The 112,885-nt window shown below is 39.4% G+C and overlaps 1 protein-coding gene across 30 annotated transcripts; it reads right to left on the bottom strand.

Annotated features, from left to right (window-relative positions):
• Nucleotides 1-10,034: 10,034 nt before the first annotated feature.
• Nucleotides 10,035-86,431, bottom strand: FN1 (fibronectin 1). Of its 30 annotated transcripts, none has more exons than XM_033230351.1 (47): nucleotides 85,919-86,328; nucleotides 84,955-85,083; nucleotides 83,564-83,701; nucleotides 82,090-82,221; nucleotides 80,984-81,121; nucleotides 78,164-78,322; nucleotides 75,719-75,910; nucleotides 74,765-74,944; nucleotides 73,968-74,144; nucleotides 72,722-72,874; nucleotides 71,047-71,175; nucleotides 69,654-69,797; nucleotides 65,163-65,284; nucleotides 60,389-60,569; nucleotides 60,018-60,194; nucleotides 58,764-58,892; nucleotides 58,574-58,663; nucleotides 57,585-57,779; nucleotides 56,374-56,646; nucleotides 54,531-54,797; nucleotides 49,402-49,496; nucleotides 47,821-47,989; nucleotides 47,279-47,365; nucleotides 44,641-44,832; nucleotides 43,004-43,276; nucleotides 41,715-41,897; nucleotides 38,093-38,182; nucleotides 36,548-36,817; nucleotides 34,746-34,862; nucleotides 33,588-33,752; nucleotides 32,895-33,050; nucleotides 31,795-31,908; nucleotides 30,395-30,664; nucleotides 28,733-28,920; nucleotides 27,774-27,861; nucleotides 25,416-25,592; nucleotides 24,538-24,627; nucleotides 24,123-24,302; nucleotides 22,554-22,643; nucleotides 21,349-21,615; nucleotides 21,149-21,255; nucleotides 19,586-19,724; nucleotides 17,122-17,286; nucleotides 14,759-14,884; nucleotides 14,132-14,238; nucleotides 11,136-11,246; nucleotides 10,035-10,802 (listed from the first exon to the last, which is right to left on the bottom strand). In XM_033230351.1, the coding sequence occupies exons 1-47, from the start codon at nucleotides 86,064-86,066 to the stop codon at nucleotides 10,731-10,733; spliced, it is 7,341 nt and encodes a 2,446-aa protein (XP_033086242.1). In that variant the 5' UTR covers nucleotides 86,067-86,328; the 3' UTR covers nucleotides 10,035-10,730. The 30 variants fall into 30 exon arrangements, with proteins under 30 accessions (XP_033086242.1, XP_033086245.1, XP_033086261.1 ...); XM_033230354.1 differs by having other exon boundaries at nucleotides 21,349-21,540; nucleotides 85,919-86,326; XM_033230370.1 differs by lacking the exon at nucleotides 43,004-43,276 and having other exon boundaries at nucleotides 85,919-86,431.
• Nucleotides 86,432-112,885: the final 26,454 nt, after the last annotated feature.

The raw sequence follows: 112,885 nt of genomic DNA, 5'->3' as shown, positions 1-112,885 counted from the left end.
AGTAACTACAGTGGAGAGAACTGACACTTTCTCAGCCAGATGATCAAGGTCAACATTGATCATGTCATGTTGCTAGGAAATACCTCAAAATGGGAGAATGGCACTTTACCTTTTTGGTCTTCTTTCCAAGACCCTGTACTCTCAGCTTAATCCTGAGAAAAACATCAGATATAACCTAGCTGAAGGACTTTACAACATACCTTCCTACTGTCAAGATCATCAAAAAGAGGAGACGCATGAGAAATTGTCATGCTTAGAAGGGCCTAAGGAGACATGATGACTAAATACAGTGTGGTATCCTGGGTAGCATCCTGGAACAGAAAAAGGACATTAGGTAAAAACTAAGAAAACTTAAAATGGTTAGTTAATATGTATCAATATTGGTTCACTCATTGTAATAAATGTACCATGCTAATGTAAAATACTAATAAAAGGGGAAATTTGGTGTGATGTAGCCTCACAATTTTTTCTGTAAATGTAAAACTTAGAAAATAGGCTGGGCGTGGTGGCTCACGCCTGTCCCAGCACTTTGGGACGCTGAGATGTGCGGATCACCTGAGGTCAGGAGTTCAAGACCAGCCTGGCCAACATAGTGAAACCCCGTCTCTACTAAAGATACAAAAATTGGCCGGGCACAGTGGCTTACGCCTGTGGTTCCAGCACTTTGGGAGGCCAAGGTGGGCGAATCACGAGGTCAGGAGATCAAGACCATCCTGGCTAACATGGTGACACCCTGTCTCTACTAAAAAATACAAAAAAAATTAGCCAGGCGTGGTGGCAGGTGCCTGTAGTCCCAGCTACTCGGGAGGCTTAGGCAGCAGAATGGCGTGAACCTGGGAGGTGGAGCTTGCAGTAGTGAGCTGAGATCGTGCCACTGCACTCCAGCCTGGATGACAGAGCGAGACTCTGTCTCAAAGAAAAAGAAAAAAAGAAATGCAAAAATTAGCCAGGTGTGGTGGCACGCACCTGTAGTACCAGCTACTTGCAGGGCTGAGGCAGGAGAATTGTGAACCCGGGAGGTGGAGCTTGCAGTGAGCTGAGATCGCTCCACTGCACTTCAGCCTGGGCGACAGAGCAAGACTCCGTCTCAAGAAAAATGAAAAAGTAAAAAATAAATTAAACTCTTAAAAATGAAAAGCTTATTTCAAAAAGTATGTAACCACATTCTAGTATCATACTAAAAGGATAAGTCGTTTTGGATATTAAATACCCAATCACCTTTAGATTTCACCCAATGGCTAGTTTTTTGTTTTTGTTTTTTTTGTTTTTTTTCAGTTTTTTGATTGTGCTACCCAATCCTGGTACATCCATTGCATTTGATTGGCATATATCAAGTGTCTTCAACAACTGGTTTCTCCTTTTTAGATTTTTTTCTTGCAGTCGATTGACTGAAGATTTTTGGTCCCATAGTTTCCCACATACTGGACTGTGCCATTGCATTCCTGTGATGTCGTTTAGTTTGTGCCTCTGCTCCTTTCTTACACATTGATAGCTGTAGTTAACGTAAATTTTTTAAGTTTGATTTATTGAGAATTTAGCAAAAGGTTTTGAAACTTCCCTCCGTGAGGATGAGTTTTCCAATTTCTTCCTGCAAGTTTATACATGTTCACTTCATACATATTTGAGGCTAAAAACATGGACACATGTTTAAGGTTATTATTGATTTTGGTTTTGAGTTTTCTTTAATGCATTTTGTCAACCTTTCCCTTTGCACTCAGCCCATTTGTATTCAATTATTGATAATATTTGAGGCCTATTTTTACTATCCTATAAAGTTTGACCCACTTTTAATTCCTTTCTTCTCCCCCATCACCCCTACCCTACCCCATTCCAAACTGCTGTTGATTCCTGGACTTGGGGTTACATTTTCACTTAGCCTTTTTTTTTTTAAGACCAAACTAAAGTTTCTATTTACCTTCACTTCATGTATCTATTGCAGTGCCTATAGTTTCTCCTCATGTGTTAACTGTGTGCGGTGTCTGTGTGGTGAAGCTTCTGAGACCTTATATGTCTAAGGTTTTTTTTTTTTTTTTTGAGACAGATTTTCGCTCATGTGGCCCAGGCTGGAGTGCAATGGCGTGCTCTCAGCTCAGTGCAACCTCCACCTCCCAGGTTCAATCAATTCTCCTACATCAGCTTCTCGAGAAGCTGGGATTATAGGTGCACGCCACCACACCCAGCTAATTTTGTACTTCTAGTAGAGATGGGGTTTCACAATGTTAGCCAGGCTGGTCTTGAACTCCTGACCTCAGGTGATCTGCCTGCCTTGGCCTTCCAGAGTGCTGGGATTATAGGCATGAGCCACTGCACCCGGCCAACTAAGGATATTTTTATCATGCTTGTATATTTGAATTCATTTTGGCTATGCTTACAATTCTCGGTTTTAAATTCTGTAATACTTTAAAAACACTGTTCAGTTTTTTCTTGCATTCATTGTTGTATTTTAAAAATCTGATGTCAATCTGGTTCTTGTTCCTTCTCAGGAAACTTTTTTTTTTTTTGAGACAGAGTCGTTCCCTGTTGCCCATGGCAGGCTGGAGTGCAGTGGTGTGATCTCCACTCACCACAGCCTCTGCCTCCGTGGTTGAAGCAATTTTCATGCCTCAGCCTCCCGAGTAGCTGGGACCACAGGTGTGCACCACCACACCAGCCAATTTTTGTGTTTTTAGTAGAGATGGGGGTTTCACCATGTTGCCCATACCGGTCTTGAACTCCTGACTTCAGGTGATTTACCCGCCTCAGCCTCCCAAAGTGCTGGGATTACAGGTGTGAGCCACCACGCTTTCTCAGGAAACTTTAATTTTTTCCTGGGTATTTTCAAGCTTCTATAATGTGTCTAGGTGTGGGTGCTATTCGTATTTCCCTTTGTTGGCACTCTGGGTTTTTCATTCTAGGAAACTTATTCCTGTTATTTCTGCTAATATTTCCTCTCCCATTTCTTCTCTCTGTGGTGTTTTATCCAAATGTTAGCATTTCTAAGCAATTCCTATATCTCTTAGCCTTTCTTTTATATTTTATATTTCATTTTCTTTTATTCGTCCCTCCAGATTTCTTGAGTCTGGTCTTCTAATTTACTCATGAATTCCTACACTGTATCCATTCTGCTGTGTGTCCTGTCTATTGAGCTCTTTATTTCAGGAGTTATATTTTTCACTTCAAATATTTCTGGCTTTCTTTTCCAATTGTTGGTATCATCTTTCTAGCTTTGTTTGACTATTTCTACTTCTGTTAGAATCTGTAATCTAGTATGTTACTGTTCTTTTAAAATCTCTTTACTCAAGTGTTGTGATATGTTGGCCTGTGAGCTCATTTTCCCTAACACTGGCTACCCAGCAGCGTGTGCTTGAGATAGACCAACTGATGCACTCCTTGCCAGCCCCAAGGGGTTCAGGAAGGACAGGTTTGAATGAACCCTGGGGAGGAGCACCCAAGCAGCAAAAACAACCATTCTTCACTCTAGAAAACGACTCAGTTTAGGGCTGTCAACAGCTTCTTTCTCATTTTACCGTCTCACTTCCCTGCATTATGCCAAAAAAAGGTGGTGTTCTGCCTTAAGCGAAAGTGCCACCCCTCACACACAAGCACACTCCTGGGTTCCTCATGTTTTGCTCTGTGAGGTGGTGGTTTCCTTTATATCTACTCAAGTTAATGTTGGTGGGCGTAGCCAGTAACCGAGGAAGTTGAGCACTTTGGGAGGGTCTGGAGCTGGAACCCCATTTAACGTATGTGTCTAGTACAATTCAGTCATTTGAAATGTCAAGACTGGAGTTTCACTGGTATTTAAGTGAAATGCATAATGATCTTATGTCTCTTGTTTCCATGGTACTGAAGGACAGAAGATCCATGATATAACAATGCCCTGACCAATACCAAGTGTATTTCTATTGGGGGATTCCCTGGGCATAGGGAAAAAACAGTCCATGAAAGGGATCCTCTACTCTTCCTCCCATTGCCTTGCCCTTTGACACCTGCTTCTCTCCAGGCCACCTTTCTAAATAAAGCCGAGCCTATGCCCCTTCCTCAGAGCACAGAACCCTGCAGGCCTTTAAGCTCGCAGTGCCTTCCATTCTTGGACATTTTTATACCTTATTTTTGCCAAGCACTGTGCGAGGCACAAATTTATCTTTAAAAGAAATTGTAATGAAGTATGCATATAGAAAAGTGCATGAAACTTGTACCATTTAAAGTATAATTTTTAAGCAAACACCTGTGTCATCACCAACCAGGTCAAGAGGGAGATTTTGCTAGAAGGCCCCCACGTTCCTGTCCTTGATCACAACTCCATCTTTCCCTCAAGGAAATTGTCTTTGTGCCTCTTAGGACAATCACTACCTTGTTTTGCCAGTCAGTAGGTGGGCCATCTTGGGCACATAGCTTAACCCTCTTGGAGTTCGATTCTTTTGTAAAATGGGGATGGATTCACTCCTCCAAAAGGCGGAGTAGCTTCTGGCTAAAAGCACATAGTCTATCAGGTTCGAGTCCCACTTCTGCTACTTACAAGCTATGTGATATTTAGTGATTCACTTTGCCTTTCCCTCAATTTCTATTTGTAGAATGAGATGAGAACAATACTGACCTCTTAAGAGTTGCTCTGAAGAGCAAATGAGTTAAAATATTGCGGGCACTTAAAATACCACCTGAGTCATGATAAATACTGTTTCAAAAAGATGCTAATTATTCTTTTCATAATGCTTTTGTGTATATGGAAGCATAGGAACTAGTGGAAGATAACCTGTGGAAATTACTATGAAAAATAATAAGTCTGTTTATGGATAAGTTTGTTTCAGTTTCCAAATTGGTAGCCACAAAGTTTCTGAGTTCCTTCAACCTTCATCTACTCTTACCCCACATCTCTTCCTCATGAAGGAGCAAAATTAGATTTTCTATAACTAAAGTGGCATTTCTTAAGATTTACATAACGTAAAATTCACCATCTTAACCATTTTAAAGTGTATTGTTCAGCGATTTTCAGTATATTCACAAAATTGTGCAACAATCACCATTGTCTGTTCCATAAAGTTTTCATCACTCCAAAAGGTAAATCTTAGCCATCACTGTCCATTTCCCCTTCGCCCCAGCCCCTGGCAACCAGAAATCTACCTTTTGTTACTATAGATTTGCCTATTCTGGACATTTTACATAAATGGGATCACACAATATGTGCTCTTTTGTGGCTGGCTTCAACTTAGCATAATATTTTGAAGGTTTATGTTGTAGCATGTACATTCCTTTTGTGGTCAATTATTTCATTATATGGATATACCACATTTTGTTGATTGATGAACATTGGATTGTTTCCATGCTTTGGCTATTATGAATGATGCTGCTATGAACATCTGTGTGCAAGTTTTTGTGTGAACATAACGTTTTCTGTTCTCTTGAGTATATGTCTGGGAATGGAACTGTGAAGTCGTATGCTGACTGTTTAACATTTTGAAGAGCTGCCAGGCTGTTTCCCACAGCAGCCACACCGTTTTACATTTCCACCAGCAATGAATGAGGGTTCCAGTTCCTCCACCATCGCTGTACAGTTTTGAGTCAAAAATAGCTTTCCAGCACTTGGCTCAGCATCTTACATCTGAAGCTGAATTACAGAGATAGACAGGTTTCATTGTAAAGTCCTGTCCAGCATTCTCCTGGCAAAGGCAGTGCTTCATTCTAGAATGAAATGACCATTTACAAAGTACCAAGTTGCAAAGGGCTCAGTGGGAGGCTGCTTGGCCTTTGACGAATTTTTGCCTGAGGGAGCCTGCTGTGGTGGGTAGCTTCAGGGCAGTTGTGGCCAACCCCAGTCCATCACTCGGGGCTGGCTGCCTTGTACGGCTTCAACCAATGCTAATTTCAGTCCTTTGGGGGCCCCACATGAGCTATTTTAGAGATAAATTTGGCTCCTGAGATTGTTAAAACCTGTATGTCTCTAAAGAGTAAGTAAAAAAGAATTCAAGGAAATGTAAATCACACTTTAATATCTCATACCTGAGTCTACTGAGGAGTGTTAAAAAAGGAATTTCCCATTTGGGACTTTCAGCTGAAGCCCCGTTTCTCTTGCTCTTTTATTACATATTTTGTTCATTTGTAATTTATATAGGTTTCTGTTTGCAATTCAAATGGAATCTTTAATGAGGATATGGAGTAAAATGATGTAATAATGAAAACAACGTGCTTTTCAAGTATAAGTGCCATATATTCTTGAAAAAACTTTCTTAGTTTCTGCAAGGTCATCTTTGTGTTCCTTCTGCTTTATCAGCCTTAATGGTAATCTTTAAATCTAAAAACGGGCGCGGTGGCTCAAGCCTGTAATCCCAGCACTTTGGGAGGCCGAGATGGGCAGATCACGAGGTCAGAAGATCGAGACCATCTGGCTAACATGGTGAAACCCCATCTCTACATAAAAATACAAAAAACTAGCCGGGCGAGGTGGCGGGCATCTGTAGTCCCAGCTACTCGGGAGGCTGAGGCAGGAGAGTGGCGTAAACCCGGGAGGCGAAGCTTGCAGTGAGCTGAGATCGGGCCACTGCACTCCAGCCTGGGCGACAGAGTGAGACTCCGTCTCAAAAAAAAAAAAAAAAAAGTGCTTTCCATGTCTTGTTTATTATGAGCTACTAATTTTTTACTAATTAATAATTAACTATTTGCACTGGCACTATTTACCACTTCCAAACATGGGCAGTCCCAACAGTGGTCTTTTTTTTTTCTTTTCTTAATAGTTGAATTGTCTCCTTTGAAAATGGGATTTTTAAATTGTAATCTGCCACATTCCCTACCACAGTAATGGGAACTTACTAAATAGGAAGCAATTTCAGCACTTAAATGTGCTGATGTGATGTTTCTTAATCACTTTAATGAGTTTCATACCACTAGAAATGGAATAGAAGTTTCAATGGAAATATAATTAAATAGAAAAGTCATTTCCTATACTTGTAATTTTCCCCTGATCATTTCTTTATTCACCTCCATAGAAAGGGTGCCCTACAGGTGTATAGCGATATTATTAGACAGACTTATTTGCATAATTCACTTAGGTTATTAGAGCTGAAAACAATATAAAACATAATACATTTTGTTACAAATCAAGTGTAGCAAGGCAATGTAAAACTTTAAAACGATATTTCTTTTTAAAATCTGATTAATATTTACTAGTTTTACCTAATTTTTCCTGAATTGTCAATTTCTTGCCTAAAAATAGATTTTTCTTTTAGCAATGCCTTTTCAATCTTGCCTGCTTAAAATAATGCTTGGGGGAAGCAATAACCTGAATCAATAAAAACGGCAAAACATCTTCGGAAATAGTTGATTCTCCTGTTTGAGATCAGGAGTAAACAAATTGTTTAGCTGGGAGCTTATCAAGCCATGCTAAAAAGTGTCAGCTGACACAAAGTAAGATGCGTTAGATTGAGGTTATCATACCATGGGGTTTCCCTAAGACAAAACTCTATACTATACTATTGGCTGAGAAATAGTACGAAAGTTTTACCATTCTTGTACTGTGATGCTAAAAGAAAAGGCCATGTAAATGTGTTTAATTTGCTATTCGTTGAATTCATAAATTTAATGTATTGCTTTGGAGAATCCAACAGACATTTTGGAAAGGGTGGCATTTTTCCTGACCTTAAGTGGGAAACTTGAGGTGTTTTACATTTCAACATAAAAGTAAAGGGGCTTGCTATCCATTTAGTTAATACAGTCCAACTTAAACTGCATTTTTTTTATTTTTAATTTTGAGATGAAGTCTCACTGTGTTGCCTAGGCTGGAGTGCAATAGCACGATCTTGGCTCACTGCAACCTCCGCCTCCTGGGTTCAAATGATTCTCCTGTCTCAGCCTCCCAACTTATGGGGACCACAGGCATGTTGCCACCATGCCTGGCTAATTTTTTATTTTTTTTTGTAGAGACAGGGGTCTCCCTATGTTGCTCAGGCTGGCCTCGAACTCCTGAGCTCAAGCAATCCTCCCACCTCGGCCTCTCAGAGTACTGGGATTACAGGTGTGAACCACCATTCCCGGCCCTTACACTGCATTTTAGGTAAATATTTTTAGGTTTGTAGTTAGGCGAGTGGTTTGAAGCATCATCAATCTCAAACCATAGCTGCTCTTTCCTTATATTTTTAGATATCAAGGCCTTTAAGCAAGATTCAGATGAAGGGCCTGCTTTACCAGCTCACCTATGAATATGGAGGCACCAGCTTACTTTCTGCAGCACATGTGTCTCAGGGGGTTGTCCCTTCCCACAGTGTATAGATTGGTATTGAGACAACATTCTGTCTCCAGGGTGCAGTGATGACCCACATATGTGAGACAGTCATTTACTGTCACCTTTATTTTGTACTTTCTGTGGTTTCTAAAAAACATACAGAGCAGCTCTCTTGGTGACTATTGGGCTGATAAAGCTGAAAGATCAGTAATGTTAAATATAGAAGTCCAGGGTCTGGGTCTGTATTTTGCTAAAGAACCCTCATCTGAGCTTCATTCCCTGTAAAATTAAGCTCTAAAACCTCCCCTAAATGAGATGGCTAAATGTCAAAGCATTTTGTAAACGGTAAATCAATTCAAATGTGAGTTAGTTTTTTTTTTTTTTAAATGAACATGAGGAAGTATCTTTCTGTATTTAGTTTTAATATTCTTTGCCAGGTATTTATTGAAATACCTTCTTTCATTGTACAATAGTATATTTTAAAGGTGCTTTGCGGCCGGGCGCGGTGGCTCAAGCCTGTAATCCCAGCACTTTGGGAGGCCGAGATGGGCAGATCACGAGGTCAGGAGATCGAGACCATCTGGCTAACATGGTGAAACCCCATCTCTACATAAAAATACAAAAAACTAGCCGGGCGAGGTGGCGGGCATCTGTAGTCCCAGCTACTCGGAAGGCTTAGGCAGGAGAATGGTGTAAACCCGGGAGGCGAAGCTTGCAGTGAGCTGAGATCTGGCCACTGCACTCCAGCCTGGGCGACAGAGTGAGACTCTGTCTCAAAAAAAAAAAAAAAAAAAAAGTGCTTTCCATGTCTTGTTTATTATGAGCTACTAATTTTTTACTAATTAATAATTAACTATTTGCAGTGGCACTATTTACTATTCTGAATGTCACATTTATTTATTTATTTATTTATTTATTTATTTATTTATTTGTGTTTTTTGAGATGGAGTCTTGCTCTGTCCCCCATGCTGGAGTTCAATGGCACAATCTCGACTCACTGCAACTTCCGCCTCCTGGGTTCAAGCCATTCTCCCACCTCAGCCTCCCGAGTAGCTGGGACCAAAGGCACCCACCGCCACACCTGGCAATATTTGTATTTTAAATAGAGACAGAGTTTCACCATGTTGGCCAGGCTGGTCTCAAACTCCTGACCTCAGGTGATGCATCTGCCTCAGCCTCCCATAGTGCTGGGATTACAGGTGTGAGCCACTGCGCCTGGCCTGAATGTTAAATTTAATCCCAAAGTTTGTTTCCTCAATGTTAAATTGAAAAAGAAATGACCTTTACAGATCAGGAGTAAACAAACTGTTTGGCTGGGAGTTTATCAAGCCATGCAAAAGTGTCAGCTGACCCAAAGTAAGACATGTTAGATTGGGATTATCATACCATGGGGTTTCCCTAAGATAAAACGCTATACTATACTATTCAAATACTTTTAATATCTTAGTCATTTTTATTTTCCTTGCAGGCAATCTCTTTGAACAGAGTTTTATTCAATAAAGGAAGGAAAGGTGGAGGAAGGAAAGAATTATAATGGTTAGAAAAGAGTAACTAAAGATTATTTCGATTATACTTCTGAAGAGCAAACTAGCAATTTTAATAAATATTTGGGTCCACTTAAATTTATTAAAGCAGAAAGTATAAAGCTGTCTCCATTAGTGCAGAGATGAAGTGACAAAAACGAATCTGTTTTTGTAGCAACTGACTTAGAAAATCTTGTACTGAAATCAACAATTAGAGAGACTTGCACATCAGATTTTCAAATGTTTGCTGAATTGAAAAAGAACATTGACAAGAATTATTTCCCCCCAAAGTGTCTTATGTCAAATAGATGAACTTCACATTGTGGAATGTAAATCTTTTATTAAAACAGTTGTCTTTCCACAGTAGTAAAGCTTTGGCACATACAGTATAAAAAATAATCACCAACCATAGTTATACCAAATTCCTCTTATCAACTGCATACTAAGTGTTTTCAATACAATTTTTTCCGTATAAAAATACTGGGAAAAATTGATAAATAACAGGTAAGAGAAAGATATTTCTAGGCAATTACTAGGATCATTTGGAAAAAGTGAGTACTGTGGATATTTAAAATATCACAGTAACAAGGTCATGCTTGTTCCTACAGTATTGCGGGCCAGACACTTAAGTGAAAGCAGAAGTGTTTGGGTGACTTTCCTTCTTAAAATTTTGGTCATATCATTTCAATACATATTGCATCTTGGTTGGCTGCATATGCTTTCCTATTGATCCCAAACCAAATCACAAGTTAGAATCACTTCATTTAAAATACTGAGCGGTATTGAATACTTCGAAGCAGAACAGGCAATGTGCAGCCCTCATTTACGAGAAAACTCTCAGGACACTCCCAGGGTGATGCTTGGAGAAGCTGTGAGTTGAGCTAAAGCTGGAGCAGTTCCTCCAGAGCAAAGGGCTTAAGAAAGAAACAAGAACTCTAAGATGGGTCTGCTAACATCACTCCAGTTTAGATGGATCTTGGCAGAGAGACATGCTTGTTCCTCTGGGTTGGAAAGATTTACTCTCGGGAATCTTCTCTGTCAGCCTGTACATCTAAAGGCATGAAGCACTCAATTGGGCAATTAACATTCTGTTAAAAAAGAAGGAAAAAAAATTAGTGGCAAATACTGTAAAGTGTACAGAAAAAAAAAAAATGCGGGGAGGTGGGGACTCATGACAGCTGCTTATAAATAGGATAATATTTCTTCCTAGTTTCAAGAACCTAGCAGCATACTGGGCAATAGGAGATGTTCAAGAGTTAAATAAATTATAACTTAAACTATATTATGGAATACAGTGTTTCACTTAAGTCATTTATGAGTTTTTTTAAAAAATTAAAATTTTTGGTTCATTCTGAAGAAAGATACCTGTAGAAAGGACTGTCTAGTATGAGGAAACATACTCGTGGCGCTAATGCACTTACAGTGTTGGTTCTCTGATGGTATCTCTGAGAATACTGGTTGTAGGACTGACCAGTAGTGCCTTCGGGACTGGGTTCACCCCCAGGTCTGCGGCATTTGTCACAGCGCCAGCCCTGAGAGAGTAGAGGCATGAAATCAAATGGGGTTTATGATAACCTGAGGACATCGTAATTTAGTGTTTGAGTTAAAGAAAAATTTCACAGCTTATGCACTGGCCAAATATAAGCAGTTAATCACTAAGGAAACTTTGATGATGATTTCATGCATTTATAATTCTTAGAATACATTTTGGCTTATTACCATATCTTATACCTGTATCTGTCTCTCTGTGTTGTTTCTTTTCCCCTGAAATGTCCTCTCTCCTCTTCCTATTCAAACCTTACCTATCTGCTGAGGCTCATTCCAATCCCAACTTCCTCAACAAGTTCTCTGCAGTAGATGATGGAAAAGGTTTTCATAGAATCCTAGTGATTTTAAAAAGGACTTGAGATCACATGAACAAACATTCTCATTTTATAGGTAAGGAAACAGAGACCCAGAGGAGAGGAGTGACTTTGCTTAGAGGGAGCAGGGCAGTCATACAGTGGACCACTGGTGGAGTTGGGGCTGCCGCCCAGGAGGTGGGGTGACCCCGGCCATGTTCTTCCTAATGCACCACTTTGCCACTCCCTTCCTAAACTTCCCTAGGCAGAGACATGGTAGCCTTTTGTCCGGCCAGAGATGGCATGGGAGATGGAAACGGGACCAAGCTGAGCCAGTGAGACTCCTCCCTGAGGTTTTTGCTGGAAATGGGAGGACATACATGTTCTCTTTTACTACTGTTCTTAAGCTGGGAGGGGGTAAAACTGGAGCTCACGGAGGTCAGTCATCAATGACACCATCTGCAGAGACCCCTCTGAAGCATGGCGCCAGTGCATGGGAAGGCACGAGGAGCAAGAGGGATTCCAGGCACCATTGCTGGAGCAGCCCCTGAAGCTGGTGGGTCCTGGGACTTTTCCATTCTGTGGGCCTTTTTGCTTAACTTGAGTCGGACTTTTTTCTTACCACTAAAACGCAGCCCTAAATAATACAATCACTTTCTTTTTTATATTAGAATTTAAATATTTTGGACATACTTCTCTGTGTAAGCGCATATGCCTCTCAATACCTAACACAATACCAGTGACTGTCTCCTTACAGAGTCATTGAATCTTGCTTTTGTATGAGAAAGTAACAGTTTCCACTCCTGTCTTAAATGTTTCATTTAGCACTTTACTTGAGAATAGAATAAGCCTCACACATGAAAGGTTTCATGTGCATAAATAATGAGAAGATGCTGAAGTGAGACCAAAATCAACTTCCCAGCAAATTCACTCTCCATCACACATTTTTATACCAGAATGACTGAATTCTAAGATCATATGATCACAGTCGTTATAAGTGTTAATGGGAGAGAGAGAGAGAGAGAGACAGAGAGATACTGAATTCAATCTAAATTCCAATCTCCAATTCTCTTCCAGAATTGGGAGCACCTCCCTCCCCGTGTGATCACTGGGGGTGAAACAAGATCAGAGTAGTTTCCATGGGCTGCCCCTGGTGGGGTCAAGACAGGCCCCTGAACGCCCTTGCTTAGATTAATTTTCCTAAAGATTAATTTTCCCAAAGACTATTTTCCATCATGTTTCTTTGCATCTTGGATACCTGGAATTGGTTAATGCCAAATGCATTAACCAGTGAGTCTCACCCTCGAGTGTGAAGCACGCCCCTCACCTACCAGGATTTGGAGAGTTGCTGGGAGGGCACGTCTTCATTGAAAACAAAGACCTGTCACGTTCCATTTGCTTTTATTTGAGTTACGCATCATTTCGTTTTGAAATTTCAAATCATATTAGAGAAAGGCATATTATTTTTTGTTATACTGGGCATATTTTAGAAATGGTTGAGAAGTACTGGCTTAAAGAATGGGCTGCCAAGGCCCTCCATAAGCCACTTCTTCCCATCTAATTTCTTACCAGAAGACAGCAGGCAGAGGGTTGGCTCACCAAAGCCCACCTGGGCCAGCTCCTTTCGATCCCAGGGGGTGTGCTTTCTGTCTCTCTGCTTTCTACCCTCAACTAAACTTTAGGCATCGTAAACCTCAGTCAGTTCATGCTTCTCTTTCTTTCTAATTCCAGCCTACCCAGAACTGTATTTGTCAGACCCACTTAGAACTTAATTAGCTTGACTTCGAAATGTATGCTAATTTAACATCTTCAACTATATCATTTAAGAGCCAAGACCATTTCCCATTTCCTGTGTTTTTCCTATATTACGTAGCACAGTGCTAGACCTATAACACGGATCTGTTCTGAATCAAGAGAGAGGGTGAAAGAAGTGGCATTTTCTTATCTCTGAGATATTATTCAAAATATTTAACAACGTTGCCATGGGGACACCAGTCCATCAGAATGGAGCTGGAGGCCTAGAGCTACACTGCACTTAACACTTTAGTTGCTGAAAAATAGAAGCAGCCTGAGAGTAGCAGGGGAGGGGAGGGTCTCAGGCTGCCCAGGATGGGGAGAACTGGCTGAAATGAAACACATTCTGTTCACTACTAATTTGACTAGTATCTCTGCTTCACTTTTTTCAGTGTAAATGGTATCTCTGAGATGCCAGGGAGCTTAGGAAAATGATTCTAGCATAGTATAAATGACAGGTATTGCTATTATGAACGACTCAGGACTCATGTTTTTGGTACTCTACATGCCATTCATTCTTTCTATTGCTAGAAATAGTAATTCATGCCATTCATTCTTTCTATTACTAGAAATTACTATTACTAGAAATAGTAATGAATGGCATGTAAGGTAGACATAGAGGTACTCTAGAGCTCTGTGTCAGCAGCTGTATGCCAGCAAGAAACGTGGTATTTTAATACTTCTGAAGGGTCTCCGCCCCTCCTGTGTGTATGACACATCCTCGCAGGAGCCCACCCTTTATCTTAGCTAACTTGTAGGGAGCCTGGCACATCTCATCTTACCCGCTGGCCTCCAAAGCATGTGCAGGAGCAAATGGCACCAAGATATTCCTTCTGCCACTGTTCCCCTACGTGGTACGTCTTCCCATCATCATAACACGTTGCCTCATCTGCATATAGACACAAGACAGATGCACGTGAAAGCTGAGAATAATACTGCAGACTTGGTGTAGGGGTGGGTTCTATTTCTGTCCTAAATTTGTACCATCACAGTGCAAATTCCACATATTTATGTGAATCATCCATAAGAGAAGTACTGCTGTACAGATCTTAGGGTGGCATTTCCAAAAATTAGATTTAATATACTGGAAAGGCTCCAATGGGAAGATGGAAATCATATTTTACAAGTTGGATCTACAGACTAATAAAGCTGCTTTCTAGCATTTTACTGCAGATAATGGTCAAAATACTCAGGTTGGAAAAGTGCTAAAGTGTCCTGTAATAACATTAAATCATGACTCAGTTTTGAAGCTTGTCTTCACTTTCCCAAATCAAAAGACTAAGAAACCCACTGTTCACTCCTCAAGGAGACCTAAAGTCTCCGATCATTTCTGTGAATGAGAGTTACAGCCTGATAATGAAAGTGGGAAAGCTTAATAAGGCAACTAAAAATGATCTGTGATGACGTACGAGGGTCACACTTGAATTCTCCTTTTCCGTTCCCAAGACACGTGCAGCTCATCATCTGGCCATTTTCTCCCTGACGGTCCCACTTCTCTCCAATCTTGTAGTTCACACCATTGTCATGGCACCATCCTGTAGGGTTGGGGAAAGTCAGGACCAAAAAGTTATTTGTATATTCTGACTCACAAGACAGTGGGTGAACTGGGACGTGTCACAGGGTCTTCAGAACCACGATCTGGAAGAAACAGCAAGTTAAAGATAAAAACCCCTATAATGGGCCATTTTATTTTATTTATTTATTTTATATATATATGTTTTTTTTTTTTTTGAGACAAAGTCTTGCTTTGTCACCCAGGCTGTAATGAAGTGGTGCAATCTTGGCTCTCTGCAACCTCCATCTCCTGGGTTCATGCACTTCTCCTGCCTCAGCCTCCCGAGTAGCTAGGATTACAGGCACTCCCCACCATGCTAATTTTTGGGGGGTTTTTTTGTATTTTTAGTAGAGATGCGGTTTCACCATGTTGGGTAGGCTGGTCTCAAACTCTTAAGCTCAGGTGATCCACCCACCTCAGCCTCCCAAAGTGCTGCGATTACAGGTGTGAGCCACCATGCCTGTCCAATGGGCCATTTCTTTGGTTGACTTTTAAAATATTATTTTTTTATCATTTACCATTTTCTAGGGCATTTTAAGGTCCAATTTATTCTGCCACAATCATGACATAAGAATAGTCAAATGAAATGACTTTCATTTGAAATCCACAATTTAAAATTGTGGAAAACTAAAGTGGGATTGGAGTAGACTGTTAGGAATAGATCCTAGATGAAAAATCACTTTTGGATTTGCAGAAACCCTGGATACAAAATAGTTCAATTAACTATAAAACAAGGATCAGCTGATCTCTACATGCCACCACCTGTTTCAGGTACATGGGAAGAGTGAAAAAAAAAGAACCTGGATAAAACAAAACAAAAACAAACAAAATGCTAAATTATTGGTTATTATCCACATCAAATAAGACTGGTTCTGTGGAATATCTAAAAGTCACAGTTATATGTATTTAACTACTATACATAAGAGATAACTTTTTAACCTCCAGGGCTTATACAACAAAACACACCTCAGAAGCTTATATAACAATATACTGCTTCTTCCATTTTATCAACAATTCAGCCTGCCTTAAGTTACAAAGTAAAATAATTAGACAACTATGACATCAAAACAAAGATTATGTAAGTTTAGCCAAAGAGTCACATAAATGTACTTGACAGCTCTGCTCCCACAATTGCACCTAAGTGCTTAAACAGGTAATAAATGTACAAACTTAAATGTAGTTCGATTTCAGGAGTTAAAAACCACCTACTTGAAGTCAAATATTAAAATTTCCAACTCCTAAACAGCATATGATGTTTTTACTGTTTTTCATTTTCAGATGGTCAAATATGGAAGTCTATATTGAAAACATTGGCTGGCTCTAAAATTTAAGTCTGGATTAAATGATTTCAAGTATACAAGCTAAGTAAAATACTTCGAAAATCCTTTTTTACCAAGTCCTATATTCCAATCCCATGGGATATGATTTCTGTATGTCTATAGGTGGCTTATTTATAGGCATAATGGTCAACATCTATAAAAATGAACCAATTGTCAATAATAACCACATCTCCTAAATACAAAGAATAAATGAAAGGTTTATAAATTCTAATCCTAAATCTCAAAGCATAATAGATATTTCCTAGGCACATTTTAACTTAAAAAGTTTGAAAAATTAAAGCCTATTAGAATTTGAAAATCAAACATTTATCAATTCAAGTTGATTTTTAATGATCTAAAAGCAGATTATCTGTTTTTTCTTTTATATTTCTAGCAACATTCAAGCTACCTGGGCTATGTGTGTGAGGCAAAAGTGTGTGCATGTGTACTATGATATGTGCATGTTTGGTTTATGCTGAAGGAGACAGTGTTTTTGAGTCTAAATGTTCACCTTTGATTTCACTCAACACTAAAGATTAAAAGAGATTTGAAGTTTTTCTGTGTTTCTAAGACTCTTAATTAGACCTGGTTCCAAAAGTCTTTAACTTTATCGATTTGTTTTCACAGAAAATTTCAAAAATCAAATTAGCACCATAACCTTATGTTTAATTAATGGTTGTGTTGGCATACAACCCTTGAAATGAAGCAATGTCCACCAAGTAAAATTTCCCATCATTTTTCTATGATGCAAAATATTACTTCGAGTCAAACAGTATTCCCTTGTTTGCTTCATGTTTGGAAGAACCTGTGTCTTCCAAACATGCTTCCTTGGCACATGAGTGCATGCATGGATCTGAGGAGACGAATACGCAAGTGGATGGACAAAGCAACTACTCACTAGATGAATCACATCTGAAATGACCACTTCCAAAGCCTAAGCAGTGGCACAACAGTTTAAAGCCTGATTCAGACATTCGTTCCCACTCATCTCCAACGGCGTAATGGGAAACCGTGTAGGGGTCAAAGCATGAGTCATCGGTAGGTTGGTTCAAGCCTTCATTGACTATGAAGAAAAGGAGGAAAAAGCAAAAAGAGACATCTTGTTAATCGATTTGGACCATAAGAAGAAAACTGAATGATTGTATACAATGACTTAATCTAAAACAAAAATTCTAGGAGGATTAAGAGGCATTCATCTGTTCCATCAAGGCATTAACTGCTCTAAAAAACCATGCTTAGATGTAGTCAGTGGAAACCTGTCACAGGCATCTGACAAGAAGCCCATCTTTTATTTTTCCCTCTGTTTCTAAAATAATTGCCATTTCTGCTAAAACTACTTTATAGAACGTGGAACAGATCTTGAGGCAATTTAAGCTAGTTGAGAAATTTAGTGGGATGCAAAGACTAGCGATGCCTCTCCATTGGTACCTGAGTGACCTTGGGCTAGCTATTTAACATTGCTCTGCCTTGCTTCCCTCATCTGCAATACTAGGAGAATAATAAAAATATCTATACCTCCTGGGGAATCTTGCGAAGATGATATAAGGTCATGAATTCAAAATATTGACCCTTTTCCAAGATTTAGAAAGTGTTCACTAAATAAAGAATAATTATTAAAGTTGTCTTTTGCTTATAATGCAAAAGTCTTAGCATTTTAATATACCATTATAATGTAATTTTCACTTTTATTATTGTAATTTTTGCATAATAGTGCAGAAAACCTAGATTTTGGACACTGTTATTATAGTGGTGAGACCGCTTTATCAGTGAGGTCAATGGTTCCAAATAAGAAAAAGCCCTTGGAATACAGATGATTTAGGAATGAGTAAGGGAGTGTCTTCATGTTACCTAAGATCTTACCTCTTTATGATTTGGAAAAGCTTATTTTTTTAAAAAATCTATGCAAACAAAGCATGCTTCAAATTATTCCTTAAAAATTAAATAAACTAATTTACTTTGACTTAAAGTCCCACTGTGTATTTTTCTTTTTACAGTGCAAAACTCAACAGCTCAAAAGCAGTAGATATTTGAAGTGCCTAATTTTTAAAAGGCATCACCCTTGAAGAAAATAGTGTTTTGGAGAGCTGGTAAGTCTGAGACGTCTCAAAGCTGGGAGAACCTGGTTGGAATGTAGAATACTGCTGCTGGGAATAAGGAGCTTAAAAGAAAAATTGAAGGAACTTAAATTGTTCCTAGGGGTTTCTATACTCAAAAGAGCCAGGAGTTAAAATTCCATCCTAACTAAAGTTAAAGAGATGGAATCTTTTTTTTTTTTTTTTAAATGACTTAGAAAAGCACAAAGACCTTTTTGCTCTTGAAAATTCTGTTCACGTGGCATTCTGCTAGTAAAATCACAAAAGGCAAAGATAAGCATTACTGTGGATATGTAATACAACAAACACAAATTAATCTCCTCCCATCCTCTCTCCAGCCAAATGCTCAACTGCTTAATTCACAGGAATTTATACATGTAAAGTAGCACAGTCTTCTATCAGATGAGGGAAGAGGCTAAAATTAAGCAACTGGCCTTAGGAATAAAATCTGTCACTTGGCAAAAACAGGACTTAGCACTCTCTGTTGGTGTGGAGTAGAGAACCCTCCTGTTGGAAGATTCAGGATTCACGATTTTGATTATCCCCTATCTCATGTGCCTTGGTGAATCTTCAGCTGCTTCAAATTGAGCAGCCAGGTGGCACACTATTGATTTAAAAGGATTTCCCAGGTGCTACAGAGACGAGTCAATGATCTTTGAACCTCTATAGAAGCTTTTGACCTATATAGTCAGAAAAAAAATGGAGATAACGTTGGAAAAAATGGAAATAACATTGGTAAAATGAAGTAACATTGGAATAACATTCTCTGCAGACAGAAATGCACGATATTGGTAGCATTTTATATCAGGAGCAAAAGCCAACTGTCCCCATGTCTGCAGAAGGGGTATTTTCTTTATAGGGAATTGTTTCAGTATTTAAGAGTCACTCAAGAGGACAGCAGCATGGTGAGATGGAGAGGGTCTGGGGAAAGACATCAGGAAACCTGTGCCCTATATCAACTCAGATACTCACAAGTAAGGACTCAGAGTGTTGTACTAAATAATATTTGAAGTCCCTTCCAGATCTATAATCATATCACCATTTGACAGTCTGTCAATTACGTATGCATTTTGTGAAGACAACAGGATATGGCAGGAGGTGAGGGAGAGATTAATTTAATACAAAGTTGCTCATGTATTTCATGTTGATGTGTTGCATTATTTCCCAAAGATAAAAAGACAATGGCAACAAAGGTACAGTCAACAGAAAAGCCCATCTCTGGTGTGGAGCAGAGGGGAGCCTGTGTCTAAATAATATGTGTTTACATACCGGAGTTGCCCACGGTAACAACCTCTTCCCGAACCTTATGCCTCTGCTGGTCTTTCAGTGCCTCCACTATGATGTTGTAGGTGGCCCCTCTGGTGAGGCCTGTCAGAGTAGCACTGGTAGAAGTTCCAGGAACCCTGAACTGCAATTATCGGTACATCCAAAGCAGAGAGAAAGCATTATAGTGAGGAATGACATGGCCTCTCCTCTTACCAATAACCCTCACTGTTTAAACAAAGCAAAGGAAGACAAAAAGCAAAAAAAAAGGAGGGTATAGTGGTCCTAACCAGCTGAGGAGAGAAATGGAACAAGGATAGGGGCTATCATTCCTGCCAAATTTTCCTGCCAGCAATCTACCTATGTGCTCCGTAGTTAGCAGGAGCCCTCGACAATACTAGAGACGGCCTGCCCTTGATCTTGCTTCAGTTGCAGGTCTGCATAAGCCCTCTGGAAGCCCTGGCCATGTTTGCTTCAAATAAAACCTGGACACTGCACTATATGGGAGACAGTCATGCTACTCCCGGAGATATCTGACCCCAGTGTGGAGTCCTTAAAACAGTTGGGCAAATCCTCAAACCTGTGTTTCTAAGCTCATACATTTCCTACAGTGTTGTCAGTTTTTAAATTCTACCACTTTCTAAAAATAACAACATAATAAAAATTGATACTGTCAGTGGGCCGGGTGCAGTGGGTGGCTCATGCTTGTAGTCCCAGTACTTTGGGAGGCCAAGGTGGGTGGATTACGAGGTCAGGAGATTGACACCATCCTGGCCAACATCGTGAAACCCTGTCTCTACTAAAAATACAAAAATTAGCTGCGTGTGGTGGCACATGCCTGAATCCCAGCTATTTGGGAGGCTGAGGGAGGAGAATCGCTTGAACCAGGGAGGTAGAGGTTGCAGTGAGCCAAGATCAGGCCACTGCACTCCAGCCTGGGCAACAGAGCAAGACTCTGTCAACACAAAGAATATACATTTTAGAGAATCAATCACTTATCAGCTACTATGCACAGCTTAGCCTGTTTTTTTTCTATAGACATATTATAGATAGTGGGGTTCTTCAAGGACAAATTGTAAAGGTAGTGTTGTAGACTGCTACACACAAATGGAAATTCAGGTAGAATGTTTTTCTTTCTTTTCTAGAATCATCTCTTTGTCCTTACTCAAAAAGGAACCTCAAATATGTGAGAATAATAGAAATAGTTTCATTTTCTCTATGAAATAAAAGCTAGTATCTCTTTGGTATATCCTCCAAAGTAGAGCCATGTTGGGATTTAAAAAAAAAAAAAAAAGGCTTAAATGTGCCATCTTCTAAGAGGTTCTAGAAGGAAAGCCACTTTTCTTTTTTTCTTCAAAAGACGGGGTTTCACCACGTTGGCCAGGCTGGTCTTGAACTCCTGACCTCAAGTGATCCACCTGCCTTGGCCTCCCAAAATGCTGGGATTACAGGCGTGAGCCACTGCACCCAGCCATGAAGCCACTTTTTATCCGAGGGCTGGTCACTTCAGTTACCTAACTTATTCCTTTCTGTGCTGCTCCATGAGAAGTGAAGAGAAAAATTAATTACCTGTAAGGGCTCTTCGTCAGTGCCAACAGGATGACATGAAATGATGTACTCAGAAGTGTCCTGGAATGGGGCCCATGAGATGGTTGTCTGAGAGAGAGCTTCTTGTCCTGTAGAGGCATTTGGATTGAGTCCCAGCCCATGTGGGTAGAGGTGATAGTCTACGTCTTCCCTGGGGATGTGACCAATTTGAATCTCCTCACCTACATTCGGCGGGTATGGTCTTGGCCTATGCCTTATGGGGGTGGCTGTTGTGGGAGGTGTGGTCCGCCTAAAACCATGTTCCTCAAAGATCATTTGTTGCCCAACAGTGGGTTGCTGACCAGAAGTGCCAGGAAGCTGAATACCATTTCCAGTGTCATACCCAGGGTGGGTGATGAAAGGGGTCTTTTGAACTGTGGAAGGAACATCCAAGATCTCTGGTCCATGAAGATTGGGGTGTGGAAGGGTTACCAGTTGGGGAAGCTCGTCTAGCCAAGAGAGGTTAGAGCCAAAAAAGCAAAGCGGTTTAAGCTCCAAGAAGCAGCAGCAATAATAATAATCTATTCAGGCAACAATGAATGTTCACCAATGTGATAAAAGCCCTCAGAAAATGAGCAGTTCTGAGATCACGAAACACTTTTTCCAGAAAGAAATCTTTAGGATTTTCCTCAAAGGTTTCTTTATAGTTTAGAAAGAAAAAAGTGTTAGTATGAATTTATCATACACACAACTTTAAACCGCTGGGCCCCTTAGAAGCTGCCTCTGCTCAAATTAAACCTAATGGAACTGAAATGTGCATTCTCTTTCTTTCTTTTTTAAATTTGAGAAGCAAGTTGTAAGAAGTAGAATCCAGACTAATCATATCAGTGTCTTAAGTATGAGAATTACAGAGGTTTGGCTCAACAGTTTTTCATGGTTTGAAATGGTAAAAATAGATAAAACACACATTCATTTTTAAAATTTTCCTATCATGACAGCATTTTCTTGAAATTAAAACTGGGTGCAAAAGCAAGACATTATTTAGCTCTAAGTTGTAGAAACCAAATAATAAATAAAGATAAATAATAAATAAAGATAAATTCCTCCTTTAAAAAAAGGAAACATTTTAAAATTCAACAGAAGGTATAAAAGAAGAGCAATGATAGCAACTTGGTTTTACATTTTAGCATCTTGTTTGAATTTTTAAAAGGCAAATAACAAGGCTTTATATTGAGTGGCTGTAGTAAAGAAAAAAAATAAAACCAAACTCTGCAGTGCATGTTAAATTATTCCTACTATTACAGAATACGATATATACACTATGCTGTTAGAAAAAAAATCACAAGAAATGCATGAAAACATGGAGAAACTTTTCATATTGCAAGATTGCTCATCTGTTATTAGTTTTGTCCTAACTTTCTCCTTGTTACCTGCAAGGTACTCTTACCTGTCTTTTTCCTTCCAATCAGGGGCTCGCTCTTCTGGTTATTCTTCAGGGCAATGACATAAATTGTATATTCAGTTCCTGGTTCCAGGCCTGAAGGGAGAATAGAAGCATCACATTATGTCAATGGGCTCAGCTAGTCAAGTGGAAGTCGGTCTCACCAGCAGATGCTACTGGGAGGAGGCACTTCCTCTCCAGCTGGCTGTTGGCCTCTTGAAGGTAAAATCGACTTCACTTTTCCTCCATAAACACCTAAATATCCTGCATATAAAGTTCACATCGCAAATTACTTGTCTGACTGTCATATCTGACACCTGAATAGACACGTTTTGGGTACCTTTTCCAGGGTATTCTTTTACCATGTGGTCTTATTTGCCTTTTTGAATTTAAGAAAATCTATCAGCATCATATACCACCACCGGAATATCCATTTGGAAGAGAGTCCTGCAGATTATATACATGAATCTACTTAGGCCTAATAACCAAGTGGTCCTCAGTGGCAGATCAATGAAAAGTGAAACTCAAGGCAAGTGGGAGAGATTGGCCAATCTTTGTGCAGCCTCTGTGGGAAGTGTCTAGTTCAATTCCTCTCATATCTGCTTCTATTTTCCTGTTCTCCCCAGTTCTAAAAAGGCAGTGTGTCCTTCTAATGTCTGTATGTTCCATGGGGATTTTAAAGTCTAGGTGATACTCTATACAGACTGATATGGTTTGGCTCTGTGTCTGCATCCAGATCTCATCTGGAATTGTCATCCCCATGTATTGAGGAGAGGAGGTGATTGGTTCATGGGGGTTGTTCCCCCAGGCTGTTCTCATGATAGTGAGTTCTCACAAGATCTGATAGTTTTGTAAGTATCTGGAAGTTCCTCCTTTGTGCTTCTCTCTCCTGCTGCCATGTAAGACATACCTGCTTTCCCTTCCACCATGATTGTACATTTTCTGAGGCCTCCTCAGCCATGCGGAAATGTGAGTCAATTAAACCTCTTTAGAGCAGTGTGAAAACAGGTTAATACACATAATAGTTTAAAAATTTCATCTCTTGGGCAAAAATAATACTAGAGACTTATAGTCTTTCCCACCAAGGTAACCAACTCTTATTCGCCATTCCAGGCATTCTTTCCAATGTGGGTGGTTGGGATTGCTCTGCCTCAAGACCTATCCTGTGATAGTGGTCAACAAGGTCAATGGCAGGTGGTGCTCTGGCAAGTTCTGCAAGATTGCCATATCTGTAGAGAGCTGAGTGTAATGACAGAATCACTATGAGCTAGTTTGCTTTGAAAAATATCTTTCTCCAGAACTGAATTGACAGGTATCTGGCAAACTTAAAACAAAAGGAAAACATGAGTCTAGTCATGCCATTTAGGACAGTCTTGAAATTGCATTTTCCTTCACTCATGCCTTCTGGGATGTATTGAGCTGTATCACTCCTACACTGAGAATGCTTTTTGAGGTTATCAGGAGCAGGGTTTTGCATTCTCATGACACAGTATCAAAGACGCAGCGGGAGTTTGCTAAGGCCTTCATGTGTCCTAGGTAGTAAGAAGGAAAATGACAGCATGGAAGCAGCAATACCAGTAATAGTAGCCTCTGTGACACCAGGGCGGGGCCGAGGGACCACTTCTCTGGGAGAAGACCCAGGCTTCTCATACTTGATGATGTAGCCGGTGATCCTGGCACGTGGCGGCTGCCACGATACCAGCAAGGAATTGGGTGTGGTGGCCAGGAAACGTAGGTTGGATGGTGCATCAATGGCTGAAAGAAAACAAAATTAAGTCTCTAAGAAGGCAAGTAACCAAGAAAATTACTCCCACACTTTTCTCCCCAGCCCTTCTAAACACACTTAAAAGAATCCGAGAATACTGTAAACCGGAAACAGGATCCTTGGGAATCTATAATACAAAAATATCCGCCTCACATTTGTTTTTTGGGTTCATGAGACTGACTGCATACAAGTCAGTGGTATTTCCTCAGTAGAAGGTATAGTTACCAGTGGAGGCGTCGATGACCACAGGGGAGCTCCGGGCATTGTCGTTCAAGGTGTACAGGTAGATCTTGTAGTCAGTGCCTGGTTGTAAACCTGGAATTTGAGAAGAGATTATTTTTACCAGTTCTTGCTTTACTAAGAGAATTCTCAAGCTCGTCTGCAGTTTTTCTGGGTTCCTCTATCATCCCATATTTATATAGACTATCAAAGTGGTCCACATTTGAACAGTAAAGTAGAGCATGGTATGGATGTAACTGTTAACAAGAAATGTATCTTGAAAGTGAATCACTGATGCAGATAAAGACACTGGCTAAAGTAAATTCCAGAATGCAAAAATGCTATATTGGAAGAGGCAACATTCATTGCAGAATGAGGGGCAGCCATTTATTAAGGTTTTCTCTTTATAGTAATTAGATGATTAATAGCTGAGCCTTGGAATCACAATTTTAAAAAACTGAAAAAGACCTCAGATATTGAATATTCTTTGGTTACAACTTTGACCTTTATTAAGAGGTATCATTTACTTTTATATTAACTATGCTTTTTAATCTATACTAATGCTAAGATCTATACGTCACTGTTTTTTATTTCTTTTAGTTCTAAACTTTGTGTTATAATTTTTTAAATAAGAAAGGGCACAATGATGAAAGATCAAACTTGTTGAATGAAACTTACGCCATTTCCATGACAAATATTACACAAAATCAGGCATTCAAAAGACAAAACAAATTCTGATCATAGCATGAAAATAATGTTCTATAACTGGGTTATGATAACACTGAAAATAAATTTTATCAGTGTCAGTCTTAGAGCAATTAATAAGTCAGTTTACATTGTGGATATTTTTTAACAAATGTGGTTAGCACAATGAGTTCCCTGACCTGTGATGGTGTAGCTTCTGACATCTGGCTTGATGGTTCTCTGGATTGGAGTCTGGCCATTGGCTGGAACAGCATCAACTTGGAAGCCAGTGATCGTCTCGGTCTTGGTTCTCCAGCTAATGGTGATGGTGGTCTCAGTAGCATCTGTCACACGAGCCCTTCTTGGTGGGCTGACATCTGCACAGGAGCATAGCTAGAGATTAGTGCCTGCTTGGTTCATCCTTGTCAAGTTTTGGTATTTTAAAATGTTTCCTTGGTATATATCAAATTCATCCATTTCAAAAAATATATAACTAGTAATGTGTAGATTATCTCCTTTGGCATTCAGACAGAAAGGTCAACTGCAATTAGAAAATATGAAAAATCTACCTCTCATACATTTTATTTTGAAGAACTGAAAAGCTTTATAGATACTACCAGTGGTTCCTAGGGCTGGCTTTTTAGTATCTACAAATATTTCAATAAATATTAAAATTATGAATGCATTATAATGTAAAAATATGTGTGGTAGGAGTTATAACATGGCCAGCTAACAATTATATGTGTGGATGTGTGTGTATGTGTGTGTGAGAGTGTGTATGTGTCTGTGTGTGTTACTGTGTGTTCCTTGGTATATATCTTAACAATGCACATTAGGCCATTCTTGCATTACTATAAAGAAATACCTAAGACTGGGTAATTTTTTTTTTTTTTTGAGATGGAGTCTTGCTCTGTCACCCAGGCTGGAGTGCAGTGGCTGGATCTCAGCTCACTGCAAGCTCCACCTCCCGGGTTCATGCCATTCTCCTGCCTCAGCCTCCCGAGTAGCTGGGACTACAGGCGCCCACCACCTCATCCGGCTAGTTTTTTGTAGTTTTTAGTAGAGACGGGGTTTCACCGTGTTAGCCAGGATGGTATCGATCTCCTGACCTCATGATCCACCCGTCTCGGCCTCCCAAAGTGCTGGGATTACAGAGAGTGTGTATGTGTCTGTCTGTGTGTATTACTGCAAGTATTTTATCTTTTCTCTCAATAGGTAAAATGCCATCCTTCTTTTATAAATGATGAAACTTTGACACTTTACCTGACTTTTGAAAAGGCATATATCAAGTTATTGATATAATAGAAGACTAGAATCTAAGCCTGATTTTGGTCCAATGGTTACTGTGCTGTGATATAATTTGGATATTTGTTCCTGTCCAAATCTCTGTTGAGTTGTAATCCCCAGTGCTGGAGGTGGGGCCTGGTGAGAGGTGTTTGGATCATGGCGGCACATCTCTTGTGGCTTGGTGCTCTCTTTATGACAGTGAGTTCTCAAGAGATTGGGTCATTTCAATGTGTGGAGTCCTCCCCCACAACTCTCTCTCTCTCTCTCTCTCTCTCGATCTTGCTTTTGCCACAGCCATGTGATGTGCCTGCTCCCCCTTGGCCTTCCACCATGATTGCAAGCTTCCCAAGGCCTCCCTAGAAGCCAAGATACCAGCACCATGCTTCCTGTAAAGCCTGCAGCCCTGGGAGCCAGTTAAGCCTCTTTTCTTTAGAAATTACCCAGTCTCAGCCGGGCGCGGTGGCTCAAGCCTGTAATCCCAGCACTTTGGGAGGCCGAGACGGGTGGATCATGAGGTCAGGAGATCGAGACCATCCTGGCTAACCCGGTGAAACCCCGTCTCTACTAAAAACTACAAAAAACTAGCCGGGTGAGGTGGTGGGCGCCTGTAGTCCCAGCTACTCGGGAGGCTGAGGCAGGAGAATGGCGTGAACCTGGGAGGCGGAGCTTGCAGTGAGCTGAGATCCAGCCACTGCACTCCAGCCTGGGTGACAGAGCAAGACTCCATCTCAAAAAAAAAAAAAAAAATTACCCAGTCTTAGGTATTTCTTTATAGTAATGCAAGAATGGCCTAATGTGCATTGTTAAGATATAGCAGAAGCCAGTGGGGTCTCCCCAAGCTTAGCTCTATGAAAACAAATTCTAACAAGTAGAGCATAAACAAGATGTCAGTCCTAGTCCATAACATCAACATTATAACCTTATGAAGTGATTCCATTTTATGGGTCAGTAGACCCCTTTCTGAAGGAGTATAAAAGATGACAGTCATGCATCAAAAAGACAAATCGATTTTCAAATTAGGACTCATTCCACTTTTAACATATATATCTAAAAAAGCATTTATTTATTTATTTTATTTATTTATTTTAAGAGACAGGGCCTTGCTATGTTACCCAGGTTGGTCTGAAACTCCTGGCCTCAAGTGATGCTCCCACCTCAGCTTCCCAAAGTGCTAGGATTTTAGGCATGGGCCACTGAACCCTGCTGATTTACCATTCTTTAATTTTGTCTATACAGAAGATTTGTCAATATGAAGAGATTTTATTACTTACTCTCTAGAGTGGTGACAACTCCCTGAGCTGGTCTGCTTGTCAAAGTGTCCTTAAGAGCATAGACACTCACTTCATATTTGGTGGCCACCTAGAGAAATAAGGGCATGGTGAGCGTTAGCAGTGTCATGAACTGAAACCCAGGGAGTTTCACTACAGCATTAGGTAAATACAATGGTTAGAAAATAAAAAATAAACAAACTAGCAAAACTCACAACCTTGTAAATTCCTTGATTAATTTCATTCCCACAGTGCAGGTGATCAACGTATTTAATTTATCAATTTTAAAATGCTCTTAGCAGTTAAGCTTAAGTAAGCCATAGATTACATACTTAAACTAAGCTGGTAAAAAAAATGAGGAAAGTGAGTATTAGCATATTTTTCTTTTTTATGATCTGACAGGTGCAAATCATAATTTTTTCTTTATCATAGAGAGGCAAAAAGAATGTTCCATTTTGTCTCTGAATACTCTTTCGGTAGTTTCCCCTGAAATTGACCTTACGTTAAGAGGTACATCAATCCCCTAGGTTCCTAGCAGTTTTCTGCATGTATGTCTGGAAGGTTTTTAAAATGTTTTAATGAGGTAGGGTCAAGGTAGACTGGTACAAACTGTAAAATATTCTTTACCAAGATAACAGAGCTCAGAAAATGCATAACTAAGTTGATTTATGCATTCAACCAATGGGTATGTAAATTGTCCCCCACAACCTTTTAAAATAAGCACAATACATCTAAAAGAGCTGAACAAAATCCAAAGCTATTTATAAAATTCTGTCCCAATGGTTACCTGGAAAACTTAGGTCAACATAAAGGAATTCTGTTGAAAGAAAGTTACAATAAGATTATTTGATGCAGAAGAAAAGAATAGTTAGATTTATTATGACATTATATTTTCACCACCTTAGAAACTGTGTTAGAGATGGTCTCCATCTTTATTCCAATGAATAAAGGTCACATCTTACCATAAGTCCTGATACAACCACGGATGAGCTGTCAGGAGCAAGGTTGATTTCTTTCATTGGTCCGGTCTTCTCCTTGGGGGTCACCCGCACTCGATATCCAGTGAGCTGAACATTGGGTGGTGTCCACTGGGCGCTCAGGCTCGTTGGTGTGACCTGAGTGAACTTCAGGTCAGTTGGTGCAGGAATAGCTGTTGGGATTGTCAATGGTTAGAGGTTATCTTGTAGGAAATGGGGAAAATGGAAAATAAAGTGGGTTCCAAGAAGTAGAATGGATTGTTCTTGTTGGGTTAGGTGGGTTCCCTGGTCAAGCAAAGATTCAGTACGAGAAAGTACAATAAGGGATGCAAAATGAAGAAAGTCTTTGCTGAGAAATGTGTTTTATATCCACCAGTTCTCAGAATCACCGAAAACATTTGGATAAATGCCAGAACTCTAAGAGATTTTAGGTTTTAGAAGTTTTTTTGCTTTCCCTTAAAAAAAAAAAAAGTTATATTGACTTATTGACCATTATGATTTATTTTCCCTTTGTATGGAAAAATAAGCAGTAGCCCTTTTTCTTTCTTAAAATTTTTAATTAATTTAGAAACAGGGTCTTGCTCTGTCATCCAGGCTGCAGTGCAGTGGAGCTGTCATAGCTCATTGCAGCCTTGAATTCGTAGGCTCAAGCGATCCTCTACCTCACCTTCTTGAGTAGCTGGGACTACAGGCATGTGTCACCACACCTGGCTAATTTTTTCATATTTTTTGTAGAGACGGGGTCTCACTTCATTGCCCAGGCTGATCACGAACTCCTGGCCTCAAGCAAGGCTCCCACCTTGGCCTCCCAAAGCACTGGGATTACATGTGTGAGCCACTGCACCCGGCCTCCTTTTTCTACATAAAGTATCTTTGTATGGATAACCATTTCACACAGTATTCCATCCAAAAAAGAGAGAATAATGTTTTTATTGTCTCTTTATTTGGACCCTATGAGAGATATGGCTGCTAAATTTGATGTTCTCTCTGTAATGCGGCATAAGAAGAAAATTGGCTCCCAACAGAAGCAGAAAAGAGAAGCAAAAAGCAATAATACAGATTGTCACCTCTAGGGTTTATGCTGTCACTAGGATACATCTTTAGCATTCTACTCTGCTTCAGAAATAAAGCACAAGAGATAAAGTATTATGGAAAGCAATTGCCCTATTGATTGTTTCCTATGTGTCTGAATCACAATCATTTAAGCTAATTATACACCAGCACATGACATCTAACCAGAGAAGAAAGGTCTTACCCATGTGTGCTCAGAATCATGCTGCTATGAAATGCCCCAGTTTGGGTTCCTTTTTATAAGTAAGCTGTATGATGCCAGACTTCTTTCCTTTATACATAGTGAGGGAATCAGAGCTTAGGAAATAATCCACAATTTTAGTATCCTCTTCAGATGTCTTGTTTTATGGTCTTGTTTATAAGCCAAGATACTCCAAAATTTCTTTTTATCAGACTTGTTTACTTAAATATCACCTAAGTTTTATTGTTTCTTACCATTCCTCTTTAAAGAGGATCTTTCCTAATAATTTTTTTCACCCTTACACGGGAATCAATAGCCCAATGAAGTATAATTCATTCAACAGGGCATAAAGCCGCTGCTCCCATGGGCACCTGGTGGTGCAATTAACCATATACCTGTGGACTGGGTTCCAATCAGGGGCTGGCTCTCCATATCATCGTGCAAGGCAACCACACTGACTGTGTACTCAGAACCCGGTCTGAGGCCTTGCAGCTCTGCAGTGTCTTCTTCACCATCAGGTGCAGGGAATAGCTCATGGATTCCATCCTCAGGGCTCGAGTAGGTCACCCTGTACCTGGAAACTTGCCCCTGTGGGCTTTCCCAAGCAATTTTGATGGAATCGACATCCACATCAGTGAATGCCAGTCCTTTAGGGCGATCAATGTCTGTTAGGCAAATTAATGGTAAGAGGTTATGTGAAAAGCAAGTTGTGAAATAAGCATTTTTATAACATGCAAAGCAGTTTTGCAGATACCATTTTCTTTGACGAAGTCCAATTAACCCACTATCAAATGGAAAATCACTTAAACACTTGCTTAATCTTTCTTGGTTTAGAAAATATGCAATGTTGCATCACTTATTAAAACATAGGTGTATGTGAGATAAGCAGATACCCTGCAAAATGTCCCCACAATGGCAATGTATTTATATTAATTTAAAGATATTCTACTACCATTTGATTTTACAATGTGATGTTAGTCTCATAGACCTACATTTTCTATACCTTGGAAGTGGTAAAGCTGATTTGCAACGTCAGATTCAAATTGTTATAATTTTTTTTTTTTTTGAAATGGAGTCTCACTCTGTCATCCAGGCTAGGGTGTAGTGGCATGATCTCGGCTCACTGCAGCTTCTGCCTCCTGGGTCCAAGCAATTATCCTGCCTCAGCCTCCTGAGTAGCTGGGATTACAAGGGCGTGCCACCACGCCTGGCTAATTTTTGTATTTTTAGTAGAGACGGGGTTTCACCATGTTGGTCAGGCTGGTCTTGAACTCCTGACCTTGTGATCCTCCTGCTTCGGCCTCCCAAAATGCTGGGATTACAGGCATGAGCCACTGCGCCCGGCCCTATAATTGTTCTTACACTCTCCTTTTCTCGTCTCTATTAAGCATTTATATTACACTCTGGTCCAGCCATAGTCCTTCAAATTCCCCAAACATAACAGCTACATGAGGCACACTTCAATCAACTTTACCATCCAGTTGTAGAAAACACGGTCTAGGAAAATTTTTTGTAGATTTGCTATCGGCAAATAAGATTTCGCTGAGGCCATTTGAGCAAAAGAAATTCAAAGCACAGCAACTAACTATGGTAGTTTCACAACTTCTTTCTCTGTAAATTTCTTGCTTGGCACCGAGAAGGAAAAAAGATGTTCGTAAAGGGCTCAGCTCCAGACATAAACTAACCAACAAGTTGACTTTCCCTATGTGTAATTGCAGAAGACATGTGGCGGGCATTCAGACACCCAAGAACAAAATTTGACTTTGAAAATGGAAACCAAGCAGTGGTTACGTACTGGTTACTGCAGTCTGAACCAGAGGCTGACTCTCTCCACTTGGATTCTGAGCATAGACACTAACCACATACTCCACTGTGGGCTGCAAGCCTTCAATAGTCATTTCTGTTTGATCTGCAAAGGGAGTGAAAAGCAAATACGATATCCATGTCATCCACTGTAAAGTCCTCCAGGCGGCTTCCAGAGTTTGGTAGTGAACATATGGTGGCCTAGAATTTTTATTTGCAGAATTGTAACAAAAATATGGAGGAGTCAGACTTTGATTTCCTCTTGGACAAACCTGTTCATTGCTAATACAAATTACCATATGTGAGTGAAGTCACACTCAAGGATAAATTCTAAAACTTAATATGATGCCCCCAACAATTAGTGATACTGCTCTCAGAAAAAATGAAAATTAACTTGACTTTAATAAATTGCCTTAAGATCCTAATTTCACAAATATTCTATTTAAAAACAAAGACAACATAGCTAAAAGGATCTGAAAAACTCAGGCCATTTATCTCTTTTTAGTGTGAATGATAAACAAAACCAGAAGGGTGAATTGAGATATTTGAGATGTCCATATCACTAAAGAGAACTATCCATGTTAAAACAGAAATGCACTTAAGACTTCTACTGTGAAGAGGGTTGATAACGATCTTGAGCCCTGAATTCATGAATGGGGAAAATGATGACATAGGACAAGAATTACATAGTACTCACAACAAGGTAGCCATTTACATAAAAAAGAATATTAGATGCTACCCCATCTATCCTGTTGTATATGAGATGCAGATTATTCTTTTTTTTCCTGAGATGGAGTCTCTCACTCTGTCTCCCAGGCTGGGGTGCAGTGGTGCTATCTCGGTTCACTGCAACCTCTGACTCCAGGGTTCAAGCCATTCTCCTGCCTTAGCCTCCTGAGTAGCTGGGATTATAGGCAGGAGCCACCATGCCCAGCTAATGTTTTGTATTTTTAATAGAGATGGGTTTTTGCCATGTTGGCCAGGCTGGTCTTGAACTCCTGACCTCAAGTGATCTGCCCGCATCAGCCTCCCAAAGTGCTGGGATTACAGGCATGAGCCACCATGCTCGGCCAAGATGCAGATGATTCTTACCTGGACCTGCAGTTTTAGTTTTTGTTGGTCCTGGTCCATTTTTGGGAGTGGTGGTTACTCTGTAACCAGTAACAGGGGAACTTGAAGGCAGCCACTTGACACTAATGCTGTTGTCCTGAACATCGGTCACTTGCATCTGTGATGGTTTGTCAATTTCTGTATATAAAAGCAGGGAGAAACCAGTGAAGCCCCAGTCCTTGGAGAAAAGATTGGACAAGCCCTCCTCTCTAGGTCTGCTATATGTTCGAATGATCTCTTACATGAGAAAGGTATTTCTTCTTGAAAGAACACAGAGAGAGCTTTTAGAGGGATGGGGCAGGCATCTCAATACCATTTCCTATTTTTGAGATGGCTGCTTCATTCACAAAGAAGCTATATTCCACAAGCAGATGTCTGTCATCCTACTTTATCAACTCATCCATTCTTTCCCAACAAATATTTATTGAACACTCTCCATGCCCGTCTTATTGCAGACATGTGGAATATATCAACAAAACTGACAAAACTTTCTACCCTTGGGGTGCTTCCTTCTTTATCTGGCTCAAAACTCTGTTAGCTGCAGGTGTTAGCTGCAGTTTGTTGTCTCATTAAAAAGGAAAACCTATTCCACAATGAGAAAAATACCTTGGGAGAACATTGTAAAAAACTATCTGAATAAGTAAGCTGGTGTCACCCCAGAGCAGAAGTTTGTACCTGTTCGGTAATTAATGGAAATTGGCTTGCTGCTTGCGGGGCTGTCTCCACGGCCAGTGACAGCATACACAGTGATGGTATAATCGACTCCAGGTTTAAGGCCACTGATGGTAGCTGTAGACTTGCTCCCAGGCACAGTGAACTCCTGGACAGGGCTATTTCCTCCTGTATGAAAAGGGGTTAGTTCAGAGTGTGAGGGGCTTAGAGCTACTTGGGTATTACTGATTAATTGAATTACCACATTTATAGCAGCATGTAAATCACATTTTCTTGCTTATTCCCTTTTAAAGAGCACTATCTTGAACAGAAAGGGGTATTTTTTTTTTTTTTTTTTTTTTTTTTTTGAGACGGAGTCTTGCTCTTTCGCCCGGGCTGGAGTGCAGTGGCCGGATCTCAGCTCACTGCAAGCTCCGCCTCCCGGGTTTTACGCCATTCTCCTGCCTCAGCCTCCAGAGTAGCTGGGACTACAGGCGCCCGCCACCTCGCCCGGCTAGTTTTTTGTATTTTTAATAGAGACGGGGTTTCACCGTGTTAGCCAGGATGGTCTCGATCTCCTGACCTCGTGATCCGCCCGTCTCGGCCTCCCAAAGTGCTGGGATTACAGGCTTGAGCCACCGCGCCTGGCCAGAAAGGGGTATTTATGCACGTAGCAAACCTTGGTAAGTGTATAAACATTGAGAGAAAATTACAGTTAGTGCTATTTTAACATTTCAGCTTTAAAATGTCACTGAGTAGTAGAGTAGCATTAAAAGTGGGAATAAGGTAAGCCCTCAACCCAGGATTGCACGCATTGTGTCCTTTTTAAAAATTTTAATGGAATAAATTCCTGTTAAATGAAATTTGGAAAATATAGAAAAGGGAAGAAAAAATAAAAATCACTTATTTCCACCACTGATAATATGTCTGTGAATTTACAATCCTTTTATTTCCTCCGCTCTGCTGTTCCCCCTCTAGTTGTATTATATAAACAACTTTTTATTTGGGTTTTAGAACAAATTATATCATCTATATCTTCCATACTTTTTTGGAAAAAAAACAGGGCTCCATTGAATGGACTTGCCAACGTTTCTTTAATTCTTTGTTCACTGTTGGGCTTTCAGGTTATGCACAACAGAGTCTGATTTAATCAGAGTGTAAAATAGCATTTTACTACTGTACCTGTTTCTCCGTAAGTGATCCTGTAATATCTCACGGTGACAGCAGGAGCATCCCAGCTGATCAGCAAGCTGGTGGGGGTCGCAGCAACAACTTCCAGGTCCCTCGGAACATCAGAAACTAGAAAAAAAAACAGGAAACTTTTCACATCCGTAATTTTCAAACAATACTCAGATTTATTCTTTGTTTTCCAAATAATTGTCTTAATGATTCCTTCATACAGTAGTGTAAATACTATGTGTAATTAGCAGAATTTAATATTATGATGAATTCAAGATAAGGGGTTACAGAGCCCATTCAAATTGTGATAAAATGATTATTTCAAATTTAGGGAAGAATTTTTTTCCCTCAACATTGTATTTGGAAAAATTTCAAAACTACAGAAAAGTTAAAAAAAACGTAATACAAGGCCAGGTGTGGTGGCTCACACCTGTAATCCCAGCACCTTGGGAGGCCGAGGCAGGCAGATCATTTGAGGTCGGGAGTTCAAAACCAGTCTGGCCAACATGGTGGAATCCCACCTCTACTAGAAATACAAAAATTAGCTGGACGTGGTGGTGGGCGCCTGTAATCCCAGCTACTTGGGAGACTGAGGCAGGAGAATTGCTTGAGCCTGGGAGGCAGAGGTTGCAGTGAGCTGAGATCCCGCCATTGCACTCCAGCTTGGGTGACAGAGCAAGACTCCATCTCAGGAAAAGAAGAAAAAAAAAAAGTAATACAATGAACACCTATATACCCTTCCCTTAGTTATTTGTCTCTGGCTTGACAACTTGAGACTAAAATACAGGTACCATGATGCTACTGTTCCCCTAAGTACTTCAGCCTTTATCTGCTAAGAACAATGACACTATTACCCTAAAATTATATTTTTAAAGGTACTTTGAAACAGTGTTCAGTTTTCTACTTTTTTTTTTTTTTTTTTTTTGAGACAGATTCTTGCTCTGTTGCCAGGATGGAGAGCAGTGGCACAATCTTGGCTTACTGCAACCTCCGCCTCCTGGGTTCAAGTGATTCTCCTGCCTCAGCCTCCCAAGTAGCTGGGACTACAGGCGCAAGTGACCATGCCCAGTTAATTTTTGTATTTTTAGTAGAGACGGGGTTTCACCATGTTGGCCAGGATGGTCCCGATCTCTTGACCTTGTGATCCACCCGCCTCGGCCTCCCACAGTGCTGGGATCAGAAGCATGAGCCATTGCACCTGGCCCCCTTTTTTTTTTTTTGAGACAAGGTCTTGCTCTGTCACCCAGGCTGGAGTGCAATGGCTTGATCTCAGCTCACTGCAACCTTCGCCTCCCAGGTTCAAAGATTCTCCTGCCTCAGCCTCCCGAGTAGCGGGAATTACAGGTATATGCCACCACACCTTGCTAATTTTTGTATATTTAGTACAGATGGGGTTTCACTGTGTTGGCCAGGCTGGTCTTGAACTTCTGATCTCAAGTGATCTGCCCACCTCGGCCTCCCAAAGTGCTGAGATTACAGGCGTGAGCCACCACATCTGGCCAATTTTCTACATTTTCAATAAAACTTGTGTTATTAGAAATGCATAAATGCCCAAATCAGGTGAGAAATTTCTTGAGAGGAAAAAAATGATCTTCTTTACTGCTACCATGCCCGGACTTCTTTACCATATTCTAAGGGAGGTGTTTCTCCACACATTCTCTCACTTCCCTCTCCATGTCCCATGACAGTGATCTATTTTTTTTTTTTTAAGAGCTGATGACAGACAACAGCAAGCTACTTTACAGAATCTACCAAATGGGTAGGAAAGTCTTCTGAGTTTCTTTGCAGACCAGAAAACAAGTTACCTGTTGATTGTTGGCCAATCAATAAGGGACTTTCCTCTCTGCCATTAAGAGCAACGATGCTGACCACATACTCTGTGCCTGGAGTGAGGTTGGTGAGGGTGATGGAATTCCGAGAGGGGGGCACCCGATCTTCTCGAGGTCTCCCGCTATGGTGCTCGGGGTGATGGCGGATCCTGTAGCCAGTGATGGTGGCTCGAGGAGCAATCCAGTGCACAGTAAAAGAGTTGGCGGTAATATCAGAAAAGTCAATGCCAGTTGGGGAATCAAGACCTGTTTTTCCCACCCAGGGGAGGAAGAGAAAAAAGAAGAAAAGATACCACCAGTTTAGGAAGTGAAGAAGGTGTAGGGGAAATTAACGTACCTCCAACATTTCATTCCTGTCTCATCAATACCATGATTTTCCATAAACCTCAGAGTAAGATGTACTGATTCTAAGCTACATATGAATTTTAAAATCTTAAATTGACTCACTTCAAAACAGCCAGCTCAAGCACGCATTTTTTTCTTTTGCTAAGTAATTCAAGCAATTTTTAGGGGTTATTACAGTAGGTTTCTGTGTTAACATTTAGAGATAAGTGTTCAAGATCTTCTGAGAATTGATATTTTCAAATTCTTCAGTATTTAAGTATTCTGTGTTTCTATGCTGTAAGTGTATCCCTTCCAAGTAAAGCAAGATCTGCCCACTCTCAAGGTAAATGTTTGACTCTCAGAGAAGCCTCCTAAGCTCAAGAGGGAATTTATATGTCAACAGAGTGGTAATGATGCCAAACACAAAACTTTCTGAAACTAAAGACATTATCCCAGACAAATTACAATGCTGATAATTCCTCATGAATTGACATTTTTGAAAAATGCATTTTTGAAAAATGCACAAAAATTCAGAGTTTGTTGCAAATTTAAACCACCTAGCCTCTGGGACTTCCAGCAAATTTCTGTTTTAGTTACAGCATTTACTAGTTCTATTCAATAAGAAACCAAACTAAGATATCGTAAGTCCTTTTTGGAAGCAAGTAGACTATAAATAAATTAATGAATATACTAAACTGTATCTTTTTGAAGAAAAAATTAAAAGCAGCATTCATATTTAAGTACATAATATTTATGAGGTTCAGTTCAACTTCCTTCTAGTAAATTAATATTTTATTAAGTAAAAAAAAAGTAAACTTGCTGGGTTAATAAAGGAAGAAAAATAGATGAGTGTTGGGTCAGCCATTAGACAGAGCCACCTAATGAAAAGGAATGTCCACCTAATGAAAAGGAATGTCCACTAAATCTAAATAACAAAGATCTTCTTAGGAAATGTTTTTTAAAAGGACAGACAACAAATTTCTTAATTAATTTGTTAGTGACTGAAAGTCTAGGTTGAGTAAGGTATCTTAGTTTTTCAGACCAGTGATAAAATCATACTGTGATGACAAAAGTACCCACACCACGACCACGAAAAATGGAGATGTATTTATTTTGTTATACAGAATTGGTAGGCAAAAGTCATACTTTTGACTTTATCCAGTATGACTGGATAGTCATACTGCCAACACCACTCACCTGTTTTCTGTCTTCCTCTAAGAGGTGTGCTCTCATGTTGTTCGTAGACACTGGAGACACTCACTACATATTCTGTACCAGGCAGGAGATCTGAAGGGGCAAGTGGGGCTTATTTTAAAACTGTGCTCGAAAGCATGAGAAACCAAAGCGCGCCCGGGACTATTTCAACTGATGAAATATTCAAATGTCCAGTCCTAAAGCCCTACTTACACTTAAGTGAACACTAAGGCAAAGTGTTCAGTGAACAGACCTGGCGAAGATCTGTAATTAGATGACTCAGCTGGATTTCAAGTGGGATGAAGTTGCTGCAACAGGTGGATATTTCTCGCATCCACCTGAGAGTATGCCTCTGGAGGGCACATGATAATCCTGGCTGTGGTGCTATGGATTGCCACTGATGCCTCACAACAACCCTGAGAGGTAGTTTGCTACTTTTAAAAGCAATTTTCTTGCCATACAATGTACTGCATATATTTACAGTGATTTGATGGGTTTTTACATATGTGTGACTTGGGAGATCATCACCGCATTCAAGACATGAGCAAACATATCACCTCTAAAAATTTGATTTACTACAATTATCTCCATTTTGTAAATGACAAAAAACAATAACAACAAAAAATACTGAGGCACAGAGAAGTTATCTTCTTTAATTCACTTGCCCAGTATCATACAGGGATTGACCCAGGCCAGCACTGGTGGTCTTAGCAATTAACCTTTACTGGAAAAAAGCCACACTTCAAGAGAAAGCAAGCGGTTCTGCCATATTAAAATGAGAGCAGAAGAGTTTTTTAAAAATTAAGTATACATCCCTGAGTCTCTTCTTCCTTTTTTTTTTTTTTTTTTTTTGAGACAGACTTTCACTGTGTTGCCCAGGCTGGAGTGCAGTGGTGTGATCTTGGCTCACTGAAACCTCTGTCTCCTGGGTTCAAGTGATTCTCCTGCCTTAGACTCTGGAGTAGCTGGGATTACAGGTGCCTGCCACCATGCCTGGCTAAGTTTTGTATTTGTAACAGAGACAGGGCTTCACTGTGTTGGCGAGGCTTGGACTAGAAGTCTTGACCTCGTGATCCGCCCGCCTTGGCCTCTCAAAGTGCTGGGATTACAGGCGTGAGCCACTGTGCCCGGCCTTTTCTTCCATTTTGATACACAATCATGCATAGCTTAATGATGGAGATACATTTTGATAAGTATGTGATTTGGTGATTTTATTGTGTAAGCATCATAGAGTGTACTTATACAAACTTAGATGGGCTTGTAATCCCGGCACTTTGGGAGGCCAAGGAGGGTGGATCACTTGAGATCAGGAGTTCAAAACCAGCCTGGCCAACATGGTGAAACCCCACCTCTACTAAAAATACAAAAAAATTAGCCGGACCTGGTGGCTCATGCCTGTAATCCCAGTTACTCGGGAGGCTGAGGCAAATCGCTTGAGCCTGGGAGTTGGAGGTTGCAGTGAGCCCAGATCGTGCCACTGTACTCCATCCTGGGCAACAGAGGGAGACTCCGTCTCAAAAAACAAAACAAAACAAAACAAAAAACACCTAGATGGTAGAGCCTATGACACACCTAAGCTATAAGCTATATGGTCTAGATGGTAGAGCCTACGACACACCTAAGCTATAAGCTATATGGTCTAGATGGTAGAGCCTATGACATACCTAAGCTATAAGCTATATGGTCTAGATGGCAGAGCCTACGACACACCTAAGCTATAAGCTATATGGTCTAGATGGTAGAGCCTACAACACACCTAAGCTATAAGCTGTATGGTCTAGATGGTAGAGCCTATGACATACCTAAGCTATAAGCTATATGGTCTAGATGGCAGAGCCTACGACACACCTAAGCTATAAGCTATATGGTCTAGCCTACTGCTCCTAGGCTACTAGCCTGTGCAGCATGTTACTGTACTGAATACTAGAGGAATTGTAACATATGGTAAATATTTGTACATCTAAAAGATACAGAGAGTGAGGTTTCTAAACTTGGAACTCCTACTCACTAAACCCTCATTCCCCTGCACACCATTTGCCCTTCAGCGGAGGGCTTTTTCTGTAAAGCCTCCTGCAAAGTTTGGAAAAGTGTCAGACTGGAGGACCAGATGCTTGGATTCCATTTCCACCTTACTAGCTGGCCAGTGGCAATTTACTTAACCATTGGGGACCTCAACTGCTTCATGTTTGTTTATTTATTTTTTTGAGACAGGGTCTCACTCTGTCACCCAGGTTGGAGTGCAGTGGCACGATCATGGCTTGCTGCAGCCTCAACCTCCCCAGGCTCAGGTGACCTTCCTACCTCAACCTCCTACATAGCTGAGACCACAGGTGTGCACCACCATGCCCGCCTAATTTTTGTATTTTTTTTAGAGACTTGGTCTCATTGTGTTGCCCAGGCTGGTCTCAAACTCCTGGGTTCAAGCAATTGGCCCACCTCAGCCTCCCAAAGTGCTGGGATTATACAGGCAAGAGCCACTGCACCTGGCTTGCTTCATCTTTAAAAGAGGATAATAATGACTTTGCTAGGAGGGAGAGAGGCTACCTTGAGGTCATTTGTAGCATTAGGATTATAATAAGGTCTTAGAACACATGATTAACATGTGACAGGTCTATGGCTAAGGGGCAGACATTGTGATGCAGGGGCTTGTATACTGGGTGATGCTGTAATTAGTGATTCCAGGGTGCTCTAGAACAGAAGCAATAGCCCTGGGGTGGTGGATATGCCAAATAAAGATATTCTTGCCCTCAGCCACAAAGTAAAAAACCAAGATTATGGTGAGCTGCTCTGCTTTGTGTTTCATTGTCTAAATTATGTTTGAAAGGTAGAAGATGTTTTCAGACTAATATTTGTTAATGTACCTAAATGTAAGCTATTTTTCCCTTATGTAGAATCTTTTGCTGTTATATATTTGACTATTACAGTGAAAATAATAAAAAGCACTGTTTATGTGAAACACAGCACCATCTTGCAGCCTACTCTTTGATTCTTTTAACAAAAGATGTCTATAATGGTTGGGACTAGAAAGAGACAATTTCCATAAATTGTTATTTATATAATGTCAGTTTTTTTTTTTTTTTCTGAGCTCTCAGCCTTCTGAGAAATCCTAACAGATTCTTTTTGAAGTACAAATTAAACTCTGACTCTCTTCAAAACAACATCCTAATCTAGCCCAAGCAATCAGTCACTTTTCTAAGTATTCAAATCCTAAATCAATCAACTGCTGACACTTTATTTTATAAAAATGAGAATAAAGCACGCATAGTGACACTATTTTCAGTTCTCATTTTTTTCTCTAAAGATTTAGATTTAGTCATGTAATTTCTCTTGATATTCACTTATTTTTATACGCTTATTTGGAGGCGGAGTTTGTTTAAAGTCATGGAACTTTCCTGCTAGTGTTTTTCCACTATGATTTTTTAAAAGCTGTAGATACCAAAATTATATTAAGATAGCAACAAACATTACAGCTTTCAAAATTTATGGAGCTGTACATTGAATTTGGAGTTTAGTTTGTAGCTTGGTTGCAGCTCTCTTGCTTTTAGCTGCTCCTACTTGAGAACTCAGAATTCATTTGCTATGCTCTGGGTTAATATTTATGGAACAGATACATTCGACTGCTTACTTGTTAAGACCACTGCATTGTCTGAAGGAGAAATTGACAACTCTGCAACATCTTCCTCATTTTTCACAGGTGAGTAACGCACCAGGAAGTTGGTCAAATCAATGGATGGGGGTGGAGCCCAGGTGACACGCATGGTGTCTGGACCAATGTTGGTGAATCGCAGGTCAGTGGGAGGAGGAACAGCTGGTTTCGAACAAGAAGGAAGACTCAGTTAATGTAATTTTAAAATTAAAGCTAACGAAGTAGCTGGAAAGGTAAAACCAATATTTCATGCATAAAGGAAACAATCATAATCATGCAAACAGTCTAATCTAAATCTATTTTAAGTCATAGTGTACTACTGTTAAAAATAAAACACTACACACAGTACTGTTAGGCCCCCTTTAACCTTTTTGCCATCATCGATATATTTAAAAAAATAATTTTAATCTACTTTCAAATATGTTGACTTTATGTACATTATTAATACCACTGCAGATTATTTTATCCCAGGCTGAAGAGGCTTAAGTTGCCACACAGCAAAGAGAAACAAGCGGTACTTTACAAAGAAATACATGCACACAGACAAAAAGACAAGAGGGTCCTAAACTTCCCCCCATGTGAGATGTCTAGAGCTACAATTCCATTCAGTGAATTCTACTTACAAGTGAAAAGTGTTCATGCAAATTGGTTCTCAGCATGTTTCTTTTCCCATGCACAGCAGAGAACCTTTAAAATGTTGCATGCATGTCCCCAGACTGTGGTTAAAGAGGTGTTTCTTTACCTAGTGACAGCAACAAAACCTAGAATGCTCCCAAGTTTACTTTTCTCCTACCTCAAAACACTCTACCCTAAATTTTGATGGATTTTTTAGCTACAAAGAAGGAACATGGTAGAGTTTATCAAAGGGTAGAAGGAAGAGCATGATGGTACATTTTGGAGATATAGTTCTTATAATTAATTGGTGCTTATACAATTTGGTATTCGTGTTTGGTATTTAAGAAGAAAAATTCTAGATCTCCACATTGAATGAACATTTGCTATTTTATATTTAACAGAACAGACATCTGAATTTGTCTAGCTTTATATCTACTTGTGGTTTCAATGAGAGTGTACTGAAGAATACTTGCATATGTTTTTCTCCAGTCAGTTTAGCAGATGCATTTGATTCCTTATCCCCCAAGTCCACCCTGTCTTAATCTTTGGCCAACTGCTGACTTCCCCCTTGAAACATCCATATTTAACCAGAGTAACTGGTGGCAGCATGCAACAGCATCTATGTCTCAAACACAGAAGTTTTCAAAATTCACCGGTTTGTTGTGTCAGTGTAGTAGGGGCACTCTCGCCGCCATTAATGAGAGTGATAACGCTGATATCATAGTCAATGCCCGGCTCCAGCCCTGTGACTGTGTAGTATCCTACTGAGGAGTCCACAAAATCTTCAAAAATAGGGATCCCTTCTCCTGCCGCAACTACTGTGATGCGGTACCCAATAATGGTGGAAGAGTTTAGCGGGGTCCACCTCAGGCCGATGCTTGAATCGGTTATATCAACAAAGCTTAGGTCAGTGAGTTGGGGCACCTCTATTGAGTTATAAAGTAAAGGAGGGGGCAGAAGGAAAATAGAGGCAAAAAAAGAGGAAAAAATAAAGCAGTGTATATCAGGTTACCAGTAGTAAAATTGATGGAATGTTAAAGCAATGATGGTAATATGCAATCTGTTTTAAATTCTCTGAAAAGACTTCCTAAGCATCATGAACAGTTTGCTTCCCTGGAAGAATAAAACAGGTTACAATATTCTTTTAGGGATTTTTGTTTTGTTTTGTTTTGTTTGCATTTTGAAAATGTCCTTAAAAGGTACAATTTGAACTGTTCAGATTCCTAAAAATCATATGCCTGTTGAGGATGTCAAAACCATTCTTAGAGCCTAGACATAATATCTGAAGTAAGCATCAGCAATATTTACTAAGTATCTGAAATAAGTGCATGAAGTATCAGTATTATTTAATAATTCCAAAACTGTTTTAGTAGAAAATAAGCTTGCATGAAGAAGATTAAAAAATAATAATAATTAAGTGATAAATTGATATTTTTTCTCCCATACAAAACTCATGACAATATCATGGCCATAACGCTAATGCATTATGAATGTATGGTGTGAAATGTGCCATTCAAAAGCACACTGAGGCTTAGGAAAGAGGCCTAAGGTCAAGGCCATTGCCACTATTTTAGTTCATTTATAATCAACATATGTAATTAGCGTTAGTAAAAGCATTCTTCTGAAGAGTCCAAAGGGGGACACAACTGTCCAATGCTTTCATTCTGTTATAACCCAATGGACAAACAAGCCTATCCTTAGGCCTTTACAGTGTTATCTTTCAAGCCACAACAAAGAACACCCTGAAGGTGTGGCTTTTACTTCTTTTTTTTGTTAAATCCAATTTTTAAAAAGAAGGATTTGAAACTGCAAGATGAAAAACTGGACGTGTCAACCAAATGCTGTTTCAGTGCTCACATACGGGGACAAAACTATTTTATAGGCAGCTGTTGGAAATTGATATGAACTGTAAGATCAGGCAGAAATGTACTGATGGGATGCATTTACCATGTTACTTTGAGCCTGTCAGTACCGAGTACAGACACGTGACAGTGTTTTAGTCATACTTCCATGTGAGCGGACATTACAGAGTTAAAGCCGTGGCTGCCACTCCATTACATACTCGCTGCAACACACAGCATCCCAGTGAAGCACAGACAGTAAAGCGGTGTTAACAGCAAGCATTTGTCCAAATCGCTGCTTTGACTTCCTGGTTTTGGAGAGTGCAGCTGGGAGATCGGAATTAAATCCCAACTATATTTGACACCCTTAACCGTCTAGGGATTAAGGTGCTAATCCCCACTCTTATTGGAAGTGCCACTCTCAGGATAGCAGCTTATTTTTCTATTACCTGGGATGATGGTATCAGAGATAGGGACACTTTCCTTGTCATCCTTGACAGTGTAAACACTGACATTGTACTCCAGACCGGGACTCAGGTTATCAAAAGTGCAGGAGCTCTGATCAGCATGGACCACTTCTTCCAAAGAATATCCCTGCTGGCCGTTTGTAGGGGTTGTGGTAATTCTATAACCAGTAATGTCTGGAGGAAAAAGAAAAGAGGAAGTTATTGCACAGAGCATCTGTGAGCCAGAGCATATTTAACTAGACTCCAATGACGGACTCACAGAGCGGAATGCAGAAGGACTTGGCATTTGATGAGGACTCCACTGTCACTGTCTTTCAATGCTTGAAACAATCCTTTCAGGCAGTACTAAGATCCTCACTTTATTTTGTTTTTTGTTTTTATTTTTTGAGACACAGTCTCCCTCTATCACCCAGGCTGGAGTGCAGCAGCACGATCTTGGCTCACTTCAACCTCCGCCAAGATCCTCATTTTAAAGGAAATCTTGAACCAGGGGAGTGATTCCCAAAAGCTTTCATTTCCAAATCCCATGGTCCTACCACTATACCCTGCTTTTCCTTAATGAATCATTTGAAGACAGCTGAAGAATATTCCTTTCTACCTGCCTAGTATGGAATCGCTCTCAACCTTAAGCACATTCCCCAGAGAGCTCTCCTAATTTACAAGGTCTGAAACTATGGGATTTATAGGAAGAGAACCAAGAAAGGAGAAAAGGTGAAAAACAAAAGTGGTGATACTTATTCTATAAAGAGTATTGATTGGGAGGTTGAGGCAGGCAGATCACCTGAGGTTAGGAGTTTGACACCAGCCTGGCCAACATGATAAAACCCCGTCTCTACTAAAAATACAAAAATTAGCTGGATGTGGTGGGGCATGTCTGTAGTCCCAGCTACTCAGAAGGCTAAGTCACGAGAATCGCTTGAGCTCAGGAGGCGGAGGTTGCAGTGAGTCGAGATGGTGCCACTGCACTCTGCACTCCAAGCCTGGGTGACAGAGCAAGACTCTGTCTCACAAAAAAAAAAAACAAAAAAAAAACGAGTATTGATTGTTGAAGTCTTCAGGAGTCATAGAAATTGGGCAGTAAAAGAGTTGAGGGGTTGAGGGGGATGAGAGACATTCAAATAAAAACAGTGAGGACTAGAGAGCTGTAGGGCCTCTACAATGAGATTAAAAGTAAAATGAGAAAGTATATTAAACTTTATACAAGGCAAGGAGATGACAGAATATTTGCCATTAGGAACAGGGTAAACACTAATGTGGCAAATACAAGAAAACCCAACTGAATGAGAAATAAATATTGAGATCATTACACTTGCTAGTGATCCTCCAAATGTGTGGGCTGGGTCATTGAGACAAGGTATGAATGATCCTGCTGCTAACAAGCATGAAGCTTGCCAACTGAAAGTTTCAGATTAGGAGCAACTCAGCTGAAAATTGTATAGCTTTGGCTTAAACGATGTTTCCGCAGATAATGAAAACTTTACCCAAATCACTCTACTTCAGAGGGAGATCAAAAGAGATATTCTGAGCTAGTTTTTTTTCTGTGTGGTTGCATACATTAATCAGACTTAGAGATGATAGCCTTAGCTCTGTGCCCCGGCAAAGATAAGAACTTTACAGTACTTTTTTTTTTTTAACAAAAATTTCACAATAATTTAACAGTAAAATTAGAAATAGCTAAATAATAAACTAAACATATCCCTTAAATTAACAAGTATAGGAGGTAAGAATGCAGTCAACATTAATTAGAACTTCTATTTTTGTTTAAGATTTTTCTCCATAAGTTTTGTGAGACTTCCATGTGGTTTTGGCAAAAGTAATGAATATCTAAAATTTCCTGTTATTGCCATATACATCGTGCTATTTGACTATTATTACAGCTATCTTTATACATTTTAGCATTTTATAAATAATTTTCAAATATATGTGAACAAGGAATTTAGACAAATGCTTCATTTAAAGCTTTAAAAATGGTCAAGAAACCCCTTAATCAAATTTTTCAGTTTGCATAGAATATAATTTTTAAAAATTACATTCCAAATATGTGATGTTGGGTATGAGAAGGAGTCTACAAACTTAAGTTACAATCCCAGTTTTGTAACATTTAAAATGTGTGACTCTGAGTAGGCCAATTTTTTCTAAGTCTCAGTTTTCTTATTCTGCAAAACGAAGGTATTTCTGCCTTTCATCACCCTTAAATATTTGTGGTGCAACTCATGACAAAACATTCATAAAACTTCAGGGAATAATAAACTTAGGCTCTGTAACAACTCACAAAAGGGAAATTATGTAATATGACTTCAACCATTTGTTTGGCAATTTTTTATGCACTCAGCAAAAGGCACCTTCCACAGTGCTTTTCTTCAGCCGTACAGCTGTGTGAGGATCTGCCTTGTCCCCCTAGACTAGTGTAGGATCGTTCTGTTTCCTGTGATTGAAGTCAACGTGGATTAAAGCATCCTGCAGGCTGCCCCAAGATGTACGTCATGTACTGCTATAGTTTGTATGGAGAGCTGAGCATTTGTAATTTGAATCCTTTCTTTCTCTGAAAGAAACAGTTTCTAAAATCTTTGTCTTGGGAAGGTATGGTGTATACTTGCCCTGTGATCCATCCCAAACTTACCTGGGGTGGTACTCCTCTCCCAGGAGACTGTGAGCACTCCAGTGTCAGGGTTTGTCTCCAGATGCAAGTTTGTTGGTGGAGACAATGCTATGCAGAAAGAAAATTTTAAAAGTTAAAGCTGACACAAAGCTCTTGACCTGTGTAATCTTTCCTCCTTCCCTACCTCCCTCTCTTCCACGCTTCTTGCCTCCCTCCCTCCCATATAAATATAGGTTACGTTATGAAAACATGATGGACAGCAGCAATTCTCTGACGAAGACTTTTTTTATGATTAATGATTTTGCAATACTATTGAAATTATTTTCATCTTGCCTTTTCATAAATATTCTTGACATGGAAAGAACATTTCTAATGCCATAAAATGTAAAGCATGAATTGAACCTGCTACTCCAAATTCAGGAATAGCATTAATAATTTAAGTAAGGATAAGATGTCTCCCCTGTGCCATTCTCATAAGTAAAAAGTGATATTGACACTAGCTTTTTTCAAAAAGTGGAACAGTTTTAAAAACTAATAGAAAAGGGAAAAAGAGTTCTTCTTACGTGTCACCACTTTGTTTACAATTGGCGCATCTCTTTCCTGTCCGTCTCTCAGGACTTGGATGGTGTAGACATATTCCACTCCTGGAGTCAAGCCAGACACAACGATGCTTCCTGAGTCTGAAGTCACTTCTCGTGGTGCCTCTCCTCCCTGGCTTGGTCGTACACCCAGCTAGAGGAAGGAAAGCAAAATAAACACCAAGGACGAATATTTCCAGAGGCCTGTTACTGCTGTGAGGTTGTGATTATGCTTTAAATAATGTCGACTCTTCAGAAACTGCACAATGTACTTTTATTAGGAAATGATTTGGGGACTCTTTTATATACTTTAGCTGGAAACTCCCCCAAGGTGGGGGAGGTATCTTCCAAACTGCATTAAGGTGGCTTGTAATGGAAAGTTCCAGAAAAATGTCATTACATACTGTTTTGCTTGATAAAGAATCTCTTGTTACAAACCAGACGTATGCAGGGACTGTGGGGCACATGGTAGTTTGTTTCTATTTTTCTGTGTGTGTGCTAGAAGGAATGTTTGAGCTCTCCCTTTAACGAGTTATTCACATTCAATTCACCTTTTAGTTGCCATGTAAAGGCACTAGCCCCTGTAGCAACTGTATTGCAAAAACACACCTTTCGAAGAGCTATGTTCATAGCTTCAACTGCAGGATGATACATTACAAGAGAAGAATTAGAATAACTATGCCCATAATTTAAAATCCTTTTAAGATCCTTTTTCAAAAACTCAGGTAACACCGTGCTATCAAATAGTGTCCAACTCTAAAGAGATCCTTCACACACCATAAGGCTGCTGAAAGTCAGCATGACATTATTAAGGGAATTTAAAAGGTATACTGGCAATCTTCAAAAAGTTCCTCTATATGTGAGTAGCATAATCATAAGTATGGCCATTTATATACTTTATCTTTGGTGTATTTTTTTAAACAATCAAGGGGATTGAGTCATGATTTCCAGCGATAACAAATATTTCTCTCTTCACACTAAATGCCAAAGAATGGAATTCTTTTAAACATATTCATTTGTATTCATCACTTCCCTAATATCATTACTTTAAAGAAGATGAATCCAGATATCCACAGGGAAACCTTAATCTTAACTTCTATTAAGAGATTTACCCGCAGCGCTTTGAACAGTTGGAGATGAAACTGATTGGATGAAAGTGCGATTTTTAAGTGACTCTGAGTTTAATTGGTCTCCCTAAATTGGCTTTTGTGAACTTGTTCACACCCATTTAGAACAACACATCAAATAAAGTTTTCCTATGTTTTTTTGAAATGTAGTTCCCTGCGGGAAAGGATAGAGAAAATAAGATAACAACAAGCAGCAGCTTCATGCTAATGTTTTATCCTTTGCAAAGCACTTTCATAGCCTCCATCCGTTCTTCGAACAATTCAGTGAGGTAGACAGGGAAGGATTGTTAGGCCCTGACAATGTAGTCAAAGATGTATGAACAGAAGGAGGTAACAAAACCCAGGTCTCCTGACTCCTGAGCACCCTGTTTCCATTACATGGGAAACACAAGGACATCTCAGGGCTGTATCACAGAGATTAGGAACATGGGCAGTTTACCTTAAAACCAATTCTTGGAGCAGGTGTCCATGTGATCACAATGGTGGTCTCAGTCACCTCGGTGTTGTAAGGTGGAATGGAGCTCCCAGGCTGCACTGTGAGAGAGAATCAATGCACGTATTCAAAACTCAAAATCACAGATGATTTCACAGAATAGAGATAACAAGTATTTTTACGGAGAACCTCAGTTTAACCAAGCAGTGGATAGAGAATGTAACATATTTTTTCATTGGGTGAGAATTGGGAGAGGATCAGGCTTCTCAATCTTTAATGTGCCACACACGTCATCTGGGGTCTGGCTAAAATGCAGATTCTGTTTCTGGAGGTCTAACAAAGAACTAGGGAGTTTGCATTTCTGACAAACACAGATAATACCGATTCTGTTGGCCCGTGAATTATACCTGAGTAACAAGGGGTTACATATTCGCTAAGGCAGTCTTTTCAATGAAATTATATAATCTAATTCATGTCTTTCCATCATTGTTGGGATATGAGTTTTATGACAATTAATTTCCCTATATCGTCAGTGTAAAATCCCTTATAGAATGTACAACTGGCCACCACCAACTGATTATCGTATTGTTTCTTAATCATTAATTTAAGAACAATGGTAAATTATAGATGGTGATCTAAAAACAGTTTTATGCTGGGCGGGGATTGGTGGCTCATGCCTGTAATCCCAGCACTCTGGGAGGCTGAGGTGGGCGGATCATTTGAGGTCAGGAGTTCGAGACCAGCCTCACCAACATGGTGAAACCCTGTCTCTACTAAAAATGTGAAAAATTAGCCGGTCATGGTGGCTCGTGCCTGTAGTCCCGGCTACTTGGGAGGCTGAGACACAAGAATCACTTGAACCCTGGAGGGAGAGGTTGCAGTGAGCCGAGATCATGCCATTGCACTCCAGCCTGGGTGACAGAATGAGACTCCGTCTCAAAAAAAGAAAAGCTTTATGCTGAATTATTCCACAATAATGGTCAACTATTTTTGGTTGCAATAAAACATGCTATATATAAAAGTTAAACAAAATCTGCCACCATGGATGCATTTTGAAGTCTAAAGATTTGTACTTTAAATATGTGATTATTTACTCACAATAATAACACTGCAAAAATTTAGTATTTTATCACCAGAATCAGGAATTATAACAAGTTTATTTTGCATTTTCTAGCATCCTGACATCACTGTTCTTTTTCTTATTGAAAATATTACTTTGGCTGGGTACAGTGGCTCATGCCTGCTATCCCAGCGCTTTGGGAGGCTGACGTGGGTGGATCACTTGAGGCCAGGAGATCAAGACCAGCCTGGCCAACATGGCGAAACCTCATCTGTACTAAAAATATAAAAAGTAGCCAGGTATGGTGGTGGGTGCCTGTGATCCTAGCTGCTTGGGAGGCTGAGGCAGGAGAATCACTTGAACCTGGGAGATAGAGGTTGCAGTGAGCCAAGATCACACCACTGCACTCCAACCAGGGTGAGAGAACAAGACTCCATCTCAAAATAAATAAATAAATAAAAGAAAAGAAAAGAAAATATTACTTAAACAAATTTTATTTATTTATTTATTTTGAGATGCACTCTTGCTCTGCGACACAGGCTAGAGTGCAGTGGCACAATCTCATCTCACTGTAACCTCGGTCTCCTGGGTTCAAGTGATTCTCCTGCCTCAGACTCCCGTAGCTGAGACTATAGGTGCCTGCCACCACACCCAGCTAATTCTTGTATTTTTAGTAGAGATGGGGTTTCACTATGTTGGCCAGGCCAGTCTCAAACTTCTGACCTCAGGTGATCTGCTCACCTCGGCTTCCCAAAGTGCTGGAATTACAGGCATGAGCCATCACACCTGGCCAAAAAATAAAAAATAAAAAAAATCATCTTTTTAAATAAAAGATATGTTTTGGGTTTTAGCACCAAAAAAGAGGAAGGAAGGAAGGAAGGAAGGAAGGAAGGAAGGAAGGAAGGGAGGGAAGGAAAAGACAAGACAAGAAAAGAAAAGAAAGGAGGGAGGGAGGGAGGGAAGGAGAGAAGGAAGGAAGAAAGGAAGGAGAAAGGATGGAAGGAAGGAAGGAAGGAAGGAAGGAAGGAAGGAAGAAGGAAGGAAGGAAAGAATGTATATATGAAGTTAAGATAGAGCTTTCTAACAACCTTGTAAATCTTATTATAAATGTAGAAAGGTAAAGTCACAGAAGGCCAGATATTTTGAGTTGGGTAAGTTAAGTTCAAGGGTAGCAAGTGTGTTAGTAGCCCTGGTCACATGTTTGACATCTCCACAATTCTTCCTCTCTTTGCATCTCAATCAAATTTTGTTCCCATTGGGAAAAAACCTCTGAATGTATTTATACTAAATTATGAATGGCTGGCAAGACAAAGAATCAGTCTCCAGAGTTATACAAACAGGGATTAAAAAAGTGTTCAGACTCCAGTCTCAACTCAACTCCAGTCAATTTTTTTTTCTTTGCCATGTGGGAATTTAGAATCAACATCGCAATTCTCGCATTTTTTTTTTCAGTCTGGATTCTAAGGAGCCATTTTTTTATTTTAAAAATATTGTGTGAGAAAAAGCCAAATATATGTGTGGGCCACTTCGTAATGATAGCTCTAATGGCTGAATTGAGGCACTACTGGCTTAGTGGGCTGTTTCATCTATGTATATTATTATTTTGATGGTGTTTGGTGGGGGTTGGGGGGACATGACTGGGATGGGTGACCCCAATGCCTTTTAGTACCTCTGAAATTATACACCACTTGGCTGCTGCTGACTCTGCCAAAATGCCATGACAGCCCTGTGTGACCATTTTTTAATGGCCCACAAAAAGCAATTCAGAGAACAGTCAGTTTTTTTTCACTGAACATCTGTGAAAACCACAACTTTTTTACAAATTATATTCGCCTCAGCTGTCCTGGGCTTTAAGACTAGGTATTTTCTATTGCTTGAGCCAGCCAGCTAGAGTCTTCCCAAGTTTAAGATGATGCTCTCTGCCTGGGAAGGCCATTATGGGAAAATCACCAAACCACAAACCCACAAACGATGTCAAACAAAGGATGTGATTCTGAGTGTGAGCTATGGGTTCTGGCAGGTCTTGTTAGTGAAGAAAGCCCAGCTGTTAAAGAAATAAAATTTGCCCTATCAATATAGGAGTAAGCTGAATTTTCCCCAGAAACAGCTTTTTCCCGTAACTTTTCTCACATTGGCTCTTAAGAATTTAGCACAAGTTATAAAACTCAGAAAAGTTACTCCCAGAATTCAGCTTAGTAGGAAAGTAAAAAAATTACAGAAACTTAGTAATTTCAAAACCATGCAAGCCTTGAGGATGTTTACAACCTTAAGGAGTACTTAAAGTTTGAATGGAGTTGTAGAATACCCTGCTTACATTAGTTTATTTAAATATAAGCTTCGTTGAGCTGTTTGTTATTATTCCTTTCTCAATCATCTATTCACCAAATATTTTTTGAAAGCATACAATGTTCCAGACACTATGTTAACCTTTATCTAATAAAATTACTTTTGGCTATCAGTACTTCAATTAAAATAATTATATTTTATATGAATCTATTATGCAAAGCATAAAATAATGTATCCAATATATCAAAGTCTTCAGAAGTACTTGAAATATCTTGACCCACCACCTTCCCTTAATTATTGTTAGCATCATTAAAAATGCTTTTTCTTTCTTCAGCACTGTGTTCAACCAAAGAAACTACATAAAATATGTCTTATGTTAAGGAATGAACAAGACAACTATAGAATTCTACATTTTAGTAAAAGACAGCATCTACTGAAAGGGCACATTCACTGAAATCTCCATTCTAATTCACTGAAGGACATTTATAAGAAATGAATATTTGCAAGAAATATAAAGACATTAATTTCATGAGAGTAGATCTTAGACTATCTTAGAACCGTGTAAAATTTTAGCCAAATTTTCAGGTAAGTTTATTTGCAAATTAAAAGTGAATTTTACTTGCTTACAATTAACTATTATTTAGGAAAAAGCTTTCATGGGCCAAATTTCATACAGTAAATTTAAATGGAAGTAAGTTTTCCTTAAAGTATGAATTCTTATGGGGAAAAGTTTACATTTTCTTTGGGAAATCAGTTCCATAGTTATTTACAAACTAGGCTTCTATTGACTTTTTGAATGCTTTTTAACATCCATACTTTTAAATTAGTCGAAGAGTAACATTTGTTGAAAGCTCTTAGAAAATTGCAAACTAGTCCATGGTTACAATATATGCTAAAAAAGTGCTTATGTTAGGTGCTTCTATAATTCAAAATGTCAAGTTGAAAATAACAAATAATGTTCAGCCAGAAATAAGGAGTCTCATAATTCTCTGTAATGTAAATGGAAATGTACTTAATAGAAATCAGTTTGTGAATAGAGGTCTTTATTGTGATGTAGATATGTGGGAGATTTAAGACCTCTTCCTTTAAAATGTTGAGCAAAAGGACAGACATGGCCAAAAATTATTGTTAGTATTTTCCTCCTCTGAGGAATTTCAAGAGTAATTTAAGAAAAAAGGCGATTCTGTCTGCAAGAGTACTTTAATCTTCTGCAGCCAACATTCATAAAGAAATCATTTCCCTGGCTTCATGTTCAATTAGTTGGTTCCCATTCAACCTGTAGATATTTTTATTCTGCATTTATAGTTACTATTCAATGCCCAAAGTAATAGAATATAGACATAGGTGCTAATTTTTTCTTGCCTTAACTAGTATTTGGTAAATCCATTTAATGTAATAGAATTTAATTTTTCTAATAACAGGGTGCTTTAAACCCATGTTACTCAAAGTGCTGGCTCTAGAGGAAAGAAAGAGCTTGGCAATGTGTGCGAATTAACGCACTGCTTCCTTCATCAAGAAAATCTGGCTTCAGAAAAATTCTCAGCTGTACTAAGCAGTGTGCTTTGTGATTTACATTCTGGCACAACTCTTTTTCTTGTTGCAGACTAGCAGCAAACAATTAACGGGCCAGCAGCCAGTCTACGGAGCACATTTTTAGTATCACTGATTTAAATTATATACTAACTTTTTAATTTTTTGGGGGGGGTGGGGGGTTGTTTTTTTTTTTGTAAAGCATGAAGAATAGAGAATGTAAATATAGTTAAGAAAAGGCATTTAATTTTCGGCTTACGTGTGGTAAAGACTCCAGTGACTTTGGGGCTCTCTTGGTTGCCCTTTATGGCCACGAGGGATACGGTGTACTCAGATCCAGGTTGCAGATTCCTCAGTGGGTACTTCGAGACAGAGGGACCCACATTGTACTGCCTGGGTTGGCCTCTTCGGGTCAGGCCCACAGTCAGTCGGTATCCTGTTATCTGGGCCCGAGGTGGAGTCCATCTCACCAGGACAGTAGAATCCGTTTCATTGACAAACTGGAGGTTAGTGGGAGCGTCCAGTTCTAGGAAAAAAGATGAAACAAGCCAAGAAATATTTAGATCAGTAATGATCATAACTCAAGTCCTGAAGCTTGATTGAATGTCTAAGTTTTCTCTCCTCAAGGTTGCAACTAAGAAAGTCAGAACCCCAGAAAAACTGAGCCAGTAAGAGATTGAGTGCTACATAGAACTTTGCCAAAACTCTGCCAGTCATGAGAAATTGTGGAACCATTTTGCTTGACTGTGATCCTTCGGGAAGTCTAATGTTCCAGCACAACTTTCCCATCACTCTCAGAAATTATAGTTACATTAAAGCAATGGTCTTTTTAAAAAGGCAAAACAAACACTTCTGAACTTCACAGGTTGCTCTGAGCCAAAGAGATTAAGGAAAAGGTGATATGCCTCCTAAAATGACAGCAAGAAGAAGCTCTCTATGAGTCAGAAGCAATATTCTGTGAATAGTCATTTGCTAGAGAAATAAAAGTTATTTTCACATGGCTCAGATTAGACAGTAATTACAGTAATGATAACATATCCTCAGATTCATGGTAGGATACTGGTGAGTTTGCACTATCAGAATCACATAAGTTGTGGAGTTTATTCTTAAGAATAATAACCAGCAGTTTTCCCACCGAAATTTAAATTACGTTTCAAATAGAGGAAATATTTAAGAGGCAGTCAAGTATAATAATTCAGAGCATGGGCTTTGGACATAGGTTATAGAGCCAGCTCTATCCCTTCCTATCTCCGTGACCCTACAAGTTCCAGAATTTTTTTAAAGCCTCAGTTTCTTTATGTATTCAATATGGATACTAGTAAGACCTTCCAACTGGGCACAATGGCTCATGCCTGTAATCCCAGCACTTTGGGAGGCCAACGTGGGTGGTCACTTGAGGTCAGGAGTTTGAGACCAGCCTGGCCAACACAGTGAAACCTTTTCTACTAAAAATACAAAAATTAGCAGGGCATGGTAGCGCACGCCTGTAGTCCCAGCTACTTGGGAGGCTGAGGCGAGTGAATCGCTTGAACCCAGGAGGTGGAGGTTGCAGTGAGCTGAGACCGCACCACTACAGTCCAGCCCTGGTGACAGAGCGAGACTCCATCTCAAAAAAATAAAAAATAAATAATAAATAATAATAAGACCTTCCTTCCTAAGGTCAAAGCAGAGAGTAAATATGAGAATAATGCTTGTAAAAACTGAGCAGATAAGCTAGTGGCTAGTAATACTAGATACGTGGCAACTGCTATTCTTAAATGAATTCTACTGTGTTATGATCCTGCATTTTAACTTTGATCTAGATATATTTAGTTACAGGAAAAATGCACTCAAATTAGATTCTCTTCCATTCTCCCCTCTTAGTACCCTTCAGCTGGTACATGTATTTTGGAAATGGGTTACCACTTAGCCTCCATGGAGCTTGTTTGAGTTTTGTTTTCAAGTTTAATGTGCTTTGTGTTCACTATGCATTCCCTTGCCAGCTGGGTATTTCCCTCTCTCTAAGCCATACACCTCTGAGTCAATGGTTTGCTGTACTTCCTCACAGGCTGGAAGTGAGAGTGGAGAATTTGGAGGGGAAGTAAAGATAGGAGAAGACATACTGGTTGTCTGTTCGGCAGTCAGAGGCTTGCTCTCCCTCCCGTGGTTCACGGCAAAGACTTTGAAGTAATAGGTGACCCCAGGGGACAACCCGGTGACTTCTGCGAAGGTGTTCCTGCTGGTGGGCAGCCTCTGCCCGTGCTCCCCAGGCAGGTTGACGGGGATCACATCCACGCGGTAGCCGGTCACCGCACTCTCAGGCGGTGTCCACATGATGGTGACCTTCACGTCTGTCACTTCCACAAACTGCAGATCCCTGGGAGAGGGCACTGTATCTAACAGCCAAGAGTCAACCAGTCATTCACATTTTCTGCTGAAGATTATTTTTAAGAAGCCAGTTTCTTGGATATGATAGGCAGTTCATTGAGCCTGTCATTCGAGAGTTTTGCTAAGTTTTGTCTCTTAATCAGATCATATTTTCATGGCCCAGTCATAGTGCTTAAATTATGACATTTGAACCTTTTATCTAAAATAGTTAGGTAATAAATGAGTTACCAGCATATGAAGTGTCATATGGTGGTGAGGGGAGAGGGTTATAAGAAAAGATACTAAAAAAAAACAAAAACAAAAACAAACAAAAAACCTTTGAAATAACTGCAGAAAATAATGTAATGGTTTTTGTTTTTCTGAATCATTTTATAATACTTAAGAATCAAAGATCGGCCGGGCGCGGTGGCTCAAGCCTGTAATCCCAGCACTTTGGGAGGCCGAGACGGGCGGATCACGAGGTCAGGCGATCGAGACCATCCTGGCTAACACGGTGAAACCCCGTCTCTACTAAAAAAAATACAAAAAAAACTAGCCGGGCGAGGTGGTGGGCGCCTGTAGTCCCAGCTACTCGGGAAGCTGAGGCAGGAGAATGGCGTAAACCCGGGAGGCGGAGCTTGCAGTGAGCTGAGATCCGGCCACTGCACTCCAGCCTGGGCGACAGAGTGAGACTCCGCCTCAAAAAAAAGAATCAAAGATGAAATGACCCTTAAGCTTCTGGGAGAAAATTTGTAGACGGACGTTATGGTGTTGGTTTTTAATAAGAAAGGCCAGTAGCCAGCTTTGATAAGTTACTTATGACATTTCAGCTAAACATCAGAAGTTTAGGGAAAAACTATTATATAAGATTATTTGAATGTGGGAACTGTTGACAGAGACAAAACAACCCTCCCTCAGGAACAATCCTGATAAGATAACATAGGAAATGTCTTCTTAAAAAAGTTACCTGAACGTGGGGTGCCAGTGGTTTCTTGTTGAATGACAACAGGTGTACTTTCTTGATTTTCTTCCACAGCATAGATAGTGATATTATACTGAACGCCAGGTTGCAAGTCACTGAGGGTGACGGAGTTTGCAGTTTCAGGAAGGTTGAGTTCTGTGCTGCTGCCTTCTACTGATGGTGAATAGACTATTCTGTACCCTGCAGATTCATCAGCAAAAGTAAGATGCACTGTTTTCTTTGAAACCGAGGCTTAGAAACACCATAAATCCTCCCTTTTCTAATATTCCTTAGCATCTTGCTTGATTAGTGAAGAGCCAGTGATTCTTTTTGACTCTTTTAATATTGCCACTTCTTATAATAATGACTTCTCAGCACGAAGATAAAATAAGAACAGTCATGCAAACATTTTTAATAATAAATGTCATCCTTGAAGACCTGAGATCCTTAATAAATGTCAATTAGAGATGCCATTAGGTGAAAATATTCATGTTAAGCTGATTTTTCCTCTTTGAGGTCCAGATGAGGGAAGCAATTAATGAACCAGCCTGAGCAGAGTTGTCTAGCACTGTGTGTGTCTTTTTGGAACTTCAGTGATGAGGCAGTTGAATCACCTAATGAGCTAAGAAGGCAGCTTAGCTTTCTCCTTAAGGATAAATCTTAGAACAAGGTTTTCAGGAAAATTACACCTCTTCAACCCTGGGAACACTTGCTTTAATAAGCCAATGAGCTGGCTTTACAGGTTGTGTGTGTGTTGTGGTGTATGTGTATAAGGGAGTTGGTAAAATGGTTTCGAGGGGAAATGTGCCATAGAAAATAACTCCCCCCGACACACACACACACACACACACACACACACACACACACACACCTCTCTCCCATAAATTATATTGGAGATTTAAAGTGATATGCAGATCCACAGTCAGAATCGGCACCCTCCCTACTGATGTCATTAAGATTAACATAGCAGCCAAAGAGCGCGAGGCTCAGCTGACCTGTGATGGGAGCTTGGGGTCTGCTCCAGCGAACAACAATTGAGGTGTCATCAACTTGGTCCACAGTCGGGTCAGGAGGGGCATCGGGCGCTAATAAAGAAAGAAAGTGGGGCAAACAGTCAGGAAGTGCTACTACAGGCCTGTGTTTTACAGAAAAAGATTCTTTTAACACCATGTAGCACACAGGTACCTGTTGTTTGTGACGTAGACAGGATCAAACTCTGCTCCCCATCCTCAGATATCTGATAGACATTTACAATGTATTTTCGGCCAGGAAGCAGGTCAGGGATGTTCACGGAAGTGGCTGTGCTTGGAAGATCTTTGAAATAAAAAGACAAGGTAACCAATCGAAGCAAACTAGTCCCTCAAATGACTCTACAGCTTATAAGAAGGATATTTTAAGAACTATATATTCATAGGGAAAAATGACTAGAAGGTAATGTACTAATAGATAATCAGTGATTATTATTTTTACAGAGTCTTGCTGCATTGCCCAGGCTGGAGTGCAGTGGTGTGATCTCGGCTCACTGCATCCTCCACCTTTCGGGTTCAAGCAATTCTTCTGCCTCAGCCTCCCGAGTAGCTGGGATTACAGGTGCACACCACAACACCTGGCTAATTTTTTTGTATTTTTATTAGGGATGGAGTTTCACCATGTTGACTAGGCTGATCTCGAACTCCTGGCCTCAACTGATCCACCAGCCTTGGCTTCCCAAAGTGCTGGGATTATAGGAGTGAGCCACTGCACCCCGCGTAATCAGTGATTATTAATGTACTATGGGAAAACCCCACTCCTTGTCTTTCTCCTTTCTCCTCTTCCTCCTTCCTTTCATTTTTCCAACTTTTTCTCTAAAGATGTGTAATTTTTGTAATCTAATGCCAAATTTTAAAAAATAGCTCTCTGCAGTAAGAAGTCAGGGTAGTGATTATTGGTGGAAGATGATGGGGTCAGGATAGACAGATATTCTTTTTCTTGATCCGGGTGCTGGTCTTGTAGTGTGTTCACTTTATAAGAATTCAAATTCACTGAAATCAGTGCTTATGATTGGCACACACTTCAGTGTGCCAATAAAGTTTTTTAAAGGCCCCTCACCATAACTATTTGAAAAGTATGAGTGACGATTGTCACTGTGCTAACATTGTCAGCTGCAGTCCTGGTAATTACTTCCACCAAGAAAACAGCTTTTGCTGTAGGAACTTGTGCCCAGGTAGGCACATGATGCAGCTGGCATCAGGGACCAGGAACATATGAGGGTGGCTTGGGAAAAACCCGGCCACTTCCTAGAAAGAGTCAGTCCTTTCCTTCCTCATGCCGGATGGTGGTTTGTGCAGTCTGAGCTGTCAGCCAGTTCCAGACCACAGATACCACCTGCCTAGAGGCCCCTCCCAGTAAGAGTTTTCCAGCAGCTGCCCAAACCTGTCTTGAGCGACATATTGAGCTTACCCAGATACTGTGGCTCATCTCCCTCCTCACTCAGCTCATATTCCACCCGGAATCCCGACACGGTGTCAGAAGCTGAGACCCAGGAGACCACAAAGCTGCTGGCTGTGATTTCAGTGACAGATTCAGAAGTGGCCACAAGGGGAGAAAGGGGAGTTGTCTCTCCTGTCACGGTGTTGCCTAGAGAGTCACAGAAAGGGGAAAGTCAGCCTTCAGCCATCTAGAAAATGTACCGTCCTTGCTGCCAACATCATTTTTAAAAATGTTGGTGCCCCTCATGGAAGAATATCAATTGAGAAGGAAAGCACTTCCTCAGGAGAGCCCAGCTCCGGGAACCTTGGGCATAGGAGGCATGAGGGTGGTTGTGTACGTACTGGTCACAGGTGTGCTGGTGCTAGTGGTGGTGAAGTCAAAGCGAGTCACTTCTCGGTGGCCGTACTGCTGGATGCTGATGAGCTGGCCCTCGTATACCACACCAGGCTTCAGGCCTTTGATGGTGTAGGAGTTTAAGTGGCCTGGTATGGTAGCTTCCTTCCAACGGCCTACAGAATTTTTCTGAAAATTTAAATAAACACACACACACACAAGTGTTTACAAGGATGAACATTTGAAGATGATGTTCAGTAATCTTCAGGGAAGAATGACTTAGGCAGGACTTAGGCAGCTCCATTCCAGAGGAACATCATGGAAAACTGGATTCCCAATGGTTATATAGTTAGGTATAGTTAGATATAATGCTAACTATTGTTAACATAGTTAACATATAATGCTAACTATTGTTAACATAGTTAACATATAACGCTAACTACTGTTAACATAGTTAACATATAATGCTAACTACTGTTAACATCAACAAACTGCTGCAGTTTACTTACTAATACCCATTCTCTGTGCTAGTTACCTACATTCTCCCATTTAGTCTCTATATCCTTCTGATGGTGAGGCAATGGCATTGTTGCTCCCATTTTACAGACGGAGAAACAGAGTGATATGTGATATGTCCGGGGTGACATAGTTGCAGACACTGGGCACCTTCCCTTTTTTTTTTCTGAGACAGGGTTTCACTCTTGTTGCCCAGGCTAGAGTGCAATGGTGCAATCTCAGCTCACCTCAACCTCTAACTCCCGGGTTCAAGCGATTCTCCTGCCTCAGCCTCCCAAGTAGCTGGGATTACAGGTGTGTGCCACCACACCCAGCTAATTTTATATTTTTAGTAGAGATGGGGTTTCTCCATGTTGGTCGGACTGGTCTCGAACTCCTGACCTCAGGTGATCTGCCCACCTCGGACTCCCAAAGTGCTGGGATTACAGGCGTGAGCCATCACACCCGGCCCGCACCTTCACTTTTACCAAGTTAATTATGTTATATCAGTAACATAATATGATTAACCTAAGCTTTGCCTCTCCTATTTATTTTTTATTCCTATAACAGATAACATTCCTCTCTGAAGTACAGAAATGCCAATGCCATATATTCTATCTTTTAACTCAGTGGGATACAATTCAAGTTTCTTGCCCTGAAAAAACAAAGGCAGAATGTTGCTTTGTGACTCAGTTCCTGGGGCCATCACATACCAGGTTCAACAAGTCTGGTTTTGTGACTCATTCTTGGGTAGGAGCTACCCCATCAGAAGTGGTTACCCAATTTTGGACAAGACTGCAGAAAAAATGCAATTTTGGTTTATTTAATCTTTTGCTCCCAGTTTATATTTCACATCCTGTTCAGCTTCATTAATATGCCATGGGTCACAAAACTCAGTGCAATAAAATGTGTATGAAAGAAACACCCTTACTTCAGACAAGATGAGACACTTTCAAGTGTAAATATTCTAAACTAATATAAGTCAAAATATGTTTTTTAAGCCCAGTGATTTTTTAAAATTACCCAGTCAACCAGTTCCTCCATAATTCAAATACTCAAGTGTCCATTTATATTTCTGGAATAAGCGAGAGTGATCGTAGTACTCTTCACAGTGAAATTTTAACTCAAATACACTGTGGAAAAAATGTGAAATCAGTCACTGCAATTAGCTCAAACTTAGTAATAAATCATTTTTCAATGTGAGCTTGTTTGGTTAGTTATTAGAAGAAAATAACAGAAAATAAAGCCTCAGGCGGCATCCATTAAAAAATCCCTGAATTTATGTAATTGTTAAAAGTCTCAAAAAATGTGTCACTGCTGCTCTTTGAAGACTTTCAAATTCAACATACATTTTATATCTCCTTTTAAGTGTCTCCCACTGCAATGGTCTCACATAATACTTTGTATATCCTTAATTTTAAAGTAAATAAAATTAGTGATGTAATAAGATGAGAGACTAGAACGTGTTGGATGCACTGATGCTGTTGACTTAGATCACTGGATATCAACTTCTGCAAATGGCCAGATGATGGACATACGGTAAAAGAAGAAAAAGGGTGACTTTTTTTTTTTCATTCAGCATTTGTTAAGCAGTGTGCCAGATGCTGAACCATTCTAGACCCTAGGGAGACTATACTGAGCCAATGAGAAAGACACGATTCCCCTCTCTAAGAGAATCTGTTTCCATTTTCTATTCTTCTGGTCTTGCCTCCATGTAGACAACATGCTTACACCTCTATTTTTTTCATTTGTCAACAATAAGTCATATTTACAGACTCTTTAATATGAGACTTGAGGATTTATTTATATATTTATTTATGTGGACACAGGGTCTTGCTCCGTCTCCCAGGCTGGAGTGCAGTGCTGCCGTCTTGGCTCACTGCAACTTCTGCCTCTCAAGCTCAAGCAAGCCTCCCGCCTCCGCCTCCCAAGTAGCTGGGACTACAGGTGCATGCCACCATGCCTGGCTAACTTTTATATATTTTTGTAGAGCTGGGGTATGGGCATGTTGCTCAGGCTAGTCTCAAACTCCTGGGCTCAAGTAATCCACTGGCTTCAGCCTCCTAAAGTGCTGGGATTATACATGTGAGCCACCATGCCCAGACGAAGTTGAGGATTTAGCTCAATAATACCACCCTTTTTCTTCCAGAATCGTGGACATTCTCAGGGTCTGACATTTGTATCATTATATTTGTTCTTCTTGTGTTTATATTTGTAATTTAAAGTATTAAGTATCTATTTTTTTTTAACTTCATCAGCTTTTGGTACCATCTCTCTTGATTCTCTACTTTGAAAGACAAAGCTATTACCTCCTCTCTTCTCCACCTTCCATATCCACCATTTTTTCATGTAAATGTTTACTTTTTGTTTTTGTGCAACCAAGTTTCCATGATGCATCTATAGACCGATCACATCAAGCATTAGAAATATATTGTTTTTAATGAGTCTAACATCATGACTGCTGGGTGGATCAAAGTTTCCAGAATCAAGGTTCAATGGAATTTTTCCTCTCTTTGTTTTTATACCTTAATATTGCTGCATTTTAGTTTGCTTTATTTAGGAATTATTGCCTTATAATACATTTGAGGTTTTTTTGAGACAGATTCTCGCTCTCTTGCCCAGGCTAGAGTACAATGGCGCGATCTCGGCTCAACTTCCTGCAACCTTTGCCTCTTGGGTTCAAGCGATTCTCCTGCCTCAGCTCCTAAGGAGCTGGGACTACAGGCATGCGCCCTCATGCCTGGCTAATTTTTGTATTTTTAGTGGAGACGGGGTTTCGCCATGTTGGCCAAGCTGGTCTCAAACTCCTGACCTCAGGTGATCTGCCTGCCTTGGCCTCCCAAAGTGCTGGGATTACAGGTGTGAGCCACTGCACCCGACCACATTTGGGTTTATTATACATTCCTCCACCTGATTGTCATGTTATTATTTCAACTGCATTATTTGCCCCTGTGATTAATTATCCCCAAGCCTGCTTTTTCTGTGAAGTTCCTCTTTATTCTTGGAGACCTCAATCCCTGATCCCTCAATCCCATCCTCATCTTTCTGTTCCATCTGTATTGGTTGCCCTCTAAGCCAGCTATGCAGTTATTGCATTGCAAAGTTTTCCACCACTATCAGGGGTCTGATTTGGAAGCACTGTTTGCTGGACCCCACAACCTCCTTCTTATTTCACTCTTGTTTTTCTGGAGTGTATCTACAAATACTCTTAAGGAAAAGGATGTATGGAAAATAAACTACCAAAAATCTGTCTGAAAATATTATTTTGCCCTCATATTTGATTGATAACCTGGCTGAGTATAGAAGACTTTAAAAGTTTCTTTTTATCCTTGGAACTCTGACACATCAAAGATGTGTCTAGACGTGGTTCTTTCTGCTAATTTTTCTGGGCACCTACGAGGCCCTTTTAAATCTGAAAAATTCTGTCCCTCTGCTTTAGGAATTTAGAAAAAGAATAATTTTAACAGTTTAAATTTTTCCCGAAAAGTTTAAATTTAACTGCCTTTGTTGGTCAAATTTTGTTTGTTTTTAATTGTGGAATTCAATAGCTATGATTTAAAATGGATATTTTTTTCTTCTATGTTTAAAACAGTGTTTCTCAAATTATGAGCCATGAACTTTGGAGTTAAACAGGGAAGGCTTGAGAGAGTAAGAGAAACTAAAACTAAATAGACCAATATCCTCCTTATTTGGTTTCTTCAATTTCTAGTCACTTCTCATTAGGAAATCACAGGGCTACTGTTTAAATAAACCAACTGTCATCCTTCATCTAAACTTCCCTCCCATCATCTCTTTTCCTTCTATCTAAATAAATTCAGTGGGTCAAAAGTAAAATTTAAAAAATGATCACTTTAAAAGTGAATAAAAAAATATTAATTTGGCTATTTTTTTTCAAATTATGAAAATGACACCAGTAATTTTCCTTTGATGAGGTTGCAAGACATATAAAAACCTTAGATTCTCTGCCCGCATTGGCCAAGAACAATTTTAAGCATTATGAGTTCTAAGTCCTTGCAAAAAAGATTTCTCTAACATAAAGAGCTAAATTCTTCCAAATACCAGCACCCCCCCCACTGCAAAAAAAAAAAACAAAACCCAAAACCAAAACCAAAATCCCCTCAGTCAATTTAATTGAGCACATATTGTTTGTTCACTAAGCAAATATAATAAAGGCTATAGGAATAGTTAATCAGACTTGTTGGCTCAAAAGCTGGGAAAAAAAGAAACCATCAGAATTTCATAAGGTCAGGAGACTCAGTATCTAAGGTTTCTGGGTGGGATACTCACAGGCCTCCACCTGAGAATGTACTTGGAAATGTGAGATGGCTGTGGTGCATTCCACTGGATGGGGTGAGAGTTGGGCTGACTCGGAGTCTCAGTGATAAATACTTCGACAGGACCACTTGAGCCTGAAAATGAAAATGTAACACTTAGTTATCTTAGATATTCACTCCAACTTAAAACTGTGTACATGGACAGTCATCATTACAAACAGCTTTGCTTGTTGTTAAATGTGAGTATAGTAAAATCTGGGATTAGTTAATCTTTTAAATATTTACGTTGAAAATCAATACAGCAAATCCATTTTTAGCTGATAATTACTGTTCTTCACATGAGAAATGCAAATCGTAGTTGTTTATAGCAAATAAAATACATTTTTAAAAAATGTCTCTTGGCTTGCTTTTATTTTCTCTATTATCAAAGTAAGAATTGTGAGAAAATTGTGAAACGATCCTATAAAAATTATGTAATACAGAATGCAAACTTCATTTACTTATTGTATTGAGCCTCTTTTAAAGCAAATTCTAATTTTGGAAGGTTTTCATCAAGAATGAATCTAGTACCTAAGAAGGAAACAACATTCCAAAGGCCATATGAGATGATGTAAAACAAACACATTTCTAAATGGGGGTAGAATCTTAGACAAATAGGCAAAGGTAATAATTAAAGACCTAGTTTTATTTCTCATCAGTCTAAGCAATCTATCAGTTTGGAAAAAAACATCTAGTTTTATTTTTATTCAAGAAATGTATTCCCAAATCACACCATTGATCCATCAAATTATTAAGTGATTAAACTTATTTTTTTTCCAAAATCAGTTGTCAACAGAAATGACTTTATGAAGTATATACTAAATTCCGTATTTCTACATCTTGATGTATATCACTGCTATCAACAAAATTTAAAGTATGGTTTTGGTTCTTTTGTCTAAAAAAAAAAAGGAAAATAAGGGAAGTAGCATCAATTTCTAAATAGTGTTAACTCATTTAAGATAATAATGAAATAGCTAGAACATTTATGCTTGCAGAACAGAAAACTATCTTAAAACATTATCTTTATGATGTCAGTCAATGTTTAAATTACTAGAAATAAAAATCATGTCTTATAATAACCTTTTCAAGAATTTTTAACTGACACTCTGTCAAACAGAGCAAAATTTTGCATGTGTAATAAAGCACTTCACCAGATTATTAACAGATTTAAGTTTTCTGAAAGCTTCTAGGAAAAACTACATTGATTTTCAAGCTTTATTATCTAAGCTGTTAAATTCTCTTTGAAAACAAAGCTTTCTGTAGCAGAAAAAACGTATAACTTGGATATCCATATAGATTCAGAAATTCTAGAACAATATGCTCACTTCCACACCAGTAACAATTCCAGGTTGGTTGAAGATTAACAAATACTTTGAATCGTAATTCCATTTAATGCACATATTTCCAAGCCACATGAGTACCAAAATACCAGAATGCATAATAATATCAGTTTTTCATTTTAAAGTTGTATGCATTTCACAGAACACATAGGATGTTTGTTTTAATCAATTGGCCTAAGTCAATTCCATGCCCCTGTTTGAATTACCCCTTCTGTTTATGAAGATCCTTACAAAGGGAAACACATTTTTAAAGACAACTATTCAAGAAAAATTTTGGAGATGTGACTATTTAACGTACTTCCATGTAAATCAGGAAAGCTAGGAATATCATGTCCTTAATTATTTATGATAATTGGCATACCGTTATTTAAATATTGATCCTTTAAAGAAATCCTACTACAATTTCCTCTATAAAGAGACATCTGATACACATTTTATTTAGTTTTGTCAGTCATGATTTGGAGGGGGGAAAAGCTTATAATGGTTAAATGTCTACTAAGTTTTAAAAAAGCAACACAAATGACCTTTACTGTTCACCTCTAAGCCTAATCGTATTTCTACATCCACAAGGACACAAGGAGGAGGATGAAAATGGGCAGGGAAAGGAAAGAAAAAGGGTACTGCAATGGTTTTTACCCCAACCAAAGTGGAGCAAAACTACGGGTCCCTTTTGCTTTCATAAGATTTCAAGCACTGGTCTGAAATTCTACATTTTAAAATTTAACCTTGTGCCATAGCCCACCTTTAAAGGAAATGGACTGAACAGCAATGGAGTTTAGCATGTTTTTGTTCAGGAAGTAAAGAGACTTTGTGTCAGTTATTTCTTAGATCAATTAAATTCCTCTATATTAGCTTATACTACATATAATTACTCTAGCTTATATTACGTATCCTTTGAAGACAGAAAAGTTAAAAATTATGACATCTTTTACATTATTTAGATTTAAATTTTTGACAATCCTTTTGCTACTGGTAGTTGGTATAACTTTTTAAATTAACTTAGTTGGCATATACTAGCTATTGCCATTGTGAAATCTTTACTCCCTCTCTTATTCAATATGAATAAACTAACAATAAAATGGTTGAGATGATACCAAAAAATGGAGATAGTATAATGTCTACACTTTTAAAATTAGTTTAAAATAAAGTCTAAATGAGTAATTTCCAATAGTAGTGTCCTTGGAGAAGTTAAACATTTATGATTTTTTGACTCAGTCCTTTTTTTCTCTATTTATTTTGCTGAGATCTGTGCTTTTCTAGTTGCTTATTGACAAACCAAATGTCTCTTATCTTTTGCTAGTTTGAACAACTCTACCAAGTTCTCTGTAGGAGGAACAAACAGGGCAGAACTCAGAGACAATCTATTGGTAATCTGTTGTTCCTTTATTCTCACCACACTCTTAAAGCCCTACATGCTAGGCCACTGAGCAAACCAGAGATACAGATAAGTACCAAAGAGCGTATCTGAGGTCAAATGCCAATCTCTTCCCTCCAAAATGGCCTCTATGCTCAGTGGGCTCTTCCTTTTCTCCTTTTTAAAGAGTAGGGGTAAGGTCAACATGTAAAACTCCAATAACTCAAGGATTCCTTCCTTTCCAGATTTTATCTCTAACATGTCCACCTAAATGCTTCCAGCAAGCATATATTAAGTTGCAAAACATTAAGTGATTCCTACACCCAAATCCTCCAAGAAATACAATTTAGGAGGTTGATCAATCTGTGCTATAAGCCTTCAAAAGCAAAGTCACCTTCCCCAGCACTGACAGTGTCTGAGAGTTGGGAAAGGCAGAATCTTCCAAGTTCCTAGAAAAGGTGCATCTGGGTGTTTAGTATTTAAGATGGAACTTTAAAAGTAATCAGCTACAGCCGGGCGCAGTGGCTCAAGCCTGTAATCCCAGCACTTTGGGAGGCTGAGACGGGCGGATCACGAGGTCAAAAGATCGAGACCATCCTGGCTAACACGATGAAACCCCGTCTCTACTAAAAAATACAAAAAACTAGCCGGGCGAGGTGGCGGGTGCCTGTAGTCCCAGCTACGCGGGAGGCTGAGGCAGGAGAATGGCGTGAACCTGGGAGGCGGAGCTTGCAGTGAGCTGAGATCCGGCCACTGCACTCCAGCCCAGGCGACAGAGTGAGACTCCGTCTCAAAAAAAAAAAGGTAATCAGCTACAATCTCCCCATATTACAGATGAGGAAATGGAGGAGTGAGGCTTGGCTAACACTACCTTTGGCCAAGTTGTTCCCATAGCTTGTTCTCTGTCACAGTGAATCTCTTATTACAGAGTTAATTTAATCTTAATTTCTGTCGCATGCAGATTCTGACACCCTGAAACTCTTTTATTTCTGAATGTAGGACATATTTTAAGTCAAACATTAGTGAAAACTTTGGAGACTTTGCAACTCAGCAGTTGCTCAAATAACTGATGCCTTTAAATTAGCCTTTCATGTTTTAGTAACATGTTTTATTATAATCACTCAGTGAATATTTAAATGCAATTTTCCCCCCAAATGAATTAATTACACCTACAGCTAGGCATGATGTCTTTGTGACCTGAAAAAACTCAGCAATAAACATTTGAGGGTGTTTGAACTGTGTGGGCAGAGAGTTGACCAAGTTACTCAACCCTTGGCCCAACATACTGTGTTCCTGGCCCCAACTGATCAAACAAATGAGAAGTTTGATACAAAGGGAGCTTAGATGACATGTTGAATGAACACGTACCCTAGGTTGCATTTCATGCCATCTCTCTATGCAGCTTCTCTGTTAAGAATCATAATATAACACCCCAAACCTTTACTCCCAGCATAACTCACTTGGTGGTTTTTATTTCCATGTATGGATATAAGATGAAATCAGCCAGAGTGTCTTAACCTAATAGAATATTTTACAGTGTTAAGAAGTAAAATTATAGACAGGCACATCTTCATAGCCTTCTCTACCTTTTACTTGACAGAGGAAGAGAGAAAAGTTATTTTAATAAAAAATTCAATTATTAGATAATAATAGGAGAAAAGGGTGGGAAAGAGGGGAGACCCCCAACTTAGGCATGAGAGAATTAATAATCACTGCCCTGTTGTTATAACCCAATTGGCAGTTCTCAACTTGCAGTAATAAAGCTACTTACTTGGATAGGTCTGTAAAGGTTGGCAATGCCACTCCCCAATGCCACGGCCATAGCAGTAGCACTGGTATCTGACACCATGCACATACTTCTCCCATGAATCTCCAATTTGATAAAATGTCCCAGTCTCTGAATCCTGGCATTGGTCTAAAATACACACAAGGAAAAGATAAACAGCCTTGAAGACTTAAAACTATGAATTTCATTTCAGGGTGCTAGAGCATACATTTAGTTTGAATAGAAATTTGCAACTGTCCTTACACATATATGCAGTTAAAAAAGTATTTTGTTCACATTCTTTACCTTACAGGACAATTTGTAATTAAAAAAAAAGTACCTATTAGGAGGAATAGTTTTCTAAAGGGTAATATTTCTAAATAAAAATGTAAAGATTTAGATTTCAGTGTGTATTGATAATCTACATATTAATATTAAATATTAGATATTATTTTACCCATATTAATGTAACTGGCTTAACATTTGAATAGCAAGACAAAAATCTTCAATAATTTCATTTTCCTTCTTCAAAATTTAAAGAAACTAATTTGACATTTAAATGACAGAGCTAGACTTTAACTATGAGTACTTGCTGAGCAGCTTCTAAGAAAACCTCTCAGGCTTCTCTCTCAGTTCTGGCAATCTCACACTAAACAAACTGGTGTTATCAGTTTGTTTTCTTAGTTAGCAACCAGCCTCTTTTGGTAAAAAAATAGTAATAGATTACCTTAAACTTTGTCGTGCTGGTAACACAGCTCTTTTAAGGCTCAACCTTCACTATTTGCTTAGTTCTATTTTGAAGGGCAGCCAAAAAAATCCTAGAGTATTTTGGTGGGCGATATTTACTGGTACAACACTTTGCTCATGCTGTTGCACTGCTGGTAAGGAAGAGAGTTTGAGAGCAGCCTGACCAACATGGAGAAACCCCGTCTCTACTAAAAATACAAAATTAGCTGGGTCTGCTGGCGCATGCCTGTAATCCCAGCTACTCAGGAGGCTGAGCAGGAGAATTGCTTGAATCCAGGAAGCAGAGGTTGCAGTCAGCCAAGACTGCCTTTGCACTCCAGCCTGGACAACAAGAGCGAAACTCTCTCTCTCAAAAAAAAAGGAAACAATACTTTTCATAGCATGGATTATCTTTATGATTCTAAACCAAAGAATAAATTCCATTCAATTAAAATAAGCCTAAATTTGTCATCAAATTCAGCAAAAACCAGATGACTACCAATATCAAGATATTTTGGTTCAGTATTAGAGAAGACTTTACAAAGCTCTTTGCAAGCAACTGATTAAAGTCTGGAGCCAACTTCAGTCATGTGATTTCACATAGCTTTTCTCATCTGAAACTTGCTCACCATTCCGCCTGCGCAAACTCATCTAGGGAAATGGGGCTACTCACCGACAGGATCACACTTCCATCTGCCCCGACCCTGACCGAAGCATGTACAGTTCAGCATGTGTCCCTCTTCGTGACGCTTGTGGAATGTGTCATTCACATTGTAAGTGATGTCATCAACAATGCACTGATCTGTTGAGGAAATAGGTGGGTGAGTGAGAAACTTTTTAAAGTTCCATTGATGAAAGAAAAAAAGGTATGCTTCTCAAAGCACACAGCTACTTCTGCTTAATTATCAACACCTTCCACTAAAATAACTTTTCTACAAGCATAGAATAACCTTTTTAATACAATTTTGCCAAATTTTTTTTTTTCTCTCCAAAATCTGTAACTGTTGCAGAGGTTACAGCATGCTCAAGTAAAGAATATGGCCAGGCACGGTGGCTCACGCCTGTAATCCCAGCACTTTGGGAGGCCGAAGTGGGCGGATCATGAGGTCAGGAGATGGAGACCATCCTGGCTAACACGGTGAAACCCTTCTCTACTAAAAATACTAGCCGGGCGTGGTGGCGGGCGCCCATAGTCCCAGCTACTACAGAGAATGGCATGAACCCGGGAGATGGAGCTGGGAGTGAGATCACGCCACTGCATTCCAGCCTGGGTGACAGAGCGAGACTCTGTCTCAAAAAAAAAAAAAAAAAAAAAAAAAAGTAGTAAAATACACTTTCCTGTGAAAAGCCAATATTTGAACAAATATACATCTTATTTTCTGAAAATTTCTTGCTTAATTGGTAATTTCCTTTAAATATCTGCTTGTTAGGATAAATAAGAAGAAGATTAAACATATTTATCTAACACCCAGCGTGATGTAGTGGTCTGGTCTATGGAATAGGGGGAAGGGGTGGAGATATATAGATTTGGGAAATAAAATGTCAACAGTATTCATAATGCTAAAATAAATTAGGCCACCTCTGCTGCTCACTCTTTGAGAGATCCTGAGAAAATTACTTTTTCCTTTTTGGGTCTCAGCTTCTTGATCTATAGAGTGAGGTCTGTATGTGTTATTAAGGTCTCTTTCAGCTCTGCAACACCACATGTAATTATTACTCCTGGATGCTGTTACCCACTGGACACCACAAAAGGATAACAAATTCAGACCAATATCTACACACTAGCCACACAGATTATTAATAGCTCAGAGTTCTCCCTAACTATTACTTTTCAAATCAAAGAAATGGAAAACTAAAATACTTTAAATAAGTCAATAGCTCCTCATATTATATAGCTGGGTGCAAAGGAGAAAAACTAATCTGAACAAGGAAAGCTAGTCCCCTATGTATTTGTCTCCTGAAATTTAGATCTGCAAGCATCTGATTTTAGAATAGCAAGGTCTTCATTTCTTTACAGAAATTATCCTATCTTTTCTAGACATGAATCCAGTGGCATAGCCTAAAGCTGAATGGATCAAATGTTTCATTCTTACTTTTGAAGTCATCTTTTCAGCTCAGCCTAAGTACTTACATCCTAGGAATGTTTCAGAATGTTAGCATTGCTGTGCCAGCTTGTCTTAGCAGGCTGCCTGAAAGGCTTATCTTACCAAGCATGGTAGACTAATGAATGAAGTAGCATTGAATATTTCTTCCCCTGCTTGTGGCAAAGTGCAAGTTTTCACTAAAAAAAAGTCTCCCTCTCTGTACCTTTTGCCATCTCAAATGTTTTCATTAATCAGCCAGCGTACCTCGAAGCTGCGAGTAGGCAATGCATGTCCATTCCCCACGACCGTTCCCAACACACGTGCACCTCATCATGTGGCCCATGTCATGCTGCTTATCCCACTGATCTCCAATGCGATACATGACCCCTTCATTGGTTGTGCAGATTTCCTCATGGGCTGTTTGGAAATGGATGAGAAAGGCACTTGATAAATGATCACAAGGTCTAAACAGGTATGTGTGCAATAGGATCAGTTCAGTTTGGTCATCCCAAGAATTCTCACTGGGGAAGAAGCTTTGTGTGCATCCAAGAAATCTAAGTGCTGTCAGGTGAAGGGGTAGAATTTTTGAGCCCTGGAGGGAGAAAACGTAGTCCAAACATGATGTCATAGAAAATAGTTACAGGAAGGGTTAGAGGATGTTAAACTAAGATAATACCTACACATTCACACAAAGGGTTCATGCTGTTCTAGAAGCCTGGATTTAACTACTGCTTCATAACTTTTCCCAGTTCCAATTTATTCTGAATCAAATAAAAACTATGTGTTTGGATATAGAATTTCAAGCAAAAGTGGTTTTTTCTTCTAAACTCAACATTTTCTTTTGTTGACATAAATAGAAGTGTAAGCAGTTTCTTTGTCTCATAGTCACTCTTGACAGTGCCTACTGCACAAGCTCTTGGTTCTACAACTGGAAAATCAAGGGGAATCTATGGGGTTCTTGAAATCTGAAAACAAGTAAAAGATATTGGTTTCCATTTGTTCACCATCTATACAAACTGGAGACCTTAAAAAAAAGAGCGAGATTCCCTACCTGTTAGAAAACACTGAGTTTTAGTCACTTTGGCACTCTTTAATAAGTGATAGAGCTTATGCCATCAAACCACAACCATGTGTCAATATTGTAGCTCTGTGACTAAAGCCATCATATATATATTAAATGTTGTAAGCTACTCAGTTGTGTGCTCTTTACAAAGACAAACCTGTGCAAATTCATATTTCCAGCCTTACAAATAAGTAATTATACTTTTGACATTAAATCATGTCAATGAGGTTTAAAAATTATATAATTATCTGATTATTCTTCCCAATCCTTATGTATATGATGTAACATCACACACATACACACACACACACACACATTTCACATGAAGTTTTCTATTGTCTCAAAATTGTCTTAATGAATGAAATAGGAATAAACTGGACACTCGTCTTTAGTCTCTATTCCCTAAATAGTTGTCAAACAAGACAACCCACAAGGGCTTCATCTTACCAGCCATGGGGCAGAATCCAAACTTCTGGTCGGCATCATAGTTCTGTGTGGTCCCACACCACTTCATGTTGTCTCTCCTGCCCTCAGAAGTGCAATCAGTGTAATTGTGGTTGTTGTATAGGAAGGGGAAGTGGCACAAGGCACCATTGGAATTTCCTCCTCGAGTCTGAACCAAAACTGCCAGGAACAATACACAACAAGGAAGGAAAAGATTACCGCTGAGCTTTCCAATGTACACAGAATTACTGGTCTGAGAGAACCAGGTTTCTGCAGCTAATTCTCAGAGCGTCTATTTCAGAATAAAAAATATCTGATAATATAGTTCTAAGCTTCTTAGCATATTTACCTTCACGTTCAAAACAGATTTAAATCCCATTTTCACTGTCATTTCCCCCGCACACCCCACAAAAGATTAAATGATAGCTTTGAATAAAACATTGTTTTAACTGGAAAATAAGCTAAGGCATTAAAATATTCATCCTGTGTATTCCTCAGCCCTGTGGGATCATCTACTGATTCCAAAATACAAGTATCTTTAATCACATCATAATCCCAATGTGTTAAATCAAATGAACTGGAAGGCTATTCCCTTGGTGTCATTTCCCAACAGTACTGGGGAAGATGGAAGAATCCTCAGCTGTTATGTGAGCTCTGTTATCTCTTGAGTCCAAACTTAACAAAAGCGATGCTTCTTGGGCAGCCTCAAAATAAATGGCTAGAATGCTGGCAAATAAAAATAGGGCATGAAAGTGAGTTTTTTTTTTTCCACTTCTGTGGCTCCCCCTTGGGACACTCACCAGTATGGTCTGTGCAGAAAGAATATTTCTGGTCCTGCTCATAATTCGAAGTTGTGCTGCACCAAAGATGTCCGTCCTGTCGCCCTTCTGTGGTGCAGGAGTAGAACGTCCTGCCGTTGTAGGTGAATGGTAAGACACATGGCTCTCCATTTGAGTTGCCACCATAAGTCTGGGTTACAGCTACAATCATAATCAAAGGAGTGTCAATAAACAGAGATGCTTTATCTCCCACCAGCAACTGCTTATTTATGGCTTCAATGAGATACTGAGCTTGTGCCCTCAAAGGAAGAAGGTATGAGTATAGATGATCATCTCATTAATTCCAGTCTAAATGCGTTACTCAGGAATCCACGTCTACTGTGGATAGAACGACACCTGAGTTCTTCTGCTGATATCCTTCACGACCAGTTCTGCTGCCATGCCTCAGTTTCTCTATTTGTAAAGCTATATTTATACAGGTCAATTAAGGATGCTGCTTAAGGATGTTGGGATAATATTTATGACTATATCTATGCCATAAAAATTAATATATAAGACTATTCTGGGGGAGAATTTTGTACCAATTTTTATTGCCATAGTTACTACCACATTTGTAGCCCAGAATACATATATTAGGTTATTGGAAGATGTTTACATCACAAAGCTGCTGAAAATTGAGATTTAGAATATAAAATTTTGATGATCGTTCAGAAAGCAGCTCTCTTGTAACAACACTTTAGGCAAATAAAGACAATACAATCTTTACCCATGATGCCCATCGCCAGAAAGAAAATACATAAATTAAAAAGGTTGGAAGAAAATGTTTCAAATGCCAACCCTGATTGTTATCACAGGGTGGTAAAGATTACAAGCTTCTCTTGTTTGTTTTATTGTTTCACATCCAATGAATGTATTGTCCTTCAAAAACTAAATAATAAAGTCATCAGTCCTATTCTTCAAAAAGATAATGCATACCTGTCTCTTGGCAGCTGACTCCGTTGCCCAGGCACATGCAAAGCATTTGCTTATTTCCTTGTGTCTTCAGCCACTGCATCCCCACAGAGTAGACCACACCACTGTCTGTGACACAGTGGCCATAGGGGGCAGGCTGGGGGTGAGGCTGCGGTTGGTAAACAGCTGCACGAACATCGGTGAAGGGGCCAGATCCTAATGGCATGAGAAGGGAAGGTCACAAAACTGGGTGAGAGAAGACAATTCACTCTTTTCTACAGTTAGGATCTTTATGATCTCACAGAGATCACTCTGAAATCCATGTCGTTACTGGCCTGGGACTGGAAAAAAAAATGTCCCTTATTCAGCAGTTGCTTTTGTATTTAGTCTAGGAAATAATCCACAAGTGTCTACCAAGTGGTCTCCATCCTCCAGCTCAATTGGGGCTACTGGGATTATATTTCTGTTTGTTTGTTTTTTGTTTTGTGGGGTTATTTTTGAAATGGAGTCTCACTCTGTTGCCTAGGCTGGAGTGCAGTGGCGTGACCTCGGCTCACTGCAACCTCTGCCTCTTGAGTTCAAGCGATTCTCCTGCCTCAGCCTCCTGAGTAGCTGGAATTACAGGCACATTCCACCATGCCCGGCTGACTATTTTTGGTATTTTTAGTAAAGATGGGGTTTTGCCATGTTGGCCAGGCTGGTCTCGAACTCCTGACCTCAGGTGATCCGCCCGCCTCGGCCTTCCAAAGTGCTGAGATTATAGGCACGAGCCACCACACCTGGCCAGGATTATATTTCTAAATCACAGACATCATCCTGCCACTCCATACAGCAGATACCTTCAACATCTCGCTTTTCTGTGTAACTGAACTCATTAGAGGGTGCCTTCGGCAGCTGTCCTGGATTCTCTGGAGGTCACCTCCACCTTCCACATTTTATTTCTCCTCAGTATTATTGCGATTCTGTTGTGCTTTTTCTAAAACCAATCAATCCTCTTAAGACAGCTTTCCTTTCAGAACAACACAACAGGATGTGTCGATCTTTTCTTTCAACTTTTAGATATCTGTTCTCTTGGAGGCCAGGGCCCACCACAGAACAGAATCAGGGTTGATGCTAGATCAAAGGTACACTGAATTCAGTGCCTCCCTAAATGCTGCTGAACACTAGAACCCAAAGATGTTCACAGGCAAAGAATCCCAAGGTCAAACGTACTAGGGAGACATGGCGCCCATCCCCTACACGCCACCGTGAAGAGTATGATGTAAAGGAACATACAGATTCTGCAGAGCAGGTTCCATTTTGTTTAACCCAGTGCTTTTCAAACTTTTTTGAACAATGGAGTCTTTTCAGTATTGGCAATATTCACAAAAATAGCTAACATTTACTGAGTGTTTATCACCATTTAATTCCCACCTACTCTTTTAATCTGTTTTGGTAGATTGACATTTATAACTCTTTTTGGTCAGTAGCAATTTTATTAATGATAATCAAATAACTCAAAGACATCAAATCTAATCTTGTTCACCTTCGTAAGTGCCCAAAGCAAGACAAAAACTCATCAAAAGAAGAAAAATTAGAACAATTAATATTTTTAACTGAAGGATGGCTGAGACACTATATAACGATGCTGGCACATCATATAGTAAAAAGTTGATCAAAACGTATTAAAAATAATGAGGGGAGTGCACATTCTTGTTGGCTATATTTCTCTCTTCAGATTTTTATGAAACATTTATGATGTAAAAATCTTGTTCTTATGCCAAAAATGATTAAAACTTGTTTTTTTAAAAAGAATGCTTGGATATCATGTCTTTCATGGCCATCTCTAGGTCCTCTCTGAATTTCTAAAATTTCAAATGCCAATACATGAAGAAAATGATTGTGCATTACTTTATAAAATGTAACAAAGTTTGCCAGAGCATAGAAACCACCTATGAAGGATGGTTTCCACTACAAAAAGAGCTCAATGTTGGAACAGGGAAGTGTATTTCATTCAAAAACAAACAAACAAACAACCAAAAAACAACAAAAAACCCAAATGTACTTTTTTTGTTCTTCCCTAGGGAAGAACCAAGTAGTCATATAATTAATTATAACTCTCATTTCCTTTCAAATGAACTTTGGATATTCAAAATACGTGTGCGTGCATGTGTGTGTGTGTGTGTGTGATCTATCCATGGTAGATTTTATGATGATAGGATTCTTTAAAACTCAGTTTTATCTTTTGGCGATAAATCTGGCTTTTTTCCCCCTAAGATTTATTTGCATTATTTTCATTTTTTTTCTCAAAAAGTTAAAACCTGACATTAAAAAAACTTTTAACAACCAATAATGTGTTAAATGATCTTAGGTTATTCGCTGAAACCCTGCAAATTATCCTCAAATGGCATGTCAAAGGAAAGACGGATTTGCGGAAATATTTCTTGACCTGCTTCCCCATTTCCCGCCCCTGCTCGTCCTGTGCCTCACCGCTCGATGTGGTCTGTACAGTGGTGTGCCTCTCACACTTCCACTCTCCTCGGCCGTTGCCTGTGCAGATGCACTGGAGCAGGTTTCCTCGATTATCCTTCTTGCTCCAGGTGTCTCCAATTCTATAGGACGTCCTCGTGTCCTGATCGTTGCATCTATCTGTGTCACAAAGGAAGCACATACATACATACATCAGGCCAAGAGTGGCAAGTGGTCAATTCAAACTTAAAAAATGAATGCTATCTATGCCTGGTAATCTATTTTTGGTAATAGGTTCATATTCAGCTCTGGTGCTGCAAGGTATTACACTTCTGAAAGATGAAATTATATTTGTTACAATGGAAAGGGAGCTGAATGGTTTAGTCTAGTTTCATCTCTCTGTCAAATAACATATTCATTCATTCACTCGTTCATTCATTCATTCATTCATTCATTGTTTTCACACCGTTCCTTTGGCTAACTTCATTCTCTGGCATTATATTTCATCTTTTTCCTTCTCAGGCTCTTCCAGGACTTTTCTTAGTCATCACTGTCTATGGCCTGCCCTTCTTTTTTTTTTTTTTTTTGAGACAGAGTCTTGCTCTGTCGCCCAGGCTGGGGTGCAGTGGCCGCACCTCAGTTCACTGCAAGCTCCGCCTCCCGAGTTTACGCCATTCTCCTGCTTCAGCCTCCGGAGTAGCTGGGACTACAGGCGCCCGCCACCTTGCCCGGCTAGTTTTTTGTATTTTTTAAAAGAGACAGGGTTTCACCGTGTTAGCCAGGATGGTCTCGATCTCCTGACCTTGTGATCCGCCCGTCTCGGCCTCCCAAAGTGCTGGGATGGCCTGCCTTTCAATAGGGAACTTGCTTTAGAAAACTATAAACAGGCTGAGTGCGGTGACTCACGCATGCAATCCTAGTACTTTAGGAGGGTGGATCACCTGCAGTCAGGAGTTCGAGACTAGCCTGGGCAACATGGTGAAACCCCCGTCTCTACTAAAAATACAAAAAAAATTAGCCGGGTATGGTGGCGGGCCCCTGTAATCCCAGCCATGTGGGAAGCTGAGGCAGGAGAATCGCTTGAACCCAGGAGGTGGAGGTTGCAATGAGCCGAAACCATGCCACTGCCCTCCAGCCTGGGCGACAGGGCGAGACTCTGTCTCAAAACAAACAAACAAACAAACAAATAAGCAAACAAAAACTTAAAACAATGGGGAGGCAAGCAGGTCTTACAGCGTCTTCACCAATGGCTACAAAGAAGCTATAAAAAGATGGTAGTATCTCTTTCTTCATTTGTTATGTAAAAAATTTAGAGGATGCACAATTTTCTTTTACTAAAATGTTATTTTCCCCTCCCCTATACCCCAACACCTACAGTATTTAAAAATCACTAGCAAAATAGCCCCAAATTATTCAGTGTTAGCCCTCCAATGGGAGAGTGGGATCAACATAAGATGATAATTTGTAACTAAATGACTATTAGTCTATGTGTTCATTTATCTGGTAAATAGATTATTTAAATTATAATCCAGATTTGCTCTGTGCCATGATGTGAGTATAGAGGATCTGATTTCTTTGTGAATCAGATATTGTTGCAACTACTGGGTTAGAGACAAAAAATTAACAGTTGATGTAGGTTCAAACAAATACACACTCACATTCATCTCCCACAAGAACAGAAGTTTGCATGAAGGTATAATTACTGATTAGAGATTTTTCTCAACTCCCCCGCTAAAAGTATTATCATCCCCTGAACCTCCATAGTGCCACTTTCAGTAGTTCTGTTGAAACTTTTAATATTGTGTTTTGCAGATGATAAATATGTGTAAGACTTTCTCGTCTCCCTGACCCCCTAAGTGCTCTTCAAAGGCTGGGTTAATGTTCAATTCATATCTGCACCCCTATAATACCTTGAACAAAGTAAGTGCTTATAAAATTTTCTGGAATAAATGACTTCTCTTTGAGAAACTTTTCCCAACTTGCTATTTAAAAAGTTCTAAATAATAGATAAGGTTTGAAACAGACATCTAATTTGTCTTAAGCTAAAATATTGCCACAAAGATCCTAGAAGTCTGATGATCACAGTAACATTTTAAATGCAAAATATCTAATAAACCAGCAAGTTTCTGGGAAAGTTTTGGTCAAAATTGTTACCACTTTTCATGAGAGACCTATTTTTTTTAGCAAAGAATTTGAATTTGGATGATGGCTATGTTAAGGTAGTTAAATGTTTTCAGCCAGATAAATAAAACAGGTTCAAATTATTTGGATTTGATTTTAAACTTATTTACAACACCAGCAGTTAATGGCTGTTTTACTTCAACAAACTCTCTAGTTGTTATTAGTGTAAAATATCAAAAAAGGAGCCTTGAAACCTAAAGGCAACAATTAAGACCCCAAGGCAATCTTAGAAGGAGCAGTAAAGATGCCAGAGGCCAGTTTCTTTATAGCACTAATAAAATGCGTTAGGTCAGAGACACTATCCTTAACTCCAGAGTAGGTCATTTAATTTATGGGATAAATTGTTTTTAATTTTATCAATTTAGCCTATGAATGTGCCTTATTTAAATTTCAAACATAGAAGGAAACCTAAACCTTTTGTTCAACTCTTTGTCAGTGGCAGTAAGCTGAGATTGAACCTTATTGAAGTGGTATGTTTTTCTATTTATGTAGTCTTCTCTGAAGATGCAGAATTAGTTGGTTATGAAAGTTTTCTTGACATCCAGAAGTTATCAAAGCATGCTGGTATACTGGATGGGTTCTAAGTGACATAGTATTACCCGTCTCTCTAGGAGTCCAGAAAACAATACCTGGACTTTAACATAAGGATGTAAAACATACTTCTAGAGGTGCAAGTGATGCGTCCGCTGCCTTCTCCTAGGCAAGTACAATCTACCATCATCCAGCCTTGGTAGGGCTTCTCCCAGGTTTCTCCAACCACATAGGAAGTCCCAGCAGCATGATCAAAACATTTCTCAGCTGTAGGGAAATTTGGAAGAAAAACAGGAAAAAAAAAAAAAAAGGTTATTTTGAATTGTGCAAGCTCCCTGTAATTTAAAGTGTAGTGTGTAAGCAAAAATTCAGCCACATTTTTTTTAAGTGGCACTCTGTTCAGAAAGAATGACACACCCAGCATCTAAGCACACAGTAAGTAGCCAAGGCGAAAGAAAGCTCCAGCTGAGTTGGCAGGCAGAAATTCCATTCTCCTAATAAGTACATGGACTACATATTTTCAGAGAGCCCCAAACTTCCCACCAGCATTTCCAGTAGCAAGGATCTATGTGTATAACTAGTCTGTGGGAGACTACATACGCAAAATTCCAATTATAAATGACCAATTATGAATTTTGAGTGGCCTAAATATGACAAAAAAAAAAGCTATTTTAAAATGTTGGAAAGCAAAACAATACAAAACAAGACAAGAATCTCTAAATTAGAAGATAAATAAACAGAGTAAAGTTTATAGCCAGAAACTTTCAGGCTTATACTTACAGAATTCAACTGAGGACTGAGACCCAAAGAAGCTCAACAAGTTTTAATTTGAAAAGAAATGACCTGAGTGTGACAAGCACACACTATTTCATGTTTCAGTCCAGGATATTCCATATAGAAATGTGTCCAAAGTGTCTTTTTTTTCTTTTAAATAAATTATATCTTGACCAAAGAGGAATCTGAGATCAGCCATTAGGTAAAAGAAATGACTTCATTCTAAATCTCTATGCTTTTGAAGCAAAGTTAAGACTTCTACGTGCAGTCAGTACTTTTTGATCTGATTCCTGTAAGAAGACTATGGATTATATAATAATTCATTATTTCAAATAAAATTCCCATTTCTTTATTGGTTTTCACTGGAATTCAGGTCTATGACCTACGTAGATGTGATTCTGGTCTAACCCCACATTAGAACTAAGCATCCCAGCTCTGGCTCAGCCCTGAGACTCACACACCTATGGGCTTGCAGGTCCATTCTCCTTTTCCATTACCAAGACACACACACTCTAACATGTAACCACCAGTCTCATGTGGTCTCCTCCAGGTGTCACCAATCTTGTAGGACTGACCCCCTTCATGGCAGCGGTCTGTTGAAGATACAACACAAATGTTAGGAGAGGGCAGAACAGATTTTTCTCTTTTTTTTGGTCTCATGTTCCACCCATGGTAGGTACTTAGGTTGGCTAAAGTAGAGACATAGACAACAGCTTTCCCTTCAGAGACAGGGGAAACATTAACAGGTCTGGTCACTTGGAGTCAATTCAATTAAGTGTCTTGTTTAGAACACAATGGAAAACCACAGAGAAATCTGGATGGCAAGGAAGAGGTCAAAAATCCTGCTTTCCCAGAGAGATCACAGGAAATTGGGTCCTAAGCAGAAAAGAAAGGCTGGGAGGCTTGGTCTTCACTCACATACAGCAGGCTAAGACTGAGACTAATTCAGTGAAAAGGCCACAGCAGGCATAGCACTCCAGCTTTTGGGAGCATGGAGAGCCTGTATTTTACCCTAGGATAGAAATATCATTTTTGGGAAAGCAAACAGACATCTACATATAAAGTGTGGAAATACTGGTAGTTTTCTAAGGTGTTAAGTCCAATGGCACATTCAAATGCTGAACTAGACTGTAAACACTATGGACCCTTGCCTCTTGCGATTTGCCTGTAAAGTTGGATAAAGCCTAACATGAAGTATGGGGTAACTTGACTGGGCCTATTCACATGGGACTCTTTTGAATAGAAGCCTTTAAGATGACTTATATTTAAAGAATGGATCTAAAAACTTAAATACTATGTTAATAGAATCTATTGGTAACTCAGTGAATCATACTAGAAAGAGTGCCTTAGCTAAACTGGAGTTGATGAGAATCAACCCGGTTCCCAAAGTTCCTTAGCAAACACTGTTGGGTTAATAATTTTGAACTATCCCTTGGAATAGGGACATCTGCTTCCTGGGTACAACCTACTGGTCACCAAGAAACCAGACTGTTTCTGTGAGGTGTAAGAGGTCTCTGCATTGCAAACAAGAAGATCAGACAACATATGGCTTGTTCACTCTTCATGAACACCTTCCCAGTCACGGCAGAAAAGTCTCAGGATTTGTCTAGCTTGAAGATGTCCAGGTGATTTACAATGGGCAACTCCCCTAAGCATGTCTTATTGAAATGGAACCCAAGAGGTCTCTTGGTTCTACTATGTACACAAACACACACACTCATAAATGCACACACATCAAACACGGATTCCATCTGTGCTCACACCGTCTTTAAGAAACACAGGAACCAGTTGGGTGACCACTTAAGAGTACCTGGTCACCAGGGCCAAATCCCAAAGTTAGGAATATCCAGTCATGGATAACAGAAAATGACACTGATGGTAACAGAGACATTCATATTTGGTATTTGGCATCATTTTACACAATGTCTTCCTTACTTGCTATGGTGCAGCTTATTCTCCCTCGCCCAGCCCCGATGCAGGTACAGTCCCAGATCATGGAGTCTTTAGGACGCTCGTAAGTGTCACCCACTCGGTAAGTGTTCCCAGTGTACTTGTCAAAGCAAGTCTCTTCAGCTGAGGGGAAAAGGAACGTCCACGTGAGCCTCACTTAGGTACAAGTTTTTCTAGTTCACTAATCTCCTCTAAAGGAAAACCCACTTTTCTATTCCACAAGTAACATGGTACAACTCAAAGAATAAAATGAAGTGAGAGATACAGATTTTTATCCTAGGCTCTGATAAGGCCATGGTTTCTGACCTTGACAAATTCTCAAATTTTCTGTAAATTATTCATATTGTAAAGAAATCTCAGGCTCTTAGAAAAAGGCCATATGAAGTACTAACTTATGACAGAGCTAGATTTGTGAAGGGTTTCAGATCCCAATCTCTGACTCAGGAAGTCAAACCAAGGTTCACATAAAAAGCAAACAACTGACTGGGCACGGTGTCTCATGCCTATAATCCCAGTACTTTGGGAGGCCGAGGCGGGTAGATCACCTGAGGTCAGGAATTCGAGACCACCCTGACCAACATGGGGAAACTCTGTCTCTACTAAAAATATGAAAATTAGCTGGGTGTGGTGGTGTGCGCCTGTAATCCCAGCTACTAGGAGGCTGAGGCAGGGGAATTGCTTGAACCCAGGAGGCAGAGGTTACAGTGAGCTGAGATCATGCTACTGTACTCCAGCCTGGTGACAGAGCAAGACTCTGTCTCAAAAACAAAACAAAACAAAACAAAACAAAACAAAAACAAAGAAACAATTCGAAGATCCCCACCTCCCACCAGGCCTTAACATTTGTTAATCCTGTGATTTCCATTTTCCCCTCATGAGTGCTTCTCTGACAGAGTTGCTATAATTTATAAGAAAAATGTCAATGGTCCCAAAGGAATGAGAACTTTGAAGTGGCTAGTGGTTTTGTGTTAACTGCCGCTGACAAATTATTTTGTAATATAGGTCCCCAAAGTGTTTTCTGGCTCATAAACTAACAGTTTAAGATTTGAGACTGCTTTCTAATAAATTAAAATTTTATAAGCAATTTTTTTTTTTGTCAGAGGACACACAAAATCTTTGATTTTCTCATCAAAAACTGGGAGAATAAAGCGAAAAGAAGATTCTAGGAACTAATTTGGGAAAGATTCGTTTCTTTGTTTTAAAGGTAAAAGCATGTGAAAAGCAAACATAAGCAGTTTTTAAACGTTTATTCAGAGGAAATGACAGGTAATTCTATTAGAAAAATGGTGTATGTATTTTTACTTACGAATGCAAAGTTTAACAATTACCACTTCATGTATTAAAAGATACTAACTATGGGGCTTGTGGTCACTTACCTTCAGGTTTACTCTCGCAGTTAAAACCTCGGCTTCCTCCATAACAAGTACAAACCAAGGCATTGCCCAGGTAGGTCCGCTCCCACTGTTGATTTATCTGATAGTGTTTTCCATTGTCATAACAACCGGCTGCAAATAATTGAAGGAAAACGTTACTACATTTCCATTCCTCCTTTTCCCAAAATTATGGAATTTTCTTCATGTGAATATTTAGGTATAGATTTTTTTCCTTTCAACTTTGCTAAAAGTTATATACAATGATGTCATTTGCATCTGGCCAGGGGTCTACATAAAAAAAGTTGGAAACATTTTGGAAGGCAGACAATTGAAATCACATTTTTAAAACATGCAAGGAACTTAAATATTCTTTTGGTCTAATAGTAAAAAAGGACAACTTTAAGCAGGTTTCTGAAAGCAAAAGGAGGGTGTGTCTTTGAAAAACGGAAAGAATTCCAACCTCTGTTCTTGGTGAAGTATCCTGAGCGGCCCTAAAGAGGTTGGAACCAATTACATCTCTTCCAAGTTAGTTACAAACAAGACAGCTATTTCAATACCCGCCTTTCCACCCCCATGTTGAAAATATTTGACCAATTATTTAACAGAAGGAAATAAGTAGCAGTAAGGACCACACTAATCCCAGACGGAAAATTTATAGACATGCATCATTTTTCTCTTTAAAAGCAAGTTTTGGTTAATTCCTAGAAGGACAATCTGAACGTGCAGAATTTATTAGAACACGGGTAGGTCGCAGAGTCCGCGTCCTCCAATGCATGATCTTATCATCTCAGGCCCTCAGAAGGAGCCTGCTCAAAACTCGATCCTTTTGTGTGCACAGCTGGTTTCTCTCAGTAAAGCGCGCACACACTCGCACACGCGCGCGCGCACAAAACTTCAGCCCCAACTTTGGTCGGCTTTAGGGTCCCATCCCTGAGGCAGCCTGTTTCAGCCCGCGGTCAGTACTCACGCTTGCTTTGACTGACAGCCACCGGGGACTGGGGCTGAACCATTTGCTGAGCCTGCCTCTTGCTCTTCGAGGCTCCCGTGGAGGGCACCGCTGTCCCCAGGCACAGGACGGCCAGCAGCAGCAGCCCGGGCCCCGGACCCCTGAGCATGTTGAGACGGTGGGGAAGAGACGCCCTCACCGGGAGGCAAGTTGCCACCAAGTTTGCTTCCCTTCGCAACCTGCGGGAAAAATCCCTTCCAATGCCTCCCGGGGATTGACGCCTCCAAGAAGGTGGGGGCCACAGGGTGGGGAAGGGGACGGGTGGAGGGACAGAGGGGATGCAGAGGACCAGAGAAGTTGTGGATGCAGGTCCCCTCTCCCCGCTCGCGCCTGGGGTTCCCTCTCCTCCCCCTGTGCAGCACAGTCGGCGCGGGCGTCCGAGCCCCGGGAGCCGGGGCTTATATGGGACGGTCCCCTCCCGCCCCGCTGGAGGCCTGCGGCGCGGGGGAGGAGAGACCCGCTGGGCTGTCCCCGCCCCGCCCGCGGCCGCCGACCGCGCACCGATTGGCCCGAGCTCCGGGTGACGTCACGGGGGACTGTGGGTTCGCAGCGAACAAAAGAGATGCTGATGGCCCGCCAGGACTGGGGCAAGACAACTTTTTTTTTTGGTTTCCTTTGCGGTCATCAAACTTTTTAGGGGATGGGGGCAGGGATGGGAAGCGGCTGGGAGGAAAGGGAGTGGCTGGACTTGTGTGAAGCGAAGGGGTTTCAAGACGCTCCCCCTTCCCTTTTCTTTTTTATTGGGGGTGGTGGTGGTGTTTGAGGACATTGCGTCACCTCTGGTCGGGGTTGGGGGGGAATCTCTGCTTATAGGAGTGTATTTTGTGGGGAAGAAACCCCATAAAATATCCACCACCTTGCAGCTGTAAGAATCCAGACTTTTCAGTTCCAGGGCGGGGCTGCCTTTCCCCCTACCCTGCTCCCTTTCTTTGGACTAGAGGGCACTGACTCGGGACTCCCTTATTTTGTCTTCACAGCTCCCTGTTCGGACTTCCCTTCTCAGCTCTGCGCCTGTCTGGCTCTGAGACAGGGCCAGGGGACGAACGCGGAGCGAAGGGGAACAGAGACCTTGAATGAGCTTCTACTAAGTACCGGGAGTTCCGCGGGGCGCTTTGCAGATCCCGGGGAAGTTCAGAGAATGAAGTTTTCCTTTGCAAGGACAAAGTAACAGTTTGCTTTTTCACAAACGCAGGAAAGCCTTTCTTTCCTGGGGATGGGACGCCCGTTTCCACTGAAAGTGAAATCACTGTGAACAACCTGAAAATTGGAAAGTTGGACCAGCTGTGGGGAGAGAAAGGTCTTCGTGTCCTTTCCCACGTTCACCGTGCCAGTGACACACAAAGCAGAGATTTTTTTGCTTGAATCATTAAAAGCCGGGTGGGTGGGGGGCACCCTGTGTACTGTCTTGCCCTCCTTCGGCCCCTTTCTCGCATTTATTTGCCATTTTCTTTTTGCTGACACGTTCCATTACAGAATGCCCCCTCCATCCCCCGCCGCCAGATTTTTTATGTTTCAATTGTTATTTACTCCAAGAGTGTGGAAAGTTCTTTAAGATTCCCCCGTCTCGAACTCTAAACCTAGAGTAGAAAGGGAATCTAAAAAGTCTCTCATTTAGCAACTCACCACATCAGTCCTTTTTTTCAGACAAACGCAAGCACAATTGCTTTTAATGATCTTCAGAAGGAGGAGTCCACCGCTTCCACAGTAGATCCAGAGAGACCCAAACTGAATGCTTTGCCTACTCCTTGCGTTAGGATTTCAGAGGTTCCGTTTACTTTGAGAGGACATGAAGCTACTAATAAAATATATTTATTTCGGCAAGGTACCTGTTTTTTCCAAAAGTTTCACCTTCAGTAATTGCCACAGGAGTAATTAGAAGTCTGTCTTCTATAAAATGCCTGACACATTAAAGATACAAAATTAGCGTTTGTTTTTATTCATGCAAGGATTTAAAACCAAACCAAAACAAAGCAAAACACCCAGCAAATATCAGTTTCCTACAAATAGTGTAAAAAAACCTCTTGAGGAATCTTGGTGCCCCACACTCCAAGTTGAAAGAGTGCCATGGATTTCCCCAAATTTAGAATTCTGTCTGGGTTAAAGGATTTTTTTTGGAATTTCTCATCGCTTGACAAAACAGTTTTCTCTTTCAAATATAAAAGAGCTCCTTGTAAAATGCTTGGTAAATTTCTGGGAAGCCGAGTGTTTCTTCCAGAGGGATACCTGGAAATCCGGATGTAAGCAAGATAAACCTGTAGCTAAAGCTTTCTTAAAATCCATTGATTCTGGGGGAAGGAAATAAGTGATTAAAAAAGTATTTTCTCAACCAAAACCATGATAGTTTGATATATTTACTGTACTGAAAATACACTAGAATAATATGCATAGTGGAGCTTGAAGTGGAAAGCCCACCTTACATTTTGGAAGAAACTTCTGTATTTCAATCCCATAGACATCTAGTTTATTTAAGGAAACAAGATATCTCTGTCATAAGAAAAAAAAATCTGACTGATTTTTATAGAAATGCTTCAGAGTTTACTCTTTTACTTGAAAGTTTTTTTTTTTTTTTTTTTGCCTTTTTTTTTAAACTTTAGAGACAGAGGCTTTTCTTAGTTATGATAACAGGGCTTACTACAGTATTCTTTAATTATCAAGATCCCTTGCAACTCTGAGTCTGTTATCTCTAACTGGAGAGATAATTAAATCTTAAAGACCATTCTGACTCTAATTCAACCAATGTGTGTGGTGTCCAGGATCTTTGGACTTCCTTAAGAATTCTATTTTATCAAGGTGGTTCTTCCTGAGTAAGTTGTATTCTTCTATTGGTAGGAAATGCTCTTGGACTTCTTTCTTTTCTTTTTCTTTCTTTCTTTCTTTCTTTCTTTCTTTCTTTCTTTCTTTCTTTCTTTCTTTCTTTCTCTCTCTGTCTCTCTTTCTTTCTTTCTTTCTTTCTTTCTCTCTTCTTTCTTTCTTCTCTCTCTCTCTCTTTCTTTCTTTTTAAAACTGTACTCAGAGAGGGAAATGTGACAAAAGGGAAATCAATAGAGACAAAGTAGATTCACGGGTACCCAAGTTAATGGGCTGGGAACAGGAATGAACTGTAAAAGGGCACAGGGAATCTAATTGAGGTGATGGAAATCTGTGTTCTAAAACTACATTGCAGTGATAACTGTACAGTTTGGTAAAAGTTTCAGAATTCTAGGGATTATACACTTAAAATGAGTGAATTTTACGGTATATAAATTATGCTTCAATAAAGTTGTTTTTTTTCAAAGGTTGATTTTAAAAGTTAGTATTTGCTCTTTTTTACTCTCAACCATCTCCTGATTTTGGTTTCAAGGATTTGCTCTTAAGTAGCAGCAACATACACAAGGCGTCCTCATTTCTTCATTTTTCTAAGAGGAAGTTTGCCGTGAATATAGTAGTGGATTTATTCTTCTACACCAGTAACTACTTCTGAAACCTGCTATTTGTGTGAGGGCATATATGTGGCAGAGACAGAACAGATCTTCATTTAGGACTGTGCCTTGTTTCTTCTTGGACTTGCCATAGTGATAGAATTTTCCCAGAGCCTCAGACAACTTAAACTTTTTGTAACAAAAAGAAACATATATTTTCGGGAAGTTGGGGGGGGGGGTGCGGGTGGTGGGAGGCCATGGTATTGGGAAATTTTATTATTCCAGAAAGTTAAGGAGAAGGTTAAGGAGGAGCATGAGCAATTATGGAAATCTGAATTAAATTGATTTCATTTGTTTTGAAGATTAGCGATGGAGACATTTGATTAAGCACACAAAAGAATGGATCACATCCAGTCATTTAGAAGGACTGAAATAAAAACAGGCCAGGTGTGGTGATTCATGTCTGTAATCCCAGCACTTTGGGAGGCCAATGTGGGAGAGTCACTTAAGCCCAGGAGTTCAAGTCCAGCCTCGGCAATATAGTGAGACAGTCTCAATAATAATAATAATAACCAGATTTGGTGACAGGCGCCTCTTGTCCCAGCTACTCAGGAGTCTGGCTTGAGTCCTGGGGGAATGACTTGAGCCCAGAAGATCGAGAGATCAAAGCTGCAGCGAGCCATGATCACACCACTGCACTCCAGACCCAGCCTAGGTGACAGAGCAAGATCCTGTCTCAAAAATTTAACATTTAACATTGAAATGTTAAATGTTAAAGTTTACATTTAAATATGTCACATTTAGATGTTACATTTAAAACTGTTACATTTAAATGTAACATTTAATGATGGGCTGTTTTTCCTGAAACCCTTTCGCTTCTATCCTGTTATTAATCTCTTTCAGTTCTGCTAGAGAGAGACCACTGACTCTGGAGAGTTTGAACTTTCATTTCATCTTCTTCTATAAGTAGATTAGAGGGAGATAAAAATTAGAGAAAGAGGGAGATTCGACTAGTTTTTTTTTTTCTTATTTTGAATTTTTCTTTTTTTTTTTTTTTTGGCATAAAATGCTTCCCTTCTTCCTTGAAAATGGCCAAGTTTACAAAAATGTTACTCATTAACCACAGGTGTGAGAAGTTAAAAATAAACTTCCCTGCGGGCAGCCCTCATGAGTAGAATGTCTGAAAAGTTTGTCAAGAATTGACAGGGTGCCTGCAACCAGGGAGAAAATAGTGGATAAAGGCTTTAAATTATGCCATGAAAACTAACCAGTTTTTGCTTAATAGGCATTTTGTTTATAGTTTAAGTGACTTTGTTTTTTAATCAGCACTTTTTAAAAGCCTTAATCTATGCTTTTTGCTTCTTAACAGGAATATTCTTTTCTCATTAGAGTGATGTAACTCCCAACAGGCATGGCAAAGGCGTTTAACTTATCCAGTGAAATGGGAACTGACTACTATGTAGCTGGAACATGGAAACAAAACTGTCTTGGAGAGCATTTCATCTTTCCAAGCAAGGCAGCAGCTTCTTGGAAAAATTTTAATTTTGTGTGTTATTTCATGAGGCTGGCATTAAAGAGTTTTTGTTGTTGTTGTTGAAAGGCTGAATTAAAAAAAAATTAGAAGGTTTGCCATATTTAAATTATTTTCTATTCTTTTTACATTAGCATACTTTAAACATCTCATATGCAGCTAATCACAAAAGTTAGTTGAGTCATATGCTTAAAAATAACCACAAACATTGTCTAATAAATAACAATTTATGCCAACAATAGACTATTGTGATATAAGCAGTCAATATTTATGCCTACCTGTCTGATTAGTGAATTAATTAGTTAAAATAAATTTAGAATATATTGAACCGAATTGTAAAAATGCCAATATACTTGTAATTGTAAATTTATATTAAACCATTTTCTAGATAAATATATTCTTTCATTAAGTATGACCATTTTACTGAGATAAAATGGACATTTAAAATCATTACTATTTTAAACATTAAACACTAAGGCACTGCTTACATGCATGCACATTTAAGTAGTCACGAAGTCACAAAGATTTCAGCACCTAAATAGAAATAATTAAATAGCTGGATTTTATTAAACACTCTAAACCAGATCCAGTACTAAGTGTTTCATATGCATTTTTTCATCTAACCATCAACAAACTTTTAAGGTAAGCACTATCATCTTCTCATTCTTACAGATGAGGATATAAAGCTTAGAAAAGCAATGTGCAAAAATGTTACTTATTAAGTACAGATGTGAAAAGGAAAAATAAAGTGCCCTGCAGGCAGCTCTCATGAGTATAATGTCTGAGAAGTTTGTTGATAATTGACAAAGAATGAAGTTTTCTGAATCACCAGCCTTGTAGAAATTGTGGCATCAGGTTGTGTCACTGTCAATATCAGGTAAATAGTCAAGTGATTACATAATGGTCTCCTTCAGAAACAAATGTATGGACAAGACAATTGGCTAAACAATTTTGTGGGTGACTTCTTTCACATGAGACTGATTTATCAAAAGATGTCACCCGGGACTCTGCTAACTGACACGCTACCAATTTCCATCTGTTGTAGCCAAGGCCATTCTTCTGGGAACCAGTTTCCTTCAAACAGCCTGGCTGTGTTTTAGCGTTTTAAGTCAAGTGTGGAAGATTGTTACCATTGACTCTCCACTGGGCTGGAAGTTTGCTGGGGGCAGAGGCTCTGTCTTGTTTCCTCTCTATGCCCAGCACTAGGTACCAGGCACCCTTGGATAAATGCTTGGCAAACGTCAAATGAATGAATGGAAGGAAAGAAGGGCGGATGACAAACACTCTGAGATTCACATTCAGTGACTGTCCAGCCAGGCACAGTGCTAAGTGCTCTTCATATGCTATTTTATTTTATCTTCAAAGCAACTGCCAGAAGTAGATATTAATAATGCCATTTTACTCTCTGAAGTTCAGAGCCGAAAGATGGTCCCAGAGCTTATGCTGTAAGACAGGGACAGAGCTGAAATTGAAACCAAGGTCCTCCTGACACAAAATTCTTGCTCTTACCCAAGACATACATGGCTTTCCCCAAAGAGCCTTTGCCCTATATGTTAAAAGAAAGTTGGAAACATTCTCTGGTGGTTACTTTTTATCTTCCTCTAGATTGTTCTGCCTTGCTTCTGGGCCCTGAGCCTGACCCTGTGGACTGCAGGGCTGGTTCCTCTGTTTGCTGGAGGATAGAGGATGAAAGGTGAGAGTTGTCCCACTTCCTCCTTGCTTCTAGCTTCAGTGCTAGGGTTCTGGTGGCAGCTCCCTTTCCCTAGGACCGGCATTCTCAATGGGGCAACATTGCCCCAAAAGGTGAAAGTGGGTTCTTGGGGTAGAAGGGGAGTGGTTAAAAAAATTTCAATCCTACCTAATAAAAATGTTATTCCTTAGTTGTGAATTTATCTTTTTTTTTTTAAATAGAGTCTTGCTCTGTCACCTAGGCTGGAGTGCAGGGGCATGGTTTTGGCTTACTGCAACCTCTGCCTCCCGGGTTCAAGCGATTCACCTGCCTCAGCCTCCCAAATTGCTGGGACTACAGACATGAGCTACCGCACTGGGCTAATTTTTGTATTTTTAGTAGAGACAGGGTTTAACCATGTTGGCCAGGCTGGTCTCGAACTCCTGACCTCAGGTGATCCGCCCACCTCAGCCTCCCAAAGAACTGGGATTACAGGCATGAACCACCACGCCCGGTCATGAATTTATCATATTAGTTAGACTATAAATTAAATTTCATTTCTTTCCTGGAGGGTTGTGTAGGGTAGGGTATTCACACATAAGAGAAAGAGGGAGAATCATTGCTTAGAACAGCAGTCCCCCCCAGGCTGTGGTCCCCCAAGGCTCCAGCTGTCACCAGCTCCTTCCCCATGATGGCAGCCCTAGGAGTGACAAACTGCCTACATTGCTAGTCCCTGGGAACCTCAGCATCCCTTCTTTATCCCTTGGTCATGCCCACACTGGGGTGACTAACAGTGTTTTCACCAAACTCTCCCAGTGGAATCATTTTAATTCCATTTCCTGCTAAAACCCTGGTGATCCAGATTCTTTTTTTTTTTTTTTTTAGGTGGAGTTTCACTCTTGTTGCCTAGGCTGGAGTGCAATGGTGCGATCTCGGCTCACCGCAATTTCCACCTCCCGGGTTCAAGCAATTCTCCTGCCTCAGCCTTACAGGTATGCACCACCAAGCCCAGCTAATTTTTGTATTTTCGGTAGAGACAAGGTTTCACCACATTGACCAGGCTGGTCTTGAACACCTGACCTCAGGTGATCCACGCGCCTCGGCCTCCCAAGCTCCTGGGATTACAAGCGTGAGCCACCATGCTCAGCAACAATCCAGATTCTAACCATCCAATGATGACATAAGCAGCCTACCCCATAGTTTTAAGTCTTAAATTATAGCAGAATAGACTTAGGACTCATGAATTATTTTACAAACTTAGCAACTAGTATTAATCATGCTGTGATTTCTTTGTATTTCCCATGACTTGCATGGTCTTATTTCTTTCTCTCTCTACTGAATGCCTGCCCTTTTAACATTGTATCTTCCCAAAGTAAAACGCTCAGATGATAGGAGCAAATGACATAGTGATCATACAATGATGGAGAAAAGAAACTGGAATTTTATATTTAAATTTATAGTATTTTAGACAGGGTCTCACTTTGTTGCCCAGATTGTAGTACAGTGGAAAGATCTTGGCTCACTGCAAAGTCCACCTCTCAGGCTCAGGGAATCCTCCTACCTCAGGCTCCTGAGTAGGTGGGACTATAGTAGGTGTACACCACCATGCCCGGCAAAGTTTTGGTATTTTTGTAGAGACGGGGTTTCACCATGTTGCACAGGCTGGTCTCAAACTCCTGGGCTTGAGCGATCCTCCTGCCTTGGCCTCCCAAAGTGTTGGGATTACATGTGTGAGCCACCATGCATGGTCATGTCTTGACTTCTTAACTGTCTTGGAAATAATTTGATTTTGTCCAAGTAATTTTATTCACGCAAAGAAGTTGAGATCAGGGGCACATCAGAAAGAGATTCATCTTTTAAAGTGCTCCTTAAATCTACAAATGCAATAAATGTAAAAGTTAAAGGTTTTTATATATTTTTCACACATGTAAAAATGCAAGTTTTGCCTTTAAATTCATTTTAGGTACTGAAATAATCTAGCTAAGAGCATGTAAAGTCAAGGAAAACTTATTCAGATCTGCTCTACTTCAGCATGTGGTAAATTCCTAGGTGTTCACAATATTAGTGTAGATAAATTCCTTCTTTAGAAACAAAACCTTGGACAGACCTGGTAGACCAGTATCACTTATGCCTCATAGAGACTTTCCATCAAAACCAAACAAAAATCTGTCATATCTTTATTCATAGAATACAATGTGATATTAGGGAACACAACTGTTTCTGAAATGCATTGAAACTGATAGTATTCTATAGGTTTTTCTACTTACATTTCTTCTTCTTATTGTTGTTGTTGTTGAGACTGAGTCTTGCTCTATCACCCAGGCTGGAGTGCAGTGGCGTGATCTCGGCTCACTGCAGCCTCTGCCTCCTGGGCTCAAGCAATTCTCCTGTCTCAGCCTCCCCAGTAGCTGGGATTACAGGTGTCTACCCCCTATACCCAGCTAATTTTTGTATTTTTAGTAGAGATGGGTTTCACCATGTTGGTCAGGCTGGTCTCGAACTCTTGACCTAAGTGATCTGCCCACTTTGGTCTCCAAAAGTGCCGGGATTACAGGCGTGAGCCACTGTGCCTGGCCTCAACTTACACTACTTATTTTTCAAAACCTAGAGAATCCATTAATTTTGGCTTGTTTGAATTTAAAAGTGATTATAATGTTTTTGTTAGTTATATATGAGCAGTATTTCACTACAGCTCATCTTAAAGATATTTGATAATTATCATCTGTTTTTATAGCAAAATGGTCACATTTTTGTCAGTTGACAATAAATTCTTTTTTTTTTTTGTAGAGTTGAGGTTGAACTCCTGGCCTCAAGTGACCCACCCAGCTCAGCCTCTCAAAGTGCTGGGATTACAGATGTGAGCCACCACACCTGGCAGACAATAAATTCTTGAAAGATTCCTGATACTTTACCAACTTACACATTAAGTTAATCTTTCCATTTTCTTTGTTCAATTAAGTTTTAAAGCAAAATAATATAAATATTTATAGACCCAAATTATAAACACATTTCAGTTTTGAAGAACAATATAAAGTAAATACACTATGAAATTACAATTAGAATACCAAGTTTGCACTGATATTTTTAAAACTTCTCTGGGGAACTGAGTTTTTCAACTTAAGGACACAACGTATTAAATTAGCAGGTATTTTCCTTCACTAATGAAAATTTTTGTTTTTTAATTGTCTATTGTTCTCTTTCAAATTTGAGTTTTAATGGCAGACCAATTAATGTTGCTTAAAATTACAACTTAGACAAACAGTTAATATATCTTAGCAAATTGTGGTTCTGGTTGTTCTCCTATATAGGAGGTAATTATACAGATAATTAAGAGGGCAATTACTCAAGATTTTAAAAATTAAATAACATGTCCACACAATTTTCTCTGAAATGTTCCCTTCAGATTTTTAAAACAGGTTTATTGAGATCTAATTGCCATATAATCCGCCCCACATACCTGTATACAATTTGATAAATACTGACATAATTTTGACAATTTTCTATTACATCATTTTATCTTTTCTTTTTTTACACCACCTCTCTTCACTTATTACATATATTTTTTACTATTGTTTTAATATTTCCTTTTAGCTTATATAGCATTAAATCCTTTTCTATCAGTCTGAGCTTTGGAAACAAATTTTATTTTTTTGGAACAGGATATCAAAGAATAAAATTGAAGGAAAGTTTAATCTCAAACTCATGGGGTAAAAGACATCACAGGAAATAAATGCTAAAACCATGGCTTTTTAACGTGTTGAATTAAATAGTTCTTAAGTTAATTGGTAGATAATTATGAGATCTATTATCATTTGATATAATTAGTATGTAAATAAGGTGATATAAATTATGTTCTGTGAGAAGTTGTCACTGATGGTAATTGTTACCTCTGTGTAAAAGTGAGAAAACCAACAGAAAGATGATGATGTTTAGTGGCAACATTAATGATCGTGGGCCTTTTCTAATTATTATGGCCCAATCTGGTATTTTTCTTCTCCTCATTTTGACTTTACATATACTTTTTATTCCCACACAGACCAGCATATTATTATAGCGTTTTCAAAAATTTTATATTGATTCTTTTTTCCCCAACAGTACTGTAAAGTCTTTGATTGTAGGCACTAAATTAATTCCTTCTGGAAAGATTTTTTTTTTCTTTCTACCATTTGAAGTTTTTTAAGTTGTGTGGTGGAGACTGCTAGTTGTCTACACAGATCCATTCTCTTCTTTCATAGTTAGTCCCATCGTACACAATTAGGCTAAATTTCAGTCTCCCTTGTAGTTAGGCATGGCAATAGAAATAGTTCCTCATCAGTGGAATGTGAGAAGTGATCTATCCCAGCTCTGGTTCTGGGCCTTAATTTATTAACATCCCTCCTCCAGATTCCCTTGTTCATTCCCACTAGCTGAAATACACAACACAGAAGACACCCAGCTTCTAACCATGTAGGTGATCAAAATGTCTTGGAAAAGTTTGGAACCTGAATTACCTTGAAGAGCAGACCTTGACTATTGACATGAGGCGTTCACTTTGAGACTGTTGCATGAGAAATAGACATCCTCCTTGATTATAGAAACCCCTGTAATACTAAGCAGCTTTGCTTATAGCAGCCCAGCTTTCATAGTAACCAGTATGACGCACTACCTTCCTTACATGCCTAGTTGTTTAGCTGCCCTGTTCCTGCTGACTGCGTGTGATTTGTTTATTAGCTTTGCCCTGGTGTTTGCAATTCTACTTTCAAGTTTCCTCTCTTTCGTAGCTTTCCACAAACTCCAAGCAGAATTTTAGCTTCTATGCTAAACTCCCGTAATATTTTACCATTTGTTTGTAAATAATAAATTCAAGTCTTCCATTAAATATTCTTGAGCACGTGCTAAGAGAACTGTTACGGTTTGAATGATGTCCCTCCCAAATTCAGTCTGGACCCCCAGTCTTCCGGAATGTAACCCGAGTTGGAAATAGGATCTTTAAAGAGGTCATCAAGTTAAAACACGTACATCAGGGTGGATCCCAATCCAATACGACTGCTGTCGTGTAACAGGGGGAAACAGACACCCAGACAGGGAGAATGCCAGGAAAGATGAAGATAAAGATCAGGGTGAGGCATCTACAAGTCCAGGAGAAACAAAATTTCCCATAAAACACCAGAAGCTAGAGGAGAGGCATGGAATAGATTCTTTCTCACAACCTTCAGAAGGAGCCCACCCTGATGACATCTTGATTTTGGACTTCTAGTTTCGAGAACTGTAAGACAATACATTTCTGTGGTTTAAGGCCTCCATTCTATGGTACTTTGTATTACAACCCTAGCAAATGAATCCAAGCACCTGGAATATTAATGATAACAAGAGAATGAGTGATAAAGTTAGGTTCATAGATAGAACTCCAGAGGCATGACATAATATGCCCAAAGGCAAATGCCTGGCTAACTGAAGGGCTGAATTTGTTGCTGCTTGCTCTTTCTTACAGATGTTTTTGTGTCAATCGTTGTGTATAGGAGACGTTGATAGATAAGATGTAGGCTCTACTTTTACGGAATGTAAAATGTACTAGCCAATTGACAGAGATAAAAAGGTTGATTTTTGTACACTATTGGCAAGTGTGTCAGTTGGAAAAAGGTACACATGTGCACAGATTTTAGGAGTGAAAATTGAGGTAATCTTTTAAAAGGACATTTTGGCAATATTTAAAATGCACGAACCTAAGACACGGTAGACTGAACATATGCATTTCCTCTACACCCTCCTGAAATCACACCTATAGTTCAGAGATGAAAACAATTTAAACACACAAGAATAAAGAGAATAAGAAAGGAGACAGTAGATGAGAGACAACATTTTGGAAAAAGGAACACAGGTGGAGAAATAACAACTAAGGTCACAGAATTAATGCCAGCAAGCCAAAAAAAAAAGGAAACTGATTGGCATTCAAGAAACCCAGAAAGCCTCAATCATGGGAGGCATCACGTACCTCTAAATGGAGGGAAGGAAAGTGGAACTGAGAGGTGTTTGAAAGTCTTTGCAGAAATAATAACTGGACACCCTCTTTACTCCTGCCCCTATTCTACCCAGCCATGGACTGATCTACCCCTCCCCCACCTTGACCAAGTAGGACCCAGGAAATTTGCTGTGTGGATAGATTGAACCAGAAAAACCCCAAACTCAGTGGCAGGGAGGGTGATAGTGGTGAAGCACAGGGCTAAAAAAAAAGAATAGTTAAGTGGAGGTATACGTGTTTACTCTCCATGTGGCGGATTGAAAATGTGCTCTCTGGACTTTGTCTCTTTGGAGACAATAATCTATAGATCTGACACTGGGGATTCCTGCAGTGAAATAGCCAGATCCCAACCCCATCACTTATGGTGTTGCCAATCAGTCACTAAGCTTCACCTCTCTGCGCAGTTTCCAATCAGATCTTTAGTGTCCTGATTCTAAACATGAATGGATGTCAAAGGATCAGTCACCAAACCTTTGAGAAAAGCCTCCAACACAAAAGTTTAAAGTGAATTTATAGAATACAAAACTGTAGAAAAGAATAAGAGGCAATACAAAAAAAAAAGAAGAAAGTGAAAAATAAAAACAAACTAAAATCTAAAATCATGACTGTAGAAAGAGAAGATACTGTGAGAAGGAAACAAGAATAGTGATCTATACATGTATTCAGAGATCAAGATCCCGATCCTTAAGATTAGCATCCTTATTAGAAGAGACACCAGAGACATCTCCCCAACCCTGTATGCCTTCCTGACCCCAGGCAAGCACAGAGGAAAAGGAATATAACAAGAGAAGAGCCCGCACCAGAAACGAACCCTACCAGACCTTGATCTTGGACTTCTAGCCACCAGAACTGTGAGAAAATAAATTTCCATTATTTAAGTCCCCTAGTTTGTGGTATTTGTTATGGCAGCCCAAGGAGACTAGCATAATGTATCACATTTAATACAATTAAATGAACACTAAAAACAGAAGGCGTTTGCCTTTTGAGGCAGCAATTCCAAATTTCTCTGTTCTTTAAGATATGTAACTTAACCTAGGAGTCAGCAAACCTAGGGACCAAATCCAGCCTATCCTTTGTTTTTGTGCAGCCTGTGAGCTAAGAATGATTTTTAGAATTTATGCAGTTGAAAAAATTAAAAATAATACTTTATGACATAAGAATGCTATATGAAATTCAAACTTCAGTGTTCATAAATGAAGTGAAAAAATATATAACCACATCTATTTTTAAAAATGTATTGTCCCTGGCTACTTTTGTGCTACAGTGGCACAGTTGAGCAGTTGTGACAGGGACCATATTGACTACAAAACTGAAAATATTTACTGTGTTCATTTAGGAAAAAGTTTGCTGACTGCTGGTGTAGACCATCTGAGTGGAATTTCCTTCCAGATTCTTATACTATTTTCTCCAATCTTTTATAGTTGTCTTGCCCAAACTTAATTAATAGCAATATTTTAAATATCTCAATTTTATTGAGTCTTTCCAAAGTAATTCAAATTGGTTTTCTTAGGAATTGCTCTCTTTTAACATTTTGATTTTAAAGATAATATGGTTTGGATATTTACCTCCTCCAAATCTCATGTTGAAATGTGATGCCCAATTGTATTAGTCCATTATCATACTGCTATGAAGAAATATCCGAGACTGGGTAATTTATAAAGAAAAATAGATTTAATGGCTGGGAAGACCTCACAGTCATGAAGGAAGGGGAAGGAGGAGCAAAGGTACATTTTACATGGCGGCAGGCAAGACAGCATGTACAGGGGAACTGCTGTTTATAAAACCATCAGATCTCGTGAGACTCACTCACTATCACAGGAACAGCACAGGAAAACTCACCTCCATGACTCAATTACCTCGAACTTGGTCCCTCCCATGACACATAGGGATAATGGGAGCTATAATTCAAGATGAGATTTGGGTGGGGACACAGCCAAACCATGTCACCAATGTTGGAGGTGTGGTCTAGTGGAGGCATTTGGGTAATAGGGCAGATCCCTCATCAGTAGCCTGGTGCTTTCCTCATGGTCATGAGTGAGTTCTCACTCTATTAGCTCTTGGGAGAGCTGGTTGTTAAAAGGAGTCTGGCACTTCCTCCCTTCTCTCTCTTTCCCCCTTTCTCTCTCCCTGTAACATACCTGCTCCCCCTTCACCTTCTGCCATCAGTAAAAGCTTCCTAAGGCCACCCCAGAAGCCAAGCAGATACTGTATATTGCCATGCTTGTACAGCCTGCAGAACTGTGAGCCAAATAAACCTCTTTTCTTAACAAATTGCCCAGCCTCAAGTATTTATTTATAGCAATGCAAAACAGACAAATACAAAAGGTAAAAAAAGCTTAACCTAATTACATAATTATCAAATCCATTACAATGGCAATAAACAGTTAGGTACCCAACAACTGACTTCTGTTAAACATATAAATCAAATTATAACCGCACAAGAGCAGTGACCTGGTAGGGTGGAATCATGAAGTTTGAGTATACCTTGGACGTCATCAGTACATTTTATGGAGGGAAAGCAGAGCACAGTTGGGAAGTGGGTTGAATGGAAGTTGCTTAAGAGATGTTGTTGTAATTAGTCTAGTTATTTCAGGTATCTGATTTTCTCATCCCAATTAAAGAATAAACCTCCTAAGAGCAGGGATAATATTTTGATTTCTTTTGTATTCTTTCAAGCATGGAACACCAAGTTGGGCACATGACAAATGTTCAATAAATCCCTCTTGAAAGGTCAGATGATGAGGCTTCTACATGCCAGAGGTGACAATTCTTGGGGTAAGTCAGCTCTCAGCCACCTAGAAAGGTTTTCTCAACCACTGATTTTAGACTCTTGATCTGTTTTGATTTGTGATGCTGTATTCTTCTTTGCCATTCTCCCAAATGACACATCAGCTTTCATGATTCATTTTTATGTTTTCTTGTCTATTGCCTCAATATTGGACTTCTGCCTAAGCAGCAAAATTCAAAGAAATCTCTTCTGTTGGAATTGCTGATGTGAAAGAAGCCCGTGAGGTTCAAATGACCTCATAGTGCATAAAACAATATGAGTGAATATGGGGAGTACTATTTATTGTTCAAGACAAAAATGAGTATGTTGTGAAAAGCTTGCTCAGTTTTTAGTAAGATGAAATTGCTGGCTGAAGACTGCCTAAAACTCACATTCTGAGATGTCATTAATATTGACAACAAAAAGGAACTGTCTTAGAAAGTTAACTGTTATACATAATGTATATAATTCTTGCATTAACTATTTTGATTTTTAGCTACCCAGGAGTATGATCAGGAATCTGTAGTAGTACAGCCTAGTCTAAGTTGCCTTGTTATTTCTAAGAGAAAAATTCTTTTAAAATTCTGTTAAAAGTTGAATATGTGAAATCTGGTGGCATAGTAAGCACTGATAGAAATTAGGTTATTTATTAATTTATTATTAATTTATTATGGATTTTGCCTTATGATTATAGAAAAGGTACATATTTGTATAATTTAATCACTTAATTACTCTCATTGTAAAAGCTAAATAAAATTATATCTGGTCTATTCACATCATTAGTATATTGTAAAGATGCTTGACAGTTGTCTATATAGAGTGGCACTGATGGCTTTGGGTGGTATGATATTTATCAGTTACAATTTTTATATAATTGACATTCCAGTTCCTGTTCTGTCAGTATATATCTATGTGAACTTGATTATACTGAAATCTTTGTGCCTCAGTTTCCCTATTTATAAAACAAATGTGTTGAATTAGATTAATTCTTATTCCTTGGGTTCAAAAATTACATAACTGTAAAAAAGCTTTTGTCCATTATATTTTTTCAGCTTCACCTAAAAATGCCCAAATGCAAAATAATGATATATGTGTACTTCTTAAACATTCATGTGCACATTTTGCATATACTCAGAATATTGGAGCCCACATCTTAGCAAGGAATATAGATTTATATCCTAAATTTGCTTTTGTTTTTAAGAGAAGAAATGAAGAGTTCATACCTGACCACTAGTAAGAATAAAAGCTTTATTTCTCTCCTCTGTTTAAGTAATTAAAAGATCTTTGTTCCTGTACTTCATGATTTCCCATTTTGAGGGTCCCTAGGGGTGAGAGGAGCGCTCATTAAACAGCTCATCTCTTTCCTGCCTGAATTCCACATAGAGAACTGATGGGGGCTAAGGTGAAGGAAGTGGCTCAGAAAGAGTGTGACAGAGGCCTGCCTAGTGTACCCAGAGTTAGAGAGTCTCATCCGTCCTCTCCAGGCCCTGCTGGCCAGAAGTGGCCCACACAGGGCATGTTGCTGTTCCAGTAAAGCCAACTGCATGGACAAACAGAGGAGCAGCAAATATCGCAGTGAGCAGCCTCCCTACCCAGGAGAGAAAAGGAGAGCAGAGTCGATCAGGCTGGTCTGGATATTTTCCCCAAATTTACAAAGCCAGTGAGTCACTTCACTTCTCCAGAGGAGAAACAAAACGGGAAAATTGGCCCAGAGAAGCACCAAGACTATGCTTATGGAAAATCACCAGGAAGTGGGAAAAGGTGTTCCCTCTAAACCTAGAATCATCGTCACTAATAGCTGTGTTCTCTATAAAACTTTTGAAAATTAAAAAAGTATAAAATGCCAAGATATGTCATGCAAAACCATTTAACATAACTTTTCAAGTAGATTTATCTATAATGAAACCACTCTTGGTTTTAAATTTGCAGATGCTCTTTGCAAAGAAAGTAGCATGAGTTTAACATTTACCTTCCGTATTAACTGTCTTAATACTACTATTGCTTACTTTGACATTTTAGTTTTAATATTTATATTTGGAGGAATTAAAAAACAACTTGACTTCAAAAGAGGTATAACTCATTTTCACAATCTGAGTTCATGTGAATGTTTTAGAAGAAATTTCAGAAATGGCTTCAGAGTTATCTGAGAAAATGTTTACAATTATGCCACTGGGAATTACAATTCTATGTGTAGGAACTGTTTCTATGGAGATACAAATTGCTGTACAATGTAGAATGTAGTTTGATAGAATGAGAATGTTAGAATTTTCACAGTGCTTAAAGACTGGTAATTAAATTATAACTAGCAAGATAACAAAATCGCCACATCTTAAGTACAGTTTGACTTTCATGACTAAAGATAAAAATTACAGGGAGGTAGGATTTTATTTCACCATAAAGATGAACTTCCTAATGGTAAGAGCTATCTAAGATGGAAATGGGCTGCCATAGTTAAACAAAAAACATAAAATTACTTGGGGATGATATTTGAAGGGGAGTCACTCATGCTTGTATTGTACTGCATGCCTTTCAAGATGTCTTCCAATTCTAATACTTGTATTCTATAAGAGCAACAGAATCATGCAATGATGAAAACCTTTTCGCAGTTTTTTCTTTTATATTAGTTAATAGACTGTACTAAGAGTACACAGCATGCCTCTGCTTACAATAATAGAAAAGAACCAAGAACATTTAAAATGGGCTATTGAACGAGACCATTTGAAATAAATTTCTACAAATTAAGGTGTTAAACCATATCTATTTTCTAAGCAGGTTTTTCAAAAGATCCTTGCAGGATCTTTTTTACTGCTAGTATTCCTTTGTTAGTTCTGAAAATAGATTCTGTACATTACTCTGTAAATAGTACTGTATATTACTAAAATTTTATTGGTAAATTTATTTGACTGATTCTAAAGTTTAGAAGGAAAACACTGAACAAAAGTTTCCCAAAGAATGGACCGTATTAATTTGGAAGCACAGTCCTGGGGGCGTTCCCAAGTGGATGGGTTCTAGTGACCTGGCAATCATTCATCAATTAACCACAGCTGCTTATTATCTCTATGAATGGAGCAAAGTTGATACACAGACCTTGAGGCAAAATGATCAGGATACATGACTAGTTTTCTTATTCCATCTCAGAGTTACATTTCAGAAACAAATTCCCTTAATATTTGATAGTAAGTGTCATGCCCTCAATGACAACTAGGAGGAGCTGTTTGGTCTCGACTCTGTCTCAGAACTCTTTCCATGGGATCAAACATTGCACCTTGTACTGAATTAACCTTTTGTGTCTTTTGACCACATATGTATAAGGTAAATAAAAATATATGTATTTTAAGCTCCGTTAAAAAAAAAAGCACAATTGCTGGCGTCTTGGATAATTAAGTTTATGACAATGAAGATTGCTTTGTCATTTGTTCTCAGGATGCCCTCATGGGCTGTTTTAGAAGGACGACCTGTTCAATTTTCACCTTGGTCATCATCTCTGAGTCCTGTTTTAGCACACGGGAACTTTCAGTGCTCCTTACCTCTTCTTTTAGTTTGAAAATAAAGGGTTTTAAAGTCTCAATCTAGGGTCTGAACTGAAAAACATCTTTTCTCTCTAGTGGTTATGCTAATGCAAATTCTCCGATGTTACCCTGCATAACTGAATCACTAACTCTGAATTGCAAAGTGCCAACTTTGGTAAACCTGAAAGTTTATTAATGTAACAAACATTGTGCTGGAAACAAAAATACGGTTTCTGATCTCAAACATTTTAAGATCACATTGGAGAAAAGACACAAACTGTAATGTCTTCACAATTGGTAGGCAGTAGAGGACATTTTCTCTGTCATAGAACTGAGAAATTTTCAACATATTTTTTTTTGGTGTGTGCATTTTGGGAAGTAAAGAACATGGGGATGAGTAAAATGATAAACCTTTAGTTTTCGTCTTCCTAAAATGTCAAGTCTTTAAGAACCCATCAGCAAGTAATATTAGCTTGATCATCCTCAAATAATGTTAGATTGAGTCAAATGAAGTAATTATTTCTGTAGGTCACAACAGTCAATATTAACAAGTTCATATGGTTCGCCTAATTTTAAAAAAGTGTACATTTGTTTTCTTTTTTTTGAGAGAGAGTCTCACTCCATCACCCAGGCTAGAGTGCGGTGGCACTCACTGCAACCTCTGCTTCCCGGATTCAAGTGATTCTCCTGTTTCAGCCTCCCGAATAGCTGGGATTACAGGCACACACCACCATGCCCAGCTAATTCTTATACTTTTAGTAGCGATGGGGTTTTGCCATGTTGGCTAGACCTCTGCCACCATGTCCGGTTAATTTTTGTATTTTTGGTAGAGACAAGGGTTCACCATGTTGGCCAGGCTGGTCTCAAACTCCTGACCTCAGGTGATCCGCCCTCCTCAGCCTCCCAAAGTGCTGGGATTATAGGTGTGAGTCACTGCGTCTGGCCTTGCGTTAGTTCTCCACTAACGCACAAATCTATGACAACAAATCTAGCCCCTTAAAACAACACTCATTTATTATCTCACAGTTCAGTAGGTCAGAAGTCTGAGTGGACTTGACTGGCTGGGTTCTCTGCTTAGGGTCTCATGAGGCTGAAACCAAGGCTGAGCTCTTACCTGAAGGCTCTGGAGAAGAGTCTGCCTCCAAACTCAGATGGATTGTTGGCAGAATTCAGTTCCTGGTGGTTGTTGCCAGGGGTTGTTCTCAGAAACTAGAAGCAGCTCTCCAGTCCGCATGTGTTCCCCTCCATCTTCACGTAGCAGTGGCCTTGTGCTTTGAATCTCTCTGACATTTCCTGTCACCAGTCTGAGAAAGTTCTTTGCTTTTAAAAGGTTCGTGCGATTAGATTAGCCCCACCAGATAATCTGCTTTTAATTAACACAAAATCAACTAATTAATAACCTTAATTACATCTGCAAAATCCCTTTTGCCACGTTAACACAACATAATCAAAAGTGCGGTGAGAGGTTGTGTAGCAAAGTGGCTAAGGGCATGGGCTTGAGAATCAGAGTATCTGGGTTCAAAGTCATGCTCTATCACTAAATTAGGTGACACTGAACAAAACTTTTTAGCTTCTCCATGCTTCTGCAAAACAAGCATCGTCTTTAATAACCTACCTTGTTTGTTGGATTTTAAAGAAATCATTCTTAACAAATATTTAACAGAGTACCTGGCAAGTAATAATTGCTCAATGAGTAACATTTAGTATTATTATTGCAGAAAAAGGAAATGAGAGAAGAAAAGGTGAGATAAAAAAGAAGTGAAAGAAAATTGTTGTAGGCAGAGTGATCAAGGAAAGATTTATAAAGGAGGTGAGGCTTGAGTTGGATTGAGGTTAACTGAATTTTTGTAAGCATGAAGAGGGGTAATGTATCCTTTCTAAATTATAACAGATTTCCCAAGAAAAGGTTTGCATTTTGTAGAAATGAGAAACTGATTACCTCTGCTTATTTGGACAGTAAATAGAACCACATTTTCTGCCTGTTGGCAAACACCAAATACGCATAATGTATTTTCTTCAAAGGTAAGTAATGAGAAAATTAGCTGACAAGGCACGCTGGATCAACAGGTTACTATGCTATATTTGATAAACAGGCTTATTCCTGATACCTGAGACTTACTCCAGGATTTTTTTTTTTTTTTTTTTTTTTGAGACGGAGTCTCGCTCTGTCACCCAGGCTGGAGTGCTGTAGCCGGATCTCAGCTCACTGCAAGCTCTGCTTCCCAGGTTCCCGCCATTCTCCTACCTCAGCCTCCCGAGTAGCTGGGACTACAGGCGGCGCCACGTCGCCCGGCTAGTTTTTTTTTTTTTTTTGTAGTTTTTAGTAAAGACGGGGTTTCACCGTGTTAGCCAGGATGGTCTCAATCTCCTGACCTCGTGATCCGCCCGTCTCGGCCTCCCAAAGTGCTGGGATTACAGGCTTGAGCCACCGCGCCCGGCTTTTTTTTTTTTTTTTTTTTTTAATGGAGTCTCGCTCTGTCACCCAGGCTGGAGTGCAGTGGCATGATCTGGACTCACTGCAACTTCTGCCTTTCGGATTTAAGTGATTCTACTACTTCAGCCTCCCTAGTAGCTGGGATTACAGGTGCCTGCTACATCACCTGGCTAATTTTTGTATTTTTAGTAGAGGCAGTGTTTCGCCATGTTGGCCAGGCTGGTCTTGAACTCCTGACCTCAAGTGATCTTCCCACCTCAGTTTCCCAAAGTGCTGAAATTATAGTCATGAACCACCACGCCTGGCCAGGAATTTGGTAAGCCATGTTTAAATATACAGCGGACCAGGTAGGAACCCTAAATATGCTTTTCCCTCATCATTTGATTGGTCCAAATGCCTTGGTCATTCTCTCCTAGCATAATCCAAGCAAAGATAAACAATGACCAACGAATAAGGCTCGACAGTCAATCAATTGAATGGGAAAGCACCACAGCCACTTAGATCATAAAAAGCCCAAGTCTGCAGCCAGTCAGTCAGTCCATTCTGCTAGCAACTTTCTGATTATATCTCTTCTCTCCAAGAAGGGGCTGTTCCAAAGCTGGCCCTAGGTAGTCCCTCAGTCAATCAGTGAATTAATAGTCAATTAACTAAGTATTAGGCTGATGTGAAAGTCATCGCGGTTTTGCCATTGAATATATTACATTAAATATAATGACAACAATTGCGATCACTTTCACACCAACCTAATATTATCATCTCTTTTTCTAATATGTGACCCTGTGATAAGAGAAAACACTCCAATTTTCCTCTAAAGACCCATTCATTCTCCACTTTCAGTGCATGCTTTTCAGGTCCAGCTGATCTCTGGGTGGGATTTTGATTCAGGTCCCAGTAATCAGAGCACTGCAGTGACTGATTACCAACAGCCTTTACTATTGGTTTGTGGCTGGGCTTGCAGTCCAAACTAGGCCAATGAAGACCCTTCCTGAGAATTTTTAAAGAATTAATTAATAATCACACTTCTGTTTGGAATTGCTAAAATGGTAGAATATAGGTGTGATGCTACTGGTGATTACTCTGCCTCTGTATGGGAAGAGCCTTCCTGAGAACGAAGGCACCCCAAAGAAAAGTGAGATCTGAGATGGAGGGGCTCAGCCCTGAAGATGTCATTTGAGCATCTATACCGTGCTGCATTGTACATATTATGCTTCTGGACTTCTAAGTTATTGAGCCAGCAAGTTATTATATTTTCTTTAAGCACATTTGAGTTTGCATTTCTGTCACTGTCAACCAAGAGTTCTAACAAGCAGCTCACAGAGCCTCCAATTTAACATTCCCACTTTAAACACTCAGATTGATTAATTAATTTGAATCCCAGCTATAGAACCCTGATAGAATCTCTACCCTCTGATCCAATCAGACAGGCTAACAGAGCACATAAACACCTGTTGTACTTTGGTGAGTGGGTGAGGGGGATAGTGATCATGGAAGAGGAACAGAGATACATAACCAAAGCCATTTGGTTCAAATGTATGTGACTTTTATAATCAGACAATAAGAATATTTATTTATTTTGAATAATAACTTAAAACAATTTAAATAGATTTAAATAATCTATTAAACAATTTTTGCTCTTTTGTTACATTCAGTGGCTGCCAAGAGTTTTTAATCACTCAAGTAATTTTAATTAACAATTAATAATGAAAATCTAAGCAACAAAAATGTTCGCTCTAAGTCATTTGAAATGAGAACTAGTGCTCATATGGTACACGGAGAACCCCTTTTTCATTTCCACACTTCACAATCTCACACTGTTTTGCCAAATTCCTACAACCAGTCCTTAATGACCTAGTCTCAGTCTCAAAGTACGTCTTTCTCTAAGGCATCCCGTCTCCACAGCAACAGAAATGTATTGCTAAGTGAATCTTACAGATTATTTAGGCAGCTTTCATTTGAGATGAAAAGTTTCAAAGAAGTCAATAATAGTGAAATATTTTTTAAAAGGTGGGGGAGGGGAATTTTATTGAAATCCCCCAAACAACTTGATATTACAGGTGACATCAGTTCCAGCTCAGACTGTAGCTAGTTGAGTCCTGCGTTCCACAGACTTTATTCCTAAGTAGATCTTTGTCTTTAGGAGTGAGTGTCAAGCCTCATTCAGTAATTTCAAGCTGGAAGAGACCTTGGCAATTTTCTAGTCCATACCTGTCATTTTATTTTTATTTTTATTTTTTTGAGACTGAGTGTGCTCTGTTGCCCAGGCGGGAGTGCAGTGGTGCTATCTCGGCTCACTGCAACCTCCACCTCCTGGGTTCAAGGGATTCTCCTGCCTCAACCTCCCGAGATTACAGGCACATGCCACCACGTCTGACTAATTTTTGTATTTTTAGTAGAGATGGGTTTTCACTGTGTTGGTCAGGCTGGTCTTGACTCCTGACCTCTAGCGATCCACTCACCTTGGCTCCCCAAAGTGCTGGGATTACAGGCATAAGCCACCGTACCTGGCCCGTACCCATCATTTTAAAGAGGAGAAAACTCAGACTCCGAAAATATAGACCAATAATCGAAGCTGGGTGACACACACATTCCAGAAGGAAAAATGGCTGGAACAAAGGCTCGGAGTCAAGAAAAGATATGCTCAGGGACAAAATTTTGACAATGAATTTGGATGTGACTTTAGGTGCTTGAGGGGTTGACTGTAAACTTGAAAGGTAAATTATTAGGTCCAAATTATAGAAGGTTTTGAATGTTAAGGTGAAGGGTTGTTGTTTTGTTTTTAACTTTATAAACACATAAAAGTAGGGAAGGTTGCATAATGAACGCCATGTGGTTACCACCCATTTTCTACAATGATCAATTCATGACCAATCATTATATTCCAACTATGACACTACTTCCTCCCTCCTTCTCTTCTGTCTCCCGGATTATTTTGAAGAAAATCTTTGTCATCATATAACTTTATAAATATTTCAACATATTTCAAGCCCGAAACTAAAGACTTAGAGAGTTTTTAAGTATTCTGTAGATAAGAAGAAGCCTTTGAATATTTTCAACCCAGGGAACAACATGTCCAGAATTGCAGAAGGCTCTTCTGGCAGTTCCATATGGGATGGATTGAAGTAGGAAGTGGCAGGGCAGTGTAAGCACTTGATATGCCACATTGTCCTTGTCACAGAAGCGTTGTTTCCTATTTTCCGAGTTTAACGTATGCTCTGTGGCTTCCCATGCTGGTATTTAAGGGTAGAAATAACTTATAGATTCTTGGCCAATGGAGATATTTCCCTTTTAGAGGTTTTGTCATTTTGACATTTCAGTTTCACACTTTGTAGTTTTTTTATTCATTGAGGTGTATGGCAATAATGTAAGTGTGAATTTTTCTATTTCTCCTTATGTATTAAATATTCATCTTTTATTTTATTATGTTGCTTATGAGGGACATTCTGGGTACTAGCTTGATGTTTATGGAAGAAAAAAAAAGTTTCCCTAGCTCTAAAAAATTGCCTTTTAAGTTCCTCATCTCTATAAGTAGCAAAATATAACACATAAATTATTCAGGCAATACAAAATGAAAATAAATACATTTCAAGTGACTATCTAAGAGATTATTTCTCTGTGCATTGAGTCCTCTTTTATATAGTCATTGCAAAACCATGAAAAATTGAAATATTTTCTGAATGAGAAAACTTTCAACATGAAGCAGCACACACAGCACTGTGAACAGAAATTAAAATAAACCCTGTCTGGCCTCAAGGTTTGTGTTGCATATTTAGAGTTGGAAATACTCATTTCAGGGTACATTTTTCTTTAACCCAGTCATCCCAGAGTGGAACAACACCACTAAAGAATAGATAAGAGTGTCTGTCTGGCTAGCTGAACACACTGTCCTTCACACTGCTGAGAAATTTACGGAGAATGCTAGAGGTTTTTAGATCTTGAAACTGTACAAGGCACTCTTCTGCTTTTAATTTATGCTTTGAAGATTTATACAAAATAGAAAAGACCAAATAACTCGCTTTCCATTTAAAATGCTCACATTTTCCATCTGGTACATTGTTATGAATAACATGTCTGCATTACATAATAGTAAATTTTTCATACCAGTGTGGGTCTGCCATCAATTTATAATCAGAAATGTCACATGGTGTATTGAAAAGAAATCAGAATTGCACATGGTTGCTGCATTTGCCTTCTTATATTTCTTACCAGAAGTCCTTTTCCTTCTTTTCAGCTGCTCTGTGAATTGTGTGGAGTCATTAGAGAAAAACCCAAGTAGAGAGCTAGCAATTTTACAAAATTGTAAAAAATTTCTTTGAATAACCATAACAATAGTATATTTTCAGTGCTTTTCCTGTTATCTTTTTGGTTGCATTTTTAAAATCAAAACACAAAACTGATAGATGACAGATAATAAAAAATTTTTATAACCAAATCTCCTAATGCTTGAAATCTCAGGCGAATCAGCAGAAAGTGTTATGAGCATGATTATGCTGCTGTAATGGGTCAGACAATATCTCATGCTAACTAAAAGCCTGTCTATGACTGTGGCAGTCATGCGTATTTTCTGAAAAGGAATTCTAGCTTCTCTACAGGATTTCAGAAAGTCAGACACCTGCCCAAAGCTTTCCCAAACTTCTAATCAACAGAGCAGCAAGGCAGAGAACCTGAGTTCTCATTACTGATCTCCCACTAATGGGATGTGCCACCTTAGATGTATTGTTAATTTCTGTTTACAGTGTTTCACTTTCTGTATTTCCAGATAAGAAAGGATTCTAATTACAAAAACAATTTTAAAAGAGTCTACACATATAAGATAATGATTGCTATTATTTTTACTTATTTATATCTAGGGAATCATGATTGCCAACAATCACTCAGAACCAACAATTTATTGAATGTTTACCTGCCTGCATTCTTCTTGTGGCTGGAAATGTAGCAGTGAACCAGACCGAGACCCTGCTCCACTGGGTATATAGTGGGGGGAGTCAGATATTCATGAAAATAACTTCTAGTGCCACACATATTTCAGAAGATGGAGTAAAGAGTTCTGTGGGTCTGAATGATAGGGTGTGCTAACCAAATATGAGGAGTTGGCAAAGATCTCCTAGAAGAGTTGGTGCAAAACTTGAGTCCCAAAGGATAAGCTGGGTGAGGAGCTGAGCATAGTATTCTTGGCAGTGGGAACATCATGGATAGAAGCCTGGATCCAGAGGAGAGGCTGATGCACTTGTGGACATGAAGGAGATCAGCATGACTTGACCGGCGCTCACTTCCTGGTATTTTTCACCTCACTGCATATAAGCATCAATGAACCTGCCTCTGCTTCTGGCCATATCAAACAGTTCAATAGTTTGGCATCTTTGTGATCAGCTTACAGAAGTGCTGTGGGCTTTGTCAAAGCAGTTAGGAAGCTCTAGCTTACTGGTCGAGAGAACTTGGCATGAGAGGATGCTGACGAGTTAGACAGAGGTCTGATTGGAAGGGGTTGGGTGCAAGTGGAAGTGGGGAAAGGAGAAGTTAGTGCAGGCAACACATTCAAGATCATTGAAGGTTAGTGATGGGGTTTGACTGTGTTCTCATGCAAATCTCATCTCAAATTATAATCCCCATAAACCCCACGTATCG

This window comes from Trachypithecus francoisi, unplaced genomic scaffold, assembly GCF_009764315.1.
Source record: "Trachypithecus francoisi isolate TF-2019V2 unplaced genomic scaffold, Tfra_2.0 Lachesis_group13, whole genome shotgun sequence".
NCBI lineage: Eukaryota > Metazoa > Chordata > Mammalia > Primates > Cercopithecidae > Trachypithecus > Trachypithecus francoisi.
The sequence above is the reverse complement of the archived record's forward strand: the minus strand, read 5'-3'. Positions and strand labels throughout refer to the sequence as shown.

Coding starts and splice junctions, on each gene's coding strand:
- FN1 (XM_033230347.1), bottom strand. CDS start 86,066: ATGCTCAGGGGTCCGGGGCCCGGGCTGCTGCTGCTGGCCGTCCTGTGC. Junction 44,833..47,278: donor GGAGAGGAGTACCACCCCAG/GTAAGTTTGGGA, acceptor TTTTTCCTCCAG/ACATTACTGGTTATAGAATT. Junction 11,247..14,131: donor CATGCTTTGGAGGCCAGCGG/GTAAGATGAGAT, acceptor CTACTCTCTCAG/GGCTGGCGCTGTGACAAATG.